This window comes from Carcharodon carcharias, chromosome 7 (genome assembly GCF_017639515.1).
Source record: "Carcharodon carcharias isolate sCarCar2 chromosome 7, sCarCar2.pri, whole genome shotgun sequence".
Taxonomy (NCBI): domain Eukaryota; kingdom Metazoa; phylum Chordata; class Chondrichthyes; order Lamniformes; family Lamnidae; genus Carcharodon; species Carcharodon carcharias.
This window is the reverse complement of record NC_054473.1, coordinates 7,582,793-7,726,971: the sequence shown is the minus strand read 5'-3', so window position 1 is coordinate 7,726,971 and position 144,179 is coordinate 7,582,793. Positions and strand designations below refer to the sequence as shown.

Genomic DNA, 144,179 nt, shown 5'->3' with positions numbered 1-144,179 from the left:
GTGGAACCCGTACACTAGCGAGTGTCAGTTTGTGTGGAACTGTAACCCAGTGAGAGTCAGTATGTGTGGAACCCGTAACCCAGTGAGAGTCAGTGTGTGGAAGTGTCCCCCAGTGAGAGTTAGTGTGTGGAACTATCCCCCAGTGAGAGTTAGTGCATGTGGAATTGTATTCCAGTGAGCGTCAGTGTGTGTGGAACCCATAACCCAGTGAGAGTCAGTGTGTGTGGAACCCGTACCCCAGTGAGAGTCAGTATGGGTGGGACTGTACCCCAGTGAGATTTAGTGTGTGTGGAACCCGTACCCCAGTTAGAGTCAGTATGTGTGTGACCCGTACCCCAGTGAGAGTCAGTGTGTGTGGGACTGTACCCCAGTGAGAATCTGTGTGTGTGGAACTGTACCCCAGTGAGAGTCAGTGTGTGTGGGACTGTATCCCAGTGAGAGTCAGTGTGTGTGGAACTGTATCCCAGTGAGAGTCAGTGTGTGTGGAACCCGTACCCGAGTGAGAGTCAGTGTGTGTGGAACTGTACCCCAATGAGAGTCAGTGTGTGTGGAACTGTAACCCAGTGAGAGTCAGTGTATGTGGAATTGTATTCCAGTGAGAGTCAGTCTGTGTGGAACTGTACCCCAGTGAGAGTCAGTGTGTGTGGAACCCGTACCCCAGTGAGAGTCAGTGTGTGTGGAACTGTACCCCAGTGAGAGTCAGTGCGTGTGGAACTGTAACGCAGTGAGAGTCAGTGTATGTGGAATTGTATTCCAGTGAGAGTCAGTCTGTGTGGAACTGTACCCCAGTGAGAGTCAGTGTGTGTGGGATCCGTACCCCAGTGAGAGTCAGTGTGTGTGGGACCCGTATCCCAGTGAGATTCAGTGTTTGTGGGACCTGTACCCCAGTGAGAGTCAGTGTATGTGGAAATGTATTCCAGTGAGAGTCAGTGTGTGTGGAACCCGTACACTAGCGAGTGTCAGTTTGTGTGGAAATGTAACCAATGAGAGTCAGCGTGTGTGGAACCCGTAACCCAGTGAGAGTAAGTGTGTGTGGAAGTGTCCCCCAGTGAGAGTCAGTGTGTGTGGAACTGTACCCCAGTGAGAGTCAGTGTGTGTGGAACCCGTAACCCAGTGAGAGTCAGTGTGTGTGGAACTGTACCCCAGTGAGAGTCAGTGTGTGGAAGTGTCCCCCAGTGAGAGTTAGTGTGTGGAACTGTACCCCAGTGAGGGTTAGTGTGTGTGGAACTGTACCCCAGTGAGAGTCAGTGTGTGTGGAACCCGTACCCTAGCGAGTGTCAGTGTGTGTGGCACTGTAACCCAGTGAGAATCAGTGTGTGTGGAACTGTACCCCAGTGAGAGTCAGTGTGTGTGGGACTGTACCCCAGTGAGAGTCAGTGTATGTGGAACTGTGCCCCAGTGAGAGTCAGTGTGTGTGGGACCTGTACCCCAGTGAGTATCCGTGTGTGTGGAACCTGTATCCCAGTGAGAGTCAGGGCATGTGGAACTGCACCCCAGTGAGTGTCAGTGTGTGTGGAACTGTAACCAAGTGAGAGTCAGTGTGTGTGGAACCCGTACCCCAGTGAGAGTCAGTAAGTGTGGAACTGTACCCCAGTGAGAGTCAGTGTGTGTGGAACTGTACACCAGTGAGAGTCAGTGTGTGTGGAGCTGCACCCCAGTGAGAGTAGGTGGGTGTGGACCTGTACTCCAGTGAGTGTCAGTGTGTGTGGAAATGTAACCAAGTGAGAGTCAGTGTGTGTGGAACTGTACCCCAGTGAGAGTCAGTGTGTGTGGAACTGTACCCCAGTGAGTGTCCGTGTGTGTGGAGCTGTACCCCAGTGAGAGTCAGTGTGTGTGGAACTGTACCACAGTGAGTGTCAGTGTGTGTGGAACTGTAACCAATTGAGAGTCGGTGTGTGTGGAACCCGTACCCCAGTGAGTGTCAGTGTGTGTGGAACTGTACCCCAGTGAGAGTCAGTGTGGTGAACTGTAACCCAGTGAGAGTTAGTGTTTGTGTGGAACTGTACCCCAGTGAGAGTCAGTATATGTGGAACTGTACCCCAGTGAGAGTCAGTGTGTGTGTGGAATCCATACCCCAGTGAGAATCAGTGTGTGTGGAACTGTAACCCAGTGAGAGTCAGTGTGTGTGGGACCCCTACCCCAGTGAGAGTCAGTGTGTGTGGAACTGTAACCCAGTGAGAGTCAGTGTGTGTGGGACCCATACCCCAGTGAGAGTAAGTGTGTCCGGAACTGTTCCCCACGGAGGGTCAGTGCATGTGGAACCCGTATCCCAGTGAGAGTCAGTGTGTGTGGAACTGTAACCCAGTGAGAGTCAGTGTTTGTGTGGAACTGTACTCCAGTGAGAGTCAGTGTGTGTGGAACTGTACCCCAGTGAGAGTCAGTGCATGTGGAAATGTTTCCCAGTGAGAGTCAGTGTGTGTGGAACTGTACACCAGTGAGAGTCAGTGTGTGTGGAACTGTACCCCACTGAGAGTCAGTGTGTGTTGAATTGTATTCCAGTGAGAGTCAGTGTGTGTGGAACCTGTATCCCAGTGAGAGTCAGTGTGTGTGGAACTGTACCCCAGTGAGAGTCAGTGTGTGTGGAACTGCACCACAGTGTGAGTCAGTGTGTGTGGAACTGTCACCCAGTGAGAGTCAGTGTGTGTGGAACTGTACCCCAGTGAGTGTCAGTGTATGTGGAACTGTAACCCAGTGAGAGTCAGTGTGTGTGGAACTGTACCCCAGTGAGAGTCAGTGTGTGTGGAACTGTACCCCAGTGAGAGTCAGTGTCTGTGGAACTGTACCCCAGTGAGTCAGTGTGTGTGGAACTGTACCCCAGTGAGAGTCGGTGTGTGCGGAACTGTACCCCAATGAGTCAGTGTGTGTGGAATTGTACCCCAGTGAGTGTCAGTGTGTGTGGATCTGTGCCCCAGTGAGAGTCAGTTTCTGTGGAACTATACCCCAGTGAGAGTCAGTGTGTTTGGAATTGTATTCCAGTGAGATCAGTGTGTGTGGAACTGTACCCCAGTGAGAGTCAGTGTGTGTGGAACTGTACCCCAGTGAGAGTCAGTGTGTGTGGAACTGTATCCCAGTGAGTGTCAGTGTATGTGGAACTGTAACCCAGTGAGAGTCAGTGTGTGTGGAACTGTACCCCAGGGAGAGTCAGTGTGTGTGGAACTGTACCCCAGTGAGAGTCAGTGTCTGTGGAACTGTACCCCAGTGAGCCAGTGTGTGTGGAACTGTACCCCAGTGAGAGTCAGTGTGTGCGGAACTGTACCCCAATGAGTCAGTGTGTGTGGAATTGTACCCCAGTGACTGTCAGTGTGTGTGGATCTGTGCCCCAGTGAGAGTCAGTTTCTGTGGAAATATACCCCAGTGAGAGTCAGTGTGTTTGGAATTGTATTCCAGTGAGAGTCAGTGTGTGTGGAACCTGTATCCCAGTGAGAGTCAGTGTGTGTGGAACTGTACCCCAGTGAGAGTCAGTGTGTGTGGAACTGTAACCAAGTGAGAGTAAGTGTGTGTGGAACCCATACCCCAGTGAGAGTCAGTGTGTGTGGAACCTGTATCCCAGTGAGAGTCAGTGTGGGTGGAACTGTACCCCAGTGAGAGTCAGTGTGTGTGGAACTGTAACCAAGTGAGAGTCAATGTGTGTGGAACCCGTATCCCAGTGAGTGTTAGTGTGTGTGGTACTGTGCCCCAGTGAGAGTCAGTGTGTGTGGAACCCGTACCCCAGTGAGAATCAGTGTGTGTGGAACTGTATCCCAGTGAGAGTCAGTGTGTGTGGAACCCGTACCCCAGTGAGAGTCAGTGTGTGTGGAACCCGTACCCCAGTGAGAATCAGTGTGTGTGGAACTGGACTCCAGTGAGAGTCAATGTGTGTGGAATTGTATCCCTGTGTCATTCTGTGTGTATGGAACTGTACCCCAGGGAGAGTCAGTGCATGTGGAACTGTACCCCAGTGAGAGTCAGTGTGTGTGGAACTGTACTCCAGTGAGAGTCAGTGTGTGTGGGACCTGTACCCCAGTGAGTATCTGTGTCTGTGGAACTGTATCCCAGTGAGAGTCAGGGCATGTGCAACTGCACCCCAGTGAGTGTAAGTGCGTGTGGAACTGTACCCCAGTGAGGGTCAGTGTGTGTGGAACTGTACCCCAGTGAGAGTCAGTGTGTGTGGAACTGTACCCCAGTGAGAGTCAGTGTGTGTGGAACTGTACCCCACTGAGAGTCAGTGTGTGTTGAATTGTATTCCAGTGACAGTCAGTGTGTGTGGAACCCGTATCCCAGTGAGAGTCAGTGTGTGTGGAACTGTACCCCAGTGAGAGTCAGTGTGTGTGGAACTGTAACCAAGTGAGAGTCAGTGTGTGTGGAACTGCACCCCAGTGTGAGTCAGTGTGTGTGGAACTGTACCCCAGTGAGTGTCAGTGTATGTGGAACTGTAACCCAGTGAGAGTCAGTGTGTGTGGAACTGTACCCCAGTGAGAGTCAGTGTGTGTGGAACTGTACCCCAGTGAGAGTCAGTGTCTGTGGAACTGTACCCCAGTGAGTCAGTGTGTGTGGAACTGTACCCCAGTGTGAGTCAGTGCGTGCGGAACTGTACCCCAATGAGTCAGAGTGTGTGGAATTGTACCCCAGTGAGTGTCAGTGTGTGTGGATCTGTGCCCCAGTGAGAGTCAGTTTCTGTGGAACTATACGCCAGTGAGAGTCAGTGTGTTTGGAATTGTATCCCAGTGAGAGTTAGTGTGTGTGGAAACCGTACCCCAGTGAGAATCAGTGTGTGTGGAACTGTATCCCAGTGAGAGTCAGTGTGTGTGGACCCCGTACCCCAGTGAGACTCAGTGTGTGTGGTACTGTACCCCAGTGAGAGTCAGTGTGTGTGGAGCTGTACCCCAGTGAGAGTCAGTGTGTGTGGAACTGTACCCCAGTGAGAGTCAGTGTGTGTGGAACTGTATCCCAGTGAGAGTCAGTGTGTGTGGAACTGTAACCCAGTGAGAGTCAGTGTGTGTGGAACTGTAACACAGTGAGAGTCAGTGTGTGTGGAACACGTACCCCAGTGAGAGTCAGTGTGTGTGGAACTGTAAACCAGTGAGAGTCCGTATTTGTGTGGAAGTGTACCCCAGTGAGAGTGAGCGTGTGTGGAACTGTACCCCAGTGTTAGTCAGTGCATGTGGAACTGTATCCCAGTGAGAGTCTGTGTGTGTGGAACTGTATCCCAGTGAGAGTCAGTGTGTGTGGAACCCGTATCCCAGTGAGAGTCAGTGTGTGTGGAACATGTACCCCAGTGAGAGTCAGTGTGTGTGGAACTGTAACCCAGTGAGAGTCAGTGTGTGTGGAACTGTACCCCAGTGAGAGTCAGTGTTTGTGGAACTGTACCCCAGTGAGAGTCAGTGTGTGTGGAACTGTAACCCAGTGAGAGTCAGTGTGTGTGGAACTGTACCCCAGTGAGAGTCAGTGTGTGTGGAACTGTAACCCAGTGACAGTCAGTGTGTGTGGAACTGTACCCCAGTGAGAGTCAGTGTGTGTGGAACTGTACCCCAGTGAGAGTCAGTGTGTGTGGAACTATACCCCAGTGAGAGTCAGTGTGTGTGGAACTGTAACCCAGTGAGAGTCAGTGTGTGTGGAACTGTACCCCAGTGAGAGTCCGTGTTTGTGGAACTGTATCCCAGTGAGAGTCAGTGTGTGTGGAACTGTACCCCAGTGAGAGTCAGTGTGTGTGGAATTGCATTCTAGTGAGAGTCAGTGTGTGTGGAACCTGTATCCCAGTGAGAGTCAGTGTGTGTGTGGAACTGTACTCCTGTGAGTGTCAGCGTGTGTGGAACTGTAACCAATTGGGATTCAGTGTGTGTGGAGCCGTACCCCAGTGAGAGTCAGTGTGTGTGGTACTGTACCCCAGTGAGAGTCAGTGTGTGTGGAACTGTACCCCAGTGAGAGTCAGTGTGTGTGGAACTGTACCCCAGTGTGAGTCAGTGAGTGTGGAACTGTAACTCAGTGAGTGTCAGTGTATGTGGAACTGTAACCCAGTGAGAGTCAGTGTGTGTGGAACTGTACCCCAGTGAGAGTCAGTGTGTATGGAACTGTACCCCAATGAGAGTCAGTGTCTGTGGAACTGTACCCCAGTGATTCAGTGTGTGTGGAACTGTACCCCAGTGAGAGTCAGTGTTCGTGGAACTGTACCCCAGGGAGTGTCAGTGTATGTGGATCTGTGCCCCAGTGAGAGTCAGTTTCTGTGGAAGTATACCTCAGTGAGAGTCAGTGTGTGTGGAATTGTATTCCAGTGAGAGTCAGTGTGTGTGGAACCTGTATACCAGTGAGAGTCAGTGTGTGTGGAACTGTACCCCAGTGAGAGTCAGTGTGTGTGGAACTGTGACCAAGTGAGAGTCAGTGTGTGTGGAACCCATACCCCAGTGAGAGTCAGTGTGTGTGGAACCTGTATCCAAGTGAGAGTCAGTGTGTGTGGAACCCGTACCCCGGTGAGAATCAGTGTTTGTGGAAGTGTATCCCAGTGAGAGTCAGTGTGTGTGGAACTGTACCCCAGTGAGAGTCAGTGTGTGTGGAACTGTACCCCAGTGAGAGTCAGTGTGTGTGGAACTGTAACCCAGTGAGAGTCAGTGTGTGTGGAACTGTAACCCCGTGAGAGTCAGTGTGTGTGGAACTGTAACCCAGTGAGAGTCAGTGTTTGTGTGGAACTGTACCCCAGTGAGATTGAGTGCGTGTGGAACTGTACCCCAGTGAGAGTCAGTGTGTGTGGAACTGTACCCCAGTGAGAGTCAGTGTGTGTGGAACTGTAACCCAGTGAGAGTCAGTGTGCGTGGAACTGTAACCCAGTGAGAGTCAGTGTGTGTGGAACTGTAACCCAGTGAGAGTCAGTGTTTGTGTGGAACTGTACCCCAGTGAGATTGAGTGCGTGTGGAACTGTACCCCAGTGAGAGTCAGTGTGTGTGGAACTGTATCCCAGTGAGAGTCAGTGTGTGTGGAACCCGTATCCCAGTGAGAGTCAGTGTGTGTGGAACCCGTATCCCAGTGAGAGTCAGTGTGTGTGGAACACGTACCCCTAGTGAGAGTCAGTGTTGTGTGGAACTGTACCCCAGTGAGAGTGTGTGTGTGTGGAACTGTAACCCAGTGAGAGTCAGTGTGTGTGGAACTGTACCCCAGTTAGAGTCAGTGTGTGTGGAACTGTATCCCAGTGAGAGTCAGTGTGTGTGGGACCTGTACCCCAGTGAGTATCTGTTTGTGTGGAACTGTATCCCAGTGAGAGTCAGTGCATGTGGAACTGCACCCCAGTGAGTGTCAGGGTTTGTGGAACTGTACCCCAGTGAGAGTCAGTGTTTGTGGAACTGTACCCCAGTGAGGGTCAGTGTGTGTGGAACTGTATCCCAGTGAGAGTCAGTGTCTGTGGAACTGTACCCCAGTGAGAGTCAGTGTGTGTGGAACTGTACCCCAGTGAGAGTCAGTGTGTGTGGAATTGTATTCTAGTGAGAGTCAGTGTGTGTGGAACCTGTATTCCAGTGAGAGTCAGTGTGTGTGGAACTGTACTCCAGTGAGTGTCAGCGTGTGTGGAACTGTCACCAATTTGGAGTCAGTGTGTGTGGAACCCGTACCCCAGTGAGAGTCAGTGTGTGTGGAACCCGTAACCCAGTGAAAATCAGTGTGTGTGGAACTGTACCCCAGTGAGAGTCAGTGTTTGTGGAACTGTACCCCAGTGAGAGTCAGTGTGTGTGGAACTGTAACCCAGTGAGAGTCAGTGTGTGTGGAACTGTACCCCAGTGAGAGTCAGTGTGTGTGGAACTGTAACCCAGTGAGAGTCAGTGTGTGTGGAACTGTACCCCAGTGAGAGTCAGTGTGTGTGGAACTGTACCCCAGTGAGAGTCAGTGTTTGTGGAACTGTACCCCAGTGAGAGTCAGTGTGTGTGCAACTGTACCCCAGTGAGAGTCAGTGTGTGTGGAACTGTATCCCAGTGAGATTCAGTGTGTGTGGAACTGTATCCCAGTGAGAGTCAGTGTGTGTGGAACTGTACCCCAGTGAGAATCAGTGTGTGTGGAACTGTAACCCAGTGATAATCATTGTGTGTGGAACTGGACTCCAGTGAGAGTCAATGTGTGTAGAATTGTATCCCTGTGAGATTCTGTGTGTATGGAACTATACCCCAGTGAGAGTCAGTGCATGTGGAACTGTGCCCTAGTGAGAGTCATTGTGTGCGGAACTGTACCCCAGTGAGAGTCAGTGTGTGTGGAACTGTACCCCAGTGAGATTCAGTGTTTGTGGAACTGTACCCCAGTGAGGGTCAGTGTGTGTGGAACTGTATCCCAGTGAGAGTCAGTGTGTGTGGAACTGTACCCCAGTGAGAGTCAGTGTGTGTGGGACCTGTACCCCAGTGAATATCTGTGTGTGTGGAACTGTATCTCATTGAGAGTCATTGCATGTGGAACTGCACCCCAGTAAGTGTCAGTGCGTGTGGAACTGTACCCCAGTGAGAGTCAGTGTTTGTGGAACTGTACCCCAGTGAGGGTCAGTGTGTGTGGAACTGTTACCCAGTGAGAGTCAGTGTGCGTGGAACTGTAACCCCGTGAGAGTCAGTGTGTGTGGAACTGTAACCCAGTGAGAGTCAGTGTTTGTGTGGAACTGTACCCCAGTGAGATTGAGTGCGTGTGGAACTGTACCCCAGTGAGAGTCAGTGTGTGTGGAACTGTATCCCAGTGAGAGTCAGTGTGTGTGGAACCCGTATCCCAGTGAGAGTCAGTGTGTGTGGAACACGTACCCCTAGTGAGAGTCAGTGTGTGTGGAACACGTACCCCTAGTGAGAGTCAGTGTGTGTGGAACTGTAACCCAGTGAGAGTCAGTGTGTGTGGAACTGTACCCCAGTTAGAGTCAGTGTGTGTGGAACGGTACCCCAGTGAGAGTCAGTGTTGTGTGGAACTGTACCCCAGAGAGAGTGTGTGTGTGTGGAACTGTAACCCAGTGAGAGTCAGTGTTGTGTGGAACTGTACCCCAGAGAGAGTGTGTGTGTGTGGAACTGTAACCCAGTGAGAGTCAGTGTGTGTGGAACTGTACCCCAGTGAGTATCTGTTTGTGTGGAACTGTATCCCAGTGAGAGTCAGTGCATGTGGAACTGCACCCCAGTGAGTGTCAGGGTTTGTGGAACTGTACCCCAGTGAGAGTCAGTGTTTGTGGAACTGTACCCCAGTGAGGGTCAGTGTGTGTGGAACTGTATCCCAGTGAGAGTCAGTGTCTGTGGAACTGTACCCCAGTGAGAGTCAGTGTGTGTGGAACTGTACCCCAGTGAGAATCAGTGTGTGTGGAATTGTATTCTAGTGAGAGTCAGTGTGTGTGGAACCTGTATTCCAGTGAGAGTCAGTGTGTGTGGAACTGTACTCCAGTGAGTGTCAGCGTGTGCGGAACTGTCACCAATTTGGAGTCAGTGTGTGTGGAACCCGTACCCCAGTGAGTATCTGTTTGTGTGGAACTGTATCCCAGTGAGAGTCAGTGCATGTGGAACTGCACCCCAGTGAGTGTCAGGGTTTGTGGAACTGTACCCCAGTGAGAGTCAGTGTTTGTGGAACTGTACCCCAGTGAGGGTCAGTGTGTGTGGAACTGTATCCCAGTGAGAGTCAGTGTCTGTGGAACTGTACCCCAGTGAGAGTCAGTGTGTGTGGAACTGTACCCCAGTGAGAGTCAGTGTGTGTGGAATTGTATTCTAGTGAGAGTCAGTGTGTGTGGAACCTGTATTCCAGTGAGAGTCAGTGTGTGTGGAACTGTACTCCAGTGAGTGTCAGCGTGTGTGGAACTGTCACCAATTTGGAGTCAGTGTGTGTGGAACCCGTACCCCAGTGAGAGTCAGTGTGTGTGGAACCCGTAACCCAGTGAAAATCAGTGTGTGTGGAGCTGTACCCCAGTGGGAGTCAGTGTTTGTGGAACTGTACCCCAGTGAGAGTCAGTGTGTGTGGAACTGTAACCCAGTGAGAGTCAGTGTGTGTGGAACTGTACCCCAGTGAGAGTCAGTGTGTGTGGAACTGTAACCCAGTGAGAGTCAGTGTGTGTGGAACTGTACCCCAGTGAGAGTCAGTGTGTGTGGAACTGTACCCCAGTGAGAGTCAGTGTTTGTGGAACTGTACCCCAGTGAGAGTCAGTGTGTGTGCAACTGTACCCCAGTGAGAGTCAGTGTGTGTGGAACTGTATCCCAGTGAGATTCAGTGTGTGTGGAACTGTATCCCAGTGAGAGTCAGTGTGTGTGGAACTGTACCCCAGTGAGAATCAGTGTGTGTGGAACTGTAACCCAGTGATAATCATTGTGTGTGGAACTGGACTCCAGTGAGAGTCAATGTGTGTAGAATTGTATCCCTGTGAGATTCTGTGTGTATGGAACTATACCCCAGTGAGAGTCAGTGCATGTGGAACTGTGCCCTAGTGAGAGTCAATGTGTGCGGAACTGTACCCCAGTGAGAGTCAGTGTGTGTGGAACTGTACCCCAGTGAGATTCAGTGTTTGTGGAACTGTACCCCAGTGAGGGTCAGTGTGTGTGGAACTGTACCCCAGTGAGAGTCAGTGTGTGTGGGACCTGTACCCCAGTGAATATCTGTGTGTGTGGAACTGTATCTCATTGAGAGTCATTGCATGTGGAACTGCACCCCAGTAAGTGTCAGTGCGTGTGGAACTGTACCCCAGTGAGAGTCAGTGTTTGTGGAACCGTACCCCAGTGAGGGTCAGTGTGTGTGGAACTGTTACCCAGTGAGAGTCAGTGTGCGTGGAACTGTAACCCCGTGAGAGTCAGTGTGTGTGGAACTGTAACCCAGTGAGAGTCAGTGTTTGTGTGGAACTGTACCCCAGTGAGATTGAGTGCGTGTGGAACTGTACCCCAGTGAGAGTCAGTGTGTGTGGAACTGTATCCCAGTGAGAGTCAGTGTGTGTGGAACCCGTATCCCAGTGAGAGTCACTGTGTGTGGAACCCGTATCCCAGTGAGAGTCAGTGTGTGTGGAACACGTACCCCTAGTGAGAGTCAGTGTGTGTGGAACACGTACCCCTAGTGAGAGTCAGTGTGTGTGGAACTGTAACCCAGTGAGAGTCAGTGCATGTGGAACTGCACCCCAGTGAGTGTCAGGGTTTGTGGAACTGTACCCCAGTGAGAGTCAGTGTTTGTGGAACTGTACCCCAGTGAGGGTCAGTGTGTGTGGAACTGTATCCCAGTGAGAGTCAGTGTCTGTGGAACTGTACCCCAGTGAGAGTCAGTGTGTGTGGAACTGTACCCCAGTGAGAGTCAGTGTGTGTGGAATTGTATTCTAGTGAGAGTCAGTGTGTGTGGAACCTGTATTCCAGTGAGAGTCAGTGTGTGTGGAACTGTACTCCAGTGAGTGTCAGCGTGTGCGGAACTGTCACCAATTTGGAGTCAGTGTGTGTGGAACCCGTACCCCAGGGAGAGTCAGTGTGTGTGGAACCCGTAACCCAGGGAAAATCAGTGTGTGTGGAACTGTACCCCAGTGAGAGTCAGTGTTTGTGGAACTGTAACCCAGTGAGAGTCAGTGTGTGTGGAACTGTACCCCAGTGAGAGTCAGTGTGTGTGGAACTGTAACCCAGTGAGAGTCAGTGTGTGTGGAACCCGTACCCCAGTGAGAGTCAGTGTGTGTGGAACTGTACCCCAGTGAGAGTCAGTGTTTGTGGAACTGTACCCCAGTGAGAGTCAGTGTGTGTGCAACTGTACCCCAGTGAGAGTCAGTGTGTGTGGAACTGTATCCCAGTGAGATTCAGTGTGTGTGGAACTGTATCCCAGTGAGAGTCAGTGTGTGTGGAACTGTACCCCAGTGAGAATCAGTGTGTGTGGAACAGTAACCCAGTGATAATCATTGTGTGTGGAACTGGACTCCAGTGAGAGTCAATGTGTGTAGAATTGTATCCCTGTGAGATTCTGTGTGTATGGAACTGTACCCCAGTGAGAGTCAGTGCATGTGGAACTGTGCCCTAGTGAGAGTCAATGTGTGCGGAACTGTACCCCAGTGAGAGTCAGTGTGTGTGGAACTGTACCCCAGTGAGATTCAGTGTTTGTGGAACGTACCCCAGTGAGGGTCAGTGTGTGTGGAACTGTATCCCAGTGAGAGTCAGTGTGTGTGGAACTGTACCCCAGTGAGAGTCAGTGTGTGTGGGACCTGTACCCCAGTGAATATCTGTGTGTGTGGAACTGTATCTCATTGAGAGTCATTGCATGTGGAACTGCACCCCAGTAAGTGTCAGTGCGTGTGGAACTGTACCCCAGTGAGAGTCAGTGTTTGTGGAACTGTACCCCAGTGAGGGTCAGTGTGTGTGGAACTGTATCCCTGTGAGAGTCAGTGTGTGTGTTACTGTACCCCAGTGAGAGTCAGTGTGTGTGGAACTGTACCCCAGTGGGAGTCAGTGCGTGTGGAATTGTATTCTAGTGAGAGGCAATGTGTGTGGAACCTGTATCCCAGTGAGAGTCAGTGTGTGTGGAACTGTACTCCAGTGAGTGTCAGCGTGTGTGGAACTGTAACCAATTGGGAGTCAGTGTGTGTGGAACCCGTACCCCAGTGAGAGTCAGTGTGTGTGGAACTGTAACCCAGTGACAGTCAGTGTGTGTGGAACTGTACCCCAGTGAGAGTCAGTGTGTGTGGAACTGTACCCCAGTGAGAGTCAGTGTGTGTGGAACTGTACCCCAGTGTGAGTCAGTGTGTGTGGAACTGTAACCCAGTGAGAGTCAGTTTGTGTGGAACTGTACCCCAGTGAGAGTCAGTGTGTGTGGAACTGTACCCCAATGAGTCAGTGTGTGTGGAACTTTACCCCAGTGAGAGTCAGTGTGTGTGGAACTGTACCCCAGTGAGAGTGTGTGTGTGTGGAACTGTACCCCAGTGAGAGTCAGTGTGTGTGGAACTGTACCCCAGTGAGAGTCAGTGTGTGTGGAACCGTACCCCAGTGAAAGTCAGTGTGTGTGGAACTGTACCCCAGTGAGAGTCAGTGTGTGTGGAACTGTAGCCCAGTGAGAGTCAGTGTGTGTGGAACTGTAACCCAGTGAGAGTCAGTGTGTGTGGAACTGTACCCCAGTGAGAGTCAGTGTGTGTGGAACTGTACTCCAGTGAGAGTCAGTGTCTGTGGAACTGTACCCCAGTGAGTCAGTGTGTGTGGAACTGTACCCCAGTGAGAGTCAGTGTGTGTGGAACTGTACCCCAATGAGTCAGTGTGTGTGGAACTTTACCCCAGTGAGAGTCAGTGTGTGTGGAACTGTACCCCAGTGAGAGTGTGTGTGTGTGGAACTGTACCCCAGTGAGAGTCAGTGTGTGTGGAACTGTACCCCAGTGAGAGTCAGTGTGTGTGGAACCGTACCCCAGTGAAAGTCAGTGTGTGTGGAACTGTACTCCAGTGAGAGTCAGTGTGTGTGGAACTGTAACCCAGTTAGAGTCAGTGTGTGTGGAACTGTAACCCAGTGAGAGTCGGTGTGTGTGGAACTGTACCCCAGTGAGAGTCAGTGTGTGTGGAACTGTACCCCAGTGAGAGTCAGTGTGTGTGGAACTGTACCCCAGTGAGAGTCAGTGTGTGTGGAACTGTATCCCAGTGAGAGTTCTTTTTCATTCTTTTGTGGGATGTGGGTGTTGCTGGCTGGGCCCGCATTGTGGAGGGAGGGGAGATATCTGACCTGACACCTTCAACATGGGAGCTACAATGGGGTTAGTTGGGTCAGGGGAACGATATGGAATTGAGGCTCAGTGTCACACTTTGCTTTTAATTGTCTCCTTTCCTTTACTGAAGCTGCCAGTTCTCACTGGGATGCAGCCTGTCAGTGTATCACTCAATGGAACTTCACCCAGGCAGCCATCATTCCTCAGGAATCTCACTAAAGAGCACCTCTTTGCACCTCTATAACTTCGCCAGACTCCACCCCCGTCTCAGCTCATCTGCTGCCGAAACCCTCATTCATGCCTTTGGCACCTCTATAATTGATTATTCCAATGCCCTCTCAGCTGGCCTCCCACATTCCACCCTCTGTAAACTTGATGTCATCATAATTTCTGCTGCCTTCGTCCCAACCCACATGAAATTCCTTTCACTGATCGCCTCTGTGCTCGCTGACCTACATTAGCTCCCGCTTAACCAAAGGCTGAATTCTAAAATTCTCATTCTTGCTTGCAAATCGCTCCATGACCTCATCCCCAGCTACCTCTGTGATCTCCTCCAGCCTCACATCCCTCTGAGGTACCGGCATTTTCTCAACCCAGCCTTTTGAGAATCCCACAATTTAATTGCTCCACCATTGGTGGCCGTGCCTTCAGGTGCTTGGGCCCCAAGCTCTGGGATTCCGTCCCCCTCCCCATCTCTACTTCACTTCCCTCCTTTAAGACATTCCTTAAAATTTACCTCTTTAACCAAGGTTTGGGTCTCCTGCCCTAATATCTCCTTCTGTGTCTTGGTGCCAGATTTTATCTGATTACACTCCTGTGAAGTAGTTTTAGATATTTTTGCCATATTTAAAGGCACTATATTTATGCAAGTTATGGTTAACCAAGGGAGCGAATGCCAGCAGGCTATCCAACCATGGGGGAAGATGTGATAAGAGTTCATGAGTTAAAATCCCATCATAGTATCTCATGAAATTGAATTTGGTGAATGTGGTGGTTGCTCAGAATGAGTAGTTTATGCTAGAACTTTGAGCTTGTTAGACGAGTTAAGATGATAGTTGATTATGGGAGTTGATGATGGGAGTTAAGTATTGCTGTGGGACTGGAGTAACACGGAGGTCAGATCTTGAAAGGATGGCACATTATTTTCTGGAGAAGGACAGCAGTGAACGAGTTACAATAATCTGACAGCTGCTTATCTCCGGATTTTTAAAATTGAATTCTTCTTTCCCAACTTGATGGGATTTGAACTCATAACCTCTACTTTACTGTCCAATGACACACACCTGCTACACTAACCAATCCCTATTTGTTGTCTAACGCCAGAAAAATCATTCCATTGGTGCCAGAATGACCTTTAGTTCCCTTGTAACTTTCTGCTCCCGTCTACCATATTTACTCTGTTGCCTAGCTTACTGTAGCCAGTAAACATTATTATCTGGATCTGTATTCTTCCAACCAAGTCGTTTATTGAGTGAAAAGCTGAGGCCCCAGTACAGAGACACCACTGTTCACATCCTGTCAATCGGTGTCTTCAAACATTATCCCTATTCTCTGTATCTTCCCCCACTAAACAATGCCTTTTTCCATCTGCTCGCCTAGATAGCTAACTAATGTGGAATGTTTTCGAGATGTTTATATAAATAATATCTACAGACACTGATCTATCTGCCATGTTAGTGACCTCCTCAAAAAATTCAACTTGCTTTCTTAGGCATGACTTACTCTTTACCGATCCACACTGCCTCACTGTGATCAGTTCACATTCCTGGGTCACTCTGAAGGTCAGTATTAATACTGGGTCACTCTGGGGGTTAGAGTTAATACTGGTTCACTCTGAGGGTCAGGGTGGCTCCTGAGTCACTCTTAGGGCCAGTGTTATTTCTGGGTCACTCTGAAAGTCAGCTTGGCCCTGGGTCACTCTGAGGGTCAGCATTAATACTGGGTCATCTTGAGGATCAGTATTGTTCCTGGGTAACTCTGAGGGTCAGCATTATTCCTGGTTCACTCTGAAGATCAGTGTTATTCCTGGGTCACTCTGAGGGTCATGTTGGTCCTGAGTCACTCTGAGGGTCAGATTATTCCTGGGTCACTCTCAGGGTCAGTGTTACTCCTGGGTCACTCTGAGGATCAGTATTGTTCCTAGGCCACTCTGAGGGTCAGCATTATTCCTGGGTCACTCTGAAGATCAGTGTTAATATTGGGTCACTCTGAGGATCAGTATTTGTCCTGTGTCACTCCAAGGATCAGATTATTCCTGGGTCACTCTCAGGGTCAGTGTTGCTCTTGGGTCACTCTAAGGCTCAGTGTTGTTCTTGGGTCATTCTGAGGGTCAGCAATATTCCCTACTCAGGGTCAGCATTAATACTTGGCCATCTTGAGGATCAGTATTGTTCCTGGGTTACCCTGAGGGTCAGCATTATTCCTGGGTCACTCTCAGTGTCAATGTTGCTCCTGGGTCACTCTAAGGCTCAGTGTTGTTCTTGGATCATTCTGAGGGTCAGTACTATTCCTGGGCCACTCTGAGAGTCAGTATTATTCCTGTGTCACTCTGAGGGTCAGTGTTATTCCTGTGTCACTCTGAGGGTCAGTGTTATTCCTGGGTCACTCTGAGGGTCAGTGTTATTTCTGGGTCACTCAGGGTCAGTGTTATTTCTGGGCCACTCTGAGAGTCAGTTTTATTCCTGTGTCACTCTGAGGGTTAGTGTTATTCCTGGGTCACTCAGGGTCAGTGTTGCTCCTGAGTCATTCTGAGGGTCAGATTATTCCTGGGTCAGTCTCAGGGTCAGTGTTGTTCTTGGGTCATTCTCAGGGTCAGTATTATTCCTGGGCCATTCTGAGGGTCAGTGTGGCTCTTGGGTCACTCTGTGGGTCAGTATAATTTCTAGGCCCCTCTGAGGGTCAGTTTGGTCCTGGGTCACTCTAAGTGTGTGTGTTTTCTGGGTCACTCTGAGGGTCGGTGTTATTCCTGGGTCACTTTGAGGGTCAGTGTTATTCCCGGGTCATTCTGAGGGTCAGTGTTATTCCCGGGTCACTCTAAGGCTTAGTGTTGTTCCTGGGTTACTCTGAGGGTCAGCATTATTCCTGGGTCACTCTCAGGGTCAATGTTGCTCCTGGGTCACTCTAAGGCTCAGTGTTGTTCTTGGGTCATTCTGATGGTCAGTGTTATTCCTGGGTCACTCTGAGGGTCAGTGTTATTCCTGGGCCATCTGAGTGTCAGTGTTATTCCTGGGTCACTCTGAGGGTTAGTGTTATTCCTGGGTCACTCTGAGGGTTAGTGTTATTCCTGGGTCACTCAGGGTCAGTGTTGCTCCTGAGTCACTCTGAGGGTCAGATTATTCCTGGGTCAGTCTCAGGGTCAGTGTTGGTCTTGGGTCATTCTCAGGGTCAGTATTATTCCTGGGTCATTCTGAGGGTCAGTGTGGCTCTTGGGTCACTCTGTGGGTCAGTATAATTTCTAGGCCCCTCTGAGAGTCAGTTTGGTCCTGGGTCACTCTAAGTGTCAGTGTGTTTTCTGGGTCACTCTGAGGGTCGGTGTTATTCCTGGGTCATTCTGAGGGTCAGTGTATCTTCCTAGGACTCTTTGAGGTTCAGTGTTGGTCTTGAGTCATTCTAAGGTTTAGTGATATTCCTGGGTCACTCTAAGGCTCAGTGTTGTTCTTGGGTCATTCTGAGAGTCAGTACTATTCCTGGATCACTCTGAGAGTCAGTATTATTCCTGTGTCACTCTGAGGGTCCATGTTATTCCTCGGGTCAGTGTTATTTCTGGTCCACTCTGTGGGTTAGTGTTGTTCCTGGTTCACTCTGAGGGTTAATGTTAATCTTGGATCACTCTGAGGGTCAGTGTTATTCCTGGGTCACTTTGAGGGTTAGTGTTTTTTCTGGGTAACTTTGAGGGTCGGTGTTGCTCCTGAGTCACTCTGAGGGTCAGATTATTCCTGGGTTAGTCTCAGGGTCAGTGTTGTTCTTGGGTCATTCTCAGGGTCAGTATTATTCCTGGGTCATTCTGAGGGTCAGTGTGGCTCTTGGATCACTCTGTGGGTCAGTATAATTTCTAGGCCCCTCTGAGGGTCAGTTTGGTCCTGGGTTACTCTAAGTGTCAGTGTGTTTTCTGGGTCACTCTGAGGGTCGGTGTTATTCCTGGCTCACTCTGAGGGTCAGTGTTGTTCCTAAGGGGACTAATTATGAGGATTGGGTTCTCCCAGAACATTTCCAATCCCAGGATTCTGCGCTACCTTTTCAAGCCTTTGCCAATAATCAACATTCTTAGTTTGACTTGTAATGAAAAATGTTCCTTTTATAGTTTCTCTCAGCTTTGTGTGCTCTCCTTAAGGTACAGCCCTCTGACCACAGGTAACTCTCCCAAGTGCCTGAATCTGGAAAGTGAGCCTCAGCTACTCAGTGACTACTCAGTAAAGTGGCTACTCAGCTGTTGAAGTCTTCACAACTAAGCCTGGTCCTCTCATCTTCATTGCCAATTGAGGAGGATTCTTTCTTGCCAATGACTGGGTTTAAGTAAGATGTCAGTGTTGACTGTGGGTTTGCCAATGACTAATGAGCCCTACCTTGGCTTTACAGACTCTCCCAGAGTCAGGACATTGGTTGTTGGCTGGTACAGGCAATGGTGGATTGTTGGCTCGAGCAGCTGTCCTCTCTCAGTCGCTGCTCTTGTTCATTGGAAGATGCTGACACCACTCTTGATGATGAATCACCATTATGAGGGGCATAGATAGGGTAGACAGGAAGGAACTTTTCCCCTTGGTGGAGGGATCAATAACCAGGGGCCATTGATTTAAAGTAAGGGGCAGGAGGTTTAGAGGGGATGTGAGGAAGAATTGTTTCACCCAGAGGGTGGTGTGAATCTGGAACTCACTGCCTGAAAGGGTGGTAGAGGCAGAAACCCTCATAACATTGAAGAAGTATTTGGATGTGCCCTTGCGATGCCATGGCTTACAAGGCTGTGGGCCTAGTGCTGGAAAATGGGATTAGAACAGTTAGGTACTTGTTTGACTGGCCCAGAGTCGATGGGCCGAAGGGCCTTTTTCTGTGCTGTAGACCTCTGTGACGTTCCCTCTGGGCCCTGTGTGAACGGGCTCCCTGGCATAGCTCTGAGTAGGGCACCTGTTTGGGCAGGTCTTGAATCAGGCAGCCTGATGACCCATCCCATCCATCTCAGCTGATGTGAGATTATCATGGCCCCTATACCTGGCATGTCTGTGTCCAGGAGGACACTCGTGTTTGTTCTTCTGTCCTCCCACTTAATTTGCAGGATCCTTCTAAAGCAGCATAGATGATGTTGTTCTTGGGCCTTGATATGGCGTCTATAAATTGTCCAAGATTCAGCAGCACGGAGAAACGTGGGGCGATCCATGATGGACTTTCAGTTTATTGTTGGATTTGATATCGCGATTCTCGAAAACTCGAGTATGTAATTTACCAAAGGCTGAACTTTCACATTGAATTCGATGGTCTCTTCATCAATGTCAGCTTTTTGGGATTAAATAGCTTCTAAAATATGGGACGTGAGGGACATTTTCCAACATTTCGCCATGAGTTTCAGCTGAAGGAGTTGGATTTGATTCATTTGGTGTGGGCTGGTAGAGGACTTTGGTCTTCCTGGTATTCAGGGCAAGTCCTCGGCTGTGGTGACTACATCAGCTATCTGTTACAGTTCTTGTACATCAGCTATCTGTTACAGTTCTTGTTCAGAGTGAGCACCAACTTGTGCACCATCAGCATACTGTAATTCTATTACGGAAGTGGATCTTGTCTTGGTTTTGGCCATCAGCCAGCTGAGGTTGAAGGGTTTACCATCAGTGGGAAAAGTTTAACCATATGTGAGGAGATGCTGTCAACAGTAAATTGCAGTGTAGCTGCAAGCAAGTTTGAGAATAGTGTTGATCCAATGACACATGCTGTTTGACACCTGTTTTGGCAGGAAAGGGATCTGCGGTGGAGCCACAGCATAGATTTATCATTTATGTGTTGTTGCACTGCCTGACATGCTGTAGGAAAAAGATGTTTGTAAACTTAGCTGGGCACTCATATCATTCTAACACTTCTAAAAGGCAGTTCGATTCACCAAGTCAGGCTTTTGTCCAATGCCTAGTTCCCCTTGAGAAGGTGGTGGTGAGCTGCCTTCTTGAACCGCTGCAGTCCATGTGGTGTAGGTACACCCACAAAGCAACCCACTTGACTGACACCACATCCACAAACCACTGACGCAGAGTAGCAGCAGTGTGTACCATCTACAAGATGCATTGCAGGAACTCACCAAGGCTCCTTAGACAGCATCTCCCAAACCCACAACCACTACTTTACTCTGTATCTAACCCCGTGCTGTATCTGTCCTGGGGGTGTTTGATGGGGACAGTGTAGAGGGAGCTTTACTCTGTATCTAACCCCGTGCTGTACCTGCTCTGGGAGTGTTTGATGGGGACAGTGTAGAGGGAGATTTACTCTGTATCTAACCCCGTGCTGTACCTGTCCTGGGAGTGTTTGATGGGGACAGTGTAGAGGGAGTTTTACTCTGTATCTAACCCTGTGCTGTACCTGTCCTGGGAGTGTTTGATGGGGACAGTGTAGAGGGAGTTTTACTCTGTATCTAACCCCGTGCTGTACCTGTCCTGGGAGTGTTTGATGGGGACAGTGTAGAGGGAGTTTTACTCTGTATCTAACCCCGTGCTGTACCTGTCCTGGGAGTGTTTGATGGGGACAGTGTAGAGGGAGCTTTACTCTGTATCTAACCCCGTGCTGTACCTGTCCTGGGAGTGTTTGATGGGGACGGTGTAGAGGGAGCTTTACTCTGTATCTAACCCCGTGCTGTACCTGTCCTGGGAGTGTTTGATGGGGACAGTGTAGAGGGAGATTTACTCTGTATCTAACCCCGTGCTGTACCTGTCCTGGGAGTGTTTGATGGGGACAGTGTAGAGGGAGCTTTACTCTGTATCTAACCCCGTGCTGTACCTGTCCTGGGAGTGTTTGATGGGGACAGTGTAGAGGGAGCTTTATTCTGTATCTAACCCCGTGCTGTACCTGTCCTGGGAGTGTTTGATGTGGACAGTGTAGAGGGAGCTTTATTCTGTATCTAACCCCATGCTGTACCTGTCCTGGGAATGTTTGATGGGGACAGTGTAGAGGGGGTTTTACTCTGTATCTAACCCCGTGCTGTATCTGTCCTGGGAGTGTTCGATGGGGACAGTGTAGAGGGAGCTTTACTCTGTATCTAACCTTGTGCTGTATCTGTCCTGGGGGTGTTTGATGGGAAGCTGTTGAGGGCATGCTTCTCTCCTATGAAGAACTTTGGGGCATTTTTTTCTAAAGACAAATACAGGCACCTTTCTTTTTACTGTGAAAATTGCAGGGATAGACTAGAGTGAGGGTATGGAGCGTAACGCAGATATGGCTCTGAAATCAAGCAGCCACAGCAAGTGTGAGCAGGCAATTTGATGATCATGACATCTAAGTCAGTGAGATTTGATGGTGCGGTGGGTAGCATTCCTATCTGTGGGCCAGGAGCTCTGGGTTGAAGTCCCACTTCAGGACTTCATGGTCACAGAAGGTGTGTTTGTGATGTAGCCAAACAGGTTGATTATCAACCAGTAAATCCTTCCAATATGAGAATGGGAGAGTTTCCTGGTCAGTCATACTGCAGAAGGCAAATCACTACAGTCCTTTGCCAAACAGAATCATGGACCAACTCAATGGACATCCATGGTTGACCCACAATGATTGAGTGCAATTGTATAGAGACAAACCACTCAGCCCAAGTCCAGACTGGCATGTTTGTGTTTCCTCTCATCTGACTGTCTCAGCATAACCCTCTAACCCTTATCTAGCCTCCCTTTAGATCCATCAATATTATTCACTTCAACCACATTCACATCACTCTCTGGGTAAAGAAGTTCCTTCTGAAGTCCCTATTTGATTTCTTGGTGATTATTTCTAGTTCTGTTCTTCTCAAGTGGTGGAAACATTCTATTTTACCAGCACATTTCACAATTCAAGAGACCTGTTAGGTCAACCCTCAGCTTTCTCTTTAAGAAAGAGACCCAGTCTGTTCAACATTTCCTGACTGATATAACCTCACCTTACCATCCTAATAAATGTTTTCTGCACCCTCTCCAGTGCCTCTATCATTTTTACAACATGGCAAATTAGAGCCATGCACTGTACTCTAAACAAGGTCAAAGCAGGGCTGAATAAAGGTTTCACATAACTTCTGTACTTAATTCTATCCTATAAAAATAGCTCCTATCATCTGGTTTGCTTTGATTAATGATCTTGGTGGGATGGGTTAAGAGAGACTAGTCAACAGAATTGAATCATAGAATGGTTACAACACAGGAAACCATTCAGGCCATGTGTCCGTGCTGGCTCTCTGCAAGAGCAATTCACCTAATCCCACTCCCTGTAGCCCTGCAATTTTGTCTCTTCAGATAATGATCCAATTCTCTTCTGAAAACAATGAGTGAAACTGCCTCCACCACACTCGGGCAGCACGTTCCAGAACCTAACCAGTCACAGCGTAAAATAGTTTTTTCTCATGTCGTCTCTGTTTCATTTGTCAATCACCTTAAATCCGCACCCTCTAACTCTCAATCCTTCCACCAATGGCAACAGTTTCCCCCTATCAACTCTTATGATTTTGAATACCTCTATCAAATCTCCTCTCAGCCTTCTGCTCTCTGAAGAGAATAGTCCCAGCTTCACCAATATAGCCATTCTTGAGTCTTTTCTGCACCTGCTCCAACACATTCACATCCTCCCTAAAGTGTGACGTTTGGAATTGGGCACAAAGCCCTAGTTGCAGCTGAACCAGTGCTTTACACAGATTATAATCTTGCATTTTGTACTCCATGTCCCTGTTGATAAAGGCCAGGATGCCACCTGCTTTATTAACCACTCCTCAATCTGTTATGCCACCTTCAGTGATCTGTGCTTACATATTCCAAGGTCCCTCTGCTCCCACAACCCCTTTAAGAATCGTGTCCTTTATTTTATGTTGTGTCTCCCTACTCTTCCTACCAAAAGGTATCATTTTACACTTCTGCATTAAATTTCATCTGCCTCATTTCCACCAGCTTCTCCTTATGCTTTGAAATTCTATCACTATCCTCCTCACAGCTCACAATACTTCCACTATTGTATCACTTGCAAATTTTAAAATTGTGGCCTGTACACCCAAGTCTAGGAGATTACTATAGACGAAAAAAAGCAGTGGTCTAAGTACTGACCTCTGGGGGACTCTACTTACACTAATGCAGCCCCTAGCCCTAGCTCCCAACCTTATACTACATGTCCAATGAACAATACTGACTAGTCCAAGAGTGAACAAAACCACTAATCGTTTTTAAGAGTCAGCTAACCTGCTGGGAAATCACTCAGTTTATAATCTCTATTTCTCAGGCTCCTTCACTTAGCCCAGTTGTTTATGGTCATTAAGACAGGAAAAACACTGCAAATAAGTGTGATTCCCCCATTCTTTGCAAAACCCTGATTTGAAGAGGGATTGTAGCCCCTGCACTCAAGTCAGCTGAAGTATTTTAGCCAGCATCTGGCAACCAACAGCATAAAATATTATTTCATGGGACGAGTGTGTCATCAGGTGAGGCAGCATTTGTTGTCCATCTCTAGTGGGCTTGCTGGGCCATTCCAGAGGGCAAGCAACAGTCAACCACACTGCTGTGGGTCTGGAGTCACATGTAGGTAAGGATGGTGGATTTCTTTCTCTAAAGGGTCATTACTGAACCAGATGAGTTTTTACAACAAATTATAGTTATCATGGTGAATAGCTTTATATTGCAGTTTTTTTTTTGAAAGTTGATTTAATTTTTAAAATTCCACCAGCTGCTGTGGTTGGATTTGACCCCATATCCCCAAAGCCACCACCTTTCCCCAGAAAGCCCTTCAGAATATGAACTGACTTTAACCTAAAGCATTAACCACACAGTCATTCAGCCCCTTCAATCTGGTGCCTCCCTCCAACATTTACTCTCCCTGCTCTTGCTCCACATTTATAATGTGTCTGTTCTTTAGATGCAGCCAGAAGCTGGACTGAGCTACATGTGGATTGTCACACAGCACAAAGTGTTTGTTCGTTAACTGAAGGAGGGGGTGCTGCCTAAAGTAGGAATGGAAACAAATTAGCCTGGACTCTCAAACCCAGCGAGGGACAAGGGAAGTGACTGATACACACAAGCTCTGAATGGGTTTAGTAACAAACTGAGATTGTGAAAAATCAATCTATGGTGGGTGGGGTGGGGTGGGGGGGGGGGGGTGGGGGAGAGAAGAGAGAATGACTGGGACTCTGAAAGCTCACTCTTCTGGGAGAATTCCAAATCATTACTTACTACAATGTGATTTTACACAGCACCAACACCACAAGGTAAAAACCTACAGGGTAAAATATACCATAAGGAACAAATTAAAACTGTTACATGTAACAAACAAGAAACTTCAAGAAATCTGATAACTGCTTTGTAGATTTAAGTCGATTTCAGGGAAAGACATCTGTTATTTCCCCTCACACAATACGGGTTCCTCATCTCGGACTGGTTTTTGGTGACATCTGCATTTTACTCTCTTTTTTTAGGAAAAGGATTGAATCACCCTCCCTACAGTTAGAGGATCTGCTCAGTTTCATTTACCCAAGTAAACCTAAGCAAGGAGGGGTTTTGCCATTCTGTCCATCTGCCTATATCCCCCTCACTACACCAGCCTGAGGGGATTTGTTCTTCCTCATCTCAAACCAAACTCAAATACGGGGGGGCTGCACTGAGGGAGGGTTCCATAAACATTATCGCCTCCTCCGGTGGGCACAAAGGATTCCCCTCGGCCCTTTTTTGGGGGCGGGGGGGGGGGTGGAAATAAAGTGTTCTCGCGGCTGTGTTGGTAGATATTTATCCAAGATCACATTTAAAAAAAAAACACACATTCTGTCATAATTTCTTTGCAGTCTCAGTGTGAAACTGGCTCATTTCGTATAAAGTCGTTTCAAAAGCACCTCATCGGCTGTAAATCGCTTTGGGACTAACGTCCCGAGGCTGTGGAATTGCAAATCTTTTCCGTTTCCCTGAACGACCCAGTGGTGCTCACGGAGAAACCCGTCTCTTCTTCCACTCCCTTAAAAAAATCAGAAATCCAAGCACCGCATTTCATAAATTTTATTCCAAGTATTCCACCCCCACCCACCCCCCCGGCAAACAAATAAAAGTTCCAAAACACTGGATGCGATTAAAGTGCTAAAACTACAGATACATTAAACATCTCCGATTCCCATTGGCTTTTCCAAAAAAAAACTGGGATAAAGATCCATCGAACTGCAAAAGAAAACAAAAGTCATTTCCTTTCGTAGGAACTAGACCCCGTATTGGAAAGTCAAACGAAAATAGGAGGAAAAATGAATCTTAATACATGGCTCTGAAGTCCACCAGCGCTCTCAGCCTCGGGTACAGTCACTCGGCCATTTCTTGGCTGAAAGAGCTTTACGAAAAAAAAAACGAGAGACAAAAAGCAAATACATCTACAACTCGGAATGCAAAACAGGATTTCTCCCGGAGACAATGCGGCGTCTTATTAAATTTAAATAACATCGGAACCATTTCCAGCGGACTCGCAAACTACAAACAAACCGAACACACGAACACAAAAACACAAGATGGTCAATCCGGCGGGCGGAATCCGCAAAGCGGAGCGGATTTTCTGACCCCCCAACCCCCACCCCCAAGTCTTTAGCGCCGGTTTCCCGTAGGACAGTTCCTCGGTCTTCCAAACTCTTGGGATCGGTTACATCAACGGTACAATGAAATAAAAGAGATCAAAGACTGGGTCCATGGGTTGCATTCATATATCCCCCTAATAACCCCCCCCCCCAACCAAAATAAAAATCAGAACTTGCTCAAAACCATTCACAAAGCAAACCGCACTGCCTCATTTTTTAGAGGTCTGGGTCTTCTTGGGTAAGAGCACGGCCTGGATGTTGGGCAGGACCCCTCCCTGAGCGATGGTCACCCCTCCCAGCAGCTTGTTGAGCTCCTCGTCGTTTCTGATGGCGAGCTGGAGGTGACGGGGGATGATCCTGGTCTTCTTGTTGTCCCGGGCAGCGTTGCCGGCCAACTCCAGGATTTCCGCCGACAGGTACTCCAGGACAGCGGCCAGGTAGACAGGCGCCCCGGCTCCAACCCTCTCGGCGTAATTGCCTTTCCGCAGCAAACGGTGGACACGGCCGACGGGGAACTGCAAGCCAGCCCGAGAAGATCGGGACTTGGCCTTAGCCCGGGCTTTGCCGCCAGTCTTACCTCGTCCAGACATCTTAAATCACTGCTCCGGGATACAATAGAAAGAACAGCCACGTCGATACAATGTAGCCGGGGGTCGATTACAATGTAACAGAAGGCGGATACAATGTAACGGGTCGATTACAATGTAATTGCTGCTCCAAATGGAACACAAAGTAACGGTTTATCAATTTCAGCTACAATGTAACAAACAAGCGGAGCAGCTTCTAGAACCCGCATTAACCCCGCCCCCCCGCGGCGTCACCGCTTATTAATAACCCGTCAACACGTCACAAACGCCACAGCGATTGGTCAGGTGCAGGCCAGCTAACGCTTCCATTGGAGTTCATTTGGATCCTTCATTTGCATATTGCTGCATACGCAAACATCTCATTGGATTGGGAAGCCTCAGTGTTCTTTGGTTAGCGTTTGGGGGTGGGGCTTGTTTCATCCAAACCATCTGTTCATCGTGTATTTGAAGACCAAAAAAAAGCCCCAGAAATTACACTCTCATCCACTTGTTTTTCATGTTGTATTCTCACACTCCGCCTCCCCTTTTATTCCCTGTACAGTCCTGGTTTCCTGGCCCGGAAAGCAGGCCAGCAACCTGAAATACGAACAATTTATCGGGTATCTATAAGGGAGAGAGCACAATGTTCCATGGCACTCTGCAAGAAGTGGACACAAAGAAGACTGGAAGACAAATAGTGATGCGGGATTCGATAGTGAGGGGAATAAATAGGCGTTGCTATGGCCGCAGAGGTGAATCCAGGATGGAGTGTTGCCTCCCTGGTGCCAAGAATGTGATTGAGCTGCTTTTTAAAGTTCATTGATGGGATGTGGGCATCACTGGCAAGGTTGCATTTGTTGCCCATCCCCAATTGCCCTTGAGCTGAGTTGGGCATTTCAGAGGATAGCTTAACCACATTGCTGTGGGTCTGGAGTTACATGTAGGCCAGACCAGGTGAAGACAGCAGATTTCCTTCCCTAAAGGGATTGGTGAGCCAGATGGGTTTTTACAACAATTGTCGTGGTCACCGTTACTGAGATTAGCTTTATATTCTAGATCCTATTAATTACTGACATGGTGGGACTTGAACCCATGTTCCTAGAGCATTAGCTTTCCTAGGTCTCTAGATTACGACTTGATAGAAGTTTACAAAATTATGAGTGTCATGAACAGAGTAGATAGTCAGAAGCTTTCTCCCAGGGTGGAAGAGTCAATTACTAGGGGACATAGATTTAAGGTGAGAGGAGAAAACTATAGAGGAGATGTGCAGGGCAAGTTTTTTACGCAGAGGGTAGTGAGTGTCTGGAATTCGCTGCCAGAGGAGGTGGTGGAAGCAGGTACAATAGTGGTGTTTAGGAGGCAGCTTGACAAATACCTGAATAGGATGGGAATAGAGGGATACGGACCCCAGAAGTGCAAAATGTTTTAGTTGACGGGCAATATGATTGGCGCAGGCTTGGAGGGCTGAAGACTCTGTTCCTGTGCTGTACTTTTCTTTGTTCTTTGTTCTTATTATTAGTCCAGTGATATCGCCACAATGCCACCATCTCCCCCTAAAATGCAGAGGAGCCTTGAGGTGGGAGGTTGAACCGCCAACAATCCTGGTCCACTTTGGAACAAACAACAGACAGAAAGAGGGATGTGGTCCTGCAGTCAGAAATTCAGGAGCTAGGTAGGAAATTAGCAAGCAGGACTGCAAAAAGCAGCAATTTCTAGATTACTCCCAGTGCCACGTGCAAGTGAGTATAAAAATAGGAAGATAAAGCAAATGAATGCATGGCTGGAAAGATGGTGTAGGAGGGAGGGTTTGAGATTCTTGGGACATTGAGACCAGTTCTGGGGGAGATGGGACCTGCACAGGCCAGAAGGGTTGCACCTAAATAGAGCTGGGACTGAGTTCCTTGCAGGGCAATTTACTAGTGCCATTGGGGAGTGTTTAAACTAACTTGGCAGGGGTATGGAAACCAGGAGGTAATATCAGCGAGGGATACCAAAGTGCACTGAATACTGGGAGAGACTAAAAGCACCAGAGTAATAAATAGTAAGTTATTAGGTGGATTCAGAGTAAGGGGAAAGTAATAAAGTCTAAATCAGAAACAAAAACAGAAACAGAAATACCTGGAAAAACTCAGCAGTTCTGGCAGCATCGGTGGAGAAGAGCACAGTTGATGTTTCGAGTCCTCATGACCCTTCAATAGAACTAAGTAACAATAAGAAAGGGGTGAAATATAAGCTGGGTTAAGGGGGGGTTGTTGGGATAAGAAGCCAGTAATAGGTGGAGATAACTAAAAGATGTCACAGACAAAAGGACAAAGAGGTGTTGAAGGTGGTGATATTATCTAAAGGAATGTGCTAATTAAGTGTAGAAAGCAGGACGAGCAAGGTACAGACAGCCCTAGTGGGGGTGGGGTGGGGTAAGGAATACTAAAAAGGCTAAAAGGTAGAGATAAAACAATGGGTGGAAATACATTTAAAAATAATGGAAATAGGAAAAGAAAAATCTATATAAATTATTGGAAAAAACAAAAAGGAGTGGGAAGAAACAGAAAGGGGGTGGGGATGGAGGAGGGAGTTCATGAACTAAAATTGTTGAACTCAATTTTCAGTCTGGAAGGCTGTAAAGTGCCTAGTCGGAAGATGAGGTGCTGTTCCTAAAGTCTAAATCAGAGTTAGTGTGCACAGAGTGTGGTAAATAAGATTGGGGAGTTACAGGTGCAGATTGCCATGTGGAAATATGATGTTGTGGTGATAACAGGGATCAGGCTCAAAGAAGGGCAGGACTGGGTTAGATATCCCTGGATACATGGTGTTCAGGAAAGGGGTGGCAGTATTGATTAAGGAGAACTTTGCTGTATTGGAGAGAGAGGGTTGCATCTTGGACCCCTTTCCTCCAGGGCATCTGCTTAGTCTTCAGTTTCAATAAAAAAGACCACCCAAGATGCCCCATCATAGCTTCCGCTTGGCCAAACATCCTGTGATTTTTAAAAAAAATCAGCAAAAATCTCACCAACAACACATCCAAATATCCAAAACAAAAATGAACGACTATGCAGTATGAACACCGTAAGTAGCTTTCTTGCAGGTTCCTTGGTCTGTTCTAGTGTTCCCAGCTCAGTGCCTGCAGCATGGTGGAGATCGCAGGTCGGTCTCTCAGGACTCTCTCAAGCAGCTGTGGGCCCTGAGGGCCAGCTTCAGCCTGCACCACCTCAGCACGGCTGGTATCGTGGCTGGGCTGGCTGATAGGCTACCAGAAGGACACTGGGCATAGAGGCTGTTGTGGGATCATGAACGGGGTATTGCTGAGAGACAGCAGCATGGGGAGCGGAGGTGGCATCCACCCGAAGCTGGATCATGACTGGGTTCCCTTCTATTTTGTAAGGGAAGAGGGGAGACTGTCAGTGATTGTGCAGTACCGTGTCTGGGTGACATGCCTGTAGTTGGAGCGGAGGCAATAAGAAGTTAGTGTGAGGCTGGTATCAGTGGACGGTGAGTGACGGTGAGGTGGAGTATCTGGATGTTAGGCCTGAGTCCTGAGTGTTTGGAGCTGCTGCTGGGTGAGTGATGGGAGTGAGCAGCATGAGTGGGTAGGGGGATGTCATGTGAAGATGTATTCACTGACCTTGAGCCCCCATGGGGGTGGGGGGGGGGGGAATGAGGCACACTAACAGTGGGTGTACCTAGGGTCTGCAGCCGTTCAAGAAGGCAGCTCACCACCACCTTCTCAAGGGCAACTAGGGATGGGCAATAAATGCTGGCCCAGCCAGCGACACCCACAACCCATGAGCGAATTTTTAAAAACTTCATTATCATTGTATCATGTGGCTCCCAGGATAGTTGAAGGTGAACTGAAGGAATATTGTTCTTTAATGTCCAACAATTCCAATGGTGGCTCTGCCAAAGCAGCTTGAAGAACGAGGTAGAGAGGGGCTCATGGTGGGATTTCCAGAATCTGGGGCCTTGGTAGCTGAAGGCATGGCTGCCACGGGGAAGGAGACACAGAGGCAGAAGTTGGAGCATTCTTTTCAGGAGGTGGGGGAGGTTTCTGGAGCTGGAGGAGAATACAGAGAAAGGGAAATACAAATTTGTCTTTATAAGCAACTGAGTTGTTTGAATGTGGATCAGAGCATTTGGAAGGGGGTAGGTGAGTGAAACTGATCCTTTCATCACCCCTTGCCTTCTTCCATTATAGCACAGCAGGGAGCTTTGCTGCCATGTTACCTTTTTTTTAAATTCACTTACAGGATGTGGGCATCGCTGGCTAGGCTAGCATTATTGCCCATCCCTAAATTACCCCTGAGAAGGTGGTGGTGAGCAACCTTCTTGAACTATGTCATGTAGGTTCCAGGCATTTAAGAGTCAACCACATCGCTGTGGGTCTGGAGCCACATGTAGGCCAGACCAGGTAAGGGTGGCAGATTTCCTTCCAGATGAGTTTTTATGACAATTGACAATGGTTTCATGGTCATCATTAGACTTTTAATTCCAGGTTTTTAATTGAATTCAAATTTCACTACCTAGCATAGTGGGATTCAAACCTGGATCCTCAGAACATTAACAAAAATAAAACCGGAAATACCTGGAAAAACTCAGCAGGTCTGGCAGCATCGGTGGAGAAGAGCACAGTTGACATTTTGAGTCATCATGACCCTTCAACAGAACTAAGTAAAAATAGGAAAGAGGTGAAATATAAGCTGGTTTAAGGGTGGGTGGGGGGGGGGTGAGGGGGGTGCTGGGACAAGAAGAGCTAGGTAAAAGGTCAGTGATAGGTGGAGATAAACAAAATATGTCACAGACAAAAGGACAAAGAGGTGTTGAAGGTGGTGATATTATCTAAAGGAATGTGCTAATTAAGGGTAGAAGGCAGGACAAACAAGGTACAGATAGCCCTAGTGGGGGTGGGGTGGGGTAAGGAATACTAAAAAGGCTAAAAGGTAGAGATAAAACAATGGGTGGGAATACATTTAAAAATAATGGAAATAGGTGGGCAAAGAAAAATCTGTATAAATTATTGGAAAAAACAAAAGGAGGGGGAAGAAACAGAAAGGGGGTGGGGATGGAGGAGAGAGTTCATGATTTAAAATTGTTGAACTCAATATTCAGTCTGGAAGGCTGTAAAGTGCCTAGTCGGAAGATGAGGTGCTGTTCCTCCAGTTTGTGTTGAGCTTCACTGCATCCGCCCTCACACCTTCTCTTCCCTCCCAGAAACATGATAGGGTCCCCCTTGTCCTCACTTATCACCCCACCAGCCTCCGCATTCAAAGGATCATCCTCCGCCATTTCCGCCAACTCCAGCATGATGCCACCACCAAACACATCTTCCCTTCACCCCCCCAACGGCATTCCGTAGGGATCGTTCCCTCCGGGACACCCTGGTCCACTCCTCCATCACCCCCTACACCCCAACCCCCACCTATGGCACCTCCCCATGCCCACGCAAAAGATGCAACACCTGCCCCTTCACTTCCTCTCTCCTCACCGTCCAAGGGCCCAAACACTCCTTTCAAGTGAAGCAGCATTTCACCTGTACTTCCCCCAACTTAGTCTACTGCATTCGTTGCTCCCAATGCGGTCTCTTCTACATTGGAGAGACCAAACGTAAACTGGGTGACCGCTTTGCAGAACACCTTCGGTCGGTCTGCAAGCATTACCCAGACCTTCCTGTTGCTTGCCATTTCAACACTCCACCCTGCTCTCTTGCCCACATGTCCGTCCTTGGCCTGCTGCATTGTTCCAGTGAAGCTCAACGCAAACTGGAGGAACAGCACCTCATCTTCTGACTAGGCACTTTACAGCCTTCCGGACTGAATATTGAATTCAACAACTTTAGATCATGAACTCTCTCTTCCATCCCCATCCCCTTTATGTTTTTTCCCCTCCTTTTTGTTTTTTCCAATAATTTATATAGATTTTTCTTTTCCCACCTATTTCCATTATTTTTAAATGTATTTCTAAAAAATTGTTTTATCTCTATCTTTTAGCCTTTTTGGTATTCCTTCACCCCACCCCACTCCCCCTAGGGCTATCTGTACCTTGCTCGTCCTGCTTTCTACCCTTAATTAGCACATTCCTTTAGATAATATCATCACCTTCAACACCTCTTTGTCCTTTTGTCTGTGACAACTTTTGGCTATCTCCACCTATCACTGGCCCTTTACCTAGCTCTTCTTGTCCCAGCACCCACACCACCCCCCCCAAACCAGCTTATATTTCACCCCTTTCCTATTTTTACTTAGTTCTGTTGAAGGGTCATGATGACTCAAAATGTCAACTGTGCTCTTCTCCATCGATGCTGCCAGACCTGCTGAGTTTTTCCAGGTATTTTTGTTTTTGTTTTGGATTTCCAGCATCCGCAGTTCTTTGCTTTTATTCTCAGAACATTACCCTGGGTCTCTGGATCACTAGTCTCGTGACAATAACACTACACCACTGCCTTCCCCTAATTAATTAACTGTGTGCCATTGGGTAAGTGTTACTCATGTACTTAGGACTAGAAAAGGCTATCAACAACAACTTGATTTTATATAGCACCCTTAATGTAGCAAAATGTCACAAAGTGCTTCACAGGAATGATTATCAAACAAAATTTGGCACTGAACCTGATGAGGAGGTATTAGGACAGGAGGCTGGGATTTTCTGTGCCCGTTGGCATTGGGCGTGTTCGATGACATGAACGGACTATGGTGCAATTAGTTTCACGACAGCGTGAAACCAGTTTGCGATCATTTGCTGTGTTCTCCACCATCGATGTCAGGAACCTCATTATAATACATCAGCATATCATTGTTAAGCCTGCCCGCCGGAATCGTCCCCCAACCGCTGGATCGTTCGCCCAGATTCGCGGGTTTCACAACAGCACATGAGAGACGGGCACCTGGTGAGCTGCACTTCACCCGGGACTTCGAGGTTTGTTTGCCTACCTTGTTTCAGGCAGCACTCACTGTCATCAGCGCCAGGATTCTCAGGCAGCACCACATCACTTATAGGGGGGCTCATGGGCAGGTCTCTACCTACCAGACCAGCCGTATGTGGGGGGGCTTCTCAACAGCTGCAGGGCTGGGGCTTGCTTGAGGAAGGGGGAGAAGTGGCCTCAGGTAAGGGAAGAGGCTGCAAGATGAGGGCTGTACTGGGGAAGGAGGGTATCCCAGGGTGTGTGTGGGGGCACATGTTGATCTGTACAAGTGGCTTCAAGATGGTGAGGGCTGAGGAGGCAGTTTCCAGAGGAGATGAGGCCAGATGGAGATGTGAGGGTGTGTGTGTGAGAGTGAGTGGTGATGTCCCTTGAGATGACAGTGAGTGAGATGCCAGTGAGTGTGTGATGGGTGTGTGAGTGTGTGAGTTTAGAGTGATGAGATGGTTGCCTTACCCTGGTGGTATGGATGAGATCATTCATCCTCTTTCTGCACTGGATGGCCAACCTCTTCTGTGCAGCATTGGCACTGACCACCACTGCCATCACCTACCAAGCCTGGTTGGTCACACCGCCGCCCATCCTGTGGCCAGAGTGGGGATAGAGGTCATCAGGCTTCTACGGAGTCCAAAAGGTGTTTCAGTGTCGCGTCACTAAATGTGGGGTCCGCAATCTTTTTGTATTTTGTGGACATCTTACAGCTTCCCTGCAGTAGTTGTGGGTTGAAAGCATTGAGATGTGTGTGCACAGCTGGACTTTTAATATGGCGCCCGGTGTGATTAAGTGACGAGGTGCTGGCAGGCGGGCGAATGAGAGCCATGGAAACGGCGTCGGTTCCTGGAAATGCACAAGTAATGAGACCGGCTTGGGATGATGTGACATGAAAACCTGTTTGTCCGCCCACTACCGCACTTAGTGCAAATCTGGGACGATTCTGCCCGGAGACTTAGCCAGAGAAGTGGGTTTTTAAGAAGCATCTTAAAGGTAGAGAGAGAGTCAGAGATGGAGGGGATTCCAGAGCTTAGGATCCAGGCAGCTGAAAACATGGCCGTCAGTGTCTGCCATGGAAATCAGGGGACAGATGCACTGAAAGCAGTTTTTGCTAGACTTGCCCTGGTGTGCCCTCCCCTCCCTCTTGGAAAAACACAGAGTAATAAATTCAGGAATCCTGTCAAAAATTTCTCATTGTCCCTCAGTCACAATCTAAGCAAGTCTGAATTGAATAATTATTGCTCAGAATCTTACCTTCCTTCTACTCTGACCCTGTAACTTTCCAGACATGTACCAAAGAAGGAGGAATATACATTTCTATAGCATCTTTCACATTCTCAGGATATCCTAAATTGCTTTACAGAGAATGAAGATCTGTTACAGTGTAGCTATAATGCTAGCTCCCCTGTACAGCTGGGAGATTAATGACCAGATAATCTGCTTTAATGATATTGATTGAGGGATAAACATTGGCCAGGACGCAGTTAAGAATTCTCCTGCGCCTCGTCAAAAGAATGGCCATGGGATTTTTTCTGTTGGCCTGAGAGAACAGATGGAGTTTCGGTTTAACATTTCACCCAAAAAGCAGGAGAATTCTCACTGGTGTTAGATGATCTCCAAAATAATCATCCTTGGGATTTGGGGATCATTGGTGAGGCTGGCCTTTATCACCCATTTCCAGTTGTGAACATGGTGGTAGCTTCTACTGGAGTCCAAATTCTTTGTAGTGGGATTGATACAATTGTATGCCTTGTTAGGTCGCTTGACAGGGAAGTTAATAGTCAACCATGTTTGTGTGGGACTGGAGACAGATTTGGTCCTGTTCAGATAAGGACAGCAGGTTTCATCCCTGAAGGGACATGAGTCTGGGCTTTTAAACAACAATCAGACAATTTTAAACAACAATCAGTCCAGTTTTACGGTCACTTCAAGTGACACTAGCTTTGTAATAAAACTAAACTAAAAGTCTGATTTGACTTCACATTCTTCAGAGTTGCAGATTTCTGGCCCAGTAATGATTAGACAGGAAATGATAAGTCAGTTGGATAAATTGACTAAATGATAGATCATTCATTGTAACGTGCTGAGATTAAAAAAAAACTGACTGTTTGAAAATTCCTGGAGGTCACTGAGATAGGGTTTGAACTTTAATATCAGGCTGCTGAGCAAGCAAGAGAAACAAAGCAAAGAGCAATTTCTTCTCTCTGGAGATAATAGTGACCTTGAGGCAGCTTCATAGGCAACATGATGTAGGATCCTGTAACCATTCCATCAACAGACTGCACAAGTCAGGAACTCAGATATAAAGTGAACGTGAGGTTACAATTGCTCTGATCTGTTGCTAAGAGTTTGAATAAAGAAAGACAGACTTGCATCTTTATTATCAGATCTCCAGCATCAGCAGTATTTTGCTTTTATATTATTGCATTTCTATAGCGCCTTTCACACATTTGCACAAAGCAAACTCCCACGAATAACAATTAAAATAAAAATCAAATAATGTATTTCAGTGATGTTGGCTGAGGATAAATATTGACCAGAAAGTTGGAGAATTCCCCTGCTCTTCCCTCAAGTAGCAGCCGTGGGAGCTTTTACCTCCAACTGAGTGAACAAGCTGGACTTTAGCTTGATGTCTCATCTGAAAGATGGCACCTCTGACAATGCAGTGCTCCTTCAGTACTGCCCCTTAGACAGTGCACTGCTTCCTCAGTACTGATCCTTTGACAATGCAGCGCTCCCTCAGTACTGACCCTCTGACAGTGCAGCACTCCCTCAGTACTGACCCTCTGACAGTGCAGCACTCCCTCAGTACTGACCCTCTGACAGTGCAGCACTCCCTCAGTACTGACCCTCTGACAGTGCAGCACTCCCTCAGTACTGACCCTCTGACAGTGCAGCACTCCCTCAGTACTGACCCTCTGACAGTATAGCGCTCCCTCAGTACTGACCCTCCGATAGTGCAGTACTCCCTTAGTAGTGACCCTCCAACAGTGCAGCACTCCCTCAATATTGATCTTCCAACAGTGCCTCAGTACTGGCCCTCTGGCAATGCAGCAATCCCTGAGTACTGACCCTCCGGCAATGCAGCGCTTCCTCAGTTCTGACCCTCCTATTCTTTGGAGTTTAGAAGAATGAGGAATGAACTTTTGAAACATTTAAGATTTTAAGGTGGCTTGACAGGGCAGATGCTGAGAAAACGTGTGGCTATGGGTACCTGCATGGGCCCCAGCTATGCCTGTCTCTTTATGGGGTAGGTGGAACATTCCTTGTTCCAGTCCTACTCCGGCCCCCTCCCACAACTCTTTCTCCGGTACATCGATGATTACTTCGGTGCCGCTTCATGCTCTCGTCAGGACTTGGAAAAATTTATTAATTTTGCTTCCAATCTCCACCCCTCCATCATTTTCACGTGGTCCATCTCTGACACTTCCCTTCCCTTCCTTGACCACTCTGTCTCAATCTCTGGTGATAGATAGACTGTCCACCAATATCCATTACAAGCCTACCGACTCCCACGGCTAACTCGACTACAGTTCCTCACACCCCGCTTCCTGTAAGGACTCCATCCCATTCTCTCAGTTCCTTTGCCTCCGTCGCATCTGTTCTGATGATGCTACCTTCAAAAACAGTTCCTCTGACATGTCCTCCTTCTTCCTTAACTGAGGTTTTCCACCCACTGTGGTTGACAGGGCCCTCAACCGTGTCCGGCCCATCTCCCGCGCATCCGCCCTCACACCTTCTCCTCCCTCCCAGAAACATGATAGGGTCCCCCTTGTCCTCACTTATCACCCCACCAGCCTCCTCATTCAAAGGATCATCCTCCGCCATTTCTGCCAACTCCAGCATGATGCCACCACCAAACACATCTTCCCTTCACCCCCCTGGTGGCATTCCGTAGGGATCGTTCCCTCCGGGACAACCTGGTCCACTCCTCCATCACCCCCTACTCCTCAACCCCCACCTTTGGCACCTCCCCATGCCCACACAAAAGATGTAACACCTGCCCCTTCACTTCCTCTCTCCTCACCGTCCAAGGGCCCAAACACTCCTTTCAAGTGAAGCAGCATTTCACTTGCATTTCCCCCAACTTAGTCTACTGCATTCGTTGCTCCCAATGCGGTCTCCTCTGCATTGGAGAGACCAAACATAAACTGGGCGACCGCTTTGCAGTACACCTGCGGTCTGTCCGCAAGAATGACCCAAACCTCCCTGTCGCTTGCCATTTTAACACTCCACCCTGCTCTCTTGCCCACATGTCTGTCCTTGGCTTGCTGCATTGTTCCAGTGAAGCCCAACGCAAACTGGAGGAACAGCACCTCATCTCCCGACTAGGCACTTTACAGCCTTCCAGACTGAATATTGAATTCAGCAACTTTAGATCATGAACTCTCTCCTCCATCCCCACCCCCTTTCTGTTTCTTCCCCCTTCCTTTTGTTTTTTCCAATAATTTACATAGATTTTTCTTTTCCCACCTATTTCCATTATTTTTAAATATTTTAAAATCTTTTATGCTCCCTCCACCCCCACTAGAGCTATACCTTGAGTGCCCTACCATCCATTCTTAATTAGCACATTCGTTTAGATAATACCACCCCAACTTCAACACCTGTGTTCTTTTGTTCTTCTGTCTGTGACATCTTTTGATTATCTGCTCCTATCACTGCTTGCTTGCCCCTACAACCACACCAACCCCCTCCACTTCTATCCCCCCACTCAACCCACACAACCACCGCGCGCCCCCCCCCCCCCCCCCCCCCCCCCAACCACACCCCCACCCACCTTATATTTCATCCCTCTCCTTGGATTCACCCAGTTCTGTTGAACGGTCATGAGGACTCAAAACGTCAACTCTTTTCTTCTCTGCCGATGCTGCCAGAACTGCTGAGTTTTTCCAGGTAATTCTGTTTTTGTTTTAGATGCTGAGTGGATCTGTCCCCTCATGGGGGAATCTAGAACTGGAGGGCACAGTTTCAAAATAAGGGATCTCCCATTTAAGATAGAGCTGAGGAGGAATTTCTTCTCATGGAGGGTCCTCACTCTTTGGTATTCCCTTCCCCGGAGAGCAGTGGAGGCTGGGTCACTTAATATATTCAAATCTGAGTTAGACAAATTTTTAATAGGGAAGGCAGTCAAGGGGTTTGGGCAACAGGCAGGAAAGTGGAGTTAAGGCCACAATCAGATCAGCCATGATTTTATTGAATAACGCAACAGGCTTGATGGACTGAATGGCTACTGCTGTTCCTATATCTTATTATCTTATAGTGCAGTGCCCCCTTAGTACTGACCCTCTGACAATGCAACACTCCTTCACTACTTTTTTATTCTTTCACGGGATGTGGGTCACTGGTGAGGCCAGAATTTGTTGTCCGTTCCCGTAGTATAATAGTATCTGGCATAGCAAGATTTAATGTGGGACTGGGAAACAGTACCACCCACAGTATGATGTAAAGAGGCACACAACCAGACTAGGGTCAGTTGTGGACTGGATAGAGACCTGTGTAGAAGCAAGCATGGAGTTAGCTCATAGCTTGGGCTATACCCTGTATATATGTGTACATAGTTATGTGTTATCAATAAACATTTAATGTTCCACCACACAAGACTCAGAACTTCTTCATGAGACCTAGAACATACAACACACAGCAATCCCTAGTTGCCCTTTAGAAGGTGGTAGTGAGCTGCCTTCTTGAACCGCTGCAGTCCATGTGGTGTAGGATCACCCACAGTGCTGTTAGGGAGGGAGTTCCAGGATTTTGACTCAGCGACAGTGAAGGAACGGCGATATTTCCAAGTCAGGATGGTGAGTGGCTTGGAGCATAACTTCCAGGCAGTGGTGTCTCCATCTATCTGCTGTCCTGTCTTTGAGGATGGTCGAGGTCGCGGGTTTGGAAGGTGCTGTCGAAAGAGCCTTGGTGAGTTGCTTGTGGATGGTACACACACTGCTGTCACTGTGTGTCGGTGGTGGAGGGAGTGAATTTTGAAGGTGGCGGATGGGGTGTCGATCAAGCGGGCTGCTTTGTCCCGACCCTCCGACAATGCAACACTGCCTCAGTGCTGATTCTCGGAGGATGCAACACTCCTTCGCTACTGACCCTCTGACAATGCAGCACTCCCTCAGTGCTGACCCTCTGACAGTGCAGCACTCCCTCAGTGCTGACCCTCTGACAGTGCAGCACTCCCTCAGTGCTGACCCTCTGACAGTGCAGCACTCCCTCAGTGCTGACCCTCTGTTGGTGCAGCACTCCCTCAGTACTGACCCTCTGACAATGCAGCACTCCCTTGTGCTGATCCTCTGACAGTGCAGCACTCCCTCGTGCTGACCCTCTGACAGTGCAGCACTCCCTCAGTGCTGACCCTCTGAAAGTGCAGCACTCCCTCAGTGCTGACCCTCTGACAGTGCAGCACTCCCTCAGTGCTGACCCTCTGACAGTGCAGCACTCTCTCAGTACTGACACTCTGACAGTGCAGCACTCCCTCAGTACTGACCATCTGACAGTGCAGCACCCCCTCAGTACTGACCCTCTGACAGTGCAGAACTCCCTCAGTACTGACCCCTCCGATGGTGCAGTACTCCCTCAGCACTGACCCCTCCGATGGTGCAGTACTCCCTCAGCACTGACCCCTCCAATGGTGCAGCACTCCCTCAGCACTGACCCCTCCGATGGTGCAGTACTCCCTCAATGCTGTGGTGGGAGTGGGAGCTGTCAGCCTCAATAATAACAAAAAGAACCACTTGAATTCATATGGCACCTCCAAAGATGCTTTACAGGGATGATTATCAAACCAAATTTGACACCAAACTGCTGAAGGAGCAATATGAGCAATGTGGTGTGAAATAAAAGCAGAAAATGATGAAAATCTCTGTTACTGTTTCTGGTCGATGACTTATCGTCAGGGCTGTAAAAGTTGAAGATGTGACAGATTTCAAGCAAGAACAGTGGCAGGGAAAGGAGGCAGATGAGTGTAAGAAGAAAAAGTTCTCAGGAAGAGAATTCCGGAGATTAAGGCTCATGCAGCTGAAAGCACAGCCACCAATAGCAGAGCAGAGCAAGTCAGGGATTCTTAACAGGCCAGAATTAGGAGACTGCAGAGATCTCGGAGGATTGTGGGGCTGGAGGTGGTTTCAGAGATAGGAAAGGATGAGACTATGGAAGGAAAGGTTGGACAGCTTGGGCCTGTATCCATTGGAGTTTTGAAGAATGGGAGGCGATCTTATCGAAACGTATAACATCCTGAGAGGACTTGACAGGGTAGATGCTGAGAGGATGTTTCCCCCTGTGGGAGAGACTAGAACTAGGGGACACAGTTTAAAAATAAGGGGTCTCTCATTTATGACTGAGATGAGGATAAAATTCTTTCTCTCGGAGGGTCGGGACTCTGTGGAATTCTCTCCCCCAGAAAGCGGTGGAGACAAGGTTATTGAATATTTTTAAGGCAGAGGTAGATAAATTCTTGACCAACAAGGGAGTCAAAGGTTATGGGGGTAGGCTGAATGTGGAGTTGAGGCCATGATCTTATTGAATGGTGGAGCAGGCTTGAGGGGCTGAGTGGCCTACTCCTGCTCCTAATTCACATGTTCGTATGATTTGAAAACAAGGATGTGAATTTTAAAATTGAAGTGTTGTCAGTCCGGCAGTGAATGTCAGCTAGCAAGCTATGACTGTCTATGACCCTTGAACAATAAGCGCTAATATGGCACTTTCCTAGAAACTGATGTCTTGTTATCTCTGAAGAGACCCTAATGACCCCCCCGTGGGCTGCAAAGACCAAATTCAAAGGGAACTATATAAACGGCATCTACATTTAATAAGCCAGGCCTGGCCAACTGATTTGTCTACTACGACAAAGAACCAAGCAACCTTCCTTTAAGACTTAATAGTTGGAACCTTAACAATCTCAGGGACCCAGACAAAGGGATACCCACCTTTTGTCAAAGCCAGAGCGGAGAGGTGGGAGTCATGTGATAGGAATTCCTAGCTGGTAAAACCAGGAATATTGCCACGTGGAGCTGCGAAGCTCGGTCTGCTATTTTTTCATCTAACAAGCAGCAGTGCAGAAAAGGGGCCCTCTCCAGGTTTGATGACTGGCCCCATCTACATTGTTTTGACTGTAACTTCTTTATCAGAGCCTACAAGACTGATTCTTCTCTGCCTGCCTATCTCACTGTGGAAGTCAACTCTACTAGAAAAGTAAATTATCCAGCATCAGTTCAGCCCGCCGACCTCTGTGAAGGAATATCCCAACACTCTCCTCACTACACCATTGGGCATTGATCCTAGGCTCTGGACACATGTGAAACAATAGTTCTTTTCTCCACGGTCTTTGCACTATAAATCTTTCTTTCTCTATCCCTCTTTTACGGTATAAGTGCACAGGGGCTATGTAGTGACACCCCTCCCAAGTTTTGAGTGTGTGCAAATAAACTAACCCCCTGAGTTCATCCTATCTTGGGTTTGTTGTGGGATTATTTATAGAAAATTGGATTGCAGCAAAACTGAGAGGTTGGGAAACACGCCACTGCTTATAAAGGGGGAAGCAAATCAAAACACCTTTCTGTTTACAGACAGTTAGTGAGGGGAGAAATCAGAGCTGTTTAGATTAACCCCCCACCTCCTGTCCATAACAATGACTTCAAGATTACGGAGGGTAGCATGTGTGGGGCTAGTTGGGAGGGTGTTGGAATACTCAAGTCTAGAGTAATAAAGGATAATAAAGGATGAGGATTTCAGCAGCAAATGAGCTGAGGCAGAGGTGATGTTATTGGAGCTGGAAATAGGCGGTCTTAATGATGGTGCAGATATAAAGTTGAAAGTTCATCTTGGGGTCAAAATATGACACCTACTTGTGAGCAGTCTGGTTCAGCCTGAGACAGTTGCCAGGGAGATGGTTGGAGTGGTGACTAGGGAGCTTGTGGTGAGGGCTGAAGGCAATGGCTTTGGGGGTTTGCAAAATTTAATTGGAGAAAACATCTAGTCACCTAGCAAAAGGGCATTGGACAAGCAGTGCGAGAAATCAGAGACAGCGGAGGAGTCGAGGGAAGTGGTGGTGAGGTAGATTCGGCTATTGTGAATACATGTGAAACCTGGGGCTGATTTTTTGACCCCCGTTGGGGTGGAGCGGGGGGGGGGGGTGCAGTGGCGGGCGGGAGTGAGTGTGAACCCAATCGGGTGCATGCCGCCATTTTACATGGGTGGGCTGTGCGAGTGGAGGGGGAGGTGGGATTCCCCGAGTCAGGAGTGTGCTCTTTCGCGCACGCACAGAAGTGCCTCAGGGAGATTTGTTGAAGTTTAAAATGTCTAAATAAAGTATTTGAAAACTTTTAAAACATGTCCCCTCATGTGACAGAAAAATTTTTATTGAATTTTTAAACACTTCATGAAACCACATCCCTCCCGGGGATGAGGCTCCATGCAAAATGCGAAGGCCGCCTGGGCTCTTCACCTGACCCCCGCTAACCTTAAGGTTGGACGGGCAGCTCATTTAATTGTTTAAATTAGTTTTTAACAGGCCTCAATAGGCCTTTGACAGTTTGGCAGGCGCGCAGCCGACTCGGCTGTGCACCCGCCGAACTGAAAATCTAAATGACACACGGTGATGGCGGGACCCACTCCCAATGTCACCATGCGTCATTTTATGCGTCGGCGAGTGGACTCCACCCCTGCTCGCCGACTGGTGAATTCAGCCCCTGATATGCTGTGGATGATGTCGCTGAGGGGCAGCGTGTGGATGAGAAATAGGAGAGAAGGTCAAGGATGGATCCTTGGGGTCACCAGAAGTAATAGTGCAAGAACAGGGAGTTGCCATTGCAGGTGTTTTTCTGACTACGACCACTCAAAATCTTTGTACAGGGAGTTGAACTCACAACCTGCTAACTCAGAGGTGAAAATGCTCCCTACTGAGGTATAGCCAACACAACAAAGGGGAAGGGCTTGACAGGGCAGGGGATCGATGCCCATCTTCTCCCCTCAAAAGGGGCAACAATCTCTCTTCCCATAACTTCATCAGGGTCTGTGGAAGTGGTGACATAAGTGCAAGGCCAAGAAATGGGCCCCAACCTCCCACCCACCCCTGTCATCAGTTACGGCAGGTAAGGGAGGGGTAAAGGATGGTGGTTGTCTCTAAGGGAGAGTGGTTGGGGTGGTGAAAAATGGGAATTAAGGACAAGATGGAGATCTGTCCTGAGAATTAAAGCCTAGAGGCAGTACAGCAAAGAGGCATGAGGCCGAGCCGGAGTGGAGAGACTCAGATCTGCAGAGCCTTAAAGGAGATAATTATCAGGGCTCTTATTAAAGGTATTTTAGTTAGTAACTAGTACAGAAAAGGTAAATCTGGAACAATATTTCAAGATAACCCTTGGGATTGAGCTGTAGCTCAGTTGGTATCGCTCCTCTTACCTATCAATCATGAAGGTTGTGGGTACAAGGCCCACTCAAAAGGAAAAGGGAGGTTTGCATTTATATAGCAACTTTCACAACCACAGGATGTCTCAACATGCTTTACAGCCAGTGAACAACTTTTGAAGCGTAGTCACTTTTATAATTTAGGAATTGGGGCTGCCAATTTGCACATAGCAAGCTCCCACAAACAGTAACTTGACAATGACCAGATCATCTATCTTTGGGATGCTGATTAGGGATGAATGTTGAAAAGGGTAAGTTTCCTGTTCTTCTTTGAAATAGAGCCTGGGGACACAGGTGGGGCTTGGATTTTAAACTTCTCAACTGAAAGGCAGCAACAATTTGCATTCATATAGTAGCTTTAATGTAGAAAAAAATCCCCAAGGCTGAAAATCGTAAACTTGATGAACTGGGAGCTGTTAAGAACATAAGAAATAGGAGCAATAGGCCATTCAGCCCCTCAAGCCTGCCCCGCAATTCAATAAGATCACAGCTCACTTGCTCCGGGCCTCAATTCCTCTTCTGTGCCAACTCCTCAAAGCCCTCAACTCCCCAATATTTCAAAAATCTATCTACCTCCTCTTTAAATACGTTCATTGATTTAGCCTCCACAGCTCTCTGGGGTGGAGAATTCCAGACATTCACTGCCCTCACAGAAGTTCCTTCGCATCTCAGTTTTAAATGAGTGCCCCCTTATTCTGTAACTTAGTTTGAGATTCGCCCACTAGTGGAAACATCTTCTCAACATCTACCCTGCCAAGCCCCCTCAGAATTTTGTACGTTTCGATAAGATCACCCTTCATTCTTCTAAAGTCTAATGAATAAAGGCCTAACCTGTTTAGCTGTTCTTGCTAAGTCAACCCCTTCATCCCAGGAATCCCTAGTGCCAGGGTCCGGGATGTCACTGAATGGCTGCAGGGCATCCTGAAGGGGGAGGGTGATAAGGCAGAGGTCATGGTACATGTTGGTGCCAATGACATAGGTAGAAAGAGGGATGAGGTCTTGCATCAAGAATTCAGGGAGTTAGGCAGTTGACTAAAAAGCAGGATCTCTTGGGTTGTAATCTCTGGATTACTCCCTGTGCCACGTGCTAGCGAGCTCAGAAATAGAAGAATAGTGCAGATGAATACATGGCTTAAGAGTTGGTGTAGGAGGGAGGGTTTTAGATTCCTGGATCACTGGGGCTGTTTCTGGGGAAGGTGGGACCTGTACAAGCGGGACGGTCTACATCTGAACCAGAGCGGGACTAACATCCTTGCGGGCGGGTTTGCTAGTGTTTTTGGGAGGAGTTTAAACTAATTCGGCAGGGGGAGGGGACACAGAATGTTAGCAGAATAGGGACACATCATAATACAGTAAAACAATCAAGTCAGAGGGAGTACAGCTGCATTAAGTTTCAAGGGAGTAAGACAAGGCTGGATGGCCTCTACTTTAATGCCAGGAGTATTACAGGTAAAATGGATGAGTTAAGGGTAAGGATTGACACGTGGAATTGTGATATAGTAGCCATCAAAGAGATGTGGTTGAGGAGGGGCAGGATTGGCAGCTCAACATTCCGGGATATAGAATCTTCAGGCGAGACAGGGGAGGGGGTAAAAGAGGAGGAGGCATTGCATTATTAAGTTAAGGAGTCAGTTACTGTAGTAAGGAGAGATGATATCTTGGAGGGGGCATCGAATGAAGCTTTGTGGGTAGAGTTTAAGAATAAAAAAGGGGCAGCCACATTGTTAGGTGTTTATTATAGACCCCCAGATAGTCAGTGGGAAATTGAGGAGCAAATATGTAGAGGTGCGTAAAATCAATAACAATAGGGTAATTATATTAGATGATTTCAATTTTCCCAACATTAATTGGGATAGACATAGTGTTAAGAGCTTGGATGGAGTGGATTTCTTGAAATGTGTACAAGAGAACTTTTAGGTCAATATGTAGAGGGTCCAACAAGGGATGGCGCAGTGCTGGACCTAATTTTGGGGAATGAAGCCGGACAGATGGCTGAGGTGGTGGGGGTGGGGGGAGCATTTTAGTGACAGCGACCACAACATGGTACAATTTTAGCTTGTTATGGACAAAGAAATAGACACATTGCAAAATAATGTTTTGGATTGGGGGAGAGCAGATTTTAATAAAATAAGGCAGGATCTGGCCAAGGTAGACTGGGAACAGCTACTTGTGGGGAAATCAACAGAAGAGCAGTGGGGGTCATTCAAAAACGAAATGGTGAACTTCCAGGCTCAACATGTTCCCTCTCGGGTGATAGGAAGGAGTAACAAGCCCAGAGAACCATGGATGACCAGAGATATTCAGGATAGGATGAGAAGGAAAAGAGAGGCTTTTAGCAGGTACAAGGGGAGCAAATCAGCAGAGGCATTAGTGGAGTACAGACAGTGCAGGGTGGAGCTTAAGAAAGCAATTAGGAGAGCAAAGAGGGAATATGAGAAAGCTCTGGCTGGTAAAAGTAGGGAAAATCCCAAGATATTCTATAAGTATATCAATGGGAAGAGGATAACCAGGGAAAGAGTAGGGCCCATTACGGACCAAGGGGGCAATCTATGGGTGGAGCCAGAGGACATCGGTAGAGTGTTGAAAAAATACTTCACATCCATCTTCACCCAAGAGGATGGGGATGAAGGTATGGAACTTGGGGAAAGAGACTGCGAGATTCTTGAGCAAATTAATATAAGGAGTGACAAGATATTGGAGGTGTTGGCAGGCTTAAAAGTGGATAAATCTCCAGGTCTGGATGATTTGTGTCCCAGACTGCTGAGGGAGGCAAGGGAGGAGATTGCAGGGGCTCTGACCAAATTTTGAATTCCTCTCTGGCCATGGGGGAGGTGCCAGAGGACTGGAGAACAGCTAATGTGATTCCGCTATTTAAGAAGGGTTGTAGAGATAAGCCAGGGAACTACAGGCCAGCGAATCTCACGTCAGTGGTAGGGAAACTATTGGAGAAATTTCCGAAGGAGAGAATCGATCTCCACTTGGAGAGGCAAGGTTTGATCAGGGATACTCAGCATGGCTTTGACAGAGGGAGGTCATGCCTAACAAATTTGATTGAATGTTTTGAGGAGGTGACCAGGTGTGTAGATGAGGGTAGTGCAGTTGATGTAGCTTATATCGATTTCAGCAAAGCCTTTGACAAGGTCCCACATGGGAGACTTATAAAGAAGGCAAATGCACATGGGATACAGGGTAATTTGATTTGGTGGATTCAAAATGGGCTTAGTTGTAGGAGGCAGAGGGTGATGACAGAAGGATGCTTTAGTGACTGGAAGCAAGTGTCCAGTTGCATACCACAGGGATCTGTGCTGGGTCTCCTATTATTTAAGATTAATATAAACGACATAGACGACTATGTTGGGGGTAGGATTAGTAAGCTTGCGGATGACACAAGGATTGGCCGGGTGGTTAACAGTGAGGTTGAGTGTCTTGGGCTACAGGAAGATATAGACGGGATGGTCAAATGGGCAGATAAGTGGCAGATGGAATTTAACCCTGAAAAGTGGGAGGTGATGCACTTTGGAAGGGGTAATTTGACAAGGAAGTATTCAATGAGTGGCATGACACTAGGAAGTTCTGAGGAACAAAGGGACTTTGGTGTGTGTGTCCATAGATCTCTGAAGCGGAGGGGCATGTTAGTGGGGTGTTGAAAAAGGCATATGGGACACTTGCCTTTATCAATTGAGGCAGAGATTACAAAAGTAGGGAGGTCATGTTGGAATTGTATAGAACCTTGGTGAGGCCACAGTTGGAGAACTGTGTGCAGTCTGGTCGCCACATTATAGGAAGGATGTGATTGCACTGGAGAGGGTGTAAAGGAGATTCACCAGGATGTTGCCTGGAATGAAACATTTAAGTTATGAAGAGAGGTTGGATAGACTTGGGTTGTTTTTATTGGAGCAGAGAAGACTGAGGGTGTGACCTGATCGAGGTGTACAAGATTATGAGGGGCATGGACAGAGTGGATAGGGAGCAGCTGTTCCCCTTAGTTGAAGGGTCAGTAATGAGGGGACACAAGTTCAAGGTGAGGGGTAGGAGGTTTAGGGGGAATGTGAGGAAAAACCTTTTTACCCAGAGGGTGGTGACAGTCTGGAATGCGCTGCTTGGGACGGTGGTGGAGGCAGGTTGCCTCATATCCTTTAAAAAGTACCTGGTTGAGCACTTGGCACATTGTAACATTCAAGGCTATGGGCCAAGTGCTGGTAAATGGGATTAGGCAGGTAGGTCAGGTGTTTCTCACGTGTTGGGGTGCAGACTCGATGGGCCGAAGGCCCTCTTCTGCACTGTGAAATTCTGTGATTCTGAATCAGCCTAGTGAATCTCTTTGGAATTGCCTCCAGTGCCAGTATATCCTTTCTTAAATATGGGGACCAAAACTGTACATAGTACTCCAGGTGCGGCCTCACTAACACCCTGTACAGTTGTAACGGGACTTGCCTTTTTAAACTCCAACCCCCTAGCAATACAGGACAAAATTCCATTTGCCTTATTAATTACTTGCTGCACCTGCATGCTAACTTTTCGTGTTTCATGCACAAGAACACCCAGATCCCTCTGTGCTGCACTTTTTTGTTGTCTCTCTTAATTAAAGTAATAGTCTGCCTTTTGATTCGTCCTGCCAAAGTGCATGACCTCACACTTTTCTACATTAAACTCCATCTGCCAAGTTTTCGCCCACTCACTCAACCTATCTATATCCCCTTGCAGATTCCTTATGTCCTCATCACAACACGTCCTCCCACCTATTTTTGTATTGTCAGCAAATTTGGATACATTACCTCTTCCAAGTCATTAATATAGATAGCAAATAACTGGGGTTATCCTGGTGGCACACTACTAGTTATGTCTTTCCAACCTGATAAAGACCCATTAATCCTGACTCTCTATCTTCTGTGTGTTAACAATTCTCAATCCATGCTAATACATTAACCCCAATACCGTGAGCAGTAATCTTTTATGTGGCACCTTATTGAATGCCTTCTGGAAATTCAAATACACTACATGTACTGGTTCCCCTTTATCAGCTTTGCTTGTTATATCCGCAAAGATCTCTAGCAAATTTGTCAAACATGATCTAGTATAATGAGGATAGAGAAAATGAGTTGGATCTATTTAGTATATCGGGCTACTGCCTTGGAGTTACGGATGAGTTGAAGCTTACAGCAGATGGAGGATGTGAAGCCAGCCAGGAGAACAATGGAGTTCACCCCTCTCCTATTTTTACTTAGTTCTGTTGAAGGGTCACGAGGACTCGAAACGTCAACTTTGCTCTTCTCCGCCGATGCTGCCAGACCTGCTGAGTTTTCCCAGGTATTTCTGTTTTTGTTACGGAGTAAACATCTCTGGAGGTGGCAAAAAAGCATGGGTGAGAGTTTCATCGCTAGAACGGGAGGAGGCCATTCAGCCACTCAAGCCTGCAGCACCGGTTACCAGATCATGCCTGGTCTCTAAACTCCACCTGCTCAGCTTGATTCCAGAACCGTTCACAACCAACCCCCCCCCCCCCCCCCACCCCCCCAGGCTGGGGCAGGGGTGGAGGTGGAATTTAGCAGCTACTTGGTCATAGAAAAAACATCTTGGTTTGGATGCTCAGTTGGGAAATGGATGAGGATGCTGAGATTATGTGAATGATGATGTGGCTGAGCCCCAGTCAGTGGCTGAGGTGAGATGTGGGGGGGGGGGGGGGGGGGGTCAGTGATGAGGATGGAGGTGATGCCTCTTGCCCCAAGTTGCCCTGGAAACAGACATCAGAACTTACCAGGGTGCGTCTTCCGCAGTGCCCGAGGGGTCCTGCAACATCTTTCAGAGACAAAATAGAATTAAATTTTCCCATTGAGGATGGTTAATGGTTTTGTTTAGCTGCAGGAGGAGGGAGGAGGGGGGGGGGGAGGGAAGGGGAGGAGGGGGAGGAGGAGGAGGGGTGAAGTGGAGTGGGGTTGGTGGTGGGGGGCGGCAAATTGGGGAGTCGCACGTCCATCAGCCCAAGGACCCCTTCGGGCGAATGCCGGAGTCGGCTCAGGAGGGAGGGAGGCGGAGCATGCGCAGTGGCTCGGAGTCGGTCGCGAGGCGGTGTGTGTGTGGCGCGCGCGCGCGTGGGGCTGCAGAGCGGACAGCGGGAGAGAGCGAGAGAGAGAGAGAGTGAGAGAGAAGCTTCGGGAACCTTTCCCGGCCGCCAAGTCATTTCACCGCCCCCCCACCCACCCACCCACCCCTTTGCCCGAGAATCGGTTGCCGTTTCCTGTTGGTTGAATTGATGCTTTTCGTGAGGTAAAAAAGTAGGTCGGCGGAGGTGATTTTATTACTTGTGTCGTCTCCTCCTCCCGGTCCCGGTCCCGGGCACCATGGCTCCGACCGGCTCCACCGCCTCTCCCGAGGAGCTCAAACTCCGCATCCAGCGCCTCATCGACTCGCACCGGGTCTTGGTGTTCAGCAAGACTTTCTGTCCGTACTGCAAGAAGGTGAGTCCGGGGCCCCGCGGCCTTTCGAGGGTGGGGGGTGGGGGGTGGGGGGAAGGGGGGAAGGGTTAAAAATACCTTTCCTGGCGCGGGACCCAGAGCGTGGGCTGCAGAGTCAGACCCTCCCGCCCACCCGATTTACCGCCCTTGTGTTTATCTATCATAAAGGCAAAAGGACACTGCCGGAAACGTGAAAGGCAAACAAGAGCTCAAAGCAGGTCTGACCGCATCTGCGGAGAGAAAAGACAGAGTCAACGTTTCCGAGTCCCTGTGACTCTTCCCCAGAACATGTTTATTATGTATTCCTGCCTCTGCTGCTATAATTGGAGTTGCCTATGTAAACATGTCACGCTGCTGTAGCGCGCCCCCCCCGGCTGGAGGGTGTAATTCCATCCTGTTCCCTCTCCCCCCCCACCCCCCCCCCCACCACTGATAACCTTGGCCAAGTGAAGGGCTTCCTATTTCTATAGAGCCTTTCACAAGCTCAGGATGCCCCAAAGCGCTTCACAGCCAACGAAGCGTTATTATTTTTTTTCTTCTGGAAGCGTTGTCACTGTGGGAATGTGGGAGGCACGACTGCCAATTTTGCACAGCAAGATCCCACAAACAAGACCGTGGTGGTGGTCATCACTAACGTGATCTGTTTGGGTGATGTTGGTTGAAGGGTAGGCAGATAGTGGCCCTGGAACACTGGGGAGAACCACCCCTGCGCTTTGAATAGTGGCATCTTTTATGCTCACCTGAGAGAGAGAGAGAGAGAGAGAGCAGGGGGTGGCGGTGATGGTGGGGGGGGGGCGCTTTGTCTCATCTGGAAGACAGTGTAGCACTCGCTCAGCACTGCACTAGGAGTGATAGCTGAGATTGTGTGCTCAGGGTCTCGGAGTAGGACCTCTGACTCCTAGGTGAATGTGGTAGGATGGTAATGTGTTGCATGTAGCAATTGGCAAAATGTTCTAAGTCATTTCCTTGTTTTAATTACTTCAAGAAAAACCCCCTGAAATGTTAATTTGCAGACATGGTAATCTTACTGGAGCAGTGGAGGCAGAGTCATTGAATATTCTTAAGGCTGAGTTAGATTCTTGATTGACAAGGGAGTCAGGTTATCAGGGGTAGACAGGAAAGTAGAGTTGAGACCACTATCCAATCAGTTATGATCTTACTGAATGGCAGACCAGGCTCAGGAGGGCCTGAATGGCCCATTCCTGCTCTTTGTATGTACAACTTTGCACTATCAAACATCCATTATCTTGCCCAAGGATATATCTGTGAATTTAGATTTTTCAGGCTATGTGATTGTGCAGAGCATCACAGCAAAGCTTAACTCTATTCACAAATGCATGAGATAGGCTACTACATATTCAAATGCTTTAAATGCATAAAGGTGAATGTGACAATTTCTCATGATCAAAGCTTGCATCCCTGAATTGGTTCAAGCACACTCCAGGATTTGTATTAACATAATACTGAGGGAAAGAGTGTGCAATTATTCAAAGTGCTGTCTTTGAGATGAGATTTTTAAATTGAAGACTTGTATGTTTGTTCACAATGTACAAGATCTATCTCGTGGTGCTGTTTGAACAGAAGTGTTGCTCCCTCAATGAGCCAACCAAAAGCACAACCAAAACAAATTAACTGGTCACTTATGTCAATCACTGTTTGTAGAATGCAAGCATATCAGCTATTGTATTTGCCTACATATAGAGGTTGCACTTTAGAAGTAATTCACTCAATGCAAGGATCATCTGACATCCTGATGATGTGATAAGCTACAATGTAAATAAAGTTGTTATTTCTGCCTTATCCCCTTTAACTGTTTGCTTTGTGTGTGGCACTTTGCAATATCCTGAGGCTATTCCCTGCTATAGAGTGCAGAATAGATCCACTAAAATAATAATGCCTGAAAAGGTTTGTATTTATATAGAGACTATCACACCCGCTGGATATTTCAAAGCGCTTTGGAGGCATTGACATACTTTTTAAAGTGTAATACTGTTATAATGTAGGAAACGTACTGGCATGTAATGTTTTATTAATGAAACTGCTTGAGAAATTAGCGCGGTCAATTACAAGATTAGAAGAGCTAATCGGGGCACTTGATATTGAGCCAAATTTTAGGAGAGGGTTTCTTCCACACTTCTATCTCTCTTTAACTCTGAAGAAGAGTCATATGGACTTGAAACTTTGACTCTGTTTCTCCCTCCACAGATGCTGCCATACCTGCTGAGTTTTTCCAGATTTTCTGTTTTTGTTTCAGATTTCCAGCATCCGCAGTATTTTGCTTTTATTTGGAAGAGGGTATGTGGGTGGAGAACTTTCAAGTCTAACTGGAGTGCAAACATTTATCAAAACATGAAGGGAGGTGTAAGGTTATGGAATTCCCTCCCAGAAATAGCGGTGGAAATGAATTCATAATATCTTTTAAAATAGGAGGTAAATATTTGCGTAGGTGGGAGTTAAATGGTATAAGGAAAGGGATCAGCTTTCAAAGGAGGTACAGGAATAATCTCTAGTTAATAGTTGCACCCACTTCTGCTGTTGTGAACAGTGCCAACAGAGAAAGTTACCATTGGCAGAAATTCTGGTTCAGTTGCCTTTCTCATGCTGAACCTACAGTGACTGAAATGCCCTTCCACTTTTGGATCAGTGTAGAACAAGTTGAGAATTCCCAGTCTGCCTGTCTCCGCTCATTGGTTAAACTTGCTGAATCATTTGGAGCAGACCCCATTTTAAGCGCTTGTGAAGTGTGGTAAATTGTACTGTATTTATAAAATTAATCTTGGTTCTATAAAATTGGTATAAGTGATTAATTTGGGCATCTTGCTGAAGATCAATTTGCTATGTTCCAAAAACATGAAATCATAAAATTGAATTTAGATTGGTCAGAATCTTTGAGCTTTGCTTATCAAGGTTCAAATCATTTGTAGTCATTGCATGAATAATCATGTCTTAACATGCATGTTCAGTAATGAATGTTCCGAACACTGACCTTTTCGATTATCTTAAGTTTCCTGGTGGTTTTGTTTATCAAGTTTTTACTACTTGACCTTTTCATTTTTCAATGTAATGAATACATTTACTCTTTTCTGGTCAATTATCTTGTGTAAAGACAACTGAGAGAAAATAAACATGGGTTGAGAGAACACTATCGTAAACAAGTGCACCGCAAGTTCCTCCTTTCCCAAAGAAAACCACTGTTTTCATCGCAGAATTGGTTGGCATGAGCAGGGGAGTTCTCCCTGGTCTCTTGACCAGGATGTATCCCTCAATCCACATCACTTAAAAACCAATTATCTTTCCATTATCACATTTTTGTTTGTGAAAGCTTGCTGTGCACAAATTGGCTTGCTGTCACATTTCAACAGTGACTACCTGTCAGAAAAGTATTTTATTGGCTGTAAATAAATGCAAGTCCTTTTCTCTTTCAAGTAGGGTGGAGGGGAATGCAAAGCTAAATATATAACAAACAAGTGTTACTATTTTTCTTTTAAGCTGGGTAAATGTGAAAGGTTAATTTATGCTGTCACTTCACTCACAATGTGGACAAATGTAAGAGTAGTCTGGCTAATAATTGCCTCTATAGCTTAAAGTGTGGAGAAGTAGTACCTTATGAATTCAGTAAGTACACCAACAATCCATTTTCCCTGAATAATGGATGTTAAATTTGCATCAATTTTCAGTTCCAGTTTACTCTGCATTATTGAACTCATTGAAGTGGTAAAAGCTGCGGCCATTTTCCTTTTTTAAACTTTCCCCCTACTTGCATAAAATAATCTCCGTTATTTGGTAGTATACCTGAATGTTTCTGCTATAATGCTTTAATTTTTCTTTCTATGCTGGGTACAGTTTTTTCTTCTCATGCTGAGTACAGTTCCACTGGTTCCGGTAACACACTGCTGCAAATGGCTATCATTTGCATGAATATAAAAGGTATTGTGCTGTTCTACTACAGGAAACATCACAGTCAAAGCAGATCCCATCTACAGGATCCTAGGATAGCAGTTGGTGTTGAAACTACAAACTTTCCTATCTTCCTTTTTTCTCAACCCCTCAAAGAAAAAGTGAAGATTTTAATTGTCTAAGCTTTTCATCTTGCACTCATCAGGGCACTCGCAAGAATACCAATATAAGGTATTGGTCAAGGCATTGCTCTGAGGAATGAATCAGTGAATGGCTGTAGCTTATTTTGTTTAGCTGAAACAGGCGCAATGTATGCACATGCTCTTCCTGTCTGCAAAGAACAGGGCCCTGTGCATTAATATATGTAGCCTCCAGTACACGCAAATGCACCACATTGTGAACCCGACTGACAATCTTAAATTGGTTGTCAGCATAATTCTTAGCACATTGGACACCATTTGCTAAATAATCCTCAATCGTGGGATCACATCTAATGTTGGATACTGTGTTTTGAGTTTTGCAAGCACGGGCTGGTTGGATACGGTCTGTACCCTGCCCAATGAGAACAGTGGCAGGGTCGTGCTGTTTGATACAATCCGCCAGTCTTTGGGACATTTGGCTTATATACCTAGCATCACACTGGCACTGAAATTCATATACCACATTACTTAATTGTGTGATAGGCAGTACAAACAGGAGTGGTATTTGCCACAAACAGGACGCCAAAAAGATGTTCTGCCAATCGCACAAATGAATTTCAGAGCCAATGTGATGCTATGTATTTATGCCATAGGTCCTCAGTGACCAATCAGGTTCAAGCTGCCTGGTTTAAATTTCAAACAGTGCTTGGCAATTAGCTGTCAGTCACCATCAGTGGTGCATCCTCCATGATAACGCCACTTGCCAACCAGTCAGTACTCTCCATGTATAGTATAAATTATGCTTTCCCTTATATTGTCCTGATGAGTGCAAGAGGAAATGATTAGACATCTCTTTTTTTCAGCAGTATTCAAGTTTTATATTACCAAATGACTATTTTAGTTTGTGCTGTTGTCCTGTCAGACAGCCCACACAAAAACTGGTTATCTACCAACACACGCACACAGAGACGCGCGTGCAGGTGCACAGGCACAGACGTGCGCACAGACACACAAAGGCGCTGTGGGCAATAAGCAGAAACAGAATTGTATTCAGCCACAATCTGTAACCTCATGGCCCAGCATATCCCTCTTTACCATTGCCTATCAAACCGGAGGTCAACCCTGGGTCAATGAAAAGTGCAGGAGGGTGTGCTAGAAGCAGCACCAGGCATACCTAGAAATGAGGTGTCAACCTGGCGAAGCTACAGCACAGGACTACTTGCGTGCCAAACAGCATAAGCAGCAAGTGATAGACAGAGCTAAGTGATTCCACAACCAATGGATCAGATCTAACGCAGCAGTCCTGCCACATCCAGTCATGAATTGTGGTGGACAATTAAAACAGCTAACTGGAGGAGGAGGCACCATAAATATCCCCATACACAATGATGGGGGAGCCCTGCAATCAGTGCAAAAGACAAGACTGAAGCATTTGCATTAATCTTCAGCCAGAAGTGTCGAGTGGATGATCCATCACAGCATCCTCCTGAGGTCCCCAGCATCATAGATACCAGTCTTCAGCCAATTCAATTCACTCCCATGAGAGATCAAGAAATGGCTGAAAGGCACTGGATACTGCAAAGGCTATGGGCTCTGACAATACCCCTGTAATAGTGCTGAAGACTTGTGCTCCAGAACTAACTGTGTCCTTAGCCAAGCTGTTCCAGTACAGTTACTGGCATCTACTTGGTAGTATAGAAAACTGCCCAGGTATGATCTGTCCACAAAAAGTAGGATCCAACCCAGCCACTTACTGCCCCATCAGTCTACTCTCGATCATCAGTAAAGTGATGGAAGGGACCGTCGACAGTGCTATCAAGCGGCATTTAATAATAACCTGCCCACTGATGCTCAGTTTGGGTTCTGCCAGAGCCACTTGGCTCCTGACCCCATTATAGTCTTAGTCCAAACGTGGACAAAAGATCTGAACTCTTGAGGTGAGTGACTGCCCTCGACATCAAGAAGCCCTAGTAAAATTGCAGTCGGTGGGAATTGGGGAAAACTTTTCACCGGTTGTAGTCATACCTGGCACAAAGGAAATTGTTGTGGTTTTTGGAGGTCGATCATCTCAGTCCCAGGACATCACTGCCGGGGAGGCAATGGCGTAGTGGTATTGTTGCTGGACTAGTAATCCAGAGACCCATGGTAATGCTTTGGGGACCTGGATTCGAATCCTTCCACGGCAGATGGAATCTGAATTCAATAAAAATCTGGAATTAAAAGTCTAATGCTGATCATGAAACCATTGTCGTTTGTTGTAAAAACCCACCTGGTTCACTAATGTCCTTTAGGGAAGAAAATCTGTCCTTACCTGGTCTGGCCTACATGTGACTCCAGACCCACAGCAAAGTGGCTGACTTAAATGACCTTAAATTGCCCATCTTAAGGATGGGCAACAAATGCTGGCCTAGCCAGTGAAGCCCACATCCCATGAATAAAAATAGTTCCTCAGGGTAGTGTCCTATGCCAAACCTTCTTCTACTGCTTCATCAATGACCATCCTTCCATCCTAATGTCAAAAGTGGGGATGTTCACTGATAATTGCACCATTTGCAATTATTGAAACATTGAAAGCAGTTGATGCCCAAATGCAGCAAGACCTGGACAATATCTAGGCTTGGACTGACAAGGGGCAAGTAATATTTGCGCCACACAAGTGCTGGACAATGACCATCTCCAACAAGAGAGAATCTAATAATCTCCCCATGACATTCAATGGCATTACCATCACTGAATCCCCCACTATCAACATCCTGGGGGTTACCATTGACCAGAAACTCAACTGAACTAGCCATATAAATGCTGTGGATGCAAGAGCAGGTCAGAGGCTAGGAATTCTGCAGAGAGTAACTCATTTCCTGATTCCCCAAAGCCTGTCCATCTACAAGGCACAAGTCAGGAGTGTGATGGAATACTCTCCCCTTGTCTGGATGAGTGCAGCTCCATCAATACTCAAGAAGCTTGGCACTATCCAGGACAAAGCAGCCCACTTGATTGGCACCCTATTCACCACATTCAACATCCACTCACTTCACCACTGATGCAGAGCAGAGTGGCAGCAATGTGTGCCATCTACGAGATGCACTGCAGCAACTAATCAAGGCTCCTTGGAAAGCACCTACAAAACCTGTGACCTCAGCCACTTAGAAGGACATGGGCTGCAGATGCTTGGGAACACCGCCACCTGCAAGTTCCCCTCCGAGCCACTCACCACCCTGACTTGGAAATATATGACCGTTCCTTGACTGTAGCAGGGTCAAAATCCTGGAGCTCCCTCCTTAACAGCACTGTGGGTGTATTTAGACTATAACAGTTCAAGAATGCAGCCCACCACCACCACCTTGAGTCCAATTAGTAATGGGCAATGAAAATGCTGGCCTAGCCAGCGAGGCCCACAACCCTTGAAAGAATGTTAAAAAAGACTCTCTTTCTACTAAATTGCTTACTACCAAACTTTCCTCTTTGCTCCCGTGCTAGCTGATGTTGTAATTAGATCCCCCTCATTGGGCTGATTTTCACTGTTGGTTGAATCCCTGCATGATCTTATCTTCCCCTATCTTTATAAACTCCCCCAGCTGTACACCTCATCTTGAAACAAGATTAAATAAGATTAAATAAGTACTTAAATCTTTTTAACACAGTTAAGAGTCATTAGCATAACCTTTCACAGTTCTTTATTGTCAGTATTTTTGTCGCCATCAGGAGTTAACAGCATAATTAAGGTTTTAATTTAGCCAATCATTCTGAAGTAAACCTGCATCACTCAAACAATTGAATCTAAGGCCCTAGGATCCATTACTGTCCTATAGTGAGTTTTGTTATCTCATCAGGGGAGAAGATTATACACACAGTCTGGCCTTTTGTCTTTGGTCTGGAGTGTGAGTGAATATATTTGTCCAGGGGTCTCAGCCCTGAAAGCTATTACTCCTGGAAAATGTGACTGGCAGGATCGGCTTGGCTGTGGGATGCTGTCCAAGGCCAAATAGGCTTCCTTATTTCTCTGTTTGCATAAACGATTCTTTCATGGTTGAGGTTCTGGAACACTGCTACCGCTTGTGGAAGCATATCCCAGCTGGAGTTCGTACCTTCTGGATGAGGGGATAATGTATAAGCCCAGTGTTTTTCTACATTGATTTGTGGTGCAGAGTACTGTACATTGTAGTGTTCCTCCAAACGTGATGAATGTGGAAATCTTCAGTTCTTGTAGCCCCGGCTTCTTTTCATAATGTGTTGTATTTTGTTTTATATAGGTTAAAGAACTGTTTAGCGCCCTGGACGTTGATATACATGTTGTGGAACTTGATTTACTAGGTAACATTCTTTAAGCTTTTAAGTTTTGTCAGTAAGAGTTTGTTATCCTATTTCATTTCAAGATACTATTTAATATTTAACATGCTGTCACATGTTATCAGTGTATATTTGACCTTCAGTAGAGCTTCAATTTGAAATGGAAAAGTGCAGAGTCATGCAGAGCAAGGGAAAAATATTCAAATTCCAGTCCAAACTTTTGTTTTGCAGATAGCTATTATGACTAAAGTACACAATAAAGAATTAAACTGTATCATATTTATGCCTCCCTTATTCCTTAATTTTATTTCCTCTTGTGAAAGCACTAACAGTGTGTATACTATCCAAGGAGAATGGAAATACTCCAGCATGCCTGAGTGGTTATTTTGTCGGCAGGAAGTAAATTGGTTGTTCCCAAGTGTAGATCTGAAATAACTTAACTAATCTTCTGTCTTTGTCAGGGAATGGTGTATAGCATAGGGCAAAATAATATGGGTAGATTCATTGATACAGCATAGAAGGAGGCTATTTGGCCTATCCACTTCCCTGCTTTTTCACCATTGCCCCACAATATTTTTCCCTTCAAGTATCTATCCAATTCTCTTTGAAAGGGTGGTGGATGGAAATTCAATAGTAACAAGCAGTGCATTCCAGATCACAACTAGCTAAGCTTATTTTTTTTTAAAAATCCTCATTTATATTGGAGTATTTTGACCATTTTTCATCCCTTTTTTAATTTAAAACAAAAATCCTGCCATTTAGAGATGTTGAGTGAGCTACAGAATTCAGAGAACTGAGCTATTGAATGATTATCTTTTGAAGAAGTAGGAGAGACTTGCACATATGACTGAATTTGGTAATTTGTAAAGCAAAGCAAACTTGTTTTAAAGACTGTATATACTGGTGTAGAAGTTGGATTTTGAGACCATGTTTTTAGTCTAAAAGTTAAGAGGTCGACGTTTACATCAGTAATATTATGAATAATGTTGTCGAGGGGCTAATTTTCAACTAAAGCACCTTCCTGGCACATCTAACATGAATCTCAAAAGAATCCGCAAACAATGGAGAAAGCAGCGTCCCTGCCAGCAGTTTATTCTTTTTCTTTCCCACTCTTATCCACCTGAAACGTTAACTCTGTTCATCTCCAAAGATGTTGCCCAAACTGAATATTTCCAGCATTTTTTGTTTTTAAGTATTATATGAAAAATTATTTTTTTAAAGCCAGAAATCAGGGGTCAACTCTTATATGCAATCGACTTTTACACAGGTATATATTACAATTCTAGGACCAGGGGCCTGGTTTAACATATGAAAACTAAATACAAATGGACAATTCAGTTGTATTTTTCTTAATACTTCATCAATGGCAGCTTGTCAAACAGGAGATGGGTTTAGAAAGGCAAAAGTACTTTTTGTGTCATCCGGATGTCCCAGAGCACTTTACAGCTGATTATCTACAGTTAAAAGTATAGTCACTTGAAATATTTTGAAATGTGGCAGATATTTATGCACAGTAAGGCCCCTCAAACAGTGAGGTAAGAGATTCCATGAATAATATTCCATGAGTGGATAATTGGCAGACTAAATGAACTGAGGGTTCTTTCCTGTGATTGTTTAAACAACTTTCAGACCGCACCCTTGATAGCTACATGATGTGTAGAGCAGTGGGATTTTTATCTCTGAAGTTACTTTTGAACGATCAAGATCACCAACCCGAAACCTCAAATTTGAAAACTTAAGAACGGAAGGAATAGGCCATCCGGCCTCTTGTTCCTGCTTGGCCATTCAGTAAGATCATGGCTGATCTGATGTGGCCTTAACTCTGCTTTCCTGCCTATTCCTCCATAACCCTTGATTCCCTTGTCAATCAAAAATCTGTCTTAACTCAGCTTTGAATTCAATGACCCAGTTTCCACTGCTTGCTGGAAAAGAGAGTTCTAAACGCTAGTGACCCTCTGATAGAAGAAATTCCTCCTCATCTCCATCTTAAATGGGAGACCCCTTTAATTTAAACTCTGCCCCACCCAGCTCTAGGTTCCTCCACGAGAGGAAACATCCTCTCAGCATCTACCACTTTCGATCACCTCTCATTCTTCTAAACATCAATGGGTCTCAGCCCAACCTGCTCAACCTTTCTGAATAAGACGAACCCATCATCCCAGGAATTAGCCTAGTGAACCTGCTCTGAATGGCTTCCAACGTAAGTATGTCCCTGCTTAAGTAAGGTGACCAAAACTCTAGTCCAGTTGTGAACCTATGAATCTCTCGAGCCTGCTTTGCTATTCAATAAGAGCATGGCTGACCTGATTGTAACCTCTCGCCTACCCCGATAACCTTTCATCCCCTTGCTTATGAAGAATCTATCTACCTTTGCTTTAAAAATATTCAAAGACTCTGCTTCCACTGCCTTTTGAGGAAGAGAGTTCCAAAGACTCATGACCCTCTGAGGGGAAAAAAAATTCTCCTCATCTCTGTCTTAAATGAGGGACCCCTTTATTTTTAAACAGTGGCCCTTAGTTCTAGATTCTCCCACAAGAGGAAACACCCTCTCCACATTCACCCTGTCAAGACCCCTCAGGATCTTAAAGGTTTCGATTAGGTCGCATCTTACTGTTCTAAATTCCAGTGGATAACCGGTCCAGCCTTTCCTCATAAGACAACCCACCCATTCCCAGTATTAGTCTAGTAGAGCATCTCTGCACAGCTTCTAACACATTTACATCTTTCTTTAAATAAGGAGACCTGCACAGTACTCCAGATGTAGTCTCATCAGTGTCCTGTACAACTGAAGCATAACCTCCCTACATTTGTAGTCCATTTCCCTTGCAATCAGTGATAATGTTCTATTAGTTTTCCTAATTACTTGCTGTATCTGCATACTAGCCTTTTGTGATTCATGTACTAGGACACCCAGATCCCTCTGAATCTCAGGGCTCTACAATCTCTCATCATTTAAATAATATGCTTATTTTTTATTCTTCCTGCCAAAATGGACACCTTCACATTTGGCCACATTATACTTCATTTGCCAGATCTTTGCCCACTCACTTAACCTACCTATGTCCTATTGTAGCCTCCTTATGTCCCCTTCACAGCTTACTTTTCCACCTATCTTTGTGTCATCAGAAAATTTAGCAACCATATCTTCGGCCCCTTCATCCAAGTCATTTGTATAAATTGTAAAAAGTTGAGGCCCCAGCACTGAAGCCTGTGGCACACTACTCGTCACACTCTGTCAACCAGTAAAGGATCCATTTATGCCAACTCTGTTTTCTGTTAGCCAGCCAATCTCCTGTCCATGCCAGAATGCTAACCCCTACACCATGAGCTTTTATTTTCTGTAACTTGTGACGTGGCATCTTATCAAATACCTTCTGGAAATCTAAGTGCAGTGCATCCACCGGCTGCCCGTTATCCACAGCATGTAAGACCATAAGATGTAGGAGCAGAGGTAGGCCATTTGGCCCATCGGGTCTGCTTTGCCATTCAATAAGATCATGGCTGATCTGATAATCCTTAACTCCACTTTCCTGCCTTTTCCCCATAACCCTTGATTCCCTCACTGATTAAAAATCGGCCAATCTCAGCCTTGACACCTTCAAAGAACTCCAATGAATTGGTTAAACATGATTCCCCTTTCATAAAACCTGATTGCCTTGAGTTTTTCTAAGTGACCTGCTATAACATCTTTAATAATAGCTTCTAACATTTTCCCTATAACAGATGTTAAGCTAACTGGCTTTCAGTCTCCTCACTTTTTGAATATAGAGTTACATTTGATATTTTCCAATCTAATGGAACCTTTCCTGAATCTAGGAAATTTTGGAAAATTAAAACCAATGCATCAACTACCTCACTAGCCACTTCTTTTTAATGACCTAGGATGAAGTCTATCAGGACCTTGGGACTTGTCCCCCGGCAGCTCCAACAGTTTGCTCAATACCACTTTCCTGGTGATTCCACTAGTGTGGCCTCATCAATACCCTGTACAGTTTTAGCAAGACTCCCCTACTTCTTTACTCCATCCTCCTTGCAATAAAGGCCAAGAGTCTGTTTGGCTTCCTAATTCTTGCTGTACTTGCATGCTAACTTTTTGTGACTCGTGTACAGGAACAACCAAATCCCCCTGTACTGTGGCATTCTGCAGTCTCTCTCAATTTAAATAATATTCTATTTTTCTATTCTTCCTACCAAAGTGGGCAACCTAACAGTTTCCCACATTTACTGAAGTTTTTCCCACTCACTTAACCTATCTATATCCCTTTGTAAACTTTGTATCCTCCTCACAACTTGTTTTCATAGAATATGCCGGCTCTTTGAAAGGGTTCTCTAACGTAGCCCCATGCTGAGATGTTTTTCCCCCATATCCCTGAAAACTATTCCTCTAATTAAATGTTCAATGCTGTTTTTGAATTGCTTCTACCACCCTTTCAGGTCGTGCCTTCCAGATCTTAACCCTCTGCATTGAAATGTTTCCCACCCAGTTCTCTTACCAGTTACTTTAAATCATAATCTCTGGTTACTGACCTGTTGGTTAAAGGAAACAGTTTCCTTCCTTTGTTCCTATGTCAAAACCTCTCAATTCCTGAATATCTATATGTCCCTCTCTGCTCCAACAACAACAGTTCCAGGTTTTCCAATCCTTCTACGTAACTGAAGTCACTCATTAAAATCACTTCACAATTACTCTCATTAAATTGTATCTGTTATGTCTACCTATTTCACCAGCCTGTGTCCTCGCTCTTTCTCAGACAGTTTGGACTGCATCAGCAATTGCCATATATATGATTCAGCACAGAGAAGCCCACACCTACAAGTCCTTTCTTGTTTGGTGCAGGTCAGTTTATATGATGCTTTATCCATTCCTCCTTTACTAGCATTCCAAAGCAGTCTCCGGCCACTTTTTAAAGTCAGGTGCTAATCAAGTTAGGGCATTTGAGTAGGCTGCACTTTATCAACACACCAGTCTTGTGTATTACAAATTAACATTATAGAATGTGTGTTTGGTCATCTTGCTTTCATGATACAAAGTTGTACTTTTTTGCGTGTGGCTTTTTTTTTACAGAAGAGGGAACTAATATGCAGAATGTGTTGCAAGAAATGACTGGCCAGAAGACTGTTCCCAGTGTGTTTGTTAACAAGGCTCATGTGGGTGGGTGTGACAAAACTATGCAGGTAATGACTTATTGGTGAAAATGTATACACCTGACCACTAATAAAAAAAAATATACACCTGAAATTAATAAATTTGTAAAGGAAATAACTGTAATTGTCTAGCTCTGTTAAGTGTTTATTATTTCTGCTTTATTTGTCATTATTTATAAATGCATTCCAACTTCCAGTTTTCAGAAACCGTGTTCTGAACTGTTCTTTAAATTTGCATATTTGGCTATGGAGTTCACCTCAAATAGGTATTTGAACTTCCTTGGTAAATGTCTGGTGTGGTATTGGAACAATATAGACCAAGAAAGTTGAGTTTTATTCCTTTTTCTGTTCCAGATTAATTCATAGCACCTAATGCTGTGTTGGGGGTGTACATTTGGGCTCTGTACCAGGGATAGGAAGAGAAAGCAGCCAGGGGTTCTGTATCCAATTGTTAGGCAGAGGTCCTTATTGCAAAGTTACATATTCTGACACTAAATGTGTGCAGGATCTGACTTGGCTGTGGTGTTCTTATCGATTTGTGTGTATTGTTGCCCTACACTGTGCTCACAAAATAAATTGGGCAGGGAGGTTTCTGGACGACATCAACGTAGAGAGCGTTACTTTCATTTGGATATCTCATTTCCCATTGTCCAAACATTTTGAAATTAGTGGGATTGAGGATATGTTTAACACTTGGTGTGTGAGGGAAGTTCCTAATGGAATATAGCTGGCCTTTACTCTCTCTACTTTTATTGCCTCTTCCATCCTGATCTGTGTACCTCTTGCCAAGAGAGTTGATGGGTAGGGCATCTGAAGAGTAGAAACCTTGTCCTTTTTTTTTTCCTTTGCTTTATGACTAGTGTTACAAAGAATGATTTGTAATGCCTTGCAACTGCTGCAACCTAAATCTGTGAACTGAGCGCAAGTCAGAGGTTGAGCCTAGGATATGGAAAGAGCTGTTTTCTAAATAGATTTACAACAGACAGAGACTTGTCTTTAGAGCTTATATATTGTGATGGAAGAATTACTGGTGCACATGTCCTTAATTATGTTTTTGATTGTAATGTTTGTTTGCTGTTGGTAGTTGGTTTGTTTCAGGGCATGGTTCTGACTTGACTTTTTCTTTCTCTGGCAGATTGAAAGTGGGGAACATTAATTTCAATAATAAGTGCTTTCTGTCCTTGAGGAAGGAAGACAGCAAATTGTGAGCAATGGGAGGAGTAACTTTAGTGAAAATCCAAAAGGGGAAAGAAGTCAAAAGGTAATATTTAAATGGGTGGACGACTGGTAATAAATGGAGTAATTAAAAGATAGAAGCAAAGAGAAGATAGACACATCAGCAAAGGTTAGATGGGCTGGATTATATTTTCCCTGGTTGCCTTACAATTCACCTTTTCTTTTGGTGATGTAGACAGGTTGGGCTAAATAAAGTAGCAATCAATGATGCAGTGTTTTTCTATTATCCAAATTGCACTTGATCAGCACGGTGGGTTAAAGGAAGAAACAAAAATGAAGGAAGTTTTAACCTTGAAAAAACTCAGCAGGTCTGGCAGCATCGGCGGAGAAGAAAAGAGTTGACGTTTCGAGTCCTCATGACCCTTCGACAGAACTGTCGAAGGGTCATGAGGACTCGAAACGTCAACTCTTTTCTTCTCCGCCGATGCTGCCAGACCTGCTGAGTTTTTCCAGGTAATTCTGTTTTGTTTTTGTTTTGGATTTCCAGCATCCGCAGTTTTTTTGTTTTTATCGAAGTTTTAACCTTGCTGGGCATGGCTGTGTTTTTCTCAGAGGCCCTCAAAATTAAGGGGGATGGAGAAGAGAGAAAACACATTTCTTTATATAACGGGAGACATTGAGTAAGCTGGTTAAAAAAATCTATTTTGTAACATTAACATTTTAAGGTTGTGATAACTGACCTCAATTTTTCAGCGCTGTGATTGTGTTGCTTCCTTGGAATGTGTGAATTGGTGGTAATGCTGATATTGTTTGGCAACTTTATTGACAATTGTAGACCCTGCAGCTGAGCTTCACTAATACTGGATGCTCATTACATGTTGCACAACAGTGGCATAACATATATAGGATGTATTGTGTAACTAGTTAACATTGAGTAGAATATTTTTAGTTCCATTCTCATGTTTTCATATTCTAGGCCTTGAAGTTTTAGCAAACTAAAAAAACTGATTGCATATCATATTACCATGAAAATTATGACAACCAATTGCTGAGGTAGGTAGAGGGCACTTGCATTTGGGAAGAAGAGTCCATTTCAGTTTTACTCCACACAGCCACAGCATTTTTAAAATGAAGCATGTGGAATACAAATTTAATTTTCAAATGTGTTCTGTTGTTGGTTGTGATGGGTCACAATTTTGTCATTGTCCTCCCCAACTTGATATTTTTGAGGGAGAAAGAGCAGAGGGAGAAAGAGCGGAGGTAACTTGGTGAAAATTACAAGCCCAACTGTACAATCAAAGTGGCAGTTTAAGATATATTTGGCAAATAGTTCATTTTCCCCATTCCCTGAAGACGGCTGAAAAATAAATGAGAGCCTAATACAATATTTAAGTTTGGTACCCAACAATCTGCAAGTGACTTGACAAATGGAGCACTATCCATTCCTGTAGCAAGTTTGGGATAAATTAAAAATCCCTTTTCTGTCATCATTGGGGAAGCATAAGAAATGGGTACAGCAATAGGCTATTTGGTCTCTTAGGTCTGTTCTGCCATTCAATAAGAGCATGGCTGATCTGATTGTGCCCTTAACTTCACTTTCCTGCCTGCCCCCATGCCTGATGTGGCAGCCAAAGAAAGCAGGCACCAAGAAATGTGCCAAAGGTGAGAAAAAGTGCAAGAAAAGCAGGAAGGAGAGCTACAGCATCTACATCTACAAGGTGCTAAAGCAGGTCCACCCCAATAGCGGCATCTCCTCTTTAGCCACGAGTGTCATTAACTCATTCGTCAATTACACCTTCGAGCGCGTTGCCTGTGAGGCTTTCCGCCTGATCCCCTACAGCAAATGGCGGACCATCTCCTCTTGCGAGATCCAGACCACTGTGTGCCTCCTGCTGCCTGGGGAACTAGCCAAACACCCTGTCTCTGAGGGCACTAAGGCGGTCGCTAAATATTTCAGCTGCAAATAGAGCTTCTCGGCAGATCATGTTAAAGTAACCCTTGACTCCCTTGTAGGTCAAAATTCTGTCTAACTTAATGTTTGAATATATTCAGTAATTCAGCCTCCATTACTCTCTGTGAAAGACAATTCCAAAGATTAATGATCCTCTAAGAGAAGAAGTTCCTTCTCCTTTCCATCAAAATGGGAGACCTCTTATTTTGAAACTGTGCCTCCGAGTTCTCTGATTCCCCAACGGGAAACATCCTATCAGAATCTACTGAGAAGCCCTCAAAATCTTATGTTTCATTAAGCTCACCTCTTATTCTTCCAAACTCCGATGAGTATAGGCCCAATTTGCTCAACCTTTCCTTGTAAAGACAACCCCATTATCCCAGAAATCAAGCCAGTGAGCAGCCCCCTTCCCCCACTGTGCAAGTGCGATCCTTGCATTTTCTGTATTGGGCTGTCTTTGATACCTTTGCCTCTGCTGTTTAATGGCGTTGCCGTGGAGTTTAAGCAAAATAAACCATGTGAAGTATACTTCAGTAGTTGTGTTTTTCCTGCAGGCTTATGAAGATGGCTTGTTGAAGAAACTTTTGGAGGGAGGTGAACTGTATGATTATGACCTCATAGTTATCGGCGGTGGTTCTGGAGGACTTGCAGCTTCAAAGGTATAGTGTACACAGCTGGCTTTTATACAGGTGGTAAAAACAAATACTGGAAAATAGAAGCTGATAGTAGCCGTCCATGGAATTGCTACAATTGGAGTACATTACATGTGAAACTTGGCAGAGGCTGCTTTGTGACCCAGCCCATCCTATCCGATTGATGTCAGACTTTATTGACGAGTTAAAAGAGTTTTGAATTTATGCTACATGATCTTGATTTTGATTGTTCCTGATCACTTGAAAGTGGACCTGTGTGCCCTACAAGTCAATGCACCTTTTCTTGCCCAGCGTACAGGCAGATGGTGACAAAAGGTTGAACTGAATCATTTACTCTTTCTCCATAGATGTTGTCTATCCTGCTCAATGCCAGCATTTTCTGTCTCTTTATTTCAGATTTACAGAACCTGTAATATTTAGCTTTTTCTCTATCTCAGGGCAGACGACCTCAGTTTAACATCTCATCCAAAAGACAGCGTCTCTGACAGTGCTCATGAAGATGGGGTTTGAGTTGGGTTTAAACTCATGTAAGGCTAAAGTGCTACCACTGAGCCATGGCTGATTGCTTGATTGTATAATGATACCATCAGAATGCCAGACTGAAATGTATATTCTCTGCAGTTGATGGTAACAGCTGGCAATAACTTTTTAATTCTTTACCACTGACTATCAAAGAAACCAATAGCCAGGCTTCCATCACTGAGATTGCCGACTTCCACCTCCATGTAATTGCCTATCTCTGCCTCTGCCACAGGCCATTTGCAGAAACTCTCATCCATGCTTGCCTTCTCTAGATGTAACTATTCTAATTTCCTCCTGGCCACCCTCCCATTTGCACCCTCCGTAAACTTGAGCTCATCCAACCTGCTCTATGTATCCTAACTTGCACCAGGGCCTGCTTTCTGATCCACATTGGTTCCTGGCTCAGAAACATCTCAATTTTTAAAAGTTCCCATCCTTGTTTTCAAATTCCTCCATGGTGTCGCTTCTCCCAATTCTGACTTTTTGTGCATTCCAGATTTTTCGTTGCTCTCATCGTTGGTGGCTGTGCCTTCAGCTAACTATGCCATAAGCTTTATAACTCCCTTGCTAAAATGCTCTATCTCTTTGCACCTCTCTCCTCCATTAACCTAGTTTTGGTCAACTATTCCATTATCCTGTTGAGTATCTGTGTCAAATTTTGTTAATATCCCTGTGATGTGCTTTGGGACATTTTAGTATGTTAAAGGCACTATATAAATGCAGGTTGTTGTATTTGCTACTTTAGCCTCAGTATGTTGAAGCAAGGCGAGGCTCTAAAACCAAGCATAAACAGGTGTATGGTGGATTTTTAAAAATTCGTTCATGCGATGTGAGCTTTGCTGGCTGGGCCAGCATTTATTGCCCATCCCTAGTTGCCCTAGAGAAGGTGGTGGTGAGCTGCGCCTTGAGCCGTTGCAGTCCATGTGAAGGAGTGGTGATATATTTCCAAGTCAGGATGGTGTGTGACTTGGAGGGGAACCACCAGGTGGAGATGTTCTCATCTATCTGCTGCCCTTGTCCTTCTAAGTGGTAGTGGTCGTGGATTTGGAAGGTGCTGTCTAAGGAGCCTTGGTGAATTTCTGCAGTGCATCTTGTAGATGGTACACACTGTTGCTACTGTGCCTCGGTGGTGGTATGTTATATGTTTGATATCATGTCTAGCTTAGTATGTTGGTAAAGTAGTGAAGGATGCCACTCTGCACAATTTTATTGAAAAGATGAAGAGATTCTTGTGCATGTGGTTACAAAAAAGAGAATTCTAAAGACTCATGGAGTAGTAGTATGGAATGAAAGGGCTCATTCTTTAGATTATGAAGAGTATCAATATTTAATGTGACCCTGAATTTGGTGACAGCTTTGGCCAATTCCTACTTTTTTTTTGGTTTTATAAAGCATATGTTACAATTGTTGCACCTTTTGAAAATATAAAGTACCTTGGGACATTTTTCTAGGGGTGTGATGTGGAAAGGAGAGAGTAGGCACTGATCCATAGAGGGACAATCATCTTTGATAAAGAGATGGTCTTTTGCAACAGGGGACAGACCTTGCTCTTCACTAGTACTATATAATCTAGTACAATATTGAATCAAATGGCTTCAGGATATTTTGCAAGGGTGAATAGCTTTTATTGGATGCTTGCATAACCAGTGTGATTTTCAGGTCAGTGTGGGGGAGAAAAGCTAATTCAGTGCCACGTTTTGAGAGTTATGCAGGACTACTCTGAACCAGCTCCATTCACTCAGCGCAAGTAAAATATTTCATTTGGCAGTTACCAGCATTCTTGATATAACTGAACTGTCTTGAAGACCTTTAGATACTTATTAACTGTAGATTTTAACGCTTTTCTGTGCTTGAATATTGAGATTTTTGTCCTGGCAATTTTAGACTGATTATGTCCAATATATTGGATTTGACTGAATTGCCTATTGGATTTAATAGAATAAATCTTGACTCATATTTTTGGTTAAAATGAATAAAATGTGTGTTTACTGTTTAAGGAAGCTGCAAACCTTGGAAGAAAAGTCTTGGTGCTTGACTATGTTGTGCCGACACCTATGGGAACTTCATGGGGTAGGTTTTTTTGCCTGCCCTTATTTTAGCTGATATTTTTTCATACATTTCTACATATATTTAAGGTTAATCACTGATTTAGAGAGAACTTTCACTACCTAACCAGGCTTTAGATTGGTTTTAAGATCTTATTTTGCTATATATATGCAGTCCATGTCCAAATGCAGCAAGACCTGGATCATATCCAGGCTTGGGCTGACAAGTGGCAAGTAACATTTGTGCCAGATAAGTGCCAGGCAATGACCATCTCCAACATGAGAGAATCTAACCATTGCCCCATGACATTCAATGGCATTACTAATGCTGAATCCCTACTATCAACATCCTGGGAAGTTACCATTGACCAGAAACTGAACTAGACTAGCCATATAAATACTGTGGCAACATGAGCAGGCCAGAGGCTAGGAATCCTACAGTGAGTAACTCACCACCTGACTCTGCAAAGCCTGTCCACCGTCTACAAAGCGCAAGTCAGGCAATTGGGGAGTCAGGTGGTGTAACGGTATTGTCACTGGACTGGTATTCCAGAGACCCAGGGTAATGCTTTGGAGACCCGGCACCATGGCAGATAGTGGAATTTGAAATCAATAAAAATGTGGAATTAAAAGTCTAATCAGGATCATGAAACCATTGTCGTTTTAAAAAAAACAACCACCTGGTTCACTAATACCCTTTAGGGAAGGAAATCTGCTGTCCTTAGCTGACTCTGGCCTACATGTGACTCCAGTCCCATGACAATGTGGTTGACTCTTAAAAGCCCTCTGAACAAGGGCAATTGGGGATGGGCAAAAAGTGCTGGCCTAGCCAGCAACACCCACATCCCATAAAAAAGAATAAAGTGTGATGGAATACTCCCTACTTGCCTGGATGAGTGCAGCTCCAACAATGCTCAAGATATCACCCAGAAGGCAGCGCGCTTGATTGGCACCCCATTCACATGTCTGCCCAAGCATGAATGTTGTCCAGGTCTTGCTACATGTGGGCACGGACTGCTTCAGTATCTGAGGAGTTGTGAATGGTACTGAATACTTGCAATTATCAGCGAGCACCCCCAATTCTGACATTATGATGGAAGGAGAGTTATTGATGAAGTAGCTGAAGATGATTGGGACTATGACACTAGTCTAAGGAACTGCTTCATCCATGTCCTGCGATTGAGCTGATTGGCTTCCACGTTCACTATTGTTTTCCTTTTGTGCTAGATTATGACTCCCAACTAATGGAGAGTTTACCCCTAATTCCCATTGACTTCAATTTTGCTACACTCTGTCAAATGCTGCCTTGATGTCTAGGGCAGTCACTCACCTCAGCACTTTAATTCGGCTGTTTTATCCTTGTTTGGATCAAGGCTGTGATGAGGCCTGCAGCTGGATGACCTTGTCTTGTCTTTCATCCGTCCTCGTTCTGAGGGCTGGCCGCACTATGAACAATCTTTCTCGACTGATTTCTATTCTCCACTGCCCTCACTGCTTGCCCCATTGAGAGGCCAGTCCACATTCTGACATTATCTATCCATGCCATCCTGGGTCTACCTTGTGCATGTTTTCCAGATGTTCTGCCTTGCATTACCTCTTTTTTCCCCCAAGCACTCCCCTCCTGTTTGCACCATGTGTTCAAAATATGTGAGCTTCCTTCCAACACTGCCTCAAACGAGTTCCTTTTAACACCAACTTTCCCGAGCACCCACTCGTTTGTCTGCTTTGACTGTCCGTGGCACAATGTAATATCCTTCTGAGGCTTTTCAGTACACTTAATCATATTTGAGCCTTATCACTCTTCTTCATGGACCAACTTTAACAGCCAAACATTGTCACCAGCCAGTGACCTTGGCAGAAGTCAAACTGAGCGTCAGTGAGCAGGTTATTGCTGAGTAAATGCCGCTTGAAACACTGTTGATGACTCCTTCCATCACTTTGCTGATGATCGAGGGTAGACTGATGGGGTGGTAATTGGCCTGTTGATTTGTCATGCTTTTTGTGGACAGGACATACATAGGCAATTTTCCACATTGCCAGGTAGATGCCAGTGTTGTGGCTGTACTGCAACAGCCCAGCTAGGGACGTGGATAGCTATGGAGAACAAACCTTCAGTATCCAGAATGTTGTCAAGGTCCATAACCTTTGCAGTGCATTCAGCCATTTCTTGATATCATGTGGAGTGAATTAAATTGGTTGAAGACTGGCATCTGTGATGATAGGCACCTCAGGAGGATGCCTGGATGGATCATCCACTCGACACTTCTGGATGATTGCAAATGATGTATTTTGCCTCGGCCCTTTGCATGGACCTGCCAGACTCCACCATTGACGTTGGGGAGTGTTTGTGGAGCTGCCTCTTCTGGTTAGTTGCTTAAATGTCCACTGCCATTGAAGACTGGATGTGGCAGGACAGCAGAACCTAGATCTGATTGATCTGTTGGTTGTGGGATTCCTTAGCTCTGTTTATCAGATTTATTATGCTGCTTCCACTGTTTAACATGCTTGTGGCCCTGTGTTGTAGCTTCAACAGGTTGACAATTCATTTTTAGATATGCTTGATTCTGCTCCTGGCTTGCATTCTTCCTTGAACCAGTGTTGATCCCTTGGTTTGATAGTAATGGTAGCATGAGGGATATACTGAGTCATAAGGTCACAGGTTGTGAATATGATTCTGCTGCTGCTGATGGTCCACAGCATCTCATGGAAACTTAAATTTTGAGCTGCTAGTTTGGTTCTCATCCATTCCATTTAGCATGGTGGTGGTGCCACACAACATGATGGAGAATTTCCTCAGTATGAAGCCAGGGCATTGTCTCCAGAAGGGCTATGCGGTGGTCACTGTGGCCAATATTGTCATGGACAAATGCATTTGTGGCAGGCAGGTTGATGAGGGTAATATCAAATGAGTTTTCCCCTCTTGTTGGTTCCCTCACCACCTTCTGCCGGTCCAGTCTGGTAGATGTGTTCTCCAGGGCTCAGTCAGTAGTGGTGTTATCAAACCTCTCTTATTGAAGTATCGAACATCCTGTACCATTTGGACCTATACTGTAGATTTCAGGAAATAATTTTTATTTTATAAATACATTTGTAATTGATTGTACAATTAATGTTTTGATATGGTTTAGCCTATTTCTTCCCCACCTACTCTTATTGCTTGCAGGACTTGGAGGTACTTGTGTAAATGTTGGTTGCATTCCAAAGAAGCTGATGCATCAGGCTGCTATCCTAGGCCAGGGCCTCTCTGATTCCCGTAAATTTGGCTGGGAGTTTGGTGAGAAAGGTAAGACTTGAAGTAATTTAGCTGTTTTGAATATTTTGGAAGCTGCTTTCTCCGCATAATAAACAACTCAGGGATCTAACAGCGGGAAAGTATCTAAAATAGTTGGGGCTATTTTGTATGGTGGGAAAATTGAGTGAAATAAATATGCAACTGGGATAGCAGCAGCAGATCACCAACAGCTGCTGAATGTGAAAATCCGAGTGGTCCACTAATGTCCTTTGGGGAAGGGAACCTGCCACCTCTTCCTGTTCTACTGTGTATGACTCCATTCCCAAAGTTGATGATTGACTCAGCCTCTGAGTAAGTAACTTGATTGTATAAGCCCCCTGGAGATGTGTAATAAACATGATTGCTAGCATTGCCAGCACCCAAGAACAATTTTTAAATGAATAATTCTTCCTCTTATCCTTCCAAGTCCTCTGCTCAGCCATTGCTGATTTAAACTGGACTTCTCTATCGAGAATTTGCAGTAGAGCTACATGAAAGCATGCCATTCAGCCTAATCAGTCGACATTTACCCCCCACTCAGGGAAATGGCCCCAATTGCCTTTACTCATCCTGTTCTTGTGTCCCTTTATTTTCATTTCCATCTCCTGCCTATTCGAACTAAGCTTGACTGTCAATGTAATGGGAATTATTTTCACTTTCACTGCAAAGGCTATATTTGGATTTAGAATTTGCTGCTGCTGTTTGTCCTATTTTACTTTATTTGGAAGAGTTTGATAACTGTATTGGGAGCTTCTTCAATAATAGAAATCTTTCTTGAGCTCTATTGCTAGCAATGTTCTACATGAGACTGTTAAATCTACATTATCAAAGCTAAAGGCTTGTATGAATTACAGTTAACCACAACTGGGGCAAGATGAAAGAAGCCATCCAGAACTATATTGGCTCTCTGAACTGGGGCTACAGGGTGGCATTACGGGACAAGAAAGTAACTTACAACAACAGCCTCGCAGAGTTTGTGGAACCACATAAGATAAAGGTACTTAATATCAAGCTTTTGTTTGTAATGTTACTTTGAATGGTTTTATGGAATTACTGTCATCTCTTGCACTACCCTGTCTACCAAACAACACTAATTTAAAAAAGAGCTCTTCTATGTGGAAAGCAGTGTGGGTCCCCTTGTTTACAATTACAATTCCTGTGTTTTACAGCAGGACAGGTGTTTGATTCCAGTAAGATGATGCTAAGTTGCAAGATGTGGAATTTGTTCAGGTTCCGAGTTCCAGTTAAGTCTGTTATGACGCGGCAGATAATGTGTGCCAGGCAGATCAAATCCATGAGGGAAACTTGATCACATGGTCACAACGATTTTGCAATTTGTATTTTGTTTTGAATTCAGTAGTAATAAGTCCACCAAGACTTGAGATTTTTACAAAGCTAAATTAAGCTCATCAGCCAGGGGAAACATTCTATCCACATCCACCCTGTCGCACCCTGTAAGAATTTTGCAAGTTTCAATGAGATCACCTCTCGTTCTTCGAAACTCTAGAGAATACAGGCTCAGTCTCAATCTCTCCTCATACGGCAATCCTGCCATCCCAGAGATTAGTTTGGTGAACAGCCTTTCTGTTTTTTCTCGTTGTACAGACAGTACCCAACCAGCCCGTACTTGCAAAACTCAAAACAGTGTCCAACATTAGATGTGATTCCACGATTGGAAAGCATTTGCTAAATAATCCTCAGCGTGCTACGAATTACACTGACAACCAATTTAGGATTGTCAGACGGGCTCTGTGTGACGCATTGCGTATACTGGAAGCTACATGTATTAATACACAAGGCACTGTTCTTTTTTGACAGGAAGAACATGTGCACACATTGCACCTGCTTCAGCTAAACAAAACAAGAGACAACCATTTTCTGGTTCATTCCTCAGGGCAATGCCTTGACCAGTCAGAGTCAAGCTGTCTGGTTTAAATTTCAAACAATTGTCAGGAAATAGATATAGTTCAAACTAAGTTATATTCTTTCTTGTAGGTGTTAGGAATGAGGTTTAGCTTTAAAGTTTAAGTTTGATTTGTGTGTTAAGAAAAGGTCAAGTTGAGATTTAGTTTCACTTTAAAAGCTTTTATGACTGTTGAAGCTAAGTTAAACAAACGAGTAGAGAAACTGGGCTGTTGCCTAGCAATAGGGGTCCAGGGAGGCAGGTCCCTCCCACAGATACACACACACAGGCAACTGGAAACAGCCATTTGATTTGGAAGCTGTTTGAGTTCATTTGGTTTTGAAGAGAACTGCCAGGAGAGATTAGAGCAAAAGGGGACAGATAGCCAGTCCCAAGCTAAAGAAAAGACTCCAAAATCCAGGGGAGTGAAATAGGAGAAAGTCCCAAGCAGATCTTCTAGTCAAAGGAAGGACAAGAACCTGGAAAAGACCCTCTTAAGAGTGAGGGGCATAGAAAAAAAGCTCCAAGCTTCAGATTTAAAGAGACAAAAGCTGCAGAAAGCAGATTTAAAGCGAGAACGGCTTGCAAGATTCCAGAAGGTCCAAAGAGAACTAAAGGTCTGTAACTCTTTGCTATGGGCATGTGAAGCAGTGGTACTGTTGAAGGGTTGGTGAGAGAGAGTGCGTGAAAGGCAACTTGAATGCATGTGGTGACCCAGGGAAGAGAAACATCGGAAGGAGAGTCAGAAACCCCAGAGGTGAACCCTTGCGGAAGGCGTCAGCGAAAGCATTGGTTTGGGACAAGATTCCAAAGCGAGTTCTTGGAGAGTGGAGATTGGAAACCCTTGTGAAAGACGAAGTTCAGTGAGATTGATTGGCTCATGGTGTGAAAAGCATCTGGGGGCAGTTGAAGAGAGATCCATAGCATCTGGATGAGGTGGCATCCATCACTTGGTTTCAAAGTGTGCTGTGCCTGACTACATATCGCCAATTGGTTTATATGGACTGTGTACTTACTGTGAACATTGGAGTATAAGATAGTTTTTGTAACTTGTGCTATCCTTAAGAATCTGTATGTCTCTGTAAAGGTATAGTTGTGAGTATTGTAAGGAACATATCTTTTATTTCTAGTGGACTGTTGTAAAGAACATATATTTTTATTTTCTGTTGAACTGTAGTAGAATTACAGTAGCTGCAGGTTGAAAGACACGTCCAATGGGACAGGATGAGATATATACAATATTTCAGTCCTGGAACAGTGTGTGCCATGAAAGACAGGATGGTGCCGGAAAGGAGCATTTTAATTGGCTCCTGACCAGGTGATCAGGGTTTTGTGTGGTAACAGTGCAGCAGAAAACTCGTAGCCTGAAAGGAACAAGACCTAAAACCCCTTTTAGGCCCTGTGTGGAAGATTCTAGTAATTCCACAATAATAGTTAGCTGTTTTTTTTCTCTTCGTATCTCTATAACCTGTCTCTCTCTGAAAACCCCTGTCAAGAAGCAAAGGGGAAAACCACTGTTAGAGACATTGAAGGGCAAATACACAACTAATGAACTACAGACTGAAAGTGCTGGAAGACCATCTCGTGTCATCAACAAGAACTGAAAGGAATTTGGAAGACATCGACCAAAATCAACCCATCGAATCCTGTATTCTGGATTGGTGTTATTGAACTGTTTTATCCCACCCTTAAAATCCATGTTTTATGTGTGTGTGTATAGGGATTTAAGAAGGGGGTAGAGTTTAAGTTATGGTGTTAGAAGTTAGCAGTTCATATTGCCTTCTTTTGCTACTAGTTAAAGACAATTTGCTCAATAAACAGTTATTTACTTATTAAGTTTACAAACCTGGTGCTCGTATTCTGTTAACCTAAATTAAACAGTTAGGTAGAATTGGGGCAATCTGGTGGTTTGGTCAAACTTTTCACATTTGTCGCGGCTCAGGGGACAGAGGGGCTTGATAAGACAGTGCACTATCCCCAGTGAGTGGTGACAGTATTGCAATATAGTTAATCTTTTCTTGTTTAATAAATGTCTTATGCTTTTGTTAAAAGTTCATTGGCTGATTCCGGTGACTCTGTTTAGTAGCCCCTCTCCACGTATCTAAACAAACATATAAAAGTTAGTATCTATCAAGCTGAGTTCCACCCTGGGATCAGGCTTATCCAGTGGTAACCTCAGCGGGGGAACATAAACACAATGCTTGGCAGTTAACCGTTAGTCACAATCAACTGGTGCATTCTCCATGGAAATGCCTCTACCAGTCATACATTCCTTCTCATACAGTATAAATTATTGTTCCTCTTTCATTTGGAATTCTTGCAAATTGTCCTGATAAGTGCAAGGCACAAAGTTTTGACAAAACATCTATTTTTCGGCAATACTTTTTATTGCTACCACAATAGTTAATGATGCTCAATTGCACGTTCCAGACATGACAAAAACTAGGGCATATCAAGATCTTTGTTCTGGTATTATATTTTACTGTATTAAGTCCTAGTGATGGCATCATAATGACTGATTAGGGTGTAATGAATGGGTACAGTAACTTACTGGACTAGTAATTCAGAGGCAAGGACATGCAAGCTCAAATCCCGCAATGCAGCTGGGGAATTCAAATTCAGTTAGCTTTTTATTCTAGATTTGCTTAACTAGTATCTATAATGGTGATTGTGAAATTACTGGATGACGTAAAAACCTATCTGGCTTACTGATATACTTTAGGGAAAGAGATCTGTCCTTACCCGGTCTGACTTGTGTGGCTCCAGACCCGACTCTTAACTGCTCTTTTAGTGCCTTGCTAGGCCGTTCCAGTTATCAAAACAGCTGCAAGAAACTAATCCACGCACTGCAGCAGCTCAAGGATGTGGCTTACCAGCATCACCTTGAACGCAGTTAGGAGTTGGAAATGAATGCTGGGTCTGCCTGTGGGGCGCACATCCCATGAATGAATGTTAGATTTTCTTGTTGGAGATGGTCATTGCCTGGCATTTATGTGGTGCGAATGTCACTTGCCACTTGTCAGTCCAAGCCTGGATATTGTCCAGGTCTTGGTGCATTTGGCATGGAATGTTTCAGTATCAGACGAGTCAAGAATGATGCTGAACATTGTGCAATCAAAAGCGAACATTCCTACTTCTGACCTTATAATGGAAAAAGGTCATTGATGAAGCAGCTGAAGATGGTTGGCCCCAGGACACTACCCTGAGGACCTTCTGCACTGACGCCCTGGAGCTGAGATGGCTGACCTCCAATAACGACAACCATTTTTCTTTGTGCTAGGTATGACTCCAACCAGTGGAGAATTTCCCCCTAATTCCCATTGACTCCAGTTTTACTTGGGCTCTTTGATGTCACATTCGGTCAAATGCAACCTTGATGTCAAGGGAAGTCACTCATCTCACCTCACCTTGGGAGTTCAGCTCTTTTGTCCACGTTTGAACCAAGGCTGTAATGAGGTAAGGAGCAGAGTGGCCCTGGCAGAACCCAAACTGGGTGTCAGTGATCAGGTTATTGCTAAACAAGTGCTGCGTGATAGCCTTGTTGATGACTCCTTCCATTACTTTACTGATGATCGAGAGTAGGCTGATGGGGAGGTAATTGCCCACGTTGGATTTGTTCTGCTTTTTGTGTACAGGACATACCTAGGCAATTTTCCACGTAGCCGGGTAGCTGCCAGTGTTGTAGCTGTACGGGAACAGCTTGGCTAGGGGCGTGGCAAGTTCTGGAGCACAAGTCTTCAGGACGATTGCCGGAATTTGTCAGAGCTTATAGCCTTTGCAGTATCCAACGCATTCAACTATTTCTTGATATCATGTGGAGTGAATCGAATTGGCTGAAGACTGGCAATTGTGGTGCTGGAGACCTTCGAAGGAGGCTGAGGTGGATCTTCCTCTCGGCACTTCTGGCTGAAGATTGTAACAAATGCTTCGGCCTTATATTTTGCACTGATGTGCTGGGCTCCCCCATCATTGAGGATGGGGATATTTGTGGAGCCTCCTCCTCCGGTGAAGTCTTTAATTGTCTTCCACCATTCACGACTGGATGTAGCAGTACTGCAGAGCTTAGATCTGATCCGTTGGTTGTGAGATCGCTTAGCTCTGTCTATCACTTGCTGCTTATGTTGTTGGCACAAAATTAGTCCTCTGTTATAGCTTCACTGGGTTGACACCTCATTTTTAGGTATGCCTGGCATGGTCTCAACCCTGGTTCAATGAAGAGTGCAGGAGGGCACCCACTCTAATGGTAGAGTGGCAGATATGCCAGCCATGAGGCTACAGATTTGTGTTCAAGTATGATTCTGCTGCTGATAGTCCACTGCACCTCATGGATGCCCTGTCTTGAGTTGCTAAATTTGTTCGAAATCTATTCCAATTAGCACGGTGGTAGTGCTAAACAACATGATGGAGGGTATCCTCAGTGTGAAGGCAGGACTTCGTCTCCACAAGGACTGTGCGGTGGTCACTCCTACCGATATTGTCATGGACAGATGCATCCGTGGCAGGCAGATTGGTGAGGATGTTTTTCCTTCTTGGTTCCCTCACCTACTGAAGACTCAGTCTAGCAGCTATGTCCTTTGGGATTCGGCCATTTGGTCAGTAGTGGAGCTACAGAGCCACTCTTGGTGATGGACATTGAAGTCCCCCACCCAGAGTACATTCTGCACCTTTGCCACTCTCAGTGCTTCCTCCAAGTGGTGTTTAACATGAAAGTGCATTGATTGAATGATCAGCTGAGTGAGGGTGGTACGTGGTAATCAGCAGGAGGTTTCCTTTCCATGTTTGGCCTGATTCCATAAGACTTCATGGGATCCAGAATCGATGTTGAGGATTGCCAAGGCAACTCCCTCCTGACTGTATAGCACTGTCTACGTCTGCTGGGACAGGACAGGACATACAACTGAGTTTCAGAGGGCATTTTAAGAGCCAACTACATTGCTGTGTGTCTGGAGTCACATGTAGGCCAGACCAGGTAAGGATGGCAGATTTCCTTCCCAAAAGGGCATTCGTGAGCCAGATGCGTTGTTACAACAATCATGGTCATCATTTGACTTTTAATTCCAGATTTTTTAATTGGCTGAATTCGAACCCGGGTCTCTGGTTTACTAGTCTAGCGACAATATCACTACACCATCGCCACCTTATCCACCTTCAGGGACTTGTGGACATGTACTCCAAGGTCTCTCACCTCCTCAAGCCCTCTCAATATCCTCCCATTTATTGAGTATTCCGTTACTTTGTTTGCCCTCCCCAAATGCATTACCTCACACTTTTCCAGATTGAATTTAATTTGCCACTTTTCCACCCCCTTAACCAAACCATTGATGTCATTTTGGAGACAACAGCTATCCTCTTCACTATCAGCCACATGGCTAGTTTCTGTCATCTGCAAATTTCCTGCTCATGCCTCCCACATTTAAGTTCAAATCATTAATATATATGACAAACAGCAACACTGAGCCCTGTGAAACACCAATGGAAACTGCTTTTCATTCGCAAAAACATCCATCAGCTATTAGTGTTTGTTTCCTGTCACTGAGCCAATTTTGGATCCAGCTCGCCACTTTCCCATATATCCCATGGGATCTCACTTTTTTTTGACTAGTGTGCCATGTGGGACCTTGTCAAATGCCTTACTGAAATCCATGTAGACAACATCCATTGCACTACCCTCATCAATCCTCCTTGTTACTTCATTAAAAAATTGTATTAAGTTAGTAAGACATGACCTTCCCCTAACAAAACCATGCTGACCACCCCTGATCAATCCGAGCCTTTCTAAGTGACAGTTTATCCTGTCTCTTAGAATTGATTCCAATAACTTGCCCACCACTGAAGTCAGACTGACTGGTCTGTAATTTTCTGGTCTACCCCTCGCATTCTTTTTAAATATTGGTACAATGTCTCCAGACCTCCAATCCTCTGGTACCCCATCTGTATCTAGTGAGGATTGGAAAATGATCCTCGGAACGTCCTCTATTTCCTCCCTGGCTCCCTTTAACAACCTGGGACACAATTCATCCGCTCCTCGTGATTTATCCGCCTTCAAGAATGTCAGTCCCTCCAGTGCTTCCTCTCTCATTATGCTTATTGTATCTAATACTTCAGACGACTCCTCTTTAACTAGAATGTCTGCATCATCCCCCTCAGGGAAGACGGAGACAAAGTACTCATTGAGAACCCTGCCCACATCTTCAACATCAATGCACAGTTTACCCTGTACATCTCTGATAAGCCCTACCTTTTCCTTAGTTATTCTCTTGCTCTTAATGTACTGGTAAAGCATCTTTGCATTTTCTTTGATTTTACTTGTCAATATTTTTTTGTATCCTCTCTTGCTTTCCTAATTTCCTTTTTTTTTAAACTTCATCCCTGTACTTTCTGTACCCCTCTAGGCTTTCTACAGTATTAAGCTTATTTGTGCCTGTTATAAGGTTTCTTTTTTCCGCTTTATCTTACCCTGTAAGCTTCTGGATAACCAGGGAGCTCTAGATTTGGCTGTATCGCCCTTTTCTTTTGTGGGGACATGTCCATACTGTGTCCGTAGAATCTCAGTTTTGAAGGCCTCCCACTGATTTGACATCATTTTTCCTTCTAGTAGTTTATCCAGTCCACTTTCGCCAGTTCATCTCTCAGCTTTGTAAAATTTGTCTTCCCCTAATTTAGAACTCTTAGAACCTATTGTAATGGCAATATACTTCAGGGTTTCACAGCTGGTGAATCATAGGGAAGGAAGAGAGTGCTGATAAATAGAACACCTGAGGGTTTTTTCTTGTTAGCATTAACTTTGACGTGAGTATATAGCAGGTTTCCCTCCTTTTATACAATACTTGCACCAATTTTACTAATAGTTAACGGAGAAAAATCCACTCTCAATCATCTGGATTTTAGCAGCATGCTGTGGGGGAATACATTAAACCTGCTTTGTTCAATTTGTCTTGGTTTCTGTAAGATGTGCTAAATACTCCCAAGTGAATTTTTCTTTGCTGCTCTAAATTTGCCCAATGTCGCTGAACAGCCATGCTTTAAAAGGTTTTTGTCTTTTTGCACCCAAAGGCAACCAACAAGCGGGGTAAAGAGACCTTTCATTCAGGAGAAAAATTCATTATTGCAACAGGCGAAAGACCTCGTTATTTAAATATACCAGGAGATAAAGAATATTGCATTACCAGGTATGTTTCCTTCCTCAGCGACTGAGTGCTTGCTTTAGCGTTCTCCTTTTCACCTGTTTTTAATATTGCTGAGGGCAAGGACAATGACATTTGAAGGTTGTCATTTTGCTCCTTCAAATGGCATGTCATCGGTGGTCTTGACAGCTTAGTGAGTAAAGGCAACAGCTGCTCTGTTGTAGAGCCATAAAGATTAAAGTCCCAGGTTTGATCTTGCGCTCGTGCTGAGGGAGTATGAAAAGAGACTGGCAGCTAACTTAAAAGGGAATCCCAAAGCCTTCTATAGGCATATAAATTGTCAAAGGGTGGTAAAAGGAGTGCGGCCGAATAGGGACCAAAAAGGAGACTTACACTTGGAGGCAGAAGGCATAGCTGAGGCATTAAGTGAAGACTTTGCATCTATCTTTACCAAGGAAGATGATGCTACCCAGGCCATGGTGAAAGAAGAGGTAATTCAGACACTAGAAGACTTACAATTGATAAGGAGGAGGAATCAGATAGGCTGTCTGTAGTTAAAATTGATAAGGCACCGGACTGAATGAGATGCATCCAGGGATACTGAGGGAAGTGCGAGTGGAAATTGAGGAGACGATGGCCGTAATCTTTCAGTATTCCTTAGACTTTGGGTGGTGCCAGAGGACTGGAGAATTGCAAAGTTAACACCCTTGTTCAAAAAAGTGGTAAAGATAGGCCCAGCAGCTACAGGCCCGTCAATTTGATTTATCTGGTGGGGAAACCTCTAGAAATGATGTTGGGACAAAATTTAATAGTCACATGGACAAATGCAGGTTAAAAAGCCAGCATGGATTTCTTCAGGAAAAATTGTGCTTAACTAACTTGCTTGGAGTTTTTTGAAGAGGTATTCAAAAGGGAATTGAACTCTTATTTGAAAAGGAAGAAAGTGCAGGGTTATGGGGAGAAGGCAGGAGAATGAAGGCACAAAGTGAATTGTTCATTCGGAAAGCTGGTGCCAAATGGCTGCCTCTTGCACTACTCTGTGATTCTGTGGCAGGACCTTATTCCAGATTGCTCTCAAGTAACTTTTGCTGGATTTGTTTGCAGACTTGATGCAGACTTCATCTAGCTCATCTGTGGTATTCCACTCTTGCGATCTCCCACCTGCGCCCCCTTCCCCCCTCTCTTGTAGGAGGGCAAGTGCCTCTCCCTTATGGAGCCGAAATATGTGAGCAGTGCCTGTTGAGTTGTTCTGTTTCCCCCTTTTCCTTAAAAGTGATGAGCTATGTGTGATGTTTGCTTTGCCATTTTTTGATAGTATTTGCTTTTTTACCATTTACTGTTGTACTATGCACCAGAGGGAAGGTATGTTTCTTTTCACGAAGCCTACATTGAAGACTTGCTAATGGGGAGATAAATCAGTCTATTGAATTATGACTTGGACAGAGGAGAGGCAGAAGATATATTGCTAAGTTAGTAAAACAATCAATTTTTGATGCTCATTTGCTTTTTTCACTTTGTTTCTGCAGTGATGATCTCTTCTCTCTGCCTTATTGCCCAAAGAAGACTCTGGTTGTGGGTGCTTCCTATGTGGCACTGGAATGTGCAGGGTTCCTTTGTAGCTTGGGATTGGACGTTACTGTGATGGTGCGCTCCATTCTTCTGCGTGGATTTGATCAGGAAATGGCAGAGAAAGTTGGAGCGTATATGGAATCTCATGGGGTGAAATTTCTGAAAAAATATGTGCCAACTAAGGTAATGAAGCACATTCTTAGCTGCATAAGTTTTAAATGTTTCAGCTTTAACTGTATAGGTACAAGGGCTATTACCAGATATTGGGCAATGTATTGTTCTATTCCAGAATATCAGTTGGTGAAGGATAGAACTAAGACAATCCTTACACATTTTATATTTATTTAGAGTTGCATGTTAAAACCATGCACCTCTTAACCCCAGCTACCACAGCTTAGTTCTTAATCTATTTTTTAAAGGGGCTTGAGTGAATCTCCAGTTATGCCCATCACCTGCACACAAGTAACATACATTTAAAATCTTATCATTCTGTATAAAGGGGGGGGAGGAGAGGAGGCAGATAAAGTCTTAAATGGCAAGTTGTTCAGTTAATATTTATCAGGACAAATGTTAGTTCACCCTAATATTGGGAACGTTGGGGACAATGGCCTGAAACACTGGGTCTGCTCAGTGATGTGAAAATGTGGTCTGGAGGCTTAATTAGACAGGCAGCTAGAGGGTGTGTAGAAAGCCTGAAGAGGGATTGTACGGTCTTGCTAATGTGGTTTTAGGGCTTTGAATGGAATCAGAGGGTTGCTGTATTTTGAAGGATGGGAAGAGCAGCATTTTAAAATCAGGTGGGGCCTGGTGCAGGAAGATTGGGCATGAGCTACACTGACTTTCTTAAATTGTCTGGTCCAAACACATTTACCCATCTGCCTTCTTACCTGAGCATGTAGCCCTATTGGATCATTAATTATCTTTCTTTCCTCCCGACCCCGCCACTGCCAAACCTCCAATTCCCCATTGTCAGTTAGCTTCTGTATTTACTGCTAAAAATTAATTGGCAGAAATTAATAGATCAAGAGTGTGACATTTGTCTGTGCTTCCTGTTTGCAGCTCATAAGTATTAGTGAGTTTGTCAACATTTATAAATTTCCAGAAGTCATCAAATTAGCTTTAAGCTCCAATTCATTTTCATGCATTTTCCAAGTTTTATATACAACTTCTTTAAGCCTCAGGTTTGTTACCTAATTGTCTTTGTAGATTGAGCAGCTGGAGGCTGGAACACCTGGCAGACTTAAAGTGACTGCAAAGTCCACAATAAGTACAGAGGTTATTGATGATGAGTACAACACTGTGAGTACAATGCTCTTTGTTGCCCATCTGTTTTGATAGACGAGGTGTTGCAGAAACAAATGTGCAAAATGGTGCACAGACAAAAACAATCTATAGTGAATATCAAAACACCACTCCAAATTTCCTCAACATTTAAGGAATTCATTTTTGTGAAAATATATTTGGCAAAGTACCTTTGATTTTTTTTTTTAAGAACACTGATTTTCTGTTTGGAAGTTCCATGGGCACAAACAGCTAATATCTGTGCATTCTTTGTGTCACCTGGCCCCCTGACTGGGATTGGTTAACTACAAATTGACCAGTAATCAACCAGTGATCTAATGGGGACAAAGGGTGTTGCAGAGGGGGATGGGATTCAGCACACACATTTGCCCTATCCTTGTAAATAACACAAACTGCACTGCTGCTGCTTCTCAAACTACATGTACGTAAAGACAATTTTTTGATAAAAATGCAAAAATCACCTAGTTTAGAAGCCATTTAATTGAACATACAAAACAGGGAGAGGGTTAATGTAATTTAAAAGAACTATAGCTGCTTCTGATCTAGTTAATTGCAAATTCGCTGCATTTTAAAAATTCGTTCTTGGGATGTGGGCATTGCTGGCTAGGCCCACATTTATTGCCCATTCCTAAGTGCCCTTGAAAAGGTGAAGACAGTGGATCATTTCTGATCTATGAATATCTATGGTAATTTGGGACTTCTCATAATCTAAATTTACACTGTAGAGAAGATGGTGTGTGGCAGCTAGAATGCAAGTGTTCAATTTATCAGAATTCCTTTTAAGTGGTGGTTTTATTTTAGATTGGAAAAGTAGCCTAGTTTGAATCTGAATGCATGGTAAATTTTACAAAAAAAAAAACTTCTGTTTGTCATTTAATGGCTTCAAGAGAGGTATGGGAAGTGCCTTTAATAATTACTAGGAAACGTGTTACTGGCTTCTTTAGGTGTTAATCGCTGTGGGACGTGATGCTTGCACCAAGCACATTGGCCTAGAAAAGATTGGTGTTCATCTCAATGAAAAGTAAGTTGTTTTTTTTTTTGCAAAATTTAAAGTTTGTGGAAAAATACTTGAAATCAACTTGAGTCTAGTCTGCAAATTTCAAGCATAGTGTGGTGGTACTGGATCACTAGTATGTGGCAACAGGGTGAGCAAACTGGCTTTACTTCCTACTATTCTGTTCATTGGACATTTTGATAATCTTGCTTATGAGCTGCACGTTGTTTGCCACCAGGTTCTTGCATGAATAATGGCCACAAGAATGACTTTACTGAATGATATTCTTGCAACTATATTCAGAAAAGCGCACTGATGTAGAAATATTGAAGTTGAATTGGGAAAGAGCTGGAATTCAGGTGGGGAGATGGTGGGGTAGTAGGGAAGAAACCTCCATAATTGCTTAATTCAAATTTCCTGTCAAATGTAAATTTGCTTCTGTGAATGGCACAAGATTGGCGTGCATAAACATGGGCCCAAAGTCCTTTCAACACTTCAGTTCTGTGCTGCAAGGTTTCCAAGCAGCAGAGCTCAATCCTGTCTCTGTAGCATCTTTATTGATCCTGTACCTCTTTGGGGTGCTATTTGCATCCCTGTAACAGAGGAAGTGCCTGCGTCTGAATCAGATCTCTATTTATGCAAGGATTTTTTTCTTCCTCCTTGCTAAATCTGACTTCAGACAGCAACCAAATTCAGATGTACTGTGTAGTTGGCAAAACATGGAGGGTTTAAGTGTAAAATTAATTTACTGATCGCTTGCTCTCTCCGCAGGCACCCCCCCGCCCCCTCCAAACTCCCACATCACCTTTTGCCTTGTTTCTCCATAGTAAGGGGCCTACAGGTTTTAAATTTTGTGCATTTGAGAATATGATCTCACAGTACTATAGTTCAAATTATATAACCAGCATACTTTAAGCATATACAGTTGATATATTGTCATTAGTCACTGGAGAAACCTGTACCGTAAGGATTAAATTTATACAGAACATTTTTATGCAAAATAAGCTATTTACTTTAGAATAATGACCTGTATGATGTTATGACCGGGTGAGGAGGAGTGAAGTGGCTCCCCTTTATTCAGCCCCCTCGGTAGGTCGCAACAAAGGTTTTAAAAAATTTATTTTGCCTGTAAATGCCTTTTCCAATCCAAATGTATTTACTTTTTAATAAGGAGCCAATCAAACAAAGTTTTCTTGAGTCAAAGAAAGTAATAAGAAAAGTTTATTCATTATTAAACTTAAGGAAAAAATAATAAAAGATGCAGTGACAGCCTCAAACAGATCTCAGATGTAAGAGAAGTGTCCAAATAAAAGTTAAACGAGCATAAGATTTAAATCCCTTGCTTGTCCTTGAGGGGTAGATTGTTGAACATTGCGGCTGTTTGAAGTTTCCTTTAAAATCCTGGAATTGAATTAAGTTCAGGTAATTGCACTTTGCTGGAGACCATCTTTTCTTCAGAGAAAGAGCTTTCTTACTGCTTCAGTTGTTTCCAGATGACTTTGATGATTTCTCTCTCTCTGGCTTGGCAAAACCAGTCCTTAAACCTCCTGTCTGTATATTCCATGAAAGGAATTCAATTAACATGTCTTGCAGTCATTGTTGTAGAACAAGTAATCACATTTTTGGTCTCAGAAACATTTCAAGATAGTAGAAACCAACAGAAGATGAGTTATTTTGCTCTCCAAAGGGGGTTTTGAGTGTCTGTTAGGTGTATGTGACTGGTTAGCAGTTCCCATTGCCTTTATTGCTGATTAAAATTCAGCACTTTGCATTTTTAATGCCTTCCTTTCAAGAGTCCCTTTTTGAAGTGGACCTTGACAGCCCCTGGGTGTGAAATTCCATGCAACATGTTAGGGTAGGTCTGCAGTGCAATCCATATAGGAACTTCCCAGAAAAGTGGTCAACTTACAATACCGGACATCAGGTGACTATGGTAGCCATCTTTGGTCAGTGTCTTTTCTTGTATTTTGTTTTAAAAACAAGTTCTCTTTAAACAGTTCAGTATGTTTTTGGTTAGCTGGTGAAGTTATAGGTAGATTTCACTCAGTCATGACAATGAGCAGACAGGGTTTTTTTGCATACTGCAATGAGATGTGACCAATTGCTCAATAAACATTACTGAGACAGTAAATTGGGCACTTCTTTTTAACATTCCCTCTGAAAGATAGCCCTCCCACTGCAGTACCAAGGGAGTTCTGCATTGTTGAAATGTCAGCCTGGATCATGTTCAGGTCCTGGAGTGTTGGTTGAACCCAGAATCTCCTGAACCTATGAACTAAATCAGGCTGATGTCTTTGCACTTCAAAAAAAAGAACACTATACAATAATTTATGTTGGGGTACAGTTAGTGCGCTCTGACAGTCCTCCAGTACTTCACTCAAATGACCATCGTCATTGTTTATTTGTCAGTGATTTGCAGGATGTTTGAGGAGGAAGTGAGGGGTTATAGAGTTGATCCGTCCTTCCCGGTGTTCCAGTAGGGATAACAGTTGGAATTGAAAAATTATCCTGATAGGGCACTGTTATTAATTGTGGTTCCCATCACCCTATCACACATCTGGCTTTGCTGTCACAACTATAATCGAGCTGACTTAATTCCTCATTTTTATTTGTTTGAGAATCGGAAATGTGAATATTCACCCTTGCAACTAATGAATCAGATGCATGTAAACAGTGACTTGTGCCAAAACAAAACAAAACAAAAAAAATTGTGTTGACCTTGAATTGCTCGTGACTAGATTTGGATTTCATTAGATAAATGTCCTCCTGTTTTTGGCATAGGTAGGAAGGGGGAATGACTTGGCAGTTTTTAATTTGACTGCAATCCAATTTGAATTGGGGAATGCCCAATAATAAAGCTGAAATCAGTTGTTTGTGAAACTTACAAGGAGATGATTCTCTCTCTTTTGGTGTTGAGGCTCTTGCTCCGAAACAACTCGCCCCTTAAAGCTGCTTGAGATTCCACATGTCACATGCTGCTGACGGTGGTTTGTCAGGTGTACATGTTCTGCTTAGTTAATCATTACTGAAACCCTAGCTATATGACACTGGCATTGCAGAAGGCTTACAAAGTTTTCATGTAACTTAATTCACTAGGGAAAATGCTCAGAAGTGCAACTTTGCACTAGTGTCCTCAAATATGGTTATGCTACATTTACTTTATTTCAATTTAATATAATGCTAATAGTTATAGATCTGTTACTGACTGAAATGAGCAAAAAAAAAACTTGCATTAATATAGGACATTTCATGTCTTTACGAGCAATAAGGTACTTTTGACGTGTAGCCACTGCTGTGTAGGAAACAGCAGCTAATTTGCACATAGCAAAAAACCCCCACAAACAGCAATGTGATAATGACCAGATAATTTGTTTTGTGTAATATTGAATGAGGAATAAATATTGTCCAGCCTTAATATTAAAAATGTTGCTGTGAATGCAATTTATTTTTTTCTGAAAATATTGCTCCTAGAAACTAATCTGAGTGACAATGCCCATATCATTTGCTTTCATTTATTACCTGGCAGTCTAACATCCATGTGTATTGATGTGCAACTTCAGTATTGCAGACCCAACAGTATTACCTACAGTTAAAATATCTTTTTACTTGAATTCTTTACTCGCTGCCTGCCATCAGCTAGCAAAAACAATTCATAAGGCACAATTTCCTAAGATAACCAGCTATTTCTGGAGCATTGCATGACCCCATGAAGCCTCATGGCATCAGGTCAAACATGGGCAAGGAAACCTCCTGCTTATCACCAGTTACCATGCCCCTAAGCTGATGAATCAGTATTCCTGTATGTTGAACACTACTTGGAGGAAGCACTGAGGGTGGCAAGGGTGCCAAATGTACTTTGGGTGGGGCACTCTTTATTGAACCAGGGCTGATCCCCTTACTTGGTAGTGATGGTAGAGTGGGGGATATACCAAGCATTAGGTTACAGATTGTGGTCGAGTACAATTCTGCTGCTGTTGATGGCCCACAGCGCCTTATGGATGCCCAGTCTCGAGTTGCCGGATCTGTTTGAAATCTATCCTGTTTAGCACAGTGGTAATGCCACACAACATGATAGAGGGTATCCTCAATGTGAAGTCAGGACTTCGTCTCCATAGGGACATTTTCCATCATCAAGAGTGGCTCGGTAGCACCACTACCTACCTATCTGTCCGAGTCCTAAAGGGACATAGCTGCTAGACTGCTAATTGCTCATTTAAATTGCAAATGTGCTGTTAAAATTATTTTGTTTCAAGCAGCCCTCTTTATGAAGGAGTGGAAGAAAGTTTGTACATGCACGTGTTACGAAAATGACCCTTTGAAGATAATAGCTTAAATTGTCAGACTAAAAGTTGTTCAGTTATGTTTGATCTTTGAATATCTGATGTATGGAAGATTGCGGATTAGTAAATATGCCTGGAGCTAGATTAGGCAGTTGTTCCTTTTGGGAGTGATGTGGCTTTTGTGGGGAAATTGGCCTGCTCTAAGCCTATGAGGTTTATTTCAGTATAACCTATGCCTAGTGCAAATAAAAGTGTATATATAACGTTGCTTATAAGTGGAATCAAAACAGTAAAACCAGCAAAAAGATGTTTTAGTGAGGTGCAATATTAATGTATTGGCTGCAAAACATTTAGGGTGCACTCAACACAAACTGAATTTTTGGGGGTGTAGCTTATCGGTTAATACAGTAAATATTCTGTTCTAGATACTGCATTCATGTTTAATTCATCAATTTGGCATCTGTATAGTAAGTATAGCTTGTCTAAACTAGTGAGTGGAACAGCACCATATCTGGCTTATGGGTATCACTTCAAAACTGCTTGTCCTTTTCCTGAAATGCATGTTGTAAAGAAATAATCAAAATCTAAACACTTATTCCCTTCTTCAGTTGTAACATGCTAACTGCATTAGGATTGAACACTGATGTGAATTCCTTATTCACAGTGATTAAGTTGGTGTGTAATGAAGGCTAATATTTTTAAATAGCAATGGACATGTGATATTTTGATTAGGAATATTTTCTTTTGATGTATGAAAATTCCATTTTACCTTCAGAATTTTAAGAACTGCGCCTGCCTTGCCCTGTGTATGTGTTCTGTCTCTGAAGTACCATTTAACTTCCTTGGAAACATGGTCCTAGTCTTTCGTCAAAACTGCTAGAAGCATGTGGCATCCTCAAGAAAGGAGGGAGACAGGAAACAGGAAACTACAGGCCGGTTAGCCTAACATCTGTCATAGGGGAAATTGCTAGAATCCATTATCAGGGAGGATACTTAAAAAAAAATTATAATTTGATCAGGCAGAGTCAACATGGGTTTTTTTTAATTCGTTTATGGGTTGGGTGTGGGTGTCGCTGGCTAGGCCAGCAATTATTGCTCATCCCTAATTGCCCTTGTTCAGAGGGCATTTTAATAGTCAACCACATTCCTGTGAGTCTGGAGTCACACGTAGGACAGACCAAGTGAGCTCAGCAGATTTCCATCCCTAAAGGACTTTAGTGAACCAGATGGCTTTTTATGACAATCATCAATGGTTTCATGGTCATCACTAGACTTATAATTCCAGATTTTTAAAAAATTGAATCAAATTCCACCATCTGCTGTGGTGGGATTTGAACCTGGATCCCCAGAGCATTACCCTGGGTCTCTGGAATATCAGCCCAGTGAAAGGGAAATCATGCTTTACTAATTAGAGTTCTTTGAGAAAGTAACAAGCATGATGGATAAAAGGGAACCTGTAGATGTGGTGTACTTGGATTTCCAGAAGGTATTTAATAAGATGCCACATCAAATGTTACTACACAAGATGAGATTAAATGGTGTAGAGGGTAACATATCAGCATGGATAAAGGATTGATTAGCTACCAGGAAGCAGAGAGTAGGGATAAATGGGTCTTTTTTGGATTATCAAGCTGTGAGAAGTGGAATGCCACAGGGATCAGTGCTGGCACTTCACTATTTACAATCTACATCAATGATTTAAAGACGACACCAAATGTGTAATAGTTAAATTTGCTGATGACACCAAGCTAGGTAGGAAAGTAAGTTGTCAAGCGGAGGTAGAGATACTGCAAGGGGATATAGACAGGTTAAGTGAGTGGGCAAAAATTTGGCAGATGGAGCATAATGTGGGAAAATGTGAAAATTTGGCAGAAAGAACAGAGAAGCAGTATACTATTTAAATGGAGAGAGAATGCAGAACTTGATGGTACAGAAGGACCTGGGTGTCCTGGTACATGCAGGTACTGCAAGTGATTAGGAAGGCAAGTGGAATATTGGCATTTATTGCAAGGGGAATGAAATGTAAAAGTAAGGAAGTTTTACTGCAGTTGTACAGGGCATTGATGAAATCACATCTGGAATACTGTGTACAGATTCGGCCTCCTTATTTTAAAAAGGATATAATTGCGTTAGAAGCAGTTCAGAGAAAGTCCGCTCAACTCATTCCGGGCATGAAGGTCTTATCCTATGAGGAAATGTTAAACAAGGGGCCTATATCCATTGGAGTTTAGAAAAATGAAAGGTGACCGTATATGTTTCAATAAGATCCTGAGAGGATTTGATAGGGTAGATACCAGGAGGATGTTTCCACTTGTGGGAGAGACTGGAACCACGGGACGCAGTTTTAAGAATGAGACCTACCATTTAAGATGGAGATGAGAAGTAATTTTTTCCCTCAAAGGGTCGTAAGTAAGTGGAATTCTCTGCTCCAGAAATCAGTGGAGACTTGGTCTTTGAGTTTATTCAAGGCAGAGTTAGATAGATTTTTGATAGGCAAAGAGGTAGAGGGTAATGGGGCAAATGGCAAAATGGAGTTAAAACCACAACTAGATCAGCTATGATCTTACTGAATGGCAGAGCAGCCTCGAAGCGCTTGAATGACCTATGTGTGTTCCTTTGTTTTAAGCTTCCACTCAAACAGCTGCCAAAACACCTTGGATAAAAGCAAAATACTGTGGATGCTGGAAATCTGAAACAAAAACAAAATACTGGAGAAACTCAGCAGGTCTGACAGCATTTGTGGAGAGAGAAACAGTTAACGTTTCGAGTCCATATGACCCTTCTTCAGATCATTCAGGTCATATGGACTCAGTGTTAACTCTGTTTCTCTCTCCTCAGATGTTGTTAGACCTGCTGAGCTTTTCCAGCATTTTCTGTTTTTGTGCCATAGCATCTTGTTGCATTTGTTTTTTTAAAGTGATTTACAAGCCACATGTTCCTTTTCCCGCTCTCTGTTTTTCTTTGTTCTTTCATGGGATGTGGGTGTCATTGAAAGGCCAGCATTTGTTGCCCATTCTTAATTGTCCCTTGACCTGATTAACTTGCAAAGCCATTTCAGAGGGTAGTTAAGAATCAACCACATTGCTGCGGGCCTGGAGTCACATGCAGGCTGGACTGGGTAAGGATGGCAGATTTCCATCCCTAAAGGATATTAGTGAACCAGATGGGTTTTTACAACGATCAACAATGGTTTCATGGTCACCATTACTGAGATTGCTTTATGTTCCAGATTTATTATTTGAATTTAAATTCCACAGCTGCCACAGTGGGATTTGAACTCATGTCCCAGAGCATTAGCCTGGGCCTTTGGATTGCTAGTTCAGTGACATTACCTCTACCCCACTGTCTTCCCTAAAAAATGAAATGATTGATCGTAGCAAGGATTTTTTCAAATCTGTAAATGAAGTTCTATATCTGTAAAGGGCCTCTGACCTTGAAATTAGTAAAAGGATAGAGTTTTTTTTCTGGTTGGGTTGGGGTGTCTCAGTAGTACATATATAGGCTGTTGGTTTTCAAGTGTCTAAGCTTAGAAATCAAAAGATTTTGCAATGGTTTACTTCCAATGTATTCTTAGAAATGGGAAGATATTGGTGGATAATGAAGAAAGGAGCAATGTACCTTACATCTTCGCTATCGGAGATGTAATTGATGGCAAGCCGGAGCTCACACCCGTTGCTATTCAGGCTGGGAAGTTGCTAGCGCGCAGACTCTACGCGGGTTCGACTGTGAAGGTAAGGTGTTATTTTCTTAAGCTTATAAGTAGGAGCAGGAGCAGACTTTTTTTACTCAAATGGCTCCTCCATTCAATAAGATCATGGCTGATCTGATTGTGGCCTTAACTCCATTTTCCTGGCAGCCCCAAATAATTTTTAACCCCCTTCTCGATCCCTTGTTATGCACAAAATCTGCATGCTTTGTGTGGCTGTTCCAATGGTTCATTTGGTAAAGCTAAATAAACCGGAAGATCTCTGAATCAGGATGAACACACCTGACCTCAGGAAGATCAATGGTAAGGGGCTCCTCTTTGGTGGAAGAAGGAGACCAATCATGGTTCTTGCTCCTGATCTGTTATCTGGTGATCCATGGCAGGAAAGTACCTTTATTGGATCTTGGGTGACATTTTTAAAAATTTATTCATGGGATGTGGGCTTCGCTGGCTGGACCAGCATTTATTTATTGCCCCTCCCTAATTGCCCTTGCGAAGGTGGTGGTGAGCTGTCCTCTTGAATCGCTGCAGTCCATGTGTAGGTACATCCACAATGCTGTTAGGAAGGGAGTTCCAGGATTTTGACTTAACAACATTGAAGGAACGGTGATATATTTCCAAGTCAGGATGGTAAGTCAGGATCAGGCTGTGCTGAAGTAACCTGTCGATGCCTTGTCTTAACTGACAAAGAATGGCAATGGGTAAGGCACCAGAGTTCATGTGGAGCTGCAGCTCATCACTTACTGCCAATGGAGGATAGTGAAAATTGTCATAAGTATCTTGGTCATAGCCTGGGAGTATTTCTTAGCTACTTTTATTTTACATAATGAACCTTTGTCAGTTTGTGTTTCCCTTGTAATCATGATATAAACCGCTAGCACGGTAACTTGTAATATGTTGCAATATTTGTCTTCAGTTCACTAAAATAAGACTAAATAGTGGAAAGTACTGTCAATTCTATTGATAGCAATTTATTTTTCAGTGTGACTATGTCAATGTATGCACAACAGTTTTTACACCTTTGGAGTATGGATGTTGCGGATTGTCTGAAGAAAATGCAATAGCACTTTATGGAGAAGAACATATAGAGGTAGGAACCTGTTTTTTTTGTATTGAGTTAAATGGACTCTTTTTGTTTTGAGTGGCAAGCTGAGTGGAATTGTTGCTTCCATAAGAGCCTTGCTCTTGAAGGGTTGGTCATGGAGTTTGTTTATTAAAAAACTTGGCAGATTCGGAATCAATGGTTTGGATACCATTAGCTATTACACACCTTGCTGTGTAATTATTGATGCTTGAGCTTACTCGGGGGTATATTTAATTAATCTTTAGTTTGCTTGGTTACTTCCATCTTTGATAACTTGATAATTTCTTGATCAGTGTTGACATCTTGACTGCTCATGAAAGTGGTTGTTTATTGGTGAATCTCTCATTGTGTTTTTGTCCAAAGTATTGGACATATAAGGACATTATGAATAAACAGAGCATCGCTTTTACATGTGTAGTAAATGTCAGTTGCTGCTGGAGTACTTAAAGCAAGATAACTCAAAGGAACTGAGTGCCTTAGAACTCTTTATCATCCTAGTTGAAACTATAGATATAATCTGTTCAACCTAAACTTGCTTTCAGTTGATCAAATCCTGGGAATGGGGCTAGAAGTTCACAGACCAGTGGGTTTCCAATAGACCAGTGGTGTGAATGTGGATATACTGCAATATATATCTTGCTATGTACAGTTTGTACAGAAAGCTTCTAGTGTTATGTTGGCTTCACATGATGTGACATTTAGTTCTGGGCCTGTTCCTGCTATGACAATGTGCTCTGTGTTATGGTTACTGTAAATAAAGAAATGGCTGGTTAATTACTTTGACCTATTGTTGTTAAACAAAACACATGTTTTGAAGGCCTACATGGAAGAATCAAGTACATGGTGTCCATTCAATTGGTCTCTGTGCTAGAGCAAGGTTCCTTCTGATCGTCCAGGGACTCCTATTGAAAATCACTTGTGGATACAGATTGAAAGCAAGATGGTATTTGCTTTCCAATGGCTGAATAGCCCAATGAGTCTTGTGGTCTAGACTCTCATGATAAATGCTCCAAGAGCAGAGAGGCAATTTTAGATGGGGTTGCAGAGATTTTCTATTATGTTTTGAGCTCCAGTATGGTGCTGACTGGAATTTGTTCTGTTGACGTCCATATTCTGAACTTCAGTTCCTTCACACCAGAAACTGGAGCATATAATGCACTGTAAGTAGACCCTTCCCTTTAAAAGTGGGCTGACTGTAATCATGGCTGAGGGTTATTGTGTGAAAGGGAAGCAAATGTATGATTTACTGAATTTTCCTGTCATTCATCAAGATACAGAATAACTTTAATGACATGCTAATATCCATTGCCATGCTTGGGGCCCTCAATTTGCTCGTCAAATGCTTGTTTAAATAGTTGGCTAATACTATATTACTCTGGTCTGTCACTGAGAGTATGTTTGGGGATAGTATTGGCATCGTTGTGCGTTTGATAACTCTTCAGTACTGCATTCCCTCCAATTTCCCCTGCCCTGCTAAAAACTTTGTGTGCCATGCATTGCCTCTAGCTAAGGAGTCCAAGCTAGGACCTAAAATTTGACTATTTCTGCTAAACAGATGCTGATTTGTAGCTCTGCTAGAGTAGCTTCGTAAAAGATTGGGAGGATGCAAATAAGTCAATTTGTTTTATTAGTTTCAGCTTATCTATCCTGGTATGGCTGAAGTCAGCTATGCAAAATATAATGCAAGCCTGAATGTTGTCTTTCTGGCAAAGAAGGTTGCAGCCCTACTACTGGCTAGCTTGCTACTCCTGGTTCCTATGGACACAAGTGATACCAAGCTTTATGTAACTAAGTGCTCCTTATCTACAGACAGCAGGAAATTTAGGTGGGTTAAGAATCTGAGCCTTAAGTGTTTGGTTTGTTTATTTTTCTTGCTATTAGCTTTCAGCAGGAGAGCAGAAGGCTTAATGAATTATTTGGATTAATTTCGTAAGAGAATTATCTGGCAGAGAGGGCAAGTGACATTAGAGGTGTAAGTAGTGGTGTTTATGTTGGAGTGGCTATGGAATAAAATTTGGCTTAGATTCTGCCAGAATATTTGCAATCTTGCTGCCTTGTTAACATACGAACAAGGTGCAGGAGTAGGCCATTCGGCTCCTTGAGCCTGCTCCGCCAGCATGACTGGGGAAGGGATTGAATTTAGCGCAGTGGTTGAAGACAATGGGTTTGGACTTCATAATATTTAGCTGGGGGAGGAAATTGCAACTTATCCAAGATTGGATGTCAAACAAGTATTTTGAGGGTACGCAGGATTGGAAGGGTCAAGTGAGGTGGAGCTGGTTGTCATCAATTTATGTGAAAGCTGACCTCCTTTGGATGTCACCAAGGCAATATAGAAATGAAGTGAGGAGTGCAAGAATTGATGCTTTGGGAAGTCCCAGGGTACTGATACTGGGTGGAAAGGGGAAAGCAATTGGCCATGACTGCATAGATAAGAGCGGAACCAGGGAAGAGCGGTCCCAGAGCAGCTGAACAGATCTGGTTACAAGTTCATAAGCTACTTGTTTTTGCTTGATAGTGAAGGGGACAAGGCAGAGAGGTTAGAGTCAGCAGCAAGAGTGGAGTTTATGCTGAAGGCCAAACAAGCCTTTGTTTTAGCCAGGGCTGAGTTGGAGGAAGCAGTTGTGCAATAGATTTTGATGTGTGAACCTTCTGATGGGGTGCGGCCAGCCATTAGAAGCGGTGAAAAGAAGCATGATATCATCAGCATACATGTAGAAGCTAAATTTGTCTGTAGGTCATGCTACCAAGGAATGTTGGGATGTTGTGGCTGGAGTTATAATGTGACTAGGCAAATGCAGTGCGTGTCTAACTTAAATGTATCAGTTCAAAACATTGCATTTTTCCAATTTTTGGCAAACTTTGCCATGGTTTACTTTTGCCACATCTTTCAAGTTGCTTATTGAACCTTTCAACTCAGTGAGCAACACCATGGACAATTCACTACTTAAATGCCATCATTGAGTTTGCTTATGTTGCTGAGCTCTAGGAATGACAGGGAGCTACTATCTTTTAAGAATGCCTAACTTTGAATCTGCATGTTTTTAAAAGTAAACTATTTCTGGAGGCTTGTGTTTGGTTTGCTTTCTGGAGCATTTGCTCTCGGTTAAACATTTTTATTTTGGAAGTTTTGTGCTGAATATTCATCTTGTACATTTCAGGTGTACCACAGCATGTTCTGGCCACTGGAGTGGGCAGTACCAGGGAGGAATAAGAATGGCTGCTATGGCAAGGTGATTTGCATGAAGCTGGATCATGTAAGTTTTTGTTTGTCAAATATTTTCTCTATAATTAATAGAAGTGTGAAACAAAAACAGAAAATACTGGAAAAACTCAGCAGGTCTAGCAGTATCAGTGGAGAGAGAAACAGTTAACATTTTAAGTCCATATAACCCTTCCGGTCATACAGACTCGAAATGTTAACTCTGTTTCCCTCTCCACAGATGCTGCTAGACCTGTTGAGTTTTTCCAGCATTTTCTGTTTTTGTTTCAGATTTCCAGCATCCGCAGTATTTTGCTTTAATAGGAGTGTGGCTGTATGATATTCACTTTAGGCACTTGAAGTAGTTTTTTCCCTGCTCAAATTGCATGAGCAGGTTCTGCATTAACTGTTGTGACTTGGAGCAGAGCTTCACAGGAATATTGTAGGAGTTGGACTTGTACAAAATTTTTACTTCCAGTTTCCCTCCTGAAATTGGCATCTGTTAGCTGATGTTTAGGAATAGTAGTTGCATCTCCAGTACCTTGCTCAGCAGTATAGTCAAGTTGTAACCAAAAGCCTTTCACTAGGCTTTTTACTCATCAAATTGCAACTGAACCCAAATCTGTTCCTCCACACAGCCCTTCCTTCGGGTTCTCTGCTCCCTTTCATAATAACATGTTAATACTATTTTGAAATTCAGTGGAAGAACTTTAAATACTTCCTAACTTGCTTCTCATTTGTCAGTGTATAATTAGATAATAAGTCATCAAAACAATTTTGTATGATTGGAATACTTCTTTCGGAGAAGAGAAATATTCATTTTCTTGAAAGGATCCTTGTCTGAGCTAATCAGGACTGCAAGTATTTACCTTTCATATTCCAGATGATGGGTTGCAACTTCAGAACTTTAGCTGACCTTTTGACTTGGTGCTCATGAATAATTCTGACTACTCCACTGCGTTCTTTTAAGCATTAGATCAGGGTGTAAAGTGAGCATTGAAGCAGGCTTAAGGGACCAAATGGCCTACTCCTACTACTCTTTCTTAGGTTATAACATAACAAACCTATTTCTTGAAAGCAAGTGTAGTCTCAATTTTTTTTCAAACTTTAGTTAAAAGAAAACTAATTGTGCAAGTAACAAATCTATCTGCAGCCCTGTTTTAAATTAACTTTGCTTCTGGTTCTAGTATAGAGTGGTGGGATTCCATGTGCTTGGTCCCAATGCTGGAGAAATCACTCAAGGTTTTGGTGCAGCAATGAAATGTGGTATGACCAAAGATCAGCTGAACAGCGTAATTGGCATCCATCCAACTTGTGCAGAAGTAAGGCTTGGATTTTTGTCCATTCTCATTCTCTATCGTAACTCCTATCAGCTACTGTATTGCAAAAAAATGCATTAGAAGCACAGGACCCCTTTGTGGTTTTTCTTGCACGTTCTAGTTTGTTTTTCCTTTTCTAGTTAGCGGCACCTTCTCCAAATTGCTTCTTTATGGCTGGCCTGTTTGCTCTTTAATCTTAGGGGAGAAGCACGAACACAGCGTGACCTCCCTGTCAGCACTTGGCATTCATATGCTTTGATTCCTCCAACAGGAGTCTCTAGAGAGATATCAATCAGAGTCTGCTTTACCAGCTAAATGGCACCTAGTCCCAAATGTGTTCCCCATAGCTACTCGGTACTAACTAGAGATTGATCATGTAACATTCTGGTATATGCTCAGCATTGCTATATGGCCCTGTTTTATTCACCAAACCTCTGAAGAAACAATCCCCTGGTACCTTGCTGCTGATGATGTGTTTCAGTGGTGAAAGGGCAGGATGTTGGTACATATTTTGGGTATCATTCATTGGGATAATTTCACTTAGAGCAGAGACTGTAAGTAAGAATACTTTTTTCTGGTGGTGACTTGAATCGGCTTCTTATGATGGGTCATTCATCTTATTGTGTAAGTATGAAGTTATTGATCTTCTTCCCTCTCCTCTTCTTGCAGTTTATTAGTATTTTTTTTTCATGTAGGTATTCACCACTATGGAAACAACAAAACGATCAGGTGTGGACATTTCCAAGAAGGGAGGTTGCTGAGGTTAAACCCTGCTGTTGTAATGCTGCTGCCTTCTGCATGCATTTCCTCTGCTCTGTGGTTGGCTCAACCTGCATCTTTCTCCACTCAGGTAAAACTAACACAACCCACAGCAGGAATATTAAACAAAATCTGCCTTGAAACAATATTGAATTTTGCAGTGCCTTGAGTTGCACTCAGTGCCTGTTGCAGCAGAGGATCATGGTGTGCATGGGGCACGCAGATCAACAGTGGGGTAAACCTCAAGTTTGAACTTTGACCCAAACCTGCTTGGAAGGGCATTGAAGAAAATAGTGCCTCCTTGAAGTTTTGGCCTGGAACCTGCTTTGAGGTGGGCCATGACAGATGACTAACAAGCAAGGTCTGGAACTTCTACATCCAATCAAATGACTGCGCTTCCTCTCTGTGGTGAGGCTTTAGTCTTGTGGAACAGTTTGAAGTCTCACCGGGTAATACTTACTATCCCTTGATTCTTAAATGTATGTTAGGCTGCTCTTGGGGGTGGGTTGGGTGAGATTAATTTTTTTTTCCTCTGTACAGTTTAGGTAACCAGCATCATTGTATTCAATGTTTATAAGTTTAAAAAAAAATCAAGAACTTATCTGTAAAAGAACATGTCATGTTTGATTCAATTTAAACTCTGTACAATATCAATCTTAAACCTTTTTCACCAAAAAAAGCACACTGATTATGTTTCAGGAAGCATGGGCCTGAATGTTTTTCTGTTTTGACCGAGGATCTGCCTTACGTGTAACTATCTACACTTTGCTATCCTCTCCCTTTTTTTAAAAACTTAGCAGTCTATAATGGGAGTAACCAACTACTGCTGACCAAACTTGATAGGTGTGGGTGTTCTGTTTTTAAGAAGAAAATGAACGGAATCGGTGAATCTGTAAGCTGCTTTTTTGCAGATACTTATAAGCAAAATTTGCATAAAAGTGATATAGTGAATTAATTTTTGTCTTGTATAGCTCTGGCTATCTAAATGAGAGCTGGATTGTTAGTCCAAAGTTGTTCAAAGCAATTTATTTTTAAGGAGTTCTAAGAAGTTTTGTACACTGCATTGCTGTACTCCCTATCACATACCTGTTTAAGCTAAATCTAAGTGGTTTGTGTTTATCCAGCATCATTCCCGTTGCTTTCATTCCTCTTGTTCTTCACCCTCTTCTTTTTAATTTGGAACACTAACATACCAAGCTCAGTTTGGATACATATACTGTCACATTTTGTGGCTTTGTGCAGTTTGTTTGAAGGCAACCATGTGGTGCTTTCTATTTAATTGGGATGATTTTTATCTTTTTTTGCATTTGTTCATCATTGGTGCCCATGTGACTAGAACTTCCAGTCACATTTGATTGTATTCAGCCTCTGAGCAGCAGTAACTTGAGCAATTCCATTGTGAACAAAGTTTGTTGTCCAAAATGTATTTAATAAAAAAAATAAAATCTGCATAGAACTCAAAATGGTGTGCAAGGAGTGTATTTCTGTTCAGGCAACAGGACTTGGTTGGTTTGTAAATATATCTGGCATTGCGGCTCGGTTGTTGCTGTTGTAGCAAATGGATTGGGAAGTGCAAATCACTTTCATACAAACTGGATTTTGATACCGGCTATAAAGGCAAAATGAGCTGTAGATGTTCACCAGAGACACTGTTTGGCCCATTGCCTCTGCCAGCCCTTTGCTAGAGCATTTTGCTAAAACCAGATGATAACTCTTCATTCCTCACTGCATATACGGAAATACCACAAAGTTTATTTTATATCCAGGAGTTGATAAAATGCTGGATTGACTTTTTTCTGAATTCACCTAAATGTAGAATGGGTTGAGAGCTGGAATAATGCAAGGAAGCCATCTGGAAACTCTTTCAGTTAAAGTTGCTGAAGCGCTTTTTGTGGCTACATCAATTAAAATTCTACTTTAACCTAAGTTGCTCTCTTTGTTCTGACTTCACTGGCTCCCCTTTCCCATTGATATTCAAAATCTTCACCTATGAATTCCACTTGATCCATTCTATTTTTCTGTGATCACCAATTCTCTACATGTTTTGTTCCAATCTCAACTCCCTTCACTAGCACAGTGATGAAATGCCCAGCTGCCTTGTTTCTACCCTCTGGACATCAGCCCTTAAATTATCAACGTTCATCCCTAACATAATGTAATATGGCACAGATGGAGACTGTTTGGCCATTGTGCCTGTGTTGACTTTCAAAGACCAATTTACAAGTTGGTCCCACCTTCCCCGTTGCCCTAAAATTTTTCATTTTCACATATTTATCCAATTACTTCTGAACTTTAAATCTGCTTCCACCTAATTAGCCAGTGTATCCCAGATGATATTTCCTGAAGTATATTTAAAAACGAGTTCTTCATCTTGCCTCTGGTTCTTTGACAGTTATCTTAAACCTCTGACCTATGGTTAGCAACTCACCTGCCATTGAAAAGTTCTTCCTTCTCTACCCTTAAACCCCCTCCATAATCTTGAATGCCTATTAAGTCTCTCTCTCAGCCTTCTATGTTCCTCTTTATAGTAATCTCAACTTCTCTAGATTCTCAGTATAACTGATGTCCCTTAGCCTTGGCACCATTTTATTGAGTCTTAAGTCATCCTGCAGAAGATACAGAGGACACTTAAGTGAAGAGTCTAGAGAAGTTGAGATGTTTTCCTTTAGAGCAGAGAAGGTTAAGGGGAGATTTGATAGAAGTGCAAAAGAATGTATTATAAAAGAATAAGGAAAAAAAGTTCCTAATGCTGTTATGACCGATGCAGTTGGTACAGCTGAGTTATTTAAAAATCCCAGAGGGAAGCTTCAAACAACTGTCATAACCTATAATTTTAAGTGTTACATCTGAGATGAGAGTCTCCATTCAGGAATCAGTTCTCGAGGTTTTACATTAAATGAAACATTTTATTAATTTACACAGGTTAAAATATATATACACGGCTACAAATTACTACTATCACAACTTTTAACAAATTCCCAAACTAATCTTCATTAAGGCAACAGCAACCCATAGACTTAACCAAACACCAGGCAAAGCATTTTCAACCTACAAATTCAAAGTGAGGTTCCTTTCACTTCGGTTCCTTGCAGACACCGTGGTAGGCTCACAGGCTTTGATTTTTACATTGCCCCTGCTCTGTGCGCATAACACTGCTGAAGTTATACCTAACGCTACTTATTGAATGTAAATTCTGATTGTTTCACCAACCTCTGCACTAAACCTCTCTAACAAAACCACTTTCATAGTACCAATTTTATTAGTAATATAAACTTATTGCTTGGTATCTGCTAGATAGGTGTCAGTTTTCATCCCACTTCTTGAATGCTCTATTCAAAAAATGCTCCTCATATCCCTTGATTCCCCGAGTGACCCAAAGTCTGTCTCAGCCTTAAATATATTCAACGATAGAGCATCTACAACATTTTAGCGTAGGGAATTTGAAAGATTCACAACCCTTGAGTGAAGAAATAGCTCCTCACCTCAGTCCTGAGACCCTGCCCCGATGTTCTAGATTCCTCAACACAAAGAAACAACCTGTGTCTACCCTGTCAAACTCCTTAAGGATCTTAGGTGTCACCTATCCCTGACCTTTTATCTTGTTCCACCTGCTCCACCCCGTCTCAAACAGTATAAAATCCATCACTTTTCTACTTTAGCTCTGAAGGATCATAGGAACTTGAACGTTAATTCTGTTCTGTCTCCATAGATGCTGCCATATTTCCTGAGTTTTTCCAGCATTTTCTGTTTTAACCTCTTTCAGGATCTTGTATGTTTCAATGATATCACCTATTTTGCTAAACTGCAGAGTATAAGCCCAGTTTACTTAGCCTCTCATCACAGGACATCCTCTCGATGCAGGAACCAATCCAGTGAATCTGTTGTGCTGCTTCCAATGCAGTATATCCTTTAACTATGGGGGAACAAAATTCAAAATTGCTCAGTGTTCCCAGATGTGGTCTCACGAAAGCCCTGTAGAATTGTGGCAAGACTTCCCTATTCTGTGCTCCATGTTCCTTGTAATAAAGTTCAAAATGCCATTACTGGGGAAGCAGTGGCATAGTGGTTTTGTCGCAGGACCAGTAATCCAGAGACCCCGGGCAAAATACCACCATGGTAGATGGTGAAATTGGAATTAAAAGTCTAATGATGACCATTGTTGTAAATTGGCCTTTAGGGAAGAAAATCTGCTTTCCTTACCTGGCCTACATCTGACTCCAGACCCTCAATAATGTGGTTGACTCTAGCAAACTACTCAGTTGTATTAATCTGCTTAAAAACTCTGAAATGAATGGTACCAGACGGACCACCCGGCTTCAATCTACGCTCTGGAAACAACAATGACAAACTCCGCACTGTCAACCCTGCAAAGTCATCCTTGCCAACATTTGGAGGCTTGTGCCAAAATTGGGGGAGCTGTCCCACAGACTAGTCAAACAACAGCCTGATACAGTCATACTCATGGAAACATATAGACAATGTCCCAGACACCACCATCACCATCCCTGGGTATGCCCTGTCCCACCGGCATGACAGACCCAGCAGAGGAGATGGAGAGTTGGGATAAGGGGGGGCACTTTCAGGATGGCAACCTATAACTAGTGGAGTGCCACGGGGATCAGTGCTTGGGCCTCAACTATTTACAATCACAATAACACAGTGCAGAAGATGCTCATCGAGTCTACACCGATACGTGAAAAACGCTTGGCAATATATAACTTGGATTAGGAAGAGCCAAATTTACGGATGGTACAAAAATAGCTGGGCAGGCAAGTGGTGAGGATGACACGTGGAGTCCACGGAGGGGTAAAGTCAGGTTAAGTCAGTGGGCAAAAAAGTGACTGATGGAATATAATGTGGGAAAATGTGAGGTTATGCACTTTGGTAGGAAGAATAGAGCTGAATATTATTTAAATGGAGAAAGACTGCAGAAAGCTGCAGCACAGAGAGATTGGGGAGTCCTTGTGCATGAATTCCGAAAAGCTAACACACAAGTTCAGGTAGTAGGGAAGGCAAATGGAATGTTGGCCTTTATTTCAAAGGGAATGGAGTATAAAAATAGGGAACTCTTGCTAAACTATACAAGGTATAGACCACACCTAGAATACTATGAACAGTTTTGGTCCCCTTATCTAAGGAAAGATATACTGGCATTGGAGGCAGTCCAGAGAAGGTTCACTAGGTTGAGTCTGGGTATGGAGGGATTTTCTTATGAGGGGAGGTTGGACCTGTACTCATTGGGGTTTAGAAGAATGAGAGCGACCTTATTGAATCATATAAAATTCTTAGGGGGCTTGACAGGGTAGATCTTGAGAGGTTGTTACCCCTAGTGTCTGGAAGGTAATTCAATATTACATTTAAATTTTCAAGTATCCCATCATTATCCAATTTGATTAGAGGGAAATCAATTTCAGAATCCTGCATTTCTACCTCTTTCTCCTTATCTACCACCATTAACACCTCCTTTTGGTCCTCTTCCCTGTCAAAGTACTTTTAAAGCATATTTACATGACAAACCCTCTGCCTCTATCTTCTATCTGGAGTATTTATTAAATAATTTACTTCACTCAGCTTCTTTTCGATCCTGTAAACCCACTAAACCTGCCTTTAAAAAGTCACCCAGTACTGGTAACAACTAACATTTTCTCCCCAGCAGCAAAACTATGAGCTGTAGCTTTCCTGTCTGCCTTCACTTTCATCACTTGCTGTGGTATCTTTAAATGTTCCCTAGCTAAATCACATGCTCCATCCAATGTCTCTCTGAAGTTTGATACATAATCCAGGAGACTAGTTTCTGAATTTTGACCCACCAATTTCTCATGAATTAATTTCAGTGGTCCCCTTACCTCATGATCATAAAGTAGTTCAAAAGGACTAAAACCAGGCGATGCTTTAGGAGCATCCCTAATAGTGAATAACAAGAATGGAATTCCCCTATCCCAATCCTGTGGATAATCCTGACCATATGCCGTCATCATAGTTTTTAGAGTTTGAGGCCATCTTTCCAAAGCCCCTTGTGACTCAGGATGGTAAGCTGTTGATTTAAATTGTTTTACCCCCAAACTGTTCATTACTTCCTTAAACAGCTGTGCCATGAAATTTGAACCCTGATCTGATTGTATTTCTTTAGCTAAAATATATCTTGTAAAAGATTTAGATAACTCTTCCACAATTTCCTTTGTTGTAATATTTCTCAAAGGTATTGCTTCAGGAAAACTTGTAGACACATTCATTATTGTCAATAAGTACTGTTTTCCACTTTTAGTCTTAGGGAGGGGTCCTACACATTCAATCATGACCCTAGTAAAAGGTTCTTCAAAAGCTGGAATGTGAATTAAAGGTGCCAGCTTAATCACTGCTTGTGGTTTCCCTATTACCTGACATGTGTGACATGTTCTACAGAATTTGACTACATCCCTATGCAATCCATGCCAATAAAAATGTTTTTGTATTCTTGCCTGTGACTTTCTAATTCCCAAATGTCCCCCCCCCCCATTGCAATTTCCTGAGCAGTTCTCAGAATCTCATTTCTATATCTAAATAGTATTACAATCTATTGCACCTCCCTCCAGCTCTCATTTGCTACAACATGATAATGCCTCAATTTTCTCATTAAAACATTACTTTTAAGGTAATAACATTCTGGAATACATTTGCCTCTGTTTCTGAGTAAGCTGTCTGATATAACTAGTTTATTTGCAAATCGTTTTTCTACAACTCTACCAATCTGCCTTGAGTTAAACACCTCAGCTGCATTTCTTCCAGTCTTTCTTCCTGAACAATGTTATCAAAAACAGTGCAAGCTAATTGGACTTTCACAGCTTCTCCCTGCCTTTGAACAGTCTGTTTTTCTTGTTTCAATCTATGAGCCTGTGATCTTGTTATCACACAATCTGGAAACAATCCAAGATGATCTCTCTGCAACATTCCTGCTGAAAGCACTTCTACAGGCTGCTGAACTACCATGGCATCACCCCCATCTGGGACCCAGTTATATTATTACCCAAAATTGAACCACTGCAACGGGCAATTTTCCACCACTGTAACAATCACCTCACCTGTTTTCCACTTACTCTTTAACTTCACCTCCCACAATGGAATAGGTTTCGCATCTCCATGACCCCCACTTATTATCGATCACCTGTTCCCCCTGAACAACAAATGTCACTATCCCACAACATTAAGGGTTGACTAGTCCCTGTGTCTCTTAACATTTTTACCAATCCACCCTGTACACATTGAATGACTTCCATTTCACGTCCAAAATCTTTAATCATTTCTGCAACCTGCTCCTCAGAATTCTCTTGGGTAAATTGTGAACACATTCCCACCCCTTTACCTACCACTGATTCTTCCTACACTACTTTTACTTCCAAAACTTTTCTGTACCCCAATAACTTCAACAGATTTTCCCTACAATTTCCAACACACTGACTTCGTATGTCCAACTTTATTACAATGAAAAAACCTCAATTTTTGAGTGTCACTTCTACACTCAGCCTTCCTTTTCATTCTGAGAGAAAACTTCCTGCGAAATTCCAGCTACTCCTCTTCCCTGACTACCCACCTCCCTTTCACCTTCCCATTTTCTATCCTCTTCTGATTTAAAAGGGTGACGAAAGAATGGTTTGGCTCTATGAACTAACTCATAATCATCAGCTATCTCTGCCACTTGTCTTATCGTTTGAACCCTCTGTTGCTCCACTGGAGCTCTCACTACCAAAGGAATTGAATCTTTAAATTCTTCCAAAGTACTTACTTCTATAAGAGCTGCATATGTCATCTCTATCTTTAATGCCTGTATCCGCCAGTCAAAATTATTTTGTTTTACTCTTTCAAGCTCAATTTAAGTTTGCCCAGGCTGTTCTCTCATATTTGTAAATTTCTGCCTGTATGCCTCAGGAACCAACTCATATGCACTCAAAAACTAAATTAAAAAAACTAAATTACAAAACTAAATTAAACATTTGTTAATAAAATAAATAATTTTAAGCACATACATTGGTCTACAAATTACTACTATGATATATTATGCCTTTTTTTTTACCACCTCATAGTTCACTGACATTTCTTCTGACAATGAAGCATAAACCTTATGTGCTCTACCCACCAACCTGAATTGTAACAATGTCCAGTCTTCCTGTGGCCATTTCATCTGTTTGGCTATCTTCTCAAATGAAATAAAGAATGCTTCAACATATCTTCCCTCAAACTTTGAAAGAGCATGTACAAATTTAAACATCTCCCCACTGGGCTTTAGGTTAAAGGTTTTCTCATCATCAGAACTTTCCCCAGCATCTGATGTCTCTTTTTTAAAGTCCAGCTTTTTAAGTCGGTACTCTGTCTCTTTCCTTCATTCTTTCTTCCACTGCTAACTTTTCCCTCTGGAGATCAAGTTTTTGGATTTCCATTTCTTTTTGAAATGATCTCTCTTTTTTTTCCTTTTTCTGCTGCCTCTAGCTCCAGTTTTCTCATTTCCAATTCGTTTTCCTTTTCGTTTGCCACCAATTCATGTTTTCTCAGTTCCTTTGTTTGTTCAAATTCAAGCCTCTTCATTCCTAACTGAAGTCTCACTACCTCCAGCTGTGACTCAGTAGTGTCAGGTATCCCTTCCAACTGTTTAAATGCTGTGCTATCACTTAACTATGTCTGCTTTCTTTGCCCCTAAAGTAATCTCAACAGCAACTTATCTGCCAACTCTGTTAACTAACCCTTAGATACTTTTTGTAACCAAATCAGAGTTATACCTTCTACTTCTAAAAAAAAGTTTTAGCCAAGGATACAGCCCTTTTTGCTGTCTCACCACTTTAAAAACACCAACTCCTGAATTCAAAGTGCTTCTTGTATTCATAATCTTAAGATCCACCAACTCCAAACCATTCAAGGAATTTCAAATATATCCTGCAAAGAGCCCCCAATTTTGTTATGGCCCAGCAAATGGTAAATGCTGAGCTGCTCAAAACCCAATGGGAAAGTTGAAACAACTGCCATAACTGTTTTGCAATTTGTATATTGATTTTGAGATGCATGCCTTGAATTCAGCAGTAATAAGACCACCAAGTCTTACAGGGGTTTTACAAAACTAAATTAAACATTTGTTAATAAAATAAATAATTTTAAGCACATACATTGGTCTGCAAATTACTACTATGATAACTCCAACTCCCCTAATTAACCTAACCCCCAGTTATACCTCCATTAAGGCAACAGTAAAAACACACAGATTTTAAAAGACCCAGGCAAAGTAACACAATTCTCTGAACAGTTGAATTCAAAATGAGTTTTCTTAACTTCTGTTCTTGCAGAAAGCAGTTTGGGCACAGAAGTTGAAGGCTTTTCATACTTGTTAGATCTTAAAATGCCTTCCCTTGCACACAACCTTCTCTCCTTTATATATATTTTCCTCTTCCAATACAAATTCCCATTGTTTCACTATGTCTTTGGACTTTACCTTTCTGATAATAAAAATATCTCATAGTACTAAGTTTTACCAGTAATCTTTGGGAAATATAAACACACTGTTTCTGAACTTCACCTGGCTGGGTGACACATTTCACTCCCTCTTTGAAAACAATCTAGCCTGGTTTACTTAAAATGCAAATGTTCCATTTACCTCTATGTTTAACGACTTATCATTTCAAGCCTCAATTCTCTTCTAATACATCAAAGCCTTCAGATCAGCTGCCTTTAATCCAATTAAGTCACACACACACACACACACACACACACACACACATATAGATACAGATACTACAATTTTACAATAAATTCCAATAGCATTATTATATTTTCCTGACACTGACTAGGTGAAACATTTCACCACCACCTTACCTTTTTTTAAAATTCAAGCTACTCTGGTTTATGCAAATGTTCCCTATACACCTTACATTCTAAAACTTCACCCATGTTTACCTATTTAGCATTTCAAGCCTAGCTTCTCTTTTTATTCCAAAGCCTTCAGACCAGTTGTCTCTAATTCAATTAAAATCCGCACACACACACAACTACAGACCCATAGACACAGACCCCTCTATTACTCTACAATAAGTTTGAATAACATGATGAAAATTATTATATTTTCCTGACAACACCACCACCTGCAATTTCCCCTCCAAGCCACTCACCATCCTGACTTGGAAATATATCGGCCGTTCCTTCACTGTCGCTGGGTCAAAATCCTGGAACTCCCTCCCTAACAGCACTGTGGGTGTACCTACACCACATGGACTGCAGCAGTTCAAGAAGGCAGCTCACCACCACCTTCTCAAGGACAATTAGGGATGGGCAATAAACGCTGGCCCAGCCAGTGAAGCCCACATCTCATGAATAAATAAAGGAGAAAAGTCTTCCTAATGCTTGCTGTACCTGTACGCTAACTTTGTGTTCCTTGTAAGTACACCCAAGTCCTTCTGTACATTAATGTTTACAAGTTACATGACTTTTAAAAAATATTCGGCTTTTTCTATCCTTACGACCAAGCTGAATAACTTCACACTTGCCTGCATTATACTCCAACTATTGCCCAGTCACTTAACTACTCTGCAGCCTTTTATGTGTCCTCCTCACTGCTTGCATTCCTGCATTCCAAACTTGGATACGTTTCTTTCTATCTCTCGTCTAAGTCATTCATACAGATTGTAGCTGCACTCCACTGACCTCAGCCTGCCAACTTGAAAATGCCCTGTTTATCCCTACTCTGTTTCCTATCCATTCACCAAATCTCCCGTCCGTTCTAATATATTACCCCCTTGGCCTCATGTGCCATGTGATTCAATACACTTAGATTTCCAGAAGGCGTTTGACAAGATGCCACCAAGTACCGTGGTGTAGGGGGTAACATTAGTATGGATAGAGGTTTGGTTAGCTAACAGGAAACCTTAGGAACAAATGGGTCATTTCTGGGTTGGAAGACCCATAACGAGTGGAGTGTCACAGGGATCAGTGCTGGTGCCTCAACGATCTACAATTTATATCAATGGCTTGTATGAAGGGATCGAATGTATAGTTGCTACATTTGTTAATGACACAAAGGTAGGTAGGCCAGTAAGTTGTGAAGAGGACATAAGGGGTCTGCAAAGGGATATAGACAGGTTAAGTGAGTGGGCAAAAATTTGGCAGGTGGAGTATAATGTGTGAAAATGTGAACTTGTTCACTTTGGCAGGAAGAATAGAGAAGCAGCAAATTATTTAAATGGAGAAAGATTGCAGAACTCGGTGGTATAGGGGGATCTTGGTGTCCTGGTACATGAACCCCAAAAAGTTAGTATGCATGTACAGCAAGTGGTTATGAAGGCAAATGGAATTTTTTTTATTGCAAGGGAAATGGAGTATAAAAATAGTGAAGTTTTACTACAATTTTACAGGGCGTTGGTGAGACCATATTTGGAGAACTGTGTACATTTTGGCCCCCTTATTCAGGAAAGGATATAAATGCATTGGAAGCAGTTCAGAGATGGTTCACTCGACTGATACCTGGGATGGTGAGGTTAGGGGGAAAGGTTAGACATGTTGGGCCTGCATCCATTGTTGTTTAGAAAAATGAGAGGTGATCTTAGTGAAACATGTAATATCCTCAAGGGGCTTGACAGGGTGGATGCTGAAGTGATTTTTCCCCTTATGAGAGAGAGACTAGGGGACACAGCTTAAAAATACGGGGTCTCCCATTTAAGACGGAGATGAAGATAATCTTTTTCTGAGGGTAGTGAGTTTGAGGAACTCTCTTCCTCAGAGAGTGGTAGAGGCAGGGTCATTGAATAATTGTAAGGCAGAGGTAGATTGATTCCCTTGTTTGTCAAAAATCTAAGGTTATTGGGGTAGGCAGGAAAGTGGCATTGAGTTCCACAAGCAGATCAGATCTTATTGAATGGGGTCGAATAGCCCACTCCTGCTCCCAATTCGTATGTCTGTACTAATAGCACCACCGTTAAGCACAGGGATAAAGCCAATGCATAAGCCGTTATATTTACCAATTGTTTTGTAAAGTAATGAGTGTCTGTATTAGGCAATAGCTTGAGTGCTTTCCACGTGGTATGTGGCGCTGACAGGCTCTCTGGTTTAGTTTGGAGCTGGGCTGTAAATTAACTGATGTGTCATCTCGAGTCTAGTTCCCCCCACCGCCTGGATTATGGGCTCGGGTCTCCCTGGATGCAATTTGCATTGACGATCTTCAGACTGGACAGGAGAGAGGGTTGCACACCCAGCGGTGTCAGTCAGGGTGATGCCTATAACTATTAAAAGAAAATCGAGAGTGAAGTTGCCTCCCCTCCCTTCCCCTCCCTTCCCCAGGAAGCTGGTCACAGTGTCCTCTTAAACCCAATGCAGGCAGCTTTCACATTGGGATGCTGGCTGCATTAAGTGTCGGCAGGAGATAATTCTCGCGCACACAGGGGTTGGCTGCCCCTTTAAGGGGCTGCAATGTTTTGGTTCGAATGGATTTTGAAAGCTTCTGTTTACGGGGAGAAATCGGCGACAGAGCCCAGCCCCCAGGTCTGTATAAAGGGAAGCAAAGCTGCTTTGGGATCTGCTCGCTGGCGGTTCAGGGAGCGCTGGGACATCGGTTGTAGACTGTTGCAGGCCGTTTGCTGAATCCATCTGTATTTTTCTCTTTAACACTTTCGAAGAAACTTAAAGCCCCAGCGAGGCTGTTGAAGAAGCTTCATCCCAGGACTAGGGAAATCCTCGTTAGGGCACCATCAAAAGGTAAAGAGAGAGAACGAGACTGGTGACTGCCAGCGGCGCTTTCCAGCTCCAGCAGCTATCCTACCCCCTAATTTCATCCGGAATGCAAACCTCTACCTTTAACCCTAACTACTGACCCCTAACTTCAACTGCTAACTAGAAACCCCAAATACAAACTCCAATGTGAACCTTAAACCTTAATCCTCAACTTGATACCCTAACCCCAACCCTAGCCACTGACTCCAGACCTTAACCACTGCCAACCTAACTCTAATGCCTACTCCTAAACTATGTCTAAATCTGACAGTCTAATCCCAAAGCAAATCCTGACTCCAACCCCCAATCCTAACCACTGACCCAAATCCCTAGGTTGATTGGCATCCTTACATCAGTGAGAGATGATGGCAACACCGCCTCAGAACTTTGGTGAGCTCATCTTTTGAGCCAATTCTGGCAAGACAAAGTCTGTCATGAGTGCCCTGAATGAAGCTGTCCCTTGATGGTGGTGCAGGATGACCTCTGCTGATGCCTTTTTGCAGGGCTACGGTCTGCTGTGGAGCTTCTGAAACTACATGTTGTGGTGGTGGAGAGTTCCTGTTCCCAAGCTAACCCGAACTCCACCACCATTGTGACAATCTTGATGATGCAGGCCAACTGCATTGTCAATGGTCACTCTGAAAGGGAAAGGTCAAGTCGAGGGGAAGCCTCCTGTGTGGACCAATAGATCTTCAATCATTGTCTCCCAAACGGATCCCTGGTACAGTTATGAATAGCTACATTGTAAGGTGCAGGGAAGGTTTACAACAATGGTTCCAGGTATGAGGGAATTTGGTCATGTGGATAGATTTGGTGAAACTGGGATTCACAGAATTATTATAGTGCAGAAGGGTGTGCACCATCTCTCCAGATGAGCATTTCACTTCGTTCCATTTTCCCACCTTCTCCCCTTAACCCTGCACATCACTTTTTCTTTTCCAGTAACAGTCTAATTCCCTTTTGAATGCCTCGATTGAACCATCACACTCACAGGCAGTGCCTTCTAGACCCTAACCACCCGCTGCATGAAAAAGTCTTTCCTCGTATTGCTTTTGCTTCTTTTGCCAATCACTTTAAATCTGTGCCCTCTCATTCTCAATCCTTTCATGAGTGAGAACATTTTCTCCCTATCTACTCTGTCCAGACCCCTCATGATTTTGAATATCTCTATCAGATCTCCACTCAGCCTTCTCTTCTCTGAGAAAAATAGTCCTAACTTCTCCAATCTATCTTCATAGCTGAAGTTCCTCATCCCTGGAACCATTCTCATGAATATTTTGTGCAGTCGCTTTACTGCCTTCACATCCTTCCTAAAGTATGGTGCCCAGAACTGGACACAATACTCCAACTGAGGCCGAACCAGTGTCTTATACAAGTTCAACATAACCTCCTTGCTCTTATACTCTACGTCCCTATTAATAAAGCCTGGGATACTGTGTGCTTTATTAACCGCTTTCTCAACCTGTCCTGTCACCTTCAATGGCTTATGCACATATACCCAGGTCCCTCTGCTCCTGCACCCCCTTTAGAATTGTACCCTTTATTTTATATTGTCTCTCCACATTCTTCCTATCAAAATGAACCACTTCACATTGTTCCACACTGAACCTCATCTGTCGCCTGTCTGTCCATTCCACCAACTTGTCTATGTCCTCACAGTTTGCAATGCTTCTGAATTTCAGATTATCAGCAAATCTTGATATTGTGCCCTGTACACCAAGGTCCACGTCATTAACATATATCAGGATAAAGCAAGGGTCCCAACACTGACCCCTGGGAAATTCTATGACAAACCTCCCTGCAGCCTGAGAAACATCCATTAATCACTTCTTACTGTTTCCTGTCACTCGGCCAATTTTGTATCCATGTTTCTATTGTCCCTTTTATTCCTTGAGCTATGACTTTTCTCACAAGTCTTTGTGTGGCACTGTATCAAATGCCTTTTGGAAGTCCATGTACACCACGTCAACAGCATTACCCTCATCAACCCTCTCTGTTACCTCTTTAGGAGGAGGTGGTGACATAGTGGTATTGTCACTGGACTGGTAATCCAGACACCCAGGGTAATGCTCTGGGAACTTAGGTTTGAATCCCACCACAGCAGATGGTGGAGTTTGAATTCAATAAAAATCTGGAGTTAAAAAGTCTGATGATGACCATGGCGACATTGTTGTAAAAACCTATCTGGTTCGCTAATGTCCTTTAGCGAAGGAAATCTGCTGTCCTCAACTGGTCTGGCCTACATGTGACTCCAGATCCACAGCAATGTGGTTGACTCTTAACTGCCCTCTGTACAAGGGCAATTAGGGATGGGCAATAAATGCTGGCCTAGCCAGCGACACACATATCCCATGAACGAATAAAAAAAAACTCCAGCAAGTTAGATTTTCCCTTAAGCAATCCACAATGGCCTTTCTTAATTAAGCTGCATTTGTCCATGCAACTTAATTTTGTCCCAAATTACTGTCTTAGAATTTTCCCCACCACTGAAGTTAAACTGACTGGCTTGTTGTTGCTTTACCCCCACTTTTGAATAAGGGTGTAACCTTTGCAATTCTCCAGTCCTCTGGCACCACTCCTAAGCCTAATGAAAAATTATGGCTAGTGCCTCTGCAATTTCCATTCACTTTTTCCTCTGTACCCTTGGATGCATCCCATTCCATTCTGGGGCCCTATCAGTTTTAAGTACAGATAGCCTGTATACAGCTAGATTCTAGATTCTCCCACAAGAGGAAACACCTTCTCCACATCCACCCTGTCAAGACCCCTCAGGGTCTTAAAGGTTTCAATCAAGTCGCCTCTCACTCTTCTAAACTCCAAGCCTAACCTGGGAACAAGCCTAACCTGCCCGACCTTTCCTCATAAGAAAGCCCAGCTGTTCCTGGTATTAGCCTAGTAAACCTTCTCTGAACTGCTAACGCATTTATATCCTTAAATAAGGAGACCAATACTGTACACAGTACTCCAGATGTGGTCGCACTAGTGCTCTGTATAACTGAGGGCGGGGGGAGGTCAGAGGGGCAAAGGAGATGGGGGGGGAGGGGGAGGGCGGGGGAGATGGGGGGCCAAGGTGGGGCGGGGGGGCCACGGGAGACAGGGGACCGGGGGACAGCAGGGCGGTGGGGGGGGACGCGAGGGAGGTGGGGGTTGGGGTCCGGGGGCCGGCCTGGACAACTTTGGAATAGTCAAGTTTGGAAGTGACAAAGCCATGAATGAGGGTTTCAGTGGTAGATGTGCTGAGGGAGGAGCAGTGACAGGCGGTGTAATGGAGAGAAGTGTAATGGGCCAGAAGCACAGCTCAGGGTCAAATAGGCCTCTGGAGTTCGTGAACAGTCTGTTTCAATCTGACTCAATGGCAATGGAGAAGGATGGAACACAAACATATGAAGTAGGAGCAGGAGTAGGTCACTCGGCCCCTCGAGTCTGCTCCACCACTCAATAAGATCATGGCTGATCTGACTGTAACCTCCCACCTACCCCTGATAACCTTTCACCCCCTTGTTAATCAAGAATCTATCCAGCTCGGCCTTAAAAGTATTCAATGACTCTGCTTTCACTGCCTTTTGAGAAAGAGAGTTCCAAAGACTCACGACCCTCTCAGAGAAAACATTTCTCCTCATCTCTGTCTTAACTGGGTGACCCTTTATTTTTAAACAGTGACCCCCCCAGTTCTAGATTCTCCCACAAAAGGAAACATTCTCTCCACATCCACCCTGTCAAGACCTCTCAGGATCTTAAATGTTTCAATCAAGTCGCCTCTCACTCTTCTGAATTCCAAGCCTAACCTGGGAACAAGCCTAACCTGACCGACCTTTCCTCATAAGAAAACCCAGCCGTTCCTGGTATTAGCCTAGTAAACCTTCTCTGAACTGCTAACGCATTTATATCCTTAAATAAGGAGACCAAAACTGTACACAGTACTCCAGATGTGGTCGCACTAGTGCTCTGTATAACTGAAGCATAACCTCCCTATTTTTATATTCAATTCCCCTCACAATAAACAATAACATTCTATTAGCTTTCCTAATTACTTGCTGTACCTGCATACTAGCCTTTGGTGATTCATGCACTAGGACACCCAGATCCCTCTGCATCTCAGAGCTCTGCAATCTCTCACCATTTAGATATATAACCAGGGAGGAGGGGGGGTGGTTGGGAGTGGGGGGGGGGCGGTGTTGGCTCAGGAACGGAATTTTTGGTGGAGTCACGTCGACCTTCTCAGAATGTAAAAGATCTCAAGGCTCTAATACTTGTCCCTCAACCAACCTCACTACAAAATAGGTTATCTCGTAATCATCTCAGCTGTCTTTATGGGACCTTGCTGTGCACAACAGTGACCACAGCTCATTGTTGTGAAGTGCTTTGGGACTTCCTGAGTATGTGACAGGTGTCGCTTTGATTTACTGTTCAGCAGTGAGGCGACAGCTCTCCCTGAGCCCCCAAGCCAGAGTGACTAAGGGCGACAATGTTAGTGAATTCCGTGGCCCCCGTAGGCATCTTCCTTCAAAGGTCAGCAAATCGGAGCAACGTTTTAACTGTCCTAACTCTGCCCTTAAAGCTCAACGTCCTGTGAGAGTGCGAGGTCAGTGAATCTACCCTATAACGGGGCAAGAGAACTGATTTCCCTTTAGCTTGGAGGTGCCAGACTGCAAGGGCCCAACCAGGTGACAGCTTTGGATAAAGGCAATAGGAGCAAGAAGAGACCATGTGACCCCCCCCCCACCTTGTGCCTGCACCACCACCCAATAAAACCATGGATAAGCTCCTACACCAATTCCGTTTTCCCACCCTATCCCCATAACTCCTGATTCCCAATGCCAAATCCCCATAACTCCTGATTCCCAATGCCAAATCTCGCTGGTGTCGTGGCAGTGACCAAATCTGCAGACTTGCACCGAGTGGTGTCAGCCAGAGTGTGGTGGAAGTGTAAAGGAGGAGGGGTAGCCTCTCACCCTAAACGTGTACTTACTGCACAGCAGGAACAGCCAGTCCGAACCAGGGAAGGGAGCAGCACCAGCAATTCCCTTGGCACCGTTGTGTGTGTGCCTGCCTGAGCCAGCCTCTGTCTGTGGGTGGGCAACTAATCTCCCGTTTGAAACATGCCTGCAGCCAGACATAGGTGAGTGGAAATACAAAATTCATTGTGTACGATTTATGCTCGGGGACATTTAAGAAATGGTGCTGTGTAACTTGGTAAGCAGTAATGTAAACTTGGCTACCGGGTTTCCTACATAACCTCAAAATACTTCAAGTGAAGTATGCTCAGGGGCATCCTAAGATTGTGAAAGGCATCAGAGGCGGAGTGGTTGAATTCAAAGTTTCAGTACTGCTCCAAGTCGCCAATTACAGCCCCCTTGCCGCTGAGAGGTATTAGTGGACATCCTGGTGGGGGGAGCGTCAGAGGGAGAATGTTACCAGTTGAATACAGGAGCAGTTTCTCTCCAGTAGTTGGCAGGCTGCCCTTTGCCCTTGGCTGTGGGTGTCTGATTCCACCTTGAGGTAAAAACATTACACAGGTGCCAACACTGGGCAGGCCTCAATCCCAAAATTAGCCCCAATTCAACATTAGACACTCAGACTGGCCACCAGGTAACTGGTGTGGGTAATCGAAATGGGCACATCTCTAAGGTTGTGACTGAGCTACATTATTGTGTAACTGGAGCTTTACTGCACTGATGTATGTAATCTGTACTGTGCCTCCCCTTGCATTGTTTGATGGGGTGGTGTATGGTTGGTTTGTTGTCCTTTACTTGTATTACCTTCTGGCTCGATGAGGCTTCTCTTACTCTAAGAGTGACTTGGAGATAGTCAGTATTTAGTTTTTCTTAAAACTGATTATTTACATTATTTACATCCAGGGCCTCATGGTAAGTACATTGTCTTCTGGACACAGACATCTGTGTTGGGTTCTCTAGGAGTCTCTTGGGTCATCTGGCCCTTATGTCATGCTTACATTGTCTAACTAACATAACTATTAACTCTTTACAGTGTAGAGGGAGCTTTACTCTGTATCTAACCCCATGCTGCACCTGTCCTGGGAGTGTTTGATGGGGACAGTGTAGAGGGATCTTTACTCTGTATCTAATCCTGTGCTGTACCTGTCCTGGGAGTGTTTGATGGGGACAGTGTAGAGGGGGCTTTACTCTGTATCTAACCCCGTGCTGTACCTGTCCTGGGAGTGTTTGATGGGGACAATGGATCCCCAAACTGGAAACAGGTCCTATTTTGACAACCCCATAAAGAACATCGGAAAAAAATAGCTGAAGATATTTCTTATGTCTTTTTTCTTTTACCTTAATGAAGGCTGCAGAATCGACGTGGCGTATCAGACGTCAGAACAAAATCTATGGGTTCTGAAGTGAGGCTAAAAGGGTTCTGTGATGAGGATGAGCTGGAAAGAACCTCTCCTGTTCCATCACGGCTTCGAAACAATATCCAAGTCCTGAATTTCAACCCTGTTTTGATGTTGAACATTGCCTTCCCCAGAATCCGGATAGAAATCTTGGGAGGTGAGATGGCGGAACAGAATCATCTGCTTCAGGAAACAACATTGTTCACTCATCTGGCAGCTGAAAGGATAGGAACATTGCTCAGTGTAGGGGGAGCTTTACTCTATATCTAACCCCGTGCTGTACCTGTCCTGGGAGTGTTTGATGGGGACAGTGTAGAGGGAGCTTTACTCTGTATCTAACCCCGTGCTGTACCAGCCCTGGGAGTGTTTGATGGGGATGGTGTAGACGGAGCTTTACTCTGTATCTAACCCCGTGCTGTTCATATCCTGATTTGCAGCTATTACTGGAATGTTTTTTGTATCCTCTCTGGTGAACACAGAAGCAAAATATTTGTTCATCTCTTCCCCCATTTCTTTTTATCTACTATTAACTCTCCACTGACATTCTCTAGAGGACCAACACTCACCTTACTTACTCTTTTCCTTTTTAAGTACTTTTAGAAAGTCTTGCTATCCGTTTTTACATTTCTAGGTAGCTTTGAGTCATTCTCTGTTGTTCTTTATTTTCTGTCCAATCATCTGTCCTGCCATTCATCTTTGCCGAGCTGTATGCTTTTTCTTTAAGTTTGATGCTTTCCTTAACTTCTTTAGTAAACCACGGATGTTGGGTCCTCCCCTTAGGATTTTCCTTTATAGTAGGAATGTACTTATCCTGAATACTCTGAAATATCCCCTTAAATGTCTGCCACTGCTTCTCTATTGATCTATCCTCTAGCCTAGTATCCCAGTTCACCTCAGCTAGCTCAACTTTCATCCCCACATAGTTGCCCTTATTTAAGTTTAAGATACTAGTGTAGACCCACTCTTCTCCCTTGCAAACTGGATGTAAAATTCAATCATATGTGGTGCTGCTACCTAGAGGTACTTTTACTCTGAGGTTATTAATTAATCCTGTCGTGCTACATGATGATTGAACAGAAAATAAAGAACAACAGAGAATGACTCAAAGGTTAATCGGGAGAAAGAAATAAGAGTATGAGAATAAGTTACCTAGAAATGTAAAAATGGATAGCAGAGTTTCTAAAGGTACTCGAAAAGGAAAAGAGTAAGTAAAATATAAAAAAAAAACAAAAACAGAATTACCTGGAAAAACTCAGCAGGTCTGGCAGCATCGGCAGAGAAGAAAAGAGTTGACGTTTCGAGTCCTCATGACACTTCGACAGAACTTGGGTTCGAGTCCAAGAAAGAGTTGAAATATAAGCTGGTAAAATATAACCTGCTCTCTGGTTGGTTCCAGAACATGCTGCTCTAAGAAACTATCTCAAAAGCATTCTAAGAATTCCTCATCCTGGCTACTACTGCTAATCTGATTTTCCAGTTTATGTGCAGATTAAAATCACCCATGATTATTGCCATCCCTTTATCACAAGCAGACAATATTTTCTCTTGAATACTTTGTCCTACACTGTGGCTACTGTTAGGGGGCCTGTAGACCACTCCCACTAATGACTTTTTTCTCTACTATTCCTCATCTCCACCCAAACCGATTCTACATCCTGATATCCTGAACCATGGTCATCTCTAACTATTGTGCCAATGCCCTCTTTGATTAACAGTGCTACCCCTCCACCTTTACCAAGCTTCCTATTCTTCTTGAATGTTATGTACCCTTCAATATTAAGGACCCAATCTTTGTCGTCCTGCAGCCACGTCTCCATAATTATTATCAGATCATACTTATTTACTTCAATGTGGGCCATCAATTCATTTACGTTGTTAGTAATTCTCCATGCATTCAGATAGAGAGCCTTCAGTTTTGTCTTTTTGTTATCTTTGTAACATCTAGCCTTGACTGTTGATGTATTCTTGGATTTTTTCTCTCTGTCCCTTCCTGCCATTCTCTGACCCTCATTTCTTACATTACTATTTTGCTCTCCTGTTTTGACTCTACATCTTGAATTGTCCCGGTACCCAAGCTTGATCCTTCACCCCTCTTGTTTATTTTAAAGCCCTCTCTACTTCCCTAGTTATGCGAATTGCGAGGACAATCGCCCAGCATAGTTCAGGTGTAAACTGTCCCAACGGTACAGCCCCCACTTACCCCAGTACTGATTCCAGTGCCCCACAAACCGGATCCCACTTCTCCCACACTAGAGAATGGTTCTAGGGATGAGGAACTTCAGTTATGATGATAGATTGGAGAATGTGGGACTGTTTTCCCTAGAGAAAAGAAGATTGAGAGGAGATTTGTTCGAAATCATGAGGGCTCTGGGCAGAGTCGATAGAAAGAAACGGTTCCCACTGCTGAAAGGATCGAGAATGAGAGGGCACAGATTGAAAGTCATTGGCAAAAGAAATAAAAATGACATGAGGAAAACCTTTTTCACACAGTGCCTGGGAGTGTGGTGGAGGCAGGTTCAATCGAAACATTCAAAAGGGAATAAGACGGTTATATGAATAGATAGAAAAAGTGCAGGGTTATGGGCAAAGGTGAGAGAATGGCACTAAGTGAACTGCTCATTCAGAGAGCCAGTGCAGACATGATGGGCCGAATGGCCCCTTCTACGTTGTCACAATTCTTTTTTAAATGCAGATGTTTTTAAGAGGTGTAGACTAGATTAAACTAATGCAAAGTCCTCATTTCCTTTTCTGCTTTCCAGTTACTTACAACTCTAAGATACATAAACTGATCCTTCTGGACAGCCTGGGCTGTGTGAGCTGGTCTTTGGATCCCAATGGTGGAGGTAAGCCTTATCCCTGGGTAACTTTTAACTGTGCAAAGTTCAAGGTTTCAACGGATTGCTGAGGGGGAGGAATGAGGGGGTGCTGCACTGTTGGAAGTGCCTTATTTTGGACGAGATGTGACACAGGAGGTGCTGTCTGTCTGTCATCTTAGGTGAATGTACAAGACCCCACATCACTATGGGACATCCTGTGGTGTGTGTGTGTGTGTGTGTGTGTGTGTGTGTGTGTGTGTGTGTGTGTGTGTGTGTGTGTGTGTGTGTGTGTGTGTGTGTGTGTGTGTGTGTGTGTGTGTGTGTGTGTGTGTGTGTGTGTGTGTGGTGGGGGGACTGAACTGGCAAACCTGCTCAAACGAAACTGTGGCAAATTTCCTCTTGTTTATCTGCAGGTAAAAGGGAGCTGGAGTTTCCCAAACATCATTATGGCATTTTAAAGCAAATTATCTACTGCAGCAAGTTCAACACTTACTTTGCCCTTGGAAAGGACTGCTCTCTGAAAGTATGACAGATCTTCAAGGGAATTCCAGAGCTTGGGGCCCAGGCAGCTGAAGGCCCGGCCGCCAATGGTGGAGCGATTGAAATTGGGGATGCTCAAGAGGCCAGAATTGGAGGAGTGCAGAGATCTCGGGGCTGGGGGATGTTACAGGGATAGGGAGGGGCGAACGACGGAGGGATTGGAAAAGAAGGATGAGAATTTTAAAATTGAGGCACGGCCGGACTGGGAGCCAGTGTAACATCAGGGAGGATAGGGCGAACGGGACATGGTGCGAGTAAGGGCACAGCCAGCAGAGTTTTGGATGAGTTGAAGTTTGGGGAGAGGGAGTTTTATTTAAGAAACGGTTGAATACTGCGATGACGGATGTGGATATAACCTGATGGAAAGTGGAAGCTGGGGACTGGGCATTGTTATGAGTAAAATCTCAGGAGAAAAATCATATGAGGCAATAAAAAGTGTTTGTTCCATTTTCTTTCAACACTTTCCCCCATCTTCAACATTTTTATAAGAAAAGGCCGTTTGACTGGGGGCGCGGGGGGGTGGTACAGGGCATGGAGGATTCGGGGGGTCATGTAATGAAAGTTGCAGTAATATGTCCATCCAGAGGTGGTAGCCCGAGGGAGGGTGTGTGGGGGGCTTGAGGGACAGGTTGAGGGGTTGATGAATTCTTCCATTTGCCTCCAGGTGTACAACAAGGATTTTTGTGAAACGTTTACAGTTCTCAATTTGGATCTGAAGCTGGTGAAGTCGATAGCTTTCAATCCAAAGACCGACGAGCTCATCACTGGAGGGGTCGGAGGAGTCAAGGTAATGGAATCTCAGTCCCTCCTGTCCCCTGTGTTTGCAGCTCCAGCTTTGGACCTCTCAGCCGCTGGACCAGGGAAACTCTCACTTCTAAGATGGATTACCTTACTCTAGGAAAGTACTGTGGCTCCATTGTAACAGATGGCGGCCATTCAGCCCTTTGAGTCTATTCTACCACTCAGTTAGAACATGGCCGATCCACACCTCCACTCCAAAAAGGAAAGAACTTGCATTTACATAGCACTTCACACGAGCTCCGGACATCTCAAGGTGCTTCACGGGCGATGAAGTATTTTTGAAGTGTAATGTGGGAAACCCGGCAGCCAATTTGCGCACAGCAAGCTCCCACAAACAGCAATGTGACAATGACCAGATAATTTGTTTTTTTTTGTGTGATGATGATTGAGGGATCAATATTGGCCCCCGGACGCCTGGGGAGAACTCTTCGAAGCAGCCTATCCACTCAAGCAGGCAGCCAAGCCTCGGTTTAAGGTCTTATTCAAAAGATGGCACCATCAGCAACGCAGCACTCCCTCAGCCTTGATCTTATACTCAAGTCCTGTTGCGGGACTTGAACCTGGAACATTGTGACTGAGAGGCGAATTTCTGAGTCACAGCTGACACACATTTTGTACTTTATCCCTTGACTTTAATTGAATGGGAGAGGTCTGGAGGGTTATGGACTAGGTGCAGGTCAATGGGACTAGCGGAATAATATTTCGGCACAGACTAGAAGGGCCGAATGGCCTGTTTTCTGTGCTGTCGTGTTCTATTGTTCTATGGAAATCTGATGCTAAATCGTACCAGGGCTAAAGGGGTTAAATTATGTGGACATGTTGCTTATATTGACTTGAGTTTAGAAGATTAATGGATGGACTAATCAAGGTATTTAAGATGTTTAACTTATTTGACTGGACAGGTAGAGAGAAACTATTTCTTCTGGGCTGGGGGAGGGGAAGAGTTCAAAACAAAGGGAAGAGTTCAAAACAAAGGGGAAAATAAAGTTCGAGCCAGGCCTGTCAGGGGTGATTCAGGAAACACGTCTTCATGCAAAGGGGAGTGGAAATCTGGAATTCTCTCCCCCAAAAAACCGTGGATGCTAGGGACAATTGAAAATTTCAAAACTGAGATTGATAGATGTAAGTTGGGCAAGGGGATTAAAGATTACAGAATGAAGGAGGGTGGGATGGCTTTAAGATATAGACCTGCTGTGAACTATCTGAACGATGAACAGACTCGAAGGGCAGAAAGACCTCCTCCTATGCCCCCCACGCTGCCCTACATCGGGGGAGATGGTGGCGTCGTGGTAATGTTGCTGGACCAGTACTTCAGAGAATCAGGCCAATGCTCTGAGACAAGGGTTCAGTTCCCATCACGGTAGCGGGGTGAACTTAAATTTGATTAATAAAAATCTGGAGTTGAAAGCCAGCCTCAGTAACGGTGACCATGAAGCTATCACTGATTGTCGTAAAAACCCATCTGGTTCACGAATGCCCTTTAGGGAAGGAAATCTGCCGTCCTTACCTGGTCTGGGCCTACATGTGACTCCAGACCCACAGCCACGTGGTTGACTCTTAACTGCCCCTCTGAGATGGCCCGGCAAGACACTCAGTTCGAGGGCCATTAGGAAGAAACGCTGGCCTTGCCAGTGACACCTACATCCCATGAAAGAATGAAAAAATATACACAGTGGGGGGGGTTACTGATCAGAATGAGGAATCCACAGACCAGGACTGTAGTTCCAGCCTCTTCTCCCCTACACTACCCTCCCCTACACCCCATCACCATTGCACCTTTGGCCTCCCTGGTCTCTAGGAGTCCATACCACCCAGGGTTACACACTGCACATTTGGGGGCTGATGGGTGGGGGCAAGCAAGATGGGGAAAGGCTGTGGTGTGGAGTTTATGGAGACCCTCGAATGAGGACAGTGCCCTTTTAAAAAGCTTAATTTGTTTCTTCACAGTTTTGGAAGTACAGAATGAACCATAGGAGCAGCAGTAAGGTGGTAGCCATGCCCAGCTATGAACTTTTCCTGAGGTATTGCGAGCGCTTTAATAGAAAATATCGCATCATAAATATAGAACAATAAATACATGTTTTTAACGTCCTGAATGTTGCAGTAATAATGCTGTTAGATTGGTAAGCGGTGCATCATTTGATGTAGATCAGCAACATCCAGGCCCAGAGGGGGTTTGATCCTTGGCCTAGGGGGTCACCTACTCTGATTGGACATATTCCTGGAGGTTTCATCATCTGACCTCCTGCCTCTTACCTGCTCCAACCCCACGCTCATTCGCCTGAACGTTAGCTGGGCTCCAAGGGTTAGATTATGAGGAGGGATTAGGTAAACCAGGCTTGTATTCCCTGGGAATACCGAGGGTTAACAGGATCGATAGGGAGAAGCTTCTTTGATTGGCGGGGGAGGCTAGTAAGGAGGCACGACCTTAAAATCAGATCCAGGCCGTTCAGGAGAGAAGTTGGGAAACCCCTCCTCACAGAAAGTGAGGTAGGAGTGTGGAACTCTCACCCACAAAAAGCTCAATTAATAATTTTAAATCTGAGATCAACGGATTTTTGCTAGGCAAGAGTATAAAAGGATAGGCAGCCAAGGTGGGTGGGTGGAGCTGGGCTTCAGATTGAATGGCAGCAGAACCGGCTCGAGGGGCTGAATGGCCTCCTGCTGTTCCTATGCGCTCCTGCTGTCGGTTGCTTGACATGTTCATCCCCCCAGCATCCCTATGGTTTGCATCCCAGGGTTTTCTTTTTTGCTCACAGCAGGTGTCCTGAAGATTCCCAGAGATTCCAGAGCAATCCTGCAGGATTGGCAATCCAATCCCGGCCTTGTGCAAAGGCAGCTTGCGCTGGGCCTCAGTGCCCTGAGCCAGGCCTCCTGCTCCCAACTGGCCCCCAGTGATCTCCTTCCTCCTCGTAGGCACCTTGCCGGGTGAGAACTCTACTGGATCGGGCCGGGCTGCAGCCTAACTGTCTGCCCAGCAGAGGCTGAAGACCATTTCCACTCCCTGCTCAGGCTTTGTAGTGACTGGGGTCTGCGGAGACTACGGCTGGGGGTTTCTGGCCCTGTCGTGGGTGAGGCTGTGCCCCAGCCAGAAGTCCATTGACTTGTGGCGGGACCGGGAGATCCTGTACTATAACTCAGCAAAGGTCATCATCTGGAACACAGAAGATTTAGCAGGGGTTTGAGAGAAGGATGAAACTGGTGTGTGTTTGTGTTTGTGTGAGTGTGTGAGTGTGAGTGAGTGATTGAGTGTGTGAGTGTATGTGTGAGTGTGTGTGTGTGAGTGTGAGTGTGTGAGTGTGTGTGAGTGTGTGTGTGTGTGTGTGTGTGAGTGTGTGAGTGTATGTGTGTGAGTGTGTGTGTGTGTGTGAGAGTGTGTGAGTGTGTGAGTGTATGTGTGTGTGTGTGTGTGTGTGTGAGTGTGTGAGTGTGTGTGTGTGTGTGTGAGTGTTTGTGTGAGTGTGTGAGTGTGAGTGTGAGTGTATGTGTGTGTGTGTGTGTGTGTGAGTGTGTGTGTGTATGTGTGTGTGTGAGTGTGTGAGTGTATGTGTGTGTGTGAGTGAGTGTGTGAGTGTGAGTGTGCGTGTGTGTGTGTGTGTGCGTGTGTGTGAGTGTGTGTGTGTGAGTGAATGTGTGTGTGTATGTGTGAGTGTGTGTGTATGTGTGACAGTGTTTGTGTGTGTGTGTGTGTGTATGTGTGTGTGTGAGTGTTTGTGAGTGTGTGTATGTGTGTGTGTGAGTGTTTGTGTGTGTGTGTGTGTGTGAGTGTGTGTGTGTGTGTTCGTGTGTGTGTGTGAGTGAGTGTGTGTATGTGTGTGTGTGTGTTTGTTTGTGTGTGAGTGTGAGTAAGTGAGTGTGTGTGTGTGTCTGAGTGAGTGTGTGTGTGTGTGTGTGTGTGTGAGTGTGTGAGTGTGTCTGTGTGTGTGTGTGAGTGTGTGTGTGTGAGAGATTGCAGTGTGTATATGAAAATCAACCTCTGTTTTCAGTTGCTTTGAGGTTACTGCAGATGGGGCGAGGAATGAACACAGACCCAGGCCAGTGCTTCGCTCGGGGAAGTGGACAAGGTACAAAACAGTGGACATGAAGCCACCTGGACTAGACAGTGGCCACATTGGCTAACAACTGGACTGTCCAGTATAAAACCAGATGAATAAACAGCCTAATTTGAACATTGATTTGCTATCTCTAAAACCTCTTCCCGCTCTCTGACATCTCTGCACCCCACCACCCCCTCCCCATCCCCATCCCCAGAGCGTGCAGAGATCTCAGAGAGTGGGAAGAGGTTTCAGAGATAGCGAATCAATTTTCAAATTAGGCTGTTTATTCATCTGGTTTTATACTGGACAATCCAGTTGTTAGCCAATGTGGCCACTGTCCAGTCCAGATGGCTTCATGTCCACAGTTTTGTACCTTGTCCACTTCCCTAAGATGCTCCTTAAAACCTATCTTTTCTGACCAAGCTTTTGATCACCTGTCCTAATATCTTACGTGACTCGGTGTTACGACACAGCAGCTGGTAAAGGCTGAGTTGTTTAAATCCTAGAGGGAAATTTGAACAATTGGCATAACCTATATTTTCAGTTGGTATGTTTGAGATGCAGCTCTGAATTCAGGAATAAGACCACCAAGGCTCAAGAGGGTTTTTTTATATACAACTAGATTAAATTTTTTATTAATTTAACAGCAAATTAAACACATGTCTACAAATTACTACCATAATAACTTTTAAACAAATCCCCAAATTAATCACTCCCAGGTAAATCTCCACCAAGGCAACACTAACCCAAACAGACACCAGGCAAAGCACATTTGACCTTACAAATTTAAAATGAGGTTCCTTGCAATTTGGTTCCTTTGCAGACACGGTTGGAGGCGTACAGGCTGGTTAGATCTTAAATGCCTTTGACTTACACACACAACCTCCCTTCTGTTTATATCTAGCTTTTCCTTTGAATGTAAATTTTCCATGGTATCCTTGGCTTTTCTAACAATAACATTTTCATCCCACTAATTTTATCCGGTAATATAAACACATTGCTTGGTGTCTCCCAGCTAGGTGCCAGATTTTACTCCCACTCTTGAATGCTTTATTCAGCAAGTGCAAATTTACACTTTACCTTCTATCCCCCTTACGTTTATCTAATTAACATCATAAAACTACTATACACCAAAGCACCCATGCTGGCTTTAATCCAATTAAGACACACACAGTCAAACACATAGACACAGACCCCACTACAATTCCATTTAAAAATAATTTTCAATAATATTATAGACATTAGTATCTCTTCATGACACTCAAGTGTTAAATTCTTTGCTTTGATTTACAATCCTATGGAGCAGTTTACTGTTTTGGAAGCACTGTTTGAATGTAAGTTGTTGCTGTTTGACTGAGGGCCCACTCTTCACATTGTGTCCTTTACATTTGTCCAGGGCTGACTACCCTCATATGGGAGGAAATTGGGTGACCAAGGTGGAGTTGGATGATGCCACTCAGCAGGTTTTCTGTTGCTCCGTCCAGGCCCTGTTCTGTTACGACACAGAGGGGAAGCTACTTCTGGAGATCCCATACCCCCACAAGTGTTCACCCACAGCCTGTATCTACTCGTCCTACTCCAAAATAATACTGACCTGCTCCACAGACTGCGAAAGTAAGACTCAACCTTTTCCCATTCCGATTTATTGTTCTGTGATTGGGTCCTTCTGTCTTGGACTCTAGGCATGGGATTTAGCTCTTAGACAGATTGTAGACTTATTCTGGTATCTGCTTAACGTTTGTTTATTAGTATTAGATCTAAGCAGGTTACAGAGTAGGCACATAACTCCTAGGCATGATTCCAATCTCTCTCTCAAGAGTCTAACACATGACTGAGAAGTGTCAATGGTGAAGTCAATGGAGAAGTGTCATTATCTATGCCATATATTCGCAAATACCATCAAATAAAACTTTATACTACTCCTCCCCCAAGTATATTTTCCTACTTTTTAACAACAACATGAAACTATGTCATTAACTATTTACATTAAATTCCTGTAACTCCCTTTTTTAACAACTACAGATTTTAGCCAAATCCAACTCTTACTCTCCCCCTCCCTAAGTCCCAGTGCTGGGGATTCAATCTCCCTCAATATTCTCGGCCCATACGGAAGACGTCTTGCAGACATGAGGACTTTCTTCTACATCTGGTAGGACATCATCATCTACAGAATAGGACAACACTTTATCAGTATTGCTGGAAAACAGAGTGTAGGTTGCAAGATGACTGAATTACAAGAACAATGAAGACTTTCGACAAAAGTCTGATCTAAAAGAGAATACTGAAGAGAATCGATCTTTGGACCCTCTGGGACCAGAAGAGATGAGCTCAGGACACTCAGAGGAACTTGTTGCTCCTTCAAAGGACTCTGGGAAGAAGCTTCAGAAGAGGAGTGATCTTCAACTTCAGGGAAGACTATCACAGCTGCATCATCGATGGCTGCATTAAAGACTGAAAAGGCATTGAAGATCCGAGATTTCAATGAACTCAGGAAAGAACAATCAACTTTCTGTTAGATTGTCAGGAAAAGAAGAAGCGATGATTTCCCAATGATTTTCTGGGAGGGCTGTTTACTTTCTGTAGGCCATGGTAAGAGAGCCACACCTCTCTCGGTGTGAGGTTGCTTCACTCTGGGCAATAGGAAGAACTGCTGAGGACATGGAGACAGGACAGCCTCGTCTTCTGTAATGAGAGGAGTTTCCTGTAGACAATCAACCCTGGGACAAGATCGCTGTAGAGGATTCTGCAGCTTCAGAAGTACGAAAGATTCTGTTGTAGCATCTGCGCTGACCTCCAGCTCTGAAGAGAAGACTTTTAGCTAGGATTGAGGTATGGGTGTCAATTGACTTTCACCCTGAGAAGGTACCAACTCTCTGGCAGTGTGATGCTCTGTGGAGTCTGACCTGGACTCAGGCAAAGCATCCTTTCCAGAAGACTCTTCGTGGACAACCAGGAGATAAAGTAGACAATACATTGGTAGGTTTAGTGGAACTAAGGTAGGAATGCCTCTCCACCACTAAAAGCACAGCTGATTTTTCTAAAAGGACAGCAGAGACTTCATAAGGTGCATCCATCAACAGGAAAGATGTATCACCCTCTTGGGCCTCAATCTCCAGGACATTGCTCAAAACTGTGAGGAGTTCTTCCTCATCACTCTCTAGGAAGAGCCAATTCCGGCCCGGCAGGTCTTCACAGAGATGGTCACCGTCTGCTTCAGTGCCTACTGTAAACCTCCAGCTGTGGCCTAACCTTGTGAATGGCTGAGAGATTCATAATTTCCATGTCTGCCCTGGGGTATAGTGGATGGCATCTCTGTGAAAGAAAGGGACTTGCTGCTGAGTGTATAAACTTCCTCAGCTTCTGAAAGCTGAAGTTCCATTGCTTCTAAATGAAAGGCTGGAGACTGTTGTATGAAAGACAGTGAGCCGTTCAAACCTTGAGCACCGTCTATTTTTTTCTAAGATTCCTAGAAGCATGTCAACATCAGCACGCAATAAGGATGTACATCGATTGGAAAGGACAGAGAGAGAAATATGATCTGTTGCCCGTTGTAACTAAGATGGGCAATAATCCTGCCTTTTATTGGAAGGTCAGTGCCATCTGGACCCTGTAACTTGATGTCTGATGGATAAAGGGTCATCAGCTGAAGCCAGTCGATGTTATCTGCTGATGTGTTAACAGCTGCTCCAGTATCAATTTTAAAAGTAGCATCGAAGCCTTAAACGTGGACTGTAACGGACCAGCAGTCTGGATTAAGACTGCCTACTTCCTCTAGGAACTCCATAAGGTCATCACTTTCTGGAACTTTCCACTTCTTGTAAGGAATGTGTTTCGTAAATACTCGCTGGTCTGTGACTCTGATTAAAATTATCAGATTTGCAGAACTGTTTGAAATGTCCAGTTTTGCCACATTGGAAGCATTTTGCGCCTCCTGCTGGGCAGTCTGGGCGTCTATGCTGGGTTTTCGCGCTGCAACACAAGTATCTCAAAACGACGGCTGGCGTGGCGTTTCCTGCCCTTCCAATTTGTTTGGCGGGCTTTCATATGGGTGGGGCCGTTGCCCTTGGGCCTACCCGATCTACGGAGTCATATGAAGCCTCAGTTGCCACAAATTATAGCCTGATTAAATGCTCTAAGCCCGGCCTGCCTCACATCCTGGACCCTCTTGATCCAACGCAAGGTCATCTTTGATCTTCAGAAAGTCAGAGAGTTTTTCATCCCAAACACCCACGACCAAGCGATCACAGATTAACTTGTCCTTCAGCACCTGTATCTGTAAGAGCTAGCTAGGTGACATAGGTCAGTTAGGAATAATTCATTTGTTTCCCTAGGTTGTTGTGGGCGCTGGGTAAAGCATTCAATTGCTAAATTTTGCTTTGGGCTAAAATAGGTGTTGAAGGCTTTAATAATGGAGTCAAAGTCCGCAGTGGACTTCTGCACAGCCTGCCTTAGGAGGGTCATCAGCTACTGGACCTACTGCATAGAGAAAGGAACTGACTTGAAGCTTTGGCTCTTTCTCCTAAAGACCTGATGTTGCTCGGTACCGGAGAAAATGTTACTTCCATAACTCCCATTGCTGGCCTTTCTGTGGGCCCTTGAGGCAGTCAAACAGGCAGGGCAAGAGCAGGGACTGCTCACCATCAGGTACGGTCATCGTTACCTCTCTCGTTACCTCTCTCCAGTGATCCTCTTCCTTCTGCCAAAATTTCTTGAGCTGTTTTCAAAGGTTTCTTCACTCTGTGGTTTCTTTGATAACACCGATGTGTTTCTTACATCTATGTCTCCATGGCTGCCACCATGTCTGATATTGGGTCCTTCTGTCTTAGCCTCTAGGCATGGGATTTAGTCCTTAGACAGATTGTAGACATATTCTGGTATCTGCTTAACATTTGTTTAATAGTATTACATCTAAACAGGCTACAGAGTAGGCACATAGGCTAATGCAAGCTCCTAGGCATGGTTCCAACCTCTCTCTCTTAAGACACATCATCATCTATGTCAAATATTAGCATATCCCTTCGGTTAACCATTTATAGTACACTTATATCCTCTTCCTGCTGTGGAACAGAGAAAGCTGTTGGCCTTTATCTCAATGAAACAGGAATACGAATGGTGTTAAGAACTTAGAAGCATAGGATTTAGGAACAAGAGTAGGCCCTTTGGCCCTTCGAGCCTACCCCACCATTTGATTGGATCATGAGTCATCACTGCTCCTGATCTTATATTGAATATCTGATGCCCTGTGATACTCAGAATTCTCCATTCCTGGAGAATTTTTGACGGTGGAAGAATTATTTCTCAGGATCTCAAAGCAATGAAACTCCCTCACCTTATTTTTTTTTAATTTTTGGGAGGTGGGCATTTATTGTCCACCTCTCTTGTTGCCCTGAGAAGATGTTGAATTAGGGATGGGCAATAAATGCTGGCCTAGCCAGCAACGTCCACATCCCATGAGCAAATAAAGAAAACCTTCTTGAACAACTGAGTGTCTCGTCCAGTCACTTCAGGGGGCAACTAAGAGTCAACCATTTTGGGTGTGGGCCTGGAGTCACATATAGGACCAACCTGGGTAAGGATTTCCTTCCTTGAAGAGCATTAGTGAACCATTTGGGTTTTTATGACATTCTGATAGACTCATGTCACTTTTATCGAAAGCCGCTTTTGACTTCCAGGTATTTAAAGACTGGATACAAATTCTCAAACTAATCTTCTCTGGATTACTAAAATAACCACCAGAATCTGTTAACTACTCCTCAGCATTCTTGTTATAGTCAAACAAACATTTTTTCCCCAATATTTTTTAAATTACCAAATGAAAACTTTGAAAAAAAATGAAAAGCCTCACAGTTTTGTTTAATGCTCCATATGACATTTCTCCACCTGGCATTTTGCTTGCAGTAGTGCTGTGAAGTTTAATCTTCATTCCCTGGATCTCCCGGACATTCCCAGATATGTGGAACCCTAGTTTGTGCCAAAATTAACAGCCTCACTTGGCTGCTGCACCATTGGTGGTCAGACCTTCAGCCTCGTGTCCTGAACTCTAGAATCTCCTCCCTATCCCTCTTTGCCTTGCCCTCCTCCTTTACGACGGTTCTTAAGAGCTAACTGTTTAAGCAAACTTTGTGGGGAGACGGTGACATAGTGGTAATGTTGCTGGATTAGTAACCCAGAGGCCCAGGCTAGCGCTCCAGGGAGCTTGGGTTTAAATCCCATCATAGCAGTTGGTGGAATTTAAATACAATTAACTTTTTAAAAAATCTGGAATTGAAACTAGATGGTTCTGGTTCACTAATGTCCTTTAGGGAAGGAAATCTGCCGTCCTTACCTGGTCTGGGCCTACATGTGACTCTAGACCCACAGCAATGTGGTTGACTCTTAACTTCCCTCTGAAGTGGCTGAGGAAGCCACTCATTTTATGGGCAACGCATGTTGGCCTTGCCAGTGACTCCCACATCCCATGAAAGAATAGACAAAAACATGTCTCTGTACACGTGGCGTTGTGTCAAATTCTGTTTGGTAACGCTCTCGCGAAGTGCCTTAGGATGTTTTACTATGTTAAAGGCGCTATATAAATGCAAGATGTTGCTGTTTCATCCCCTCAACATTCTGACGTTCTCACAGTCAAGGCATGGAGCAACAAGGGGATCTTCACCCACAAGTTTACTGGACACACTCGGGCAGTTACAAACCTTCTCCTCCACCCTGAAACCAGTTCCATCTTTATCTCCAGCTCGAAGGATGGTTCTGTTAGGTTCTGGTCGCTGGACACCTTCAGCCAACTCCTGAGGTAAAGACCAACTCTCTAAGGACAAACTGAAAGAAAGGAAAGTTCCATTACAGAGCTTTTCAGCCCCTCAGGATATCCCAAAGCACAGCAGAACCAGTGAAGTACATTTGAAATATAGCCATTATTGTAATGTAGGGAAATGGGGCAGCTGCTTTACACACAGGAAGATCCCAGAAACAGAAATGAGATGTACAATCAACTAACCTGTTTCAGCCAACATCTCCCTCTGGCTCAGTGCAGTACCGAGGGAGTGCTTCCTGGTCTTTTTTACAAGACATTGAGCTGAAGCTCTGTCTGCCCTCCCAGACCGATGTTAAAAAAAGCCCGTGACACCATCTCAAAGAAGAGCAGGGGTTTTCTCCAGTGTCCTGGCCAATATTTATCCCTCAACAACATCACTAAAACAGGTGACCTGCTCATTATCTCATTGTTGTTTGTGGGAGCTTGCTGTGCACGAGATGGCTGCTGCATTTGCTACATTACCACAGTGACTATGCTTCAGAAGTACTTTACTGGCTGTAAAACGCTTTAAGATGTCCTGAGATTATGAATGCACCTTGGAAGTGCAAGTCTTTATTCCTGTCTATCTCAGAAAAAAAAATCCCTGTTTTAAGAGGTAAACATTATCTCAATCAAGCTTCTAAAATTTGATATCCGCTTCAAATAATATTGAAAAGCAACCAGGCTTATTTTGCCAAGAGACTGTATTATTGGCCTCACTAAAGTGTTATTGGATATTGCCAGAGATAATAAAAACAGAAAATGCTGGAAAAACTCAGCAGGTCTGACAGCATCCGTGGAGAGAGTTAATGTTTCGAGTCCGTATGACCCTTCTTCAGAGCTTTTTCTGGCCAGAGATAATGTTTATCCCGCACACAGTCACCCTGAACAGCACGGAGTGAAAGCTTTATATTCCAGCCTCAAAGCTGTACTGAAGGTATTAAAGGACGCGCAATGGGGTCAGTGAGTTAGAGTCAGAGGACAGTGTAGTTTAAGGGTCTGGCACATATAGGATTAACTTGGGACTGAGCACAGTACCACCCACACATTGATGTAAGAGAACACATGAACAGCAGCTAGGGGGTCGGTCTAGTGCTGGACAGAGTTGTGTGCACAAGCCAGCACGGAGACAGCTCCCAGCTTGATTCCTTTATTGTATATATGTACATAGTTCTGGTAGTTAATAAATATGTACAGTTAACCTATTTAAGACTGCAAAGACTTCATTAAGACCCGTCATACATAATCCAACACCCTATGACATGGTGGCAACATGTGGCAAAACCCAAAATTTCGCAAAACATGTAGAGACTAAAATCCTGCAAGACTAAAGAAAACCTTGAAACATTCTGACCTGACGAAAAGCTCAAGAAATAGACACGTGGAAGAAAATTGTCAGGGAAAAGCTCGAAAGAAAGGCTTGGAAACTGAAGGCAGGAATTTAAAGTTCCTCACTGCAAATTGTGCAGAAAACTCCACAGGATCTTTTGGAAGTCCAGCTTCAATTCCCAGAGTGCTGAGTCAGCTTTAAAATTTCAGGATATAGCGAGTCCTGAGAAACTTTAAAATAGTTAATGGGTCAGAAATTGCTGTTTAAAAACCCCGTCAGATAAAACGGGTTCCTGAGTTGGCGCCTGAACACGTGGTGGCTGAGCTCGCTCTGAAAAGAAGAAAAAGAAAACTCGGAAGACTCGCCGCTAAAGGATCAGCTTTAAAGGCCAGGCTAGGATTTAATGCTCACACGAACCTAAACATAATACTGAAACGGAGAAGTCTGTAGCGAGTTGATCCAAGCAGCCATTGCTTAAGACTTTTTCAAGGCTGAGTGTGAGTGCCATTCCAGCAGGAGCCCGCCAAAACTGGCAAGCACCAGAAAACTCTTTGTCTTCAAATGAACAGCAGCACCCTCTTGAATTTCTTAAAAGCTGAGCCTACACTTTAAAATTTAACCATGGACCATAAATCCAACTTATCAGATCAGCTTAGACTCCTCCCAGGGCCAAACCTAATGGATAATTGGGCATCCTGGAGAAGAGAATTTTTAAACTACTGGAGCACATCAGGCCTAAGTAGAGAGTCATAAAAAGTCCAGATTAATATCTTTTCATACTGGGTTGGTGAACATGTTGATGAAGTAAACCTAATGCAGTGCATTGATGAATTCTCAACCAGCTTCGATGAAATATTAAAAGCCTTTGACGAATATTTTAATCTTTAAGTTTTGGAGCACACAGAGCTTTCAAACAGGCCCAGCAAAACACCGAAAGAGGAAAAGACAGTAAAGTGAGTAAAGCACACAAGGATGCCAGAGAGGCAGGGAATTCTCCAGGAGTCTCAAAAATACATCTTCTTGGAAATCCCGGCACATTACCTCAACTGCAACAGCAGGTGACAGTGCAGAGGGAGCAGTTGGCTGTGAATGAAGGAAAGCTATCTGGCGAGACCCAAAATAAACAAACCCTGCAAAACAAAAATGAAATAAGGTTGGAAAATATTTGTTTCTGAACTGAATTGGAAGATTTGAAACTCAAGATTTAAGTTGAGTATATACCTTTAAAAGCTCATGAGACACTAAAGTTGTCAACAAATCAAACTGTCAAGATCTGAACAAACAAAATTTTGAGGCATCGCAAAAAGAGACTACAGGACTGAAGAAAATGGTTGGACATTTGGAAGAAGACTTGGAAATACATTACATTTCCGAGGAGATATATGAAGAGATGAAAATCAAGAGCCTAGAATGGCAAGAGAAAGTAGAAGTTCTCACAAAAGAGGAGTCTCAAAAACAGTTGGCAGAAGTACAATTGCAGAATGCGATCTGGAACAATAGCACAAAGTAATTATACTCTACCAGGGATTCTGGTAAAAACCCACCTAGTTCACTAAAGTCCTTTAGGGAAGGAAATCTGCCGTCCTTACCTGGTCTGGCCTATGTGACTCCCAGACCCACAGCAATGTGGTTGACTCTTAAATGCCTTCTGAACTAGGGCAATTAGGTGCTCACATCCCATGAATGAATCAAAAATATGGATCTTCAATTAAAACTTGGTGAATTTCAAGCATCAGAAGTCTTGACTAAGCATCATACCAAATGCCAGGAACAGGAGGAGTTGCTGGTGCATCAGAACAGTTGCTTGAAAGTAGCATTAACAACCAAAACTGCTGAACTTCTTGAACTTCGTTCCAGTCTGAATAACACGAAGGAGGAGATGCGCAATATGGAAGAGCAAATCTAGACTTTAAGAGCAGACAATGTGAATTCTATGGAACAGATTGAAGATCTAACAAGTGAATTGAAAGTCTAAGGAGCAGTTAGTGGCCATGGAAGAAAGATTCCAAAAAAAACCGGAATGCCCAGATGAAGTTGTGAAACTTATAGACGGGTTCTGTAGGTAACTCTGGAGCAAGAACAACTCATCTGACCAAAGTTGTCACTGAGCTGAATGAAAATGTTCATAAGCTCAAAAAACAACTGGACAAGAAGAAAGTAACCAAAAATTTGGCTAAAATTGCAAAACAAATGGGAATGAAAGTTCTGCATGAACGAAAGAAAAGGAAAAGTCATTCTGGGGACAAGCACAGCGTTTATCCACCTGGAAAAAAAATGGGATAAATTAACTACCTATCACCACAACTGCCAAATTGACAAAGAGTGGATCAAGATCAAGGAAGGGAAAGAAAGGGTAAAAAGATACCCAGATACCAGAACAATTTTCAAATCTACAGAGTTTGCCTGAAATGACAGAGCCGACCACTCCTCTGACAGTCGTGCGAATGAGGTTTGGAAGGGTTATAAGGCTTCCAGGTCGCCTGAACCTCAGAGACTTGAAGGGGGTAGAAAGGGTAGTAGTAATGATGTAAATACATGGGGTAAACTAGATTAACCTGAAAGACATTGGTTAAGGACTTAGGGGGAGGTGTAGGGTTAACACGGGACTGAGTACAGTACCACCCACACAGTAATGTAAGAGAACACATGACCTGCACCTAGGGATCAGTCTAGTGTTGGACAGAGCCGTGTGCACAAGCCAGCATGGAGACAGCTCCTAACTTGAACCCTTTACTGTATATATTTACTTAGTTCTTGGCGTGAATAAATACATACAGTTAACCCACTACTTATGAGGACTTCATTCAGGCCTAACGAACAGTATCCAACACCCTACAACAGTCAGTGTATTGGAATTGGGGTCTGGGGTCATTGTATTAGAAGTCAGAGGTCAGTGAATTGGGGTCAGTGCATCGGGGTCAGGGGGGTCTGTGGATAAGGGTCAGGGGGTCAGTGATTTGGGGGCAGGGGTCAGTGGTTTGGGGGCAGGGGTCAGTGGTTTGGGGCCAGGGTCAGTGGTTTGGAGCCAGGGGTCAGTGTATTGGCTTTGGTAGAGTTTCTGATGGATAGTAACTGTGCCCTTTGTCCTTTTGGGGATCCAGTCTGTTTGTATTCGAGGAGGGCATTGAGTGGATAGGACTCACAGAGACCAACTCCCTGTTCTGCTGCTCAGGAAAACACTGCCAAATCTACACCCTCAACTACTTCACCCACTTCTGGAGCCACATTGGCAACTCCATCAGCCACATGAGCCTAGCTTCTGCCAAAGGGAGAACAACCAGAGTTACCGTGTTGCAAAGAGACAGCAGGTAGGAGGAAGGTGGCAAACCTAGTGTCACATGTCAAGTGCTACATGCCCAGTGTCAAGTAGTGAGTTTGGTGTTGCTGGTGCCACTCTCCCAAAGTCCAGCGTCGCACATCCAGTGCAGTATGCCCCTTACCCAGTGTCTCATGCTCAGTGTCATACCCAGTGTCCAGAGTAACATGCCGAGTGTCACACCCAGTGTCCAGTGTCACAACATGCCTAAGGTCACATTCCCAGTGTCACACCCAGTGTCCAGAGTAACATCCAGTGTCCAGAGTAACATGCCGAGTGTCACACCCAGTGTCCAGTATCACACCCAGTGTCCAGAGTAACATCCAGTGTCCAGAGTAACATGCCGAGTGTCACGCCCAGTATCCAGAGTAACATGCTGTGTGTCACACCCAGTGTCCAGGGTCAGACCCAGTGTCCAGTGTCACACCCAGTGTCCAGTGTCACAACGTGCCCAGGGTCACATTCCCAGTGTCCAGAGTAACATGCCGAGTGTCACACCCAGTGTCCAGTATCACGCCCAGTATCCAGAGTAACATGCTGAGTGTCACACCCAATGTCCAGTGTCACACCAGTGTCCAGGGTCACATGCCAAGTGTCACACCCAGTGTCCAGCGTCACATCCAGTGCCCAGTGTCACAACGTGCCCAGGGTCACATTCGCAGTGCCACACCCAGTGTCCAGCGTCACACCCAGTGTCCAGCGTCACACCCAGTGTCCAGTGTCACAACGTGCCCAGGGTCACATTCGCAGTGCCACACCCAGTGTCCAGAGTAACATGCCAAGTGTCAGACCCAGTATCCATGTCACACCAGTGTCCAGTGTAACATCCTAAACGTCAGACCCAGTGTCCAGGGTCACACCCAATGTCCAGCGTAACATGCTGAGGGTCACACCCAGTGTCCAGGGTCACATGCCGAGTGTCACACCCAGTGTCCAGTGTAACATCCTAAAGGTCAGACCCAGTGTCCAGGGTCACACCCAGTGTCCAACGTAACATGCTGAGTGTCACACCCAGTGTCCAGTGTCACACCAGTGCCCAGGGTCACATGTCCAGTGTTGTGTACCCAGTGACTGAAATCTCGACCTTTGTTTTCCTCCATCAAGGAGCTCCCTCCGAGCTGGGTATGTTTTGGCTTCATGGTGAGTTTTGTTTTGTCTCCAACGTTAAAATAAATGGTCTGTGTATTTTTAATTCCCTCTGACCTCCTGGCAAATAAATTAAACAGAACAGGTCACCTCTCACTAACATCCCATCTTTCCCTCTGTCTGTCTGTCCGGTTTCTATCTTCCTCAGGCTTTCTCTCTACCACTCGCTTTTTCTCGTTGCTTTTGGTGGGAGCAGATCCTGCGGCAATGATCTCGAGGAGGAGCCAGGGAGTTTGACGATTCAAACATAGCTCATTGGTTAAAGGCGCTATTAGAAATAGAAGCTGTTGTTTTGATGTTATGGGAAGTCCCAAAATCGAAAATCTTCCACGTTTTGTGTGTTTTGACTCTAGTCTGCGGATCATGTCCCAGTGCCTGGGGACCAAGTTATCTGTGGTCCTCCCTCTACCGACCGACACTCCAGTGCAGAGTGTGACCAGCTACACGTACAACAGGGCCCACAACCTGGTCTTCTTCCTGGTGGACCCCACAGAGATCTGGATCTACACTGTCAGGTGAGGAATGGAAAGGAGGGGGCGCACTGGGCGTCTGGTGGGGGGGTGGGTCGCACCAGGGTTCCTTTATCCGGACGGACTTCTCCCCCCGTGATGGCTCATAAAAACATGAGGGATGGGAGCCGGACTAGGCCATTCGGCCCCTCCATCCTGCTCCACCATTCAATGAGATCATGGCTGATCTTCAACCTCAGCTGCACTTTTCTGCCTCTCCTCCCCTGGATTTCCTTTAAGTCTAAAAATCTATCGATCTCAGTCTTGAATATACTCAAAGACCACAATCCTCTGGGGTGGAAAATTCCAAAGGTTCACAACCCTCCAAGTGGGGGAACTTCTCATCTCAGTCCTAAGTCCTGAGATTATGACTGCTAGTTTTGGACTCTCGAGTCTGGGGGAAACAGCCTCTCAGTATTGACCTTGTCAAGCTCCTTAAGAATTCTCAATGAGATCCCCTCTCATTCTTCAAAACGCTAGAGTATACAGGCCCAGTCTCAATCTCTCCTCAGAGGACAATCCCACCATCTCAGGGATCAGTCTGGTTGCACTCCCTCCATGTCCTACCTTAGGTAAGGAGACCAAAATTGTACACATACTCCAGGTGAGGTCTCACCAAAGCTCTTACATCATTACAGAAAAGAAATTCTTACTTCTCTACTTCAGTCTTATTGCAATAAAGGCCAAGATGCCATTTGCTTTCCTAAATACTTACTATGCCTACGTGTTCATTTTCTGTGATTCATATAAGAGGACACCGAGGTCCCTCAGATCTTCCCAGAATCTCTCACCTTTTCAAAAAGAACGTTCTGCTTTCCATTCTTCCCACATCAATATCATCGCTTCGCCTCTGTCCCACAGTGAGTTTCTGGTCAAATTCAACGGCCAAGGTCGCACAGTCTGAGGCCAGCACTCAATCCCATTGGGTTGGTTCCATGTCAGCTGATCCTAGACAGGCCATTTGATGTTGGGGATTGCATCTGGCCTCAGTAGCACTAAGGCCGGGAAATGAAGCAGGATTAGGTCATGTGCTCTGCCTTATTTTTTTATATTTGCTCCTGGGTTGTGGGCATCACTGGCTGGGCCAGCATTTATTACCCATCCCTAGTTGCCCTTGAGAAGGTGGGGGTGAGCTGCCTTCTTGAACTGCTGCAGTCCATGTGGTGTAGGTACACCCACAGTGCTGGTAGGGAGGGAGTTCCAGGATTTTGACCCAGCGACAGTGAAGGAACGGCCGATATATTTCCAAGTCAGTGACTTGAAAGGGAACTTGAGGTGGTGGTGTTCCCATCTATCTGCTGCCCTTGTCCTTCTAGTGGGAGAGGTCGCGGGTTTGGAAGGTGATGTCCAAGGAACCTTGGTGAGTTACTTAGTTATGTTTTGGATGTGCTCTAAATGTGGCACCCTGTGAAAACTGTAGCACATAAGATATCGTGACAGTGCATTGAGAACAGCAGGCATAAGTGTGTGTGTGTGAGTGAGTGTGAGTGTGTGTGTGTGTATGTGTGAGTGGAGGAGTGGGGGTGGAGGTGATGACTGTACTTTAGCAAATGCCTCATTTATGCCTGTAGTCTCTCCTCACAGTCTCAATCTCCTGTAGGACAGACCCAGCCTGCAGGACTGCTGTGTGGAATGTTCCGTACCTACTCGAAAGCACAAGCGGTAGCAAACAGTCAGCCAAGACGTAAGTGATCACTGAGAACCTTTGCTTTAGGGACCTCGTCGAGGACTGGGAGATTGGGCCCAGTGAGGGTGACAGGGCCTGTACTGTGGGGCCCAGTGAGGGTGACAGGGCCTGTACTGTGGGGCCCAGTGAGGGTGACAGGGCCTGTACTGTGAGGACTGGGAGATTGGGCCCAGTGAGGGTGACAGGGCCTGTACTGTGGGGCCCAGTGAGGGTGACAGGGCCTGTACTGTGGGGCCCAGTGAGGGTGACAGGGCCTGTACTGTGGGGCCCAGTGAGGGTGACAGGGCCTGTACTGTGGGGCCCAGTGAGGGTGACAGGGCCTGTACTGTGGGGCCCAGTGAGGGTGACAGGGCCTGTACTGTGGGGCCCAGTGAGGGTGACAGGGCCTGTACTGTGAGGACTGGGAGATTGGGCCCAGTGAGGGTGACAGGGCCTGTACTGTGGGGCCCAGTGAGGGTGACAGGGCCTGTACTGTGGGGCCCAGTGAGGGTGACAGGGCCTGTACTGTGGGGCCCAGTGAGGGTGACAGGGCCTGTACTGTGGGGCCCAGTGAGGGTGACAGGGCCTGTACTGTGGGGCCCAGTGAGGGTGACAGGGCCTGTACTGTGGGGCCCAGTGAGGGTGACAGGGCCTGTACTGTGAGGACTGGGAGATTGGGCCCAGTGAGGGTGACAGGGCCTGTACTGTGGGGCCCAGTGAGGGTGACAGGGCCTGTACTGTGGGGCCCAGTGAGGGTGACAGGGCCTGTACTGTGGGGCCCAGTGAGGGTGACAGGGCCTGTACTGTGGGGCCCAGTGAGGGTGACAGGGCCTGTACTGTGAGGACTGGGAGATTGGGCCCAGTGAGGGTGACAGGGCCTGTACTGTGGGGCCCAGTGAGGGTGACAGGGCCTGTGAGGAGGAATTCTCACAGCTCATGGCCTCCCTCGGGTTGCCCCACCCCAACCCCATATCACATATTTCTCCAGGTACTGATTCAGCTCTGAAGATGCCAATCGATTTGGTCCCCACCTCCTTCGTCCATCCCACCCATTCACTCCCTACTCCTGTTATTCAACCTTCCATTTTCTCAATTGCCCAAGAGGTTAAAAAAAGAAGGAACTTGCATTTCTCTAGTGCCTTTCACATCCTCAAGACAACCCCCCCCCCCCCCCCCCTGCTCCCAAGTGCTTCACAGCCAATGAAGCACTTTTAAAGTGTAGTCACGGTCATCATGTAGGAAAAGTGGCAGCCATTTTGTGCACAGCAAGCTCCCACAAACATCAATATGATAGTGACCATGTAACCTGTGTTTGTGACACCACTTGAGGGATCGGTGTTGCCTACCAGGTGGGGTCCCAATCCTCTTCTTCAAAACAACAGCTGAGAGAGCAAATGGGCTCTCGGTTTAATGCGTCACACCGAAGATGGCATCCCTGACAGTGCAGCACTTCCTCAGCCCTGCCTGTGGGAGTCTCGGCTTTGGTTATGTGCCGATGTCTCTGGAGTGAGATTTGAACCCGTAAGCTGCAGACTGAGAGGTCAGAGTGTGGCGCACTGAGGCCCAACTCAACAGCCAACAACTCAACTGGGAGAAGGAGGGAGGATAGAGGAGAGGTGAGGAACCGCCAAAGGATGAGCGAGGGTGGGATTCGATGCGGCAAGTCTCAGTTGCAGAATAGCTGGGCTGCAGGGGAGGCAGAAGGTCTAGGTGGGATAATTAGAGAGGGAGAAATTTGCAGTGGCGCTAATTTTATTATTAAAAGAGAAATACAGAAGCTTCCTTTGGGAAGAGAGAGGCTGAGGTGATTCTGTGTGCTCTACCACTGTTTTCAATTGTCTTTTGTGTGTTGAATTTACCCAGACCCATTCTCGAGGGTGTGTGTTTGTCTCCATTTGATGTGAGCCTATGGAAGGTGCCGGTGTGTGAGTGTTGCTGCATAGCTTGTCTGTCTTCCTCTATCTACTACTCCACCCTGGAAGGGATGGTTTGTGCCGACTGTGATGAGTTTCTTCTACTGGGCCTGGAGGTAAGGTTGAAGGTAGATAACAGGAGGAGGCCATTCAGCCCCTCGAGGCCAGTGCACAGGAACAGGAGAAGATGATTGAGCCCCTTTGACCATTCAGTCCTTCGAAGCCAGTACACAGGAGCAAAAGGAGATGATTGAGCCCCTTTGACTCGATAACCCTTAATACCCTTATCTCAATAAAAATCC

General features: G+C 44.6%; 3 protein-coding genes across 3 annotated transcripts in view; 2 read left to right on the top strand and 1 right to left on the bottom strand.

Annotated features, from left to right (window-relative positions):
* Positions 1-24,782: 24,782 nt before the first annotated feature.
* Positions 24,783-26,105, bottom strand: LOC121280345 (histone H2A). Its single transcript, XM_041192240.1, has one exon. The coding sequence runs from the start codon at positions 25,892-25,894 to the stop codon at positions 25,514-25,516; it is 381 nt and encodes a 126-aa protein (XP_041048174.1). The 5' UTR covers positions 25,895-26,105; the 3' UTR covers positions 24,783-25,513.
* Positions 26,106-49,335: 23,230 nt separating this feature from the next.
* txnrd3 (thioredoxin reductase 3) lies at positions 49,336-101,413 on the top strand. The gene is made up of 16 exons (XM_041191249.1): positions 49,336-49,624; positions 57,909-57,969; positions 63,011-63,120; positions 66,772-66,876; positions 69,390-69,462; positions 72,601-72,720; positions 73,563-73,705; positions 81,665-81,780; positions 83,262-83,487; positions 84,511-84,603; positions 85,551-85,627; positions 93,455-93,611; positions 94,569-94,676; positions 97,832-97,927; positions 99,060-99,194; positions 99,887-101,413. Exons 1-16 carry the CDS (start codon positions 49,508-49,510, stop codon positions 99,950-99,952), a joined length of 1,803 nt encoding a protein of 600 aa, XP_041047183.1. The 5' UTR covers positions 49,336-49,507; the 3' UTR covers positions 99,953-101,413.
* Positions 101,414-112,511: 11,098 nt separating this feature from the next.
* Positions 112,512-144,179, top strand: part of LOC121279736 — a 139,546-nt gene continuing 107,878 nt past the window's right edge. Inside the window, exons 1-13 of the mRNA XM_041190994.1 lie at positions 112,512-112,649; positions 117,641-117,783; positions 118,968-119,173; positions 121,776-121,859; positions 122,246-122,355; positions 123,037-123,159; positions 125,121-125,194; positions 128,607-128,824; positions 133,832-133,997; positions 138,429-138,635; positions 140,143-140,304; positions 141,899-141,982; positions 143,828-143,993. Coding sequence (XP_041046928.1) covers positions 117,764-117,783; positions 118,968-119,173; positions 121,776-121,859; positions 122,246-122,355; positions 123,037-123,159; positions 125,121-125,194; positions 128,607-128,824; positions 133,832-133,997; positions 138,429-138,635; positions 140,143-140,304; positions 141,899-141,982; positions 143,828-143,993 — 1,620 coding nt within the window. The 5' untranslated portion in view covers positions 112,512-112,649; positions 117,641-117,763. The remainder of the gene's footprint in view (positions 112,650-117,640; positions 117,784-118,967; positions 119,174-121,775; positions 121,860-122,245; positions 122,356-123,036; positions 123,160-125,120; positions 125,195-128,606; positions 128,825-133,831; positions 133,998-138,428; positions 138,636-140,142; positions 140,305-141,898; positions 141,983-143,827; positions 143,994-144,179) is intronic.

What these genes read in the sequence shown, in the direction of transcription:
- LOC121280345 (XM_041192240.1), bottom strand. Translation starts at nt 25,894, where the DNA reads ATGTCTGGACGAGGTAAGACTGGCGGCAAAGCCCGGGCTAAGGCCAAG.
- txnrd3 (XM_041191249.1), top strand. Translation starts at nt 49,508, where the DNA reads ATGGCTCCGACCGGCTCCACCGCCTCTCCCGAGGAGCTCAAACTCCGC. An exon ending in GGTGTTCATCTCAATGAAAA is followed by an intron (nt 85,628 to 93,454) that starts GTAAGTTGTTTT and finishes ATGTATTCTTAG; the next exon opens with AAATGGGAAGATATTGGTGG. An exon ending in ACGCGGGTTCGACTGTGAAG is followed by an intron (nt 93,612 to 94,568) that starts GTAAGGTGTTAT and finishes TTTATTTTTCAG; the next exon opens with TGTGACTATGTCAATGTATG.